Here is a 144,179-nt window from a genome sequence, read left to right as displayed (position 1 = left end):
ACTAATTGTTAACACGGTATTAACTTACTAACCATGTAGCGTTTACATTACTCTTCTTGTATTTGATGTTCATAGAGCCATTGAAAGAGATTGGGGATTTGATGTTCATAGAGTCATTGAAAAAGATTGGGGATCTAATAATTAATTATCAGACTAAATCTGATTCAAACTTAATATTTAATTAAGTCAACTAAACTGGTAATTAATCTTGGTCATTCCACATATATGATATATCTGAACGCGAACGATCTTTTTCTTCTTGTTTTGCCGTGATACTTATTCCTTATACCATTTATGCATTAATATCTTTAAATCACTTTAAATGGTCATGCTCACATCATCATGAAATTTATCATTTCCTCTACCGATGGTGGATAGAATATCCATAGGACTAAGAATTTGAGTAATGATATTTATACTACATTTGTTGATTACGATAACATGAACCCCATAGTACATCAGAAATGATGAGTCGCATCATGGACCTAATATTACTATATGCATGCATGGCACAGGACGAACATAATACGTCTACATGAACCTATCAAATTGTGAGAGAAAATGCTAAATAACGATATCATATTTTCTTACAAAATTAATTAACTAATGATCACGTAATGTAATACCTTTGACATGTCCACCACATAATCACTTAACGTATTAAACTTATTATATTTTCTTACTGTAAGGCCAGTGTAAAAGACTAAACTGTAAGGTCTCATAACTACAATACGAGTTATATCATGCTTAAACTCAAATAATGATTGTTCCCGCCCTCAAATTCAACCCGAACTACATTATTGGTCATTTCCGTCAATTTTGTTAACCTTTTTCGTCTAGAATGGAAAGTCAATAGAGTTGTGAACGATCAAAGCGACATTGACATAGCCAGAGTGGTCTTACGATGAAGACCAAGCTAGCGTGCCGCTACCTTCCCCCTCCCACCACCCCCCCTCCCCCCCAAAAGGGGCCATTGCAGACCAAAAAGATATGAAATCCCAAATTTACAATCCCTAAGCCACTATTGATCTGACCTCTTGACTGAATTAATCCTATTTAACTTCTTATCTTATTGGGAATTTTATATAAGTACCACCTAAACTTGAAAGCATGTGCCCAAATATCACCTGAATTTTCAATTGTAGTTTTTTACCACCTAAACTCTCTTAGTTGTTGGAATCTACCACTACCGTTACTTTTCATCCATTTTGCCATTAAAGCATGTCACTTGTGGGGGTATTTTTGTCAATTAACTTCATAGGGTTGGTTTGAATAAAATAGCTCCTAAATAAAACTGTCCAAGTCAATATGGTGCCAAAATTGGACTCATAATTCAAACCCCAATTTTGTAAAAAATTACTAGATTTTTGCATAAATTCGTTGTGTATGCTATAATTATGATTGCATAGTCCTAAAACATTTTAATGTCAAGCCAATTGATGAACAACGTTAGGCTTCCAATTGTGCAGATTAGGGGACAACTTGTTAACCAAAATTCTGGTTGTTGCTCTTCTTAGAGAGGGTAAAATAATTAGTGTGGTGGGGAAATGATGACTATCCGGTGTTTTTCGTGGCATGTAAAACTAGTTTCTTCATCATTACAATAGATTCATGATTTATGTTGTTTTTAAACTTTACGAAATTACAAAAATCATGAATCTATCATTATGATGACGAAACTAGTTTTACATGCCATGAAAAGCACCGGGTAGTCATCATTTCCCCACCACACCAATTATTTTACCCTTTCTATGAAGAGCAGCAACCAAAATTTTGGTTCACAAGTTGTCCCCTAATTTGCACAATTGGAGGCCTAATGTTGTTCATCAGTTGGCTTGCCATTAAAATGTTTTAGGACTATGTAATCATAACTATAACATATTCAATGAATTTATGCAAAAATCTAGTAATTTTTTACAAAATTGGGGGTTTGACTTATGCGTCCAATTTTGGCGCCATATTGACTTGAACAATTTCATTTAGGAGCTATTTTATTCTAACTAGCCCTATGAAGTAAATTGATGAAAATACCCCACAAGTGACGTGCTTTAACGGCAAAATGGATGAAAAGTACAGGAGGTGGTAGATTCCAACAACTAAGAGAGTTCAAGTGGTAAAAAACTACAATTGGAAGTTTAGGTCACTAGTACAAAAAATTACTTACGTGACAAAGAAAATTTCATCGCGCAATGAGACCTTGCGCAATGATGAACCGACCTACGTCGCGCAAAACCTTTTGCACAACGACAACAAACATGTTCGCCACTCAAAGCCAACAAGAAAAACACGGTTTTTTTTTTGGCGGGAAACCTAATGCGTGAAGAAGATTTTCCCGCTATATCTTTGCGCGACAAAGGCTTCGTCATGCAAAGCTTGTTATATCTTTGCGCGACAAAGGCTTCATCACGCAAACCTTGGGAAATCAAGGAACACTTGCGCGACAAAGGCTTCATCACGCAAGTTACATTCAGTTTTCAGTCTGAGCATTCAGTGCATGTGAATCAACAAAATCTGAAAGTATTTAGTGAGGTCTTTGCATGACAAAGCCTTCATCGCGCAAATGCCCTATCCTTCCTATAAATATGCACAAATTTTATAGATGACCCTAAGGTTGGGAGGGGATGGAAAGTAGTTTAGAAGATTAAGCACAGAGGGGTGTATGATATTGGGGACTGAGATCCTACTGTCGATGATGATTATGGTGACATTGCTTACCAACAATTGGAGACTTCAATGACACTTGGTGCAGATACACTGCAGGATATGACTATTGTACAAGAACCGTATCAGGTAGTTGGAGGTCCTGAAATTGAAATATCGATCGATTCCATTATGATTGACCTCAAGGATTTGCCGCGTTACAATGCACCCAAGCGCACGAACGGCGATATTGATATGCCTACAGACGAGGAGGAATGAGAGTCTGAATCTAACGATAGTGATTATCTTTATTCTAGTTCAAACGAGGATTAATGAAAAATTGTGATGTACATTAATTAAATGTATTGAATGGTATTTAAAAATGTTGTATACAAACAAAAGTTTCCTTTAAAATTTGTAACAAAATGAAATTAAAAAAAAAATTATTTATTTAAACCAAAAAATAAATTAAATTTATAGTTATGAGCGACGATGTTGTATAAATATTTGTCGTGCAAATAAAAAACATTTATTTATTTTTTTAAATTGGTCGCGCGACGAAAGTTTATACATCTTCGTCGTGCAAAAATGTAAAAATTTGATTTTTTTTTCCCCAAAGTTGGGTGCATTTTTAATTCCGCACCTTGACTCTCTGTCTCCCTTTCAGACTTACTCAATCTATCTTTTGATTTTGTCTGATTCTCTCAAGCTCCTCTCTCCCTCTCTCGCTCGATTCTCTCAAGCTTCTCTCTCCCTCTCTTGCATTCTCTATATCTCAGACTCACTACCTCAAGCTCCTCTCTCCCTTTCTCACACCTCTCTCTGTTTCTTTGTCTTTCTGACAATCTCCCTATCTGTTGTACTCCGACACCACACCCTTTCCTCGCCGCCGCAATATTACTAGGTAAGCACCCAGTAATTACAACATTTAGGGATTTAGGATTAAACTTGGGTTGGAAGTAAGGGGTTTGGGGTTAAAATTGGGTTGGGATTTAGGGATTTACGGAATTGGGAATCCTGGGTTAAATCTCTATGTATGTAGCTATACATTCATCCCAAGTTGTAAACCAGCCTATAAAATTATATTTAAGTGTTGATTGAAATGTTTATTTCTTGCAATCACTTAGTCAATTTTATTTCAGGATTCGTAGAGTTTGGATTTGAACCATGTTCTTTCGGGTTTATATGATTGAATTGTATGTTGTCAATTTTCTTTTTCAAATTTTTTGTTAAATAATTCTCCTTTTGTAGTATTTGTAGCACTTCAAGTTTCGCCTGAAGCTTTAGTTCAATTGGTGCATGAATTTCATTGATTTCTTTGGTTTTTGTTTTAGGGTTTTGGTGGTCGAATAAAACCAATAATTGGGGAACATAACAATGAGCCGAAGGTACCAATTTTTGTGTTTTTTACTTTACAAGTTGTAAATTTTGTTTTAACGTCCCCAATTGGTATACACTATTTGAATTGTTTGGTGAATGTGTTGTTTATGTTGTTATTTTGTGTGCAGGTTTTAGGAAATGTTATAGTTTTAGGGGAGGTTCTGTCGAATTGTCGGTAGAAAATAGAAATCATCTAATGTTTACTTTGTTTATTTGGTAGGTAAAAAAAAAAAACCAGGGCCCCTTGTAGACTGCAAAAGACTTCTAAGACCACTTGCACCATGACCCAGAAGATCAACATTACGTGGGATCCTCGACATCGTGCAGCTGCAACAAAGGAACAACACAGTGTGTTGGCCACCGACGTTGGCTGTGTTATCAGGAGCCATTGCCCCCTCAGGTGAGAGTCATGGAGAGTTGTGCCACAAGAAACCAAGGACGCTGTGCTTTTATGAATTATCGGTAAGTATTTTCAACCTCAAATACTACATTTTTATTAAAGTATACAAAGATAATAAATTTTAACTACTATTTATTTGTTAAGTTTTGCAGCATCACTATGAGCTCTCCAACCAAATGGAGTACATCAATGACCTTTGTTCCAGTAGGTTCACTTAATGAAAGAGCGACTTCCACAAGCATTATGAGCTATATGACGGTTCAAAGGTCGCTTTAGAAGTTGGGTGCCCTATGGAGTTGCTGGACCGTCGGGATGAATGAGAGTGGCTCTACGGCCATTTTCAAGACGAGAAATACTTGGTACGTATAATTTATATTTCAATAATATAATAATAAAAAAATTTACAATTTAAAATAAAAAATTCATTTTTTTCATTCATTTGTTATAAATATCTAAACTAATACGTTTTTTTAATTCAACAGAAAAAAATGAAGGCAAACTCGATCAATCGGTCGAAGAAGAAACTTTTTCACCGATCCGAGTCACAACGCTTCTCTTATAGGTTGGAGGAGCAACGTAAGGTAACTGTATATTTATTTTAAGTTTTCAATCTTTTTACTCTTTCTTACACAATTGCTAATCTATGTTCTTCTTAAAAATTTTCAGGTGAGGTCAAAATTTCCTGAAATTGACATATTCAAGGAGGTGTACGTTCGGCTCAGGGATAAGCTGATAGAGCAACTTCATGTAAGTTCTTTCACATTTATAATATTCAATTTGTATTAATATTAATTACATGTATATTTAAATTAATTTGTTTTTTTTTTTCATTTTTCTAGTCCACCATGGTGGAGAAGGGCCATACAGTTTTGGAGGAGGTGGCTTCCCAGCTTTCCCTAAAAACCCCGATTGAGGAGGTGTTTTGTCACAGCTCGTCCCGGAAGATTATTCTCGATGACTTGAAATGACAATTTTACCCTTGGATGTTAAAGTATGTGGTGTGATTTAAGTTGGATTTTGGACCCATTCATTACTTTCCTAAGTTTTTGGACCCAATTGGAAGTAAGGAAATTGCTTGTTTTGATTGGTGACCCAAAAATCTGGACCACTTACCTTTCTTTCTCTCTCTCTCTCCCGTGCTCTCTCTTCTCTCTCTCGGACTCACTCTCTCTCCTTTTCATATGTATGGACAAGCACCAAAATCACCTCAAACTTCACAAATCGAAGGTATTAAGCTCACCGTTGTATTCCTCGAGGCGATACGAGTTCATCAATACAATTTTAGAACGTAGAGCTTTAGAAAAACCCTTGAAACCGAGAGGTCCGTCGAGGTACAGTACCACCGTGGTGATCGTCAAGGTTTCAAAGAATTTCAAGGTTCCTAAAGGTATCTTCTCTTCCTCCTAAGTGTTCTGGATGAGTTTTGGTTAAGTTTGAACGTAAGGAAACCATGGAAATCGAACCTTCGAGGGTGACACTGTTCACCAACTTTTAAACCTATGAATTTCTTCGATTTTCAGGACCGTAGCAAGCTCAAGGACCTTCCCTCGATGCTCGGGGTGCATTGTTGGTGAAAATTGGACGTCGGAAAGCCCAGGTTCGAGGAGTTGCAGAGGTCATCGGATTTTCGAGCTTGCTCGTGGAATTTGAAGCTTCAAATAGGTATAACGTGATTCTATGAACCCTAAGCTTCATTTTGGTGTAATTTCATAGGAATTGGTTGAAAAACGAGTGAGAATAGTGAGTTTAAAGATTTTCCCAGTTTCCGGCGACGGTGACGGTCGCCGAAGTCTGAGGTTGAAGACGACGGAATATTCTGTCAATTCTGACGGAATATTCTGACATCGTCAGTTAAATGTAACGAAATTTGTTAGGTTTTAAAGGAATATTCCCTAACGGTGGTCAGGGAATCTGTCAGGTGTGGCCGCGCGTGGGGGCGCGTTTTGTCGTGCCCTTGCTGGCACGTGGCGGAGCGTGGGAGCTCGAAAAATTTATTTAAAAATTTGGGGATGATCTTGAGGTTGTGTAGGTCACTGTGGTATATTCATATACCATTTTGAGCAATGTATGAGAAGTTATTAGCTAGTTTTTCCTATGGCTTTAAAATAACATTTTTATAGTTAATACGCATATAGGTGAGACTTATCCCGAGGACGAGCGTATCCACGGGTGACTCGGAGGTTACGATCCGTCGACATACCAGTGAGTGGGCTTTTGTTTTCAGTATATATTTATATACTTGATATATTTCCCAGAAATGCATTTTTTAGGAAAGTATGCTTTGAAATAATATGCCAAATGCTTTTATATTCTGAATATGCATTTCATGGTTGCATATATATATATATATATGTGGTGCTATGGAGGCACATGTAAGTTCAGGTAAGTTACGTTTGGTTATGTGAATCATCGATGATGTGATATGTGATTGATTAATATTGAGCTCATAAAACTGCACCTAGGGTGATTATGATTTAGCCAGAGATATGAAGTACATGCCTATTTATTTATGTCACCTCCTGCACTATATGCTCATATTGGATCCAATTTAAGGGCACAGTCTTGTTGTACATACCTTAATTATGGTTCCGACTCGTAGATGACTAGCGATTTATCGCCCGTCTATTATGAGAGAGTAAAATTGAGCATAACTATATTACACCCAATCTTGTCATACAGACCCTTTTTAGTGGTTCCGACTTATGTGTAGTATATTGCCGTATAGGTCATTGTAGTGACTGGCTAGATTGACTTAGAGTTATGAATTCAGCCGTACAGACTACCACAGAAGTTCCGGCTAACATATCATATTTGTAATACCCTGAAAAATTTAAATATATAAATACGTGAATTGAATGTCAAAATTATGATTATGTGAAAAAAATTGAGAATTTATATTAATTCACTTGAGTTTAATTTAAAATTAAACTAGTTACGAAGTTTAAAGTTTGAAAATTTATAAATTAAAAACCGCAGACCTTTCGAGGTCACAATTTATATACGTGGATAGAGCTCGATCTCACGAACGCGTAGACACAAACCATTCGTGAAACGGAGTTATAACGAAAGAGTTATTAACATTTTTTTAATTTTGGCTATAATTAGAAGGCTCCAGATATCTGAAGCCATTATTGTAATGCCACGTGTGTGGCTGAGATGAAAAGGAAACGATAGAAAAGAAGGGAGATGGACGAATCAGGGGGGCAGAAAAAAGGAACGAATGGGGGAAAAGAAGGAGGAGGGAAAGGAGAGAGAGAGAAGCATGGGGAAATTGGGTTTTTTCCCCAACCCGTGACCCGACCCGGCCACCTTTGACGCAGGCAAAGGTGCCAAAATGACCCTCATGTTATTTCCATTCGATCTCCCTCCTAATTTCTCTCTAAAACCATTAAATTTAGGTTCGATTTTATGTAAAATCCTCAAAGAAGGGTGTGGCGGTTTGGGTGGTGTTTCACCAATTATGAAGCTAACTCCTCCAATTACTACTACCAGAACATTCTCCCTAAACCCAGGAACAAAGCCCATGAATTGGTTAGGGCGTCGGAGTTGTTTTGGAGCCGAATCAAGAACACCCAAAAATAAGGGTTTCGACGGTTCGTGGGAAATTTGAGGTGTTTCTCGGCCAAATTGGCTTTGGCCACAGGTATGAAAGTTGTTCTACTCATTAAGATCTACTTAACTGTAAGATTTGGAAATTTTTGGAAAAAGTTAATTTTTCCGGCAAGTCGCGGCGGCCGACTCCCACCCGCGGCGGCGCGTGTGGCGGCGCCTGGCCAGTGGGCCGACTCTGCCATTTTTCATGCTAATTTTGATGTTTTGAATCCATAATTTATGTTCACATGGTGTGATGAAAATGTTTGGACTAAATTTGTGATTGTTGGTCACTAAGATGTTAAAGTTAATGAATTGGGAATGGTATGTGAACTACGAGAGGCTTGATCCCGCTCAAGGGTACGTAGGCAGTCTAACAGTGTTAGATGCAGCCTTAAATAATCGAGAATGTTATTTTAGTTGAGAATTATTCTTAGATTGTAAATTTATTTAAGTGCAGTAAAGGTAGTAAATTGATAAATAAATTGTATTATGCTTTGCTAAGAGAATTAAGGTTATAGAATGTGTGGAATTAAGGAACTTAATTAAAGTGTCGTGAAGATTGGTAGCTAAATATACGAGAGTTTAAAGTTTTGGGCCTATCACCGATAATTATTGCCGAAAATAAATATTTTTGGGGCGGGGTGTTACAAATGGTATCAGAGCAAATGGTCCTATTCTATGAGATGCACTATTCTTGAGACTTGTTGGTGTGACTTATGGTATGCGTTATGGTTGCATGACTTCACAATTTTTGTTAATAAAGTGGCATTCATGTTTTATATGTGAAATACATACATGTTGAGAATCATCATGAAGTGAAATGAATTGGATTAACATTATGTTATGTATTATAGAATATTATTGAGATGTGGGTGTGAATTATAAATTATATTGATATTGCATTATTTCATAAGTTCTATGAGTATGACGGAAATTATGTGAAATGCATATGTTGTAAATTATGATGCTTTGAATGGAATTGAGTGTTAAAATGATGGTGGAATGGTGACAAGTAGAGGGAAGAATTGTATTATACCTGTGCGAGTGAGAAATATTGTATGGGCACAAAGACCCAGTGGATGTGTATCAGGCACAATGACTCGTGAATGTGAATTGAATCGGGCACAATGACCCGTGGATGTGATTTGAATCGGGCACAATGACCCGTGAATGTGAATTGGGCACGATGACCCATGAATGTGAAATTGGGCGAAAAAGGCCGTGGATGTGTGAATTGGGCAAAAATGCCCGTGGATATGTGAAAAAAAAAGAGAGAAAAAGAAAAAAGAAAGTGTGATGTGTGTTGGCCAGGTATATTACAATATTTTCCAGTCTACTAATCACTGTTTGGAATCAAGGGAAAAAATGATGAAATCATTGTTCGGTTAATAATGATTATGAATAGAGATTTTAAAACCTTATAACCAAAGATTACCATGGTTGAGAATTTTAATAGTTACGACAGTGGTGATGGTTTATGGTAATTTATCGAAAGGAAATGGAACTATAAAATGTGGTTGTAGTTTGCCCATTAAAATTAGATTAGTGGGTGGACGTGAATGAACCTGTGGAATGAAATTGAGTTCATGTAATATAAATGATTTGTTTCCGCTAAGTTTTTTTTTCGTTAGATGAAAATAATTGATGGGAAAGGTTTATAAATTACAAATTTGTTTGGATTGGTTTGGTTATCATAGTCATGAGATATTATTGTCATATTTGATATTGCGAACCAAACTGATGAAGAGCATATATTTTCGTGGCAATGTGATTCGTAAGGGTTAATTTAGTTGACCGTTAGAGTTGTGATATGTGAATTCTCTTATTTGGTTGATGAAATGTAATTAGTGTGGGAGGTGTAGCTCACTAATTTACGCGAACGATGGCTATATTTTAAAGCAATTTAAAAGAGAACAAATTGAAAGGAAGAAAAAGATAAAGTTTTTAAATTTACTATGGGTAATTTTGTTTAATGGTATATATGTATTAGTTGTGTTATTGTTTCATTAAAGGATAATTGCTCTGTGGTCCTTATGACCAAGAAAGAATTTTTTAACTATGGGGTGCATCATGTTATTATCAAAGCTATTACTGCTCTGAACTTTGGTTTTTCTACCATATGTTACTTCTAAGCATTTTAGAGCATATTTTTGTAGTTGGCCTTCCTAGCAGTGGATGTAAATGGTTGATGTGTTTTGATGTTTGGTATTTATCTAGCCAACGAGACTTATGCCTTAAGGTTGATATTATTTTGCCAATGAATGTGGTGGTGAAATTTGTGATAAGCGTTTTAATAGTGATGTGTATGTTATGTTTATGATGCGAGTAGTTATTTTAGGTCATGAGAATTGTGGTTCGAGGTGGATATTTATTTTGCCAATGAATGTGGCTAGAAATTTTGAGGAAAAATCGTGGTTACGGTGACGTATAGCCAATGATGGTGGATGGTTCACCAATGATTGTGATTATTAAGTTAGTATCCATATAACCAATAGTAAATGTGGTCTGATAATTTGATAATTATTTTAAGTTATGAGGACTGTGGCTTGATGTAAGTTCTTATTTTGCCCATGGGAATGACTAAATTTTTTTATATATTTATTATGTTAATAAATGTGACATGAAACCTGAGACTATGAGTAAGCATCACGATTACTATTCGTTGGTTTAATAATCATTATGATTTTGTCCTGTACAAATGGAACGATGGGATTAGTTCTAAATCCCTTTTCGTTATTCAATGGTTAAATCTCGGGGACGAGATTTATTCTAACGGGTGGTGAATGTAATACCCTGAAAATTTTAAATATATAAATATATGAATTGAATGTCCAAATTATGATTATGTGAAAAAAATTGAGAATTTATATTAATTCACTTGAGTTTAAAATTAAACTAGTTACGAAGTTTAAAGTTTGAAAATTTATAAATTAAAAACCGTAGAAATTTTGAGGTCACAATTTATATATGTGGATAAAGCTCGATCTCATGAACGCGTAGGCGCAAACCATTCGTGAAACAGAGTTATAACGAAAGAGTTATTAGCATTTAAAGTCAATGACATTTTTGTAATTTTGGCTATAATTAGAAGGCTCCAGATTTCTGAAGCCATTATTGTAATGCCACATGTGTGGCTGAGATGAAAAGGAAAGGATAGAAAAGAAGGGTGATGGACGAATCAAGGGGGAGAAAAAAAGGAACGAATGGGGGAAAAGAAGGAGGAGGGAAAGGAGAGAAAGAGAGAAGTATGGGGAAATTGGGTTTTTTCCTCAACCCATGACCTGACCCGGCCACCTTTCGAATTTCCGACCACCTTTGACGCTGTGCCAAAATGACCCTCATGTTATTTCCATTCGATCTCCCTCCTAATTTCTCTCTAAAACCATTAAATTTGGGTTCGATTTTATGTAAAACCCTTAAAGAAGGGTGCGGCGGTTTGGGTGGTGTTTCACCAATTATGAAGCTAACTCCTCCAATTACTACTATCAAAATACATATCCCTAAACCCAGGAACAAATTGGTTAGGGCGTCGGAGTTGTTTTGGAGTCGAATCAAGAACACCAAAAAATAAGGGTTCCGATGGTTCGTGGGCAATTTGAGGTGTTTCCCGGCCAAATTGGCTTTGGCCACAAGTATGAAAGTTGTTCTACTAATTAAGATCTACTTAACTGTAAAATTTGGAAATTTTTGGAAAAAGTTGATTTTTCCGGCAAGTCGGGGTGGCCGACAGCCACCCGCGGCGGCGCGTGTGGCGGTGCCTGGCCAGTGGGCCGACTCTGTCATTTTTCATGCTAATTTTGATGTTTTGAATCCATAATTTATGTTCACATGGTGTGACGAAAATGTTTGGACTAAATTTGTGATTGTTGGTCTCTAAGATTTTAAAGTTAATGAATTGGGAATGGTATGTGAACTACGAGAGGCTTGGTCCCGCTCAAGGGTACGTAGGCAGTCTAACAGTGTTAGATGCAGCCTTAAATAATCGAGAATGTTATTTTAGTTGAGAATTATTCTTTGATCGTAAATTTATTTAAGTGCAGTAAAGGTAGTAAATTGATAAATAAATTGTATTATGTTTTGCTAAGAGAATTAAGGTTATAAAATGTGTGGAATTAAGGAACTTAATTAAAGTGTCATGAAGATTGGTAGTTAAATAAACGAGAGTTTAAATTTTTGGGCCTATCACCGATAATTATTGCCGAAAATAAATATTTTCGGGACGGGGTGTTACAATATTCTATGAATTTATTCTTACCTGAATTGCTTACTCTGTTATATATTGACATGACATATATTTGAACATGATTATGTGAAGAATGAATTGGATTGATATGATTTCATATATATATATATATATATTATGTATATGCTTATATTCTGATTCTGGGAAAAAATTATATATGTTTTACAGCGAGGGGTTAGATAAGTTGATAAATGAAATGGTTTTGTAAAACATTTGTTTTTGCCCACTCACGTTTTCTGTTTTGCGCCCCTCCAGGTTTTAAGTAAGCTTGTTGTTGGTGGCTTGAGGACGTTGGTGGTTCTGACCTATTTAAATAATAGTAGGACATTCTTGGTACTGTATAACTAGTACTTGTCCTACTGGACTGCACCTAGACTTATTATGCTCTGATTAGGAGTGTTTACTGTTGTAACTAACTCCTATCACCTCATGTTTAGTAATGCACTCTAGTAATCCAATTTTTTTAATTATTCGTATAATTCTTATCTTTATTGCTTCTGCACTGTGCACATGGCGATGTCACTCTTACGTGACGGCCAGCATGGCTTGATCTTGGTTGGGGTATGTCAATTAGGTATCAGAGCCTAGGTTTAGCAGTCCTGTATAATTCTTGAATATTCTAATCCTTGTGATATCTTATGTCAAAACTATGCCGCCTCGTAGAGAGCCCCGTCAATCAGCTGAATCTAGTTTCTCTAATATTGCTTAATTAGGGGAAGCTATAGTTTCTGCCATTCAGACTGAATTCCGTACTCCCCAGAGGACACCTCTTGAGACAGTTCATAATTTGAAGTTGACTCACTTCATTGGAAATAAAGGTCCTGAGGGGGCAGAAAAATGGCTGAATCATGTGGAGAAGACTTTTCAGGTGATGCAGAGTCAAAAGAATCTTTCTTCTAATAGGTGGGTCGAGATGACTACCTAGTTTTTGGGAGAACAACCTGCATTCTGGTAGAGACAGGAGTTTTACCAGTTGACCCTAGAAGAGATTGTTGATTGGGGAGTGTTTAAGGAGCTGTTTCGGAAAAGGTTCATTCCTTCTGCGTATATTGATAGTAAGAAACATGAGTTTACTCATCTGAGGCAAGAAAAGATGTCTGCTAATGAGTATTACAGGATGTTTACTGATCTGTCAAGATATGATCTGGAGGTTGCTGCTAATTCGGTAAAGATGCTTCGTCGTTTTAGTTTGGGTACTAAGAAGAAATGGCGTTCCATAGCGGCGTCGACTCACTGTGCCTCTTACCAGGAGTTTTATGAGATTCTATTAAGGATTGAGGCCTCAGAGAACATACCTAGTGAAAGTGAGGATGAGGAAAGAAAGAATGAGGGCCAGAAACGAGATGACAAAGGAAAAGGGTAAGCATTTCAGAAACCCCACAAGACCCAGAACTTTAAGAGGAGTGGTAGTAGTTCCAGCTCTTCTAGCAGAGGATTGAGTATTAATATGTAGAGGAGAGGTGGTAGATTTATTGGAGGCCCTAGGTTCCAGAGGCAGAGAGATTTTGGTGGTTCAGGTGAATCTGGTGCTCCCTTATGCCGCAGGTGTAATAATCGGCATTTTGGGAAGTGTAGGAGAGGCGGCAATGAATGTTTTACTTGTGGATAGATGGGTCATAGGGCTGCCCAATGCCCTCAGAGTCAGCAGAGACCCCAGCAGCCTTCTTTCTCACCATCTGCACTGACCCAACAAGCTTCAAGATCTGGTGGTTATACTCAGACTGGACGAGGAGGTGCCTACCATTATCAGGGCGACACCGTTCCTCACACTTCATGACAGTAGCAGTATTCTCAGGATCCTCAGTATCAGGGTGGGTATCCTCAATATCAGGGAGGATCTATGTTTTATCAGCTACATTCAGCCGTTGGATCTCAGTGGTACCAAAGAGGACAGCCCCAGCAGGGAGAGATTGCTGCTAGTAGTGCAGAATCTTCGAGGCAGTCGGGTCAACAAAGGCAGGGACGTGGTATTCATGCCAACAAAGGTCGCGGTGGACGACAGCAGAATTAGGGGCGTATCCACAACATGTCACTGTAAGATGCCCAGAATAATCCAGATTTAATTATAGGTACGTTAAATATTCTTGGTCATTTTGCTAGAGTATTGATTGATTGTGGTGCTACACATTCTGTTATTTCTCATACATTTGCTCAAGTGACACAACCTCATCCTACACCTCTAGGATATAATTTAGAGTTTTCTGTGCCTAGAGGGGATAAATGTTTTGTGGATCGGGTATATCTAGGATGTCCAGTGATAGTAGAGGATATTATTATGCTGGCTAATCTTATGCCGTTGGATATTATGGATTTTGATGTGATTTTGGGCACTGATTGGTTGCACTATAATCGTGCCAAGATAGATTATTAAGGGAAGACAGTCACATTTCATTGTCTTGGATTACCTGAAGTTACATTTGTAGGAGAGCCTAGTGGGGTGAGGCATGGTATTATTTCAGCCATGAAATCAAATAGATTGTTGTCGAAAGGTTGTCAGGGATATTTGGCTTATGTGGTGTTGAATGATGATGCTCCTAGTAGTGTGGAGGATGTTCGGGTGGTTAGATATTTTCTGGATGTATTCCCTGAGGATTTGCCTGGATTGCCTCCAGATAGAGAGGTGGAGTTTGTTATTGATCTGCTTCAAGATACGAATCCCATATCCTTAACTCCTTATAGAATGGCTCCTGCTGAATTAAGGGAATTAAAAGTCCAGTTGCAAGAGTTCGTGGATAAAGGTTTTATTCAGCCTAGTACTTCACCTTGGGGAGCTCCAGTTTTATTTGTGAGGAAGAAATATGGAACTTTGAGGCTGTGCATTGATTACAGGCAATTGAATCAGGTAACCATTAAGAACCATTATCCATTTTCTCGTATAGACGATTTATTTGATCAACTCAGAGGTGCCTGCGTATTTTCTAAGATTGACTTGAGGTCGGGATACTATCAGTTGAAGATTAATGTAGGTGATTGGGTATTTCTGAAGCTATCACCTTGGAAATGTGTTGTACGATTTGGAAAGAAAGGCAAGTTGAGTCCTAGGTACATTGGACCATATATGATCACTGAACGAGTCGGTGAGGTTGCTTACATGCTGGAGTTGCCTTCAGAGTTGTCCAAGGTACATGATGTGTTTCATGTTTCGATGCTTCGACATTATGTTATAGACCCTTCGCATGTGATTCCTCCTCAACCTCTGGAAATTAATTCAGACTTGACATACGATGAGGAACCAGTGACTCTTTTGGATCGGAAAGATAAAGAGTTGAGGAATAAGACAGTGCGTTTGGTCAAAATATTATGGAGAAATCATTCAGTGGAAGAAACTACTTGGGAGACAAAAGACCGGATGAGAGAGATGTATCCATGTCTATTTTATGGTTATTAGTGGATGTATTGGTTGTGTGTAATTTCGAGGATGAAATTTTATAAGGTAGGTAGATTGTCACAGCCCATCCCGAAATAAATTATTGATGACGTGAATTGACTATTTTACCCTTGGATGTGAGTGTTGTGGTGTGTTATGCATATAAATGGTGGTCCAAATTTGTATTTCCCTAATTTTTGGAACAAAAATTGGAAATTGGTTTTATGGTTTTAGTTGGTGACCACATGGACCACTCACACACACACACAAACTCTTTCTCTCACTTCTTTCCTGTGCTCTCTCACCCTCAGACTCACTCTCTCTCCTTCCCTCACGTACGGACCAACATCAAATCTAGAAGGAAGCTTGCAGATCGAGAGTTTAAAGGACACCATTGTGTTCCTGAGTCTCATATAAGTTGAATGGTACCATTTTTAGGTAAGAACTCCTTCGAAAACCCTAGTTTTTCTCGATCTCCGATTATGGTACTATTCATGCAAACATAAAATCTCATGTTTTTGGAGATTTCAAGCTTATAGGTTGCGTAAGGAGGTCCTCACGAGGCTAGGAGTGGTTCGTTGGAAGATTTTAGAAGTCATAATAGTGAGATTCGACGAGTTGCAGATTTGGTCGGAATATCGTGGAGTTTTCCGACGAATCCCATGGGTTTTAGGACTCGAAAAAGGTATGGTTTTGTTCGTCTTGATGAGATCTTCAAAATGGTTCAAATTTCATAAAGTTTGGAGTTGAAATGAGGTAGAAATTAGAGTTAGAAATTTTTCTAGAAACTGGTGAACAGTCCCCGGGGTTCGGTGACTCATCGGGGAAGAATGAGCATATTCCGTCACAATTGACGGAATATGCTAACGGCGTAAGGTAACGCCGTTAGTTTTAGACGGAATATTCCTTAACGCCGTTACTGCCACCGTCAGTGTGCCAGGCACGTGCTCCCGTGTGGGTGGTCGGAAAAATTTTCAAAAAATACTGGGATGTTCGTGGAGTTGTGTAGATCACGTTGGTATATTCAAACACCCCATTTGAGCATTGTATGAGAAGTTATTAGTTAGTTTTGTCTATGTGCTTTAAATAACGTTTTTATGGTTAATTTGCATATAGGTGAGACTTATCCTGAGGACGAGCGCAGTCAAGGGCGACTCGGGGGCTATGACCCTTCGACATACCAGTGAGTGGACTTTTGGTTTTCAGTATATATTTATATACTTGATATTTTCCCAGAAAATGCGTTTAAATGAAATTATGCCTTGAATGCCATGCATATAAATTTATATTTCGTATATAAATTAGTATATAATGCATATATATGATTGTGGTGCTGTGGACGCTCAGGTAAGCCCATGTCAGTTATGCATTGTGATGTGATTTAAAGTTGTGATTAATTGAGAAACATAGAGCTCATAAAACTACACCTAGGGTGATTGTGATTTAGCCAAAGATATGGCACATGCTTGTTATTAATGTCACCTCCCGCACCATATGCTCACATTGGATCCAATTTAGGTGCACAGTCTTGTCGTATAGACCATTATAGGTGGTTCCGACTCGTAGGTGACTAGCGATTTATTGCCTAGCTATTATAGGAGGGTAGTATTGAGCATAATTATATTACACCCAGTTCTATCGTACATACCTTTTCATTAGTTTCGACTCGTGTGCAGTATAATGCCGTATAGGTCATAGTAATGACTCCGGCTAGATTTGACTATTGAGCTATGAATTCAGTCGTACAGACTTCCATAGGGGTTCCGACTAATATGTTATATTTCCATGAATTTATTCTCACCTGAATTACTTACTCTGTTATATCTTGGCATGGCATACTAATGATTATGAATATGTGAAGCATGAATTGAATTGATATATTTACATATATATATATATATATATATATATATATATATTTATGCATACGCTTATATTCTATTTCTGGGAAAAAATTATACATGTTTTATGGCGAAGGGTTAGAACTGTTGAGAAATGAAATGGTTTTGTAAAACATTTGTTTTTGCCCACTCACGTTTTCTGTTTTGCGTCCCTTTAGGTTTTAGGTAACTGCTGTTGGTGGCGTAAGAGGATTCTGGTGGTTTTGACATATTAAAATAATTGTAGGACATCTTATGGTACCGTATAATTAGTACTTGTCCTACTAGACTACACTTAGACTTTCTATGCTCTGATTAGGAGTAATTACACTTGTATTTCACTCATAGCACTTAGTGTCTATTAGTGCACTTTAGTAGCTTTCGGTTTTTATTTTTTCGTATAACTCTTATCTTTAATGCTTCCACACTATGCACATGGTTACGTCACTCTCACGTGACAGCCAACATGCTTTGATCTCGGTCGGGATGCGTCAGGTATTATGTTTTTTATTTCTTTTCAGTCAAATTATATTTTTCATTTTCATTATTTATTGATTTAAAATATATTTTCTTTAACGAGTAACGGGTTGGGTCATATTACCGGATAATATTAATGGGTCAATTTCGGGTTAGGTCATATTACCCGTTTACCTTAATGGATGTTACACGACACGATTCGTTAAGATATCGGGTGTGTCACAAAAATGACATGAACATGGGAAACACGACACGAATGCCATGTCTAATAATTGTTATTGTCTAATTCTATTTTGTGCTGCACTATATTTCATAATTTAAGAAAAATAAACGAAGTTAGTAAAAATGACCAACAGAGCAACACGAGATAAAATCTAGCAAGAGCATCTGTCATTTGAGTTTAAGGGCAAAAATGAAAATCAGGTTATATTTCATAAATTTTGTAGAAAATTGAACGAAGTTATATAATTAAAAGATAGGAACCTTCAAATATGGGTTTAGGGATCACTAGTATAAAACAACTATTTGCGGGACAACAACATATGTTTGTTGCGCAAAGGCTGAAAAAAAAACACATATAGAGGGAGATTTGGTGCCAACATCTTGGGCGACGACCATTTTTCCGTGAAAACTTTGAGCGACGAAGTGTTCGTTGCCCAAGGTGCTATGAAATGGTAGCTAAGCCATTTAAGGCCAAGTAATTACCATGAGCTTTGCACGACGAAGTCTTCGTTGCGCAAAGGTCCCACAGGTATAAAATTACATATTTACTCTCCCTTTTTCTCACATACTTTTCTCCAAAGCCCTCAAGTTCTTCTCATTTTCTTCTTCCTTAAACCCTTCATATCAGAAATACAACTCGAGTTATACTTTCATGAACTATTCCTGTCATTATATTCAATGTTGTTTTTAGTTAGGTCACTAAAACCTCATTGATATTCCATTATGTTATAAAAATGTAAAAGTTATAGAGAGATAACCTTTATTCGGGATAGGAACAAAGCAGTTGTAGAGTATTATACCAACACAAGCTGTTGCAGAGGAAGTAATGTATATTATTACTATTAGATATTTTTCTCTTCCTTTTTTCTCTGCTTTGTTGAACATTCGTAAAGCTCTATTTATAGAGCATCACCATGGAAACAAACAAAAACACTGTTAAACATATGACATGTTCACTGTATGCATGTGGGCATACATATTATACTATTTACAACACTCCCCCTTGGATGCCCACATATCAACATCAGTTGCCTCATTAAAACCTTGCTTGGAAAAAACCCTGTGGGAAAAAAAACATAGCGAAGGAAAAAGAGTACAACTTTATCCGGATGGTGTTGAGCATGCTTATGTTGCCTCGTTAAAACCTTGATAGGAAAAACCCAGTGGGAAAAATCCTAAGCGAAGGAAAAAGAGTACAACATGCATGTATCATGGATGCTCCCCCTGAATTGGATCTCCCCCTGATTCTGCATTCTTCAAATTTGTAAGCCGACGTAATCCGATTCCCTACACCAGCTTCTGAAATATGCACTTTGGTAGAGATTTGGTGAACAAGTCTGCTAAATTTTCATTGGAACGAATTTGTCTGACTTCAATAACTTTAGCCTTCTGAAGCTCATGTGCGCTGAAAAATCTTGGAGATATATGTTTAGTCTTATCACTTTGATAAATCCTTCCTTCATCTGGGCGACACAGGCTGCATTATCTTCATGAATGACAGTTGGAGTGTCTGTCTTTGAAGGTAGACCACATGAATTCCGGATGTGATGGATCATTGATCTTAACCAAGAACATTCACGACTTGCTTCATGTAGAGCAATTATTTCCGAATGATTGGAAGATGTTGCAACTAGCATTTGCTTCGTTGATCGCCATGAAATTGCAATATCTCCATTAGTGAACACATATCCATTTTGTGAGCGGGCTTTATGCGGATCGGAGAGAAAACCAGCATCTGCGTATCCAACAAGGATTTGTTCATTTGTGGGGTTGTCTGAGTAGAAGAGACCCATATCTGTTGTCCCACGAAGGTATCGTAGAACATCTTTGACTCCCTTCCAATGACGAATTGTTGGAGCAGAGCTGTACCTGGCTAACAAGTTAACTGAAAAAGCTATATCTGGTCTAGTACATTGTGCTAAATACAATAAAGCACCTATTACGCTTAAATATGGTACTTCTGGACCAAAGACCAGTTCATCATCTTCCTTTGGACGGAATGGATCTTTCTTAATGTCTAAAGAACGAACGACCATGGGGGTGCTAAGTGGATAAGCCTTGTCCATGCCAAATTGCTTCAGTATTTTTTCAATGTAAGCTGATTGATGGACCAAAATTCCACTAACACAATGCTCGATCTGCAGGCCTAGACAATATTTGGTTTTCCCAAGGTCTTTCATTTCAAATTCGCTTTTCAGATATTCAGCAGTTTTATGGAGCTCTTCAGGAGTCCCAACTAAGTTCATATCATCAACATATACTGCCACTATAGCAAATCTAGAGTTGGATTTCTTAATGAACACACAAGGGCAGATGACATTGTTGATATATCCTTCTTTAATCAAATACTCACTGAGACGATTATACCATATTCGCCCAGATTGTTTCAGCCCATATAGTGATCGCCTTAACTTGATTGAGTACATACCCCGTGGTTTGTTTGTTGCTTTAGGCAACTTAAGTCCTTCTAGGACTTTCACATATATATGTCAGTATCTAATTCTCCATATAGATACGCGGTGATGACATCCATAAGGCGCATGTCAAGTTTTTCTGAAATCACCAAACTTATTAAGTAACGGAATGTAATTGTGTCCATTACAGGAGAGTATGTCTCCTCATAATCAATTCCAGGTCTTTGTGAAAAGCCTTGTGCAACGAGTCGTGCTTTGTATCTAGCAATCTCGTTTTTCTCATTGCGTTTCCTTGTAAATACCCATTTGTAACCTGCGGGGTTTACATCAGTTGGGGTTTGGACTACTGGTCCAAAACACTTCGCCTTTCCAAGGAATTTAATTCTGCCTGGATTACATCTTTCCACTTAGGCCAATCTTGTCTCTGTTTGCATTCATCAACAGAGCGGGGCTCAATATCATCACTTAATATGATTTCAGTGGCTACTGCGAATGCAAACATATCGTCAATGATTATTTCATTCCGATCCCACAATTCATTAGTACATGCATAATTTATGGAGATTTATTTGCTTTCATGTACTTCTGTCTCTTCATGGCCATTTTCTTCTTCTGGAAGTCCAGAGTCATGAATTGTGGATTTGTCATTTACTATCTCTTCCTGAATGATTTCATTTGGATTCAGTTGTGCCCTCGTATTTCTCTTCCGAGGGGCTGAATCTTTTGAACCTGGTGGTCTACCACGCTTCAGGCGTGCACCAGATGAATCATTCACTGCCACTTTATTTTGTCCAACAGGGACATCAATTCTGGCAGGTGCATTTGCAGCTGGTATATGCGATTTTGTCACTTTTATAGCGTCATTAAATGCATCTGGCATTTGATTGGCAATGCTTTGAAGATGAACGATCCTTTTCACTTCATTTTCACATTGAAGGGTTCGAGGATCAAAATGAGACAACGTGGGAACAACCCATGTCAGCTCTTTCCGTTCTTCTGGAACGGTCTTTTCTCCCCCTAACGATGGGAAGACTGTCTCATCAAAATGACAATCAGTAAAACGAGCTGTAAACATATCACCTGTCAAGGGTTCCAAATATCTAATAATAGATGGTGAATCAAAACCCACATAAATTCCCAGTCTACGCTGAGGTCCCATTTTAGTGCGTTGCGGGGGTGCAATAAGCACATAAACAGCACAACCAAAAACTCGTAAATGTGAAATGTTTGGCTGATGTCCAAACACGAGTTGTATTGGGGAGTATTGGTGGTTGGCTATAGGTCTCAATCGAACCAATGATGCAGCATGTAGAATGGCATGTCCCCATGCAGAAACTGGCAATTTGGTTTTCATAAGCAGAGTGCGGGCTATTAACTGAAGCCGCTTAATCAATGCTTCTACTAAACCATTTTGAGTATGGACATGAAGAACAGGGTGTTCAACATCAATGCCCAATGTCATGCAGTAATCATCAAAGGTTTGAGACGTAAATTCACCAGCGTTATCAAGTCAGATTGATTTAATGGGATAATCTGGGAATTGTGCTCGTAACTTAGTTATCTGAGCAAGAAGTCTCGCAAAAGCTACATTCCGAGTAGACAAGAGACAAACATGTGACCATCTGGTGGATGCATCAACCAAAACCATAAAATATCGAAATGGTCCACAAGATGGTTGAATAGGTCCACAGATATCCCCTTGAATTCTTTGTAGAAATGATGGGGATTCAGCATCAACCTTTAGTTGTGATGGTCTAATTACCAACTTCCCTTGAGAACAAGTCTTGCAAGGGTTATCATTTGAGATAGCAATGTCTCTGCTCAATAATGGATGTCCATTAGAGTTGGTAATGATCCTACGCATCATGGTGGATCCTGGATGACCCAAACGGTCATGCCAAAGCATGTAAACCTTTGAATCAATGAACTTCTGGTTCATGATAGTATGTGATTCAACTGTCCTTATGTATGTATAATATAATCCACTCGAAAAACCACGCAACTTCTCCAATATACGCTTCTGGGTATCATTGGAGGTAATGCATAGATACTCCACATTTTTTGCACTTTTCGTTTCAATGTGGTATCCATTTAGACGTATGTCTTTGAAACTCAACAAATTTCGAGTAGATCGAGTAGCATACAATGCATTTTGTATGGACAATATTGTTCCATTTGGTAACATAATCTGGGCTTTCCCTGAGCCTTCAATCACATCTGAAGGTCCTGATATTGTTGTTACCCCTATTTTTGTAAGCATTAAGCTTGAGAAATACTTTCGATCACAAAGTATTGTATGTGTGGTTGCACTGTCTGCAAGACAAATATCTCCGCCATTTCTCATGTTCTGAGAATAACCACAGTTTTTATCCATGCTTTCTGAGTAAATGGAATCACAGTTAACAAACAATTTATAACAGGAAATTTACATGCCATTTTTATTGAATTTGAAAAACTAGTTTTAGACAACAAGTTCAGCATAATAAAAGTACATCAAACATAAACGATTTAGTCGGACCGATATACTTCATTCCCCCTTTCTATAATGAAGTCTGAAACATCTAGGTGAGTTGCGTCAAATTGCCCTGATAAATCAAACACTGGATCAGGTATATCCATTGGTTTAGCCTGGTCGAGAAAATTGGTCTCGACACCCTTCTTCTTGAGGGAGGCTTGATACAACTCCACCAGATGTTTTGGGGTACGACAAGTTCGCACCCAATGCCCATTGCCACCACACCTATGGCAGGCTCCTTCAGAGTTCCTGGGAGCATTGGTCATGTTAGCTTTGCCTTTGTGATGATTCACATTTTTGAAGCTCGGGCTAGAATTATGCCTCTGAACCTGGTTGTGAAACTGATCACCATGGTTCTTGCCTTTCCTATTCCATCGACCTCGTTTGTGGCCACGTCCTTGTTTATGATAATTACCACCAGAGGATGTGGCGTTCACTTCGAGGGAAGCAGCATTTACTTCTGGGAATGGTGCAGATCCAGTAGGTCGGGAATTATGGTTTTTCATCAGGAGCTCATTGTTTTGTTCAGCTACCAGGAGTACATATATCAGCTGGTTGTATTCAGTGTAGCCTCGCGCTCTATACTGCTGCTGCAGGAGCACGTTATTGGCATGAAATGTGCTGTAAGTCTTTTCCAGCAATATTTCATCAGTAATGGTATCCCCACAGAGCTTCATCTGAGAGGTAATCCTGAACAACGCAGAATTGTACTCCGCCACTGATTTGAAATCCTGAATTCTCAGGTGAGACCACTCATAGCGAGCTTTTGGAAGAATCACCGTTGTCTGGTGATTGTATCTGCTTCGCAAGGCCTCCCAGAGAGCTAACGGATCTTCAACCGTTAAGTACTCACTTTTTAGTGCCTCATCAAGATGGCGGTGAATAAAGATCATAGCCTTCGCCCGATTTTGAGAAGATGAGCTGCTTTCTTCCTTGATGGTATCTCCAAGATTCCCTGCTTCCAGATGGATCTTGGTATCAAGTACCCAAGTAAGGTAATTGTTCCCGGTAATGTCCAGGGCAGCATATTCAAGCTTAGCCAAGTTCGTCATTTTCTTTTCTGAAAGAAAATGAGATGTGTAAGAACTTGCAGTAATAAGTATTCCTAGAGGAATGTGATGTTAGAACTTCTGGTTCTTACAAATTTTTCATTTTGATCTTCAGGCCAAAATGATAAGCACTCGAAACTTCTGGCTCGAGATTTTTAGGGTGAATGAGAAGGGCGATTGTACCGCACCATTCTCATTGAAAGAATGTAACATGGAATGGGCGATTAGCCCGCACCACTCAAGTAGCAAGAAAATTGAAATACGCAGAGCAGGGTGGGCGATTATACCGCACCACCTAAAATTGCAATGAAATTAAATAACAGGTAAATTTAAATTTGGAGAGCAATTTAAATTTGGAGAGCAAGGAGGGCGATTATACCGCACCACCTAAAATTGCAATGAAATTAAATAACAGGTAAATTTAAATTTGGAGAGCAAGGAGGGCGATTATACCGCTCCACCTGAAATTTGCAATAAAAGTAGATCTGCAGTCCAAGATAGGCGATGATACCGCACCATCTTGGATCGCAGTAAGATGAAATTTGCAGTTCAAGATGGGCGATTGTACCGCACCATTTTGGATTGCAGTAAAATCAATATAAATACTATGTTAGTAATCAATATCCAAACCAAACAAGTAATCAAAGATGTATGTAACCGCTAGTTGGAGAACTACGAGCAGGCATGGAGCAAATAGTTCGTCGCGAGGATATACCGCGCAGTTGAGGCAGATGAAGAAGATGAACAGGAAAAACCTTAGAGGAAACATTTTTTTTTTTTTTCGTTCGGCGGAGAGAAATGAGAGAATGATTTCCTTTATTGTTTAGTGAATGTAAATGAGACATGGTTATACTTAGAGACTCGTGCTGATAACGTGTTATAAAAATGTAAAAGTTATAGAGAGATAACCTTTATTCGGGACAGGAACGAAGCAGTTGTAGAGTATTATACCAACACAAGCTGTTGCAGAGGAAGTAATGTATATTATTACAATTAGATATTTTTCTCTTCCTTTTTTCTCTGCTTTGTTGAACATTCGTAAAGCTCTATTTATAGAGCATCACCATGGAAACAAACAAAAATACTGTTAAACATATGACATGTTCACTGTATGCATGTGGGCATACATATTATACTATTTACAACACATTAAACTTTCTAAAATTATTCGGGTCTTATAATACGATCCATAACATGAGGAAAGAGCCACTGAGAGGTACAGTATTACTCCGAAACTGAACAACAAAATATATATTGGACGACTTTTCTCGCCAAACGTTATGGACTGATTGCAACGACCGCCCTCTAGATAAAAGCAACGCCGTATAAGCTGGTATGCTCAAAATAAATGTTGGTGGTTAGCTCACCCAACCAAACAAGTACTCCCATGTCAACAATCTGCTCTAAATTTATAGTTGCATAAAAACAAATTGTCAGAGTATAATCACAGCTTAGTGGCACCCACCTTCGTTTCTAGTAGAAGTCATGCTCATACGTGTTGAGTTTGATGACAAAATATGATTGATAAGTGACAACTGAAATTTCCACTCTACTCAAATATTGTTGTCGCAATAAATAAAGAAAAAGAATTAACAACAAATTAATGTTTTATACGGCAGTTTTCATACTCGACGATAACATCAGTATTGTACCCGAATTCTTTTAAATTACAATGGAAGGAATCAAATAATTTGTATGCCTAAGCCTAACCCATTTTCAGATATGACCTAAACTCGAGGGCTTATTGTATCCTAAATTTTTCTCATTTATTTTCCATGATAATATTGTATTTATATTGAAAAACTACGTAGTTTTATACTTTTATAAACATACTCTTGTAACTCTAAATTCTCTACTTATTTATTTCTCATTATAATTACTAAACTGTGAATCTAGTACACTTCAGTAACTATAATTTTCTATATCGACAAGATACTTGTAGCTCAAATGCCTAAGAGTGTTTCTTACGAAATCTCGACCCAAAACCATGTAAATTTCATCATCAATAAGCTATATATGGAAGCTACATAAGTGCATAGAGTCGTATTATTCATTCACCATTCCATGTCTCCCATGCATACAAATACACACAATAGTACTGTTGACCCTAAAATCTACCAAGCCTACGTGGCGCGCAGGCCGAGTATATTCTAAGCTAACTACGTCCTTCGGTGATTGCGGGGCGTGCCAACTCGTCGGCCGAGGCTCGGCCGAGGAGTAAATTTGATGATGTTGCGTTGGGTCGCGCTACTGACTTCTGCGTCTTGCGATTGCGGCCGAGAAAGGAACACGTCTCGGCCTCTTGGGTTCTCGAGCCTGAAGACAAGGCTGCTATTTCTTACAAAGTTCACGAACCGAATTCGGCTTTCAATGTGCCGAATGTAATAACTGTGACACCTCACCTCGCCGAGAAGGCTAATGAGATGACCTCGACCAACAAGGATTCGAAAACCCTTCTCGACCGAGACTTGGATAGGTAATCGACCGTTCTCGCCGCAGTGCTGTTGATGCCAACGGAAGATACTGCGAGACCGACCAATTCTACGGTGACAGAGCTATCTATGCCGACTTAAGATATCACCGGTTGCTTCCACAGTGCTGTTGATGCCAACGGAAGATGTGTCAGCGAAAAAGGAAAAGAAAAAGATCTCAAGTTGTGAGAGTTTGCGCAGGGCAATTTTGTGTTGATTTTGTCGGGGCTTTTTCCATTGTTTGTAGCCTTGTATTTATAGGAACGAGCATGCCTAACGTGGCTTGATCTTCAAAGAATTGTATTTGATATGTGGCGTGGTTTGCATGTGCGGATTAAACTCCCATCAACCCTTATCTCAAATTGGATCATTACCAATTTAAAAAGACCATGAAAAAGCATCCATGTTTGACGGGATCAAACAAATATAATCGCATGAGGTCATCATGCAGTTATCCAACCAAATAAAACTTTGTTTAATTCAAAATCTCCACATCCTTATTGGTCCTTGGCCGTAGGATTTGATGGAGTCAGCCAACCAATTTGCATATATTAGCATATATTTTTATGCTAATAATTATCCCATCTAGGATATGAGCGGCTCCATTATCAGAGATTTCATCTTGGCATCCAACGCATAGAAGAAAACCATGCATCTTGACAATTCTAATCACACCCATCATGTTATCTCAATCTGATAACAAGAATTCCAAGCCCACTCGAACTGTACTGCTTGCTTGAAAATATAATAAGAATATGCCAAGAGTAATTAATATTAACGGATAAATATTACGATAAAAATCATAATACTATCCTTTAAAATTGCTTACCCAACGGCCTCGATTACTTGGGCCGATGGTGTAAAATCGGGTCCAAACATTGCCCCCCAGTTTCCTTGAGCTTCAGCCCGTAAGCCGAACGGTTAAGGAAATTAGTCATTTGTGCCCAGCTCGGCGATTTCCCCAGTATTTGTTATTGACCAACCCTCTTGGCTAACATATATCGGCAAAAAGTTGGCCGAGGAACATCATCGTTGGCCGAGGTTTATTATTGAGTGGCCGAGGATCATTAGCCATATGCTTAGTGGTCGAGGGACTCATCATTGGCCGAGGTCTTAGAGTGGCCGAAGACCAACATCATTAGCTATGCATATATATATATATGCACACACACACAAAATCAAATCTTGGCCTTGGAATAATGTTGTCGGCCATGCAAATTTTTATCACATTTTTTGGCTTAACGACTAACCACCTTAATTTGATGACCAAAGCTATGGTCGAAAATATATATGGTCGAGAGCAGAATCCTCTTGCCTTCCACGGACCATATTGGTTGTTCTAAACTGTAGATTATCAGGCCGTCATTTTGGTTCGGCCTGTACTGTTGATACGCAAGGAACATAACTCCATGATCTTGGTAGAAAATTTGAGGTGATGCAATAAAGAATGATGAGCTCCGAAGCAGAAAGGTCCCATGCCTGACTAAAATCCTTTGGCCGCCTCTTTTATAATTTTGTAAAGTGAGCCGAAGTCGAGGCCGAGGGGAATTGGTATATATATATGCGGCCAAACTCATCGTACTCGGCCAAACTTTCTTTTATTCGATCAAAATTTTTACCGAGGCATTGCCCCCTATTTTCTTACGCATCGGCTTGCATAGCCGTATGTTTAAGAAAATAATATATATATTTAACAAACGAAAAGAAAAGTGGCCGAACCGTAGTCAGGAGGAGGCCAACGATGCTTTATTCCAAGTCGAGATCTTGTAATAACAAAATCTTCAAATTGATTTCGCTCTAGGCCGAATAAAGAATTTCCTCCAAATATTTTTGACTTGGCGAAATATTTTTTATCATCGGCTGCTGAATGTGTTGAACAATTATTATGCCCCCCGGGCATAATTATTTCACCAATTTTGGCTTTTAACTCGAGCAACTTAGCCGAATGAGATTTCTCCATATCGGCTTTATCACCAATAACCATATCGATTGTCATAGTTTCGGCATCTAAGACCATGTCTTGGCACTGTTCGTCATTGGAGCACTCTTCTGACGAATTATTTTTTGAGTCGATTTTTGGCTCGGAAACTTCAACTTTTTCTTTTAGGCCTACCACACTTTGAGTCTCGACCGAAACAACAGGTGGCTTACATATTTCTTCGGCCACCTTAACAATTTTTTGAGGCCGAATTTTGATTGTGGCTGGAGCGAAAAATTGCCCCCCGACCTTTGGACCTAACCATTTTTCAAATGGAATTGATCTGTAATCAGAAACGTAAGGAAAACGTTCTTCATCTAGCCATGCATTAAATCGAGCCCTGTCTTCATTTACCCATTGCTCTTGCAAGGTAACAGGAGCTTTTATTCTCACCATGTAAGCGAATGACTTTTGCATCTCTCTATGGCCACGAAGAACTTTTTCCACTTCCAAAGATCTTTTTTGTTCCTCATTGTATTTTTTCAATTCCTCTAGGAGCTCGTGTAATCGGCTAAATGGAGCTAGATTGACATCTTGATCTATCATGTGAACTTCGTAGTTTTAGCACTAGGTCCCACTGGGCGTGCCAAAATGTTGACCCTAGAAACTACCAAGCCTACGTGGCGCGCAGGCCGAGTATATTCTAAGCTAACTACGTCCTTCGGTGATTGCGGGGCGTGCCAACTCGTCGGCCGAGGCTCGGCCGAGGAGTAAATTTGATGATGTTGCGTTGGGTCGCGCTACTGACTTCTGCGTCTTGCGATTGCGGCCGAGAAAGGAACACGTCTCGGCCTCTTGGGTTCTCGAGCCTGAAGACAAGGCTGCTATTTCTTACAAAGTTCACGAACCGAATTCGGCTTTCAATGTGCCGAATGTAATAACTGTGACACCTCACCTCGCCGAGAAGGCTAATGAGATGACCTCGACCAACAAGGATTCGAAAACCCTTCTCGACCGAGACTTGGATAGGTAATCGACCGTTCTCGCCGCAGTGCTGTTGATGCCAACGGAAGATACTGCGAGACCGACCAATTCTACGGTGACAGAGCTATCTATGCCGACTTAAGATATCACCGGTTGCTTCCACAGTGCTGTTGATGCCAACGGAAGATGTGTCAGCGAAAAAGGAAAAGAAAAAGATCTCAAGTTGTGAGAGTTTGCGCAGGGCAATTTTGTGTTGATTTTGTCGGGGCTTTTTCCATTGTTTGTAGCCTTGTATTTATAGGAACGAGCATGCCTGACGTGGCTTGATCTTCAAAGAATTGTATTTGATATGTGGCGTGGTTTGCATGTGCGGATTAAACTCCCATCAACCCTTATCTCAAATTGGATCATTACCAATTTAAAAAGACCATGAAAAAGCATCCATGTTTGACGGGATCAAACAAATATAATCGCATGAGGTCATCATGCAGTTATCCAACCAAATAAAACTTTGTTTAATTCAAAATCTCCACATCCTTATTGGTCCTTGGCCGTAGGATTTGATGGAGTCAGCCAACCAATTTGCATATATTAGCATATATTTTTATGCTAATAATTATCCCATCTAGGATATGAGCGGCTCCATTATCAGAGATTTCATCTTGGCATCCAACGCATAGAAGAAAACCATGCATCTTGACAATTCTAATCACACCCATCATGTTATCTCAATCTGATAACAAGAATTCCAAGCCCACTCGAACTGTACTGCTTGCTTGAAAATATAATAAGAATATGCCAAGAGTAATTAATATTAACGGATAAATATTACGATAAAAATCATAATACTATCCTTTAAAATTGCTTACCCAACGGCCTCGATTACTTGGGCCGATGGTGTAAAATCGGGTCCAAACAAGTACACATGTATAAGGCTTGCTCAACTAATCTCATTAACTCCCACACTCCTTTATTGAATGCGAAAATTTTAAATGAAGGTGCACTTTCCTCCAAATTAGGTGAGAAATTCATGGGATTTTCCTCTAAAGCTCCATCGTTTCTTGATAATTTCTCTTGTATATGAATGATCAGAGAGAAATTGAGAGACAGTGAAAGGAAATTAATGGACTGAAAAGAAAGAAAAAGAGAAACGAACCGCTTTTTCAGCCTCCCTATTTATTCCCCGGCCCCTCTTCTCCCCTCCTCTGTCGTGTTATAAGTAACATTTTTTCTTTTACTTTCCTTTATTCATTGCCTCACTCTCCATCTTCTTCTTCTTCTTCTTCTTCTTCTTGTTCTCCTTCATCATGCACATTGTCGCAGAAACCCTAATACAGATCTCACATTCCAAACCCTAGCCAGCCAGATATTCATTTTTCTTCACAATTTATCTGGGATTTCTTTCGCCCTTCAGTTTCGATACGGGTAATTTTTCATGTTCTTGCTTGTCCGTCCATTTTTTCTTGGATCAGTTTAATTACTTGGGTCAGGGGTTAACTTTCGTATTACTGGGAAGTGAAGTGGTTTAAATATTTTCAAGCGGGGGCTTGCTAATCAGTTATTAGATGGAGGCATCAATGGCTTTAATGATCTTATCAGCCATAGCGGCGTATTTAATTTGGTTCAAGATGATCTCACGGTCAATGTACGGTCCACGTGTCTGGCCGGTAGTCGGCAGCCTCCCGGGTCTCATCCAGAACGTGAACCGGATGCACGACTGGATCGCCGATAATCTCCGCGCGTGCTGTGGCACCTACCAGACGTGCACCTGTGCCATTCCCTTCCTGGCACGCAAGCAAGGGCTCGTGACTGTCACATGCGACCCCAAGAACTTGGAGCACATTTTGAAGCTTCGGTTTGATAATTACCCCAAGGGTCCTACCTGGCAAGCTGTGTTCCATGATCTGCTTGGTGATGGGATCTTCAACAGTGATGGTGACACGTGGCTGTTCCAGCGTAAAACGGCGGCACTGGAATTCACCACCCGAACGCTCCGCCAAGCCATGGCCCGTTGGGTGAGCCGAGCCATCGAGCTTAGGTTTTGCCCGATTCTTGAGACGGCTCAGAACGAAGCTAAGCCTGTAGATCTTCAAGATCTCTTGCTCCGTCTCACTTTCGATAACATATGCGGGTTGGCCTTCGGGAAAGACCCACAGACGCTAGCTCCGGGCCTTCCCGAAAATGAATTCGCAAATGCTTTCGACCGAGCCACGGAAGCCACGTTGCAACGCTTTATCTTGCCTGAAATCATTTGGAAGTTCAAAAAATGGCTTGGGCTCGGAATGGAAGTCAGCTTGAACCATAGCCTCCATCACATCGATAAATACCTATCCGCTATCATCGACGCCCGTAAGCTCGAGTTGGAAAGCCAGCAACAAGGTCTTTGCAATGGGACCCCACATGATGACTTGTTGTCTCGGTTCATGAAGAAAAATTCCTACTCCGACAAATTTCTCCAAGAGGTGGCGCTCAACTTCATCCTAGCTGGACGTGACACGTCATCCGTCGCGCTCAGTTGGTTCTTTTGGTTGGTGATTCAAAACCCACAAGTGGAGGAGAAAATCCTCTCTGAAATTTGCACCGTTCTGATGGAGGCACGTGGCAGTGATACTTCCAAGTGGGTGAAGGAGCCCTTATTCTTTGAAGAAGTTGATCGACTGACATACCTTAAGGCCGCATTGTCCGAGACCCTAAGGCTTTACCCTTCTGTTCCACAAGACTCCAAGCAGACAATCAAAGACGACGTTTTGCCGAGCGGGACTTTTGTACCGGCGGGATCTTCAATCACATATTCAATCTACGCAATCGGTCGCATGAAGTTCATTTGGGGTGAAGATTGCCTAGAGTTTAAGCCGGAGAGGTGGTTGTCTTCTGATGGCAAAAAAATGGAGGCACAAGATTCTTACAAATTTGTATCTTTCAATGCCGGTCCGAGAATTTGCTTAGGCAAGGATTTAGCTTACTTGCAAATGAAGTCAATCGCGGCGGCGGTGCTGCTGAGGCACCGTCTCGCGGTGGTGCCAGGCCACCGGGTTGAGCAAAAGATGTCATTGACATTGTTCATGAAGTATGGCCTCAGGGTTAACGTGCACCCTAGAGATTTGACGCCTCTTTTGGCAAAAATAGGCAAGGGTGACCAATGCGGAAAAGAAGACGTCGATATTGTGGTTTGAGAGGGCTGGCATGTGAATATGGTGAGCAGTAATTAATTAAGGTCAATGTCACGTATAGCTCTTATTGTTATAATATTATATCTTAGAATTAACACTCTAAAATTATTATTTTGCACTACAAACTTTCTATATTTAGAAAGAAAAATATATTTGTGAGGAGTACCAAATGAGATTTTTAGACTGCCAATAAAAATTCTCTATATCTTATAGTATTAGTAATATATATATATATATATATATATATGAGAAAAAATAATGGAGAAATTATGGCAGTTTATTATGGACCTTATATTTTGAGTGATTCTATATTATTAGGGTAAGCAAGACATTGATTGGTGGGAGACTTGAAACATAATTATGTATGTTTGCAGTGGACTTTTGGTCTATGTATCTACATGTCATATTTGATGAGAAATAAGAGAAATGAAGCTCAGTTTGTATATTACCCTTGCATTATTATATGTGTCATTAATTAGATGAGTGTGGTTTAATCTAGCAAGTATCTGTACTGTACACGGATCGTGATTGTAATGCCACCCGTGACCGAATCGTGGTTTGTGTCATTTACATTTAAGGGGCAACATATTCTTGGAAATTTTAATTTATTAACACGATGATTTAGACAGAACCTCCTCGATTGTGCTTTCTAGAAAGTTTTTACAAAGTCATGAAGTAGCAAAAATGGGTATTTACAGAAGAGTTTGACAAAGGTTATTAATATAAAGCAAGGTTAAGTGTTTAAATAATTCTATGGACCACAAGACTATAAGACTTTAAGAACTCAGATTCTTTCACTATGATTGCATACCCATTCAACTATGGGATGCTTGTATTTATAAGAACTTCATGATTACATCTGAGGATTTGAAATCCCTATTTACAAGGGAGTTTGAAAAACAAATCAGAAAATCAACAGATAACATATTTGAAATCATATCCTACAAACAAGGAAACCTAATCAAGTAACACTTTCAAACAAAACTAAACTCCTCAGATAACGATGGACTCCTCAAAGCACGGTAGATGAAACTGCATGTGGACCTCGTCTAATAGCCCCCCCTGCAAGCTAACAGGGGGAGGAACCACTGGAAGCTTGGAGACAAGAAACTTAAAACGAGACGACGAGAGTCCTTTAGTGAAAATATTAGCAAGTTGGTCCTGGGAACACACATAATTAATCAGTAGCTGACCACGAACAACCTTCTTAGGAACAATAATGGTAATTGACCTCCAAGAACTTGGTCTGCGAGTGAAAAACCAGATTTGATGCAAGAGCAATTGATGAGATATTGTCGCACCAAATGGTCAGTTGAACAAGATGCATATGAAGATCTTTATAAAGAGACCTTAACCTAGATAACTCAGCAGCAGTATAAGCTAATTGCCTATACTCAGGCTTTGCACTTGATTACCGTCTTCTGCTTCTTTGAACTCCAGGATACAAGGTTAGAATCCAAGTAAACATAGAAACCACCTGTGGAGTGACGAGTGTCTGGGTTGCCAGCATAATCAGCATCTGAAAAAGCTGTCAACCTAGCATTGCCTAGTTTATACAATAACCCATGATCATAAGTAGCCTTCAAGTATCGAAGGATCCGCTTGACTGCCATCCAGTGCGTGTTCTTTGGAGAGTGCATAAACTGGCACACTTGATTCACAACATATGACAAATCAGGTCGAGTGATCGTGAGGTATTGGAGTGCCTTCACAACACTACGATATAGCACAGGATCAACACAAGGATCAGCAACATAAACACTTAACTTCTGACCAGACGGCACCGGAGTAGAGATAGGTTTTGCTTCTATGAATTTAGCGCCAGAGAGGAGGTCCAGGGCATATTTAGATTGGCATAAATGCATGGAATCACCTTCATATTTTACCTCAATACCCAAGAAATAACTCAGGTTTCCTAAATCCTTCATGGAAAACAAACTACCAAGTTTCTTGATCAAATGATCCATTTAACGAGGACTATTCCCTGTGATTAGAATGTCGTCTACATAGATAAGGAGAATTAAATAAACACCTCGTTTATTGAACACAAATAAACTATAATCACATGTAGACTCTTCAAACCCGAGTTGAAGCAAATAATCAGAGAAACGTTGGAAACAAGCTCTAGGTGCTTGTTTGAGACCATACAAAGAACGTTGCAACTTACAAACCTAATTGGGAAACTATTTGTTTGTGAACCCCGATGGTTGACCCATGTAAACCTATTCAGTCAAGTAACCATGCAGAAACGCATTCTAAACATCAAGTTGACGTACATGCCACTTCTTTGACACAACAAGACTTAAGACAAGTTGAATGGTGCTATGTTTCACCACGGGACTGAAAGTCTTAGTGTAATCGACGCCAGCCATCTAGTGATATCCATTTGCTACTAATCGAGCTTTATGACGTTCAATAGTACCATCTGCTCGTTGTTTAAGCTTGAATACCCATTTGTTTGGTAACACGTTCATATTAGGACAATATGGAACTAAACTCCAGGTTCCACACCGCTGTAAGGCATTGAATTCCTACACCATAACATCCTGCCATTCCTGATGCTTGACTGCTTGACTGAAACATGTAGGCTCAACAGGAAATTTGTCAACTACAACATGCATAACATATTTTGGATTTGGTTTTAAAACCCCCGATTTGGAACGTGTAGTCATAGAATGGCCAGTATCACTAGACACAGTGGCTTGCAGAGGTTGAGTATCGACTAAAACTTGCTCATTTGATGACGGTGAGGGTGCTAGGGGCAGGTTAGGTTGTAAAGCTGGGACAGGCTGAGAGATAACATTAGGAGGCAAGGTGTCAGGTTGAGAAGTAGTGGGGTCAGGATAGGATGGTATGAAAGCAGCGAGTTAGAGTTAGGAGATATTTGTGGAGGTGGACAATTCAAAATAGGACTCTCAGGTGAAACGGTGGATAATGGGAACGTAAAAAGTAGGTCAGGTAAAAGATTGTTACCTGGTGATACGACACTTTCAGAAGAAGATGTGAGCCCTTTAAAAGGGAAGAAGTCCTCATCGAATAGAACATAGCGAGACAAATAAACTCATCGTGTGGACATATCCAAGCACTTGTATCCTTGATGGTCCAATGAATACCCAAGAAAAACACATGACTTGGATCTTGGTTGCAATTTATTTTGGGTATATGGTGTTAACCAAGGAAAACAACGACAACAAAAAACTTTTAACATTTCATACTTTGGCCTTTTTTTAAATAATTTTTCGAAAGGTGAGATGTTAGACAGAACTCAAGTTGGTAACCGGTTTATTAAATAAGTAGCAGTTGAGTAGGCATCAAACCAGAACCTAGTTGGCATGAAAGACTGAGAAAGCATGACAATTGCAGTTTCAACAATGTGGTGATGTTTGCGTTCGGCTAAACCATTTTGTTCAGGATGTTTAGGGCAAGAAAAACGTTGTGAAATACCATGAACATCCAAAACTCGTTGGAAAGCATGACTTTTGTATTCACCACCTTCATCACATTGTATAGTTTTAATGGAGCAATTAAACATGTTCTCAACTTTAGTTTTAAATTTCACAAATATCTCAAACACTTCATATTTGTTTTTCATTGGAAAAACCCAAGAATATCGTGAATAGTCATCAACAAATAACAAATAATAACGAAAACCTTCATTGGATTAAATTGGAGAACACCACACATCAGAATGGATAAGTTGCAAAAGAAATTGAGACATGGGCTCGAACACATTGAAAGGAAGCTTAGTGTTTTTACCTAAAGGACAAGACTCATAAAAACTTACAGCAGAGGTACCATGAATGGGTACCAACTGATTGGAAACTAAAAAATTTATTATTGGTTGCGCAGGATGGCCAAGACGCGCATGCCACCTTTGAACCGAGACCCTAAGCCCTACAAATGCAGAAACAGTATGCTTGAGATGTCCACAGCCATTTGGAAATGGGTACAACCCATTCTCACATCTCCCTCGGAAAAGCGTCTTCCGTGTCTTAAGGTCCTTAACAGGAAAGAAATGTGGAAATATTAGTAGGTAACAATCATTAGCTAAGGTGAATTTATGGGCAGAAATGATATTGGTTGATGCAGAAGGACAGTGAAGAATATCACGTAAATCAAATAAGCAATCATTAGTTTGAAGATGATTTGAGCCAAAATGTGCAATAGAGATACCAGAATTATTACCTACACCTCCCACACCATTATTACCATTGTACTCCTTAGGATGGGCCAAATTTTGAATATCTGGAGTTATATGTGCGTTGGCACCGGTGTCGAGTAGCCAAGAGCAATTCTGTTGCTTATTAAGAGTGATGGGAGAAGACGTCATGGCCGAGAGACGTTTGGTAGGAATCCTTCCTTCAAAGGCAGCATTCTTTCGCTGGTAGTAGTCCAATGTGGGATGGCCTGGTTTACCATAAATCTGATAAATAATTCGATCACCACAAAAAGCTATCCTTTCACCATTACCTTGGTTATTCTGAATGTTGTTGTTGTTGCAATTATTGTAGGCTCTTTGATTCCTATCACGGTTGGAAGCATAGCCTCGCCCACCACTACGAGGACGACCACCACAGCCTCTGGAAGCAACAAAGGCGTTTACAGTAGCACCTTTCGCCAAAGGCACATTTTGTTCGGTCATTCTGTGTTTCGTAGTCAGCAGGAGTGATTCAAGTGTTGGATACGTGATAGGCATATCTTGAGCTTGTGCAACACTCACAGTCATCTCAAACGCTGGTCCTAGATTGTTCAACACAATCTGAACAAGTTCCTCATCAGACATAGGTTGCTTGGCAAGAGTGAGGTTGTCAGCTATTGCATTCATGCGATCTAGGTAATCAGCCACGGATAGATCACATTTTTTAGTCTGCAACAATTCAGTTCACAGAAACAAAATTCGATTTTGAGAGGTAGATGCATACCTTTGCTCAAGAGCTTCCTATGTAGTTCGAGCTGTTCTTTTACTCGCCACCATAGACAGGACGGATGCAATCAAGGATCCATTTATCCAGCTTAAGATCATTTGGTCCTGTTGAACCCAAGCCGTGTATGCAAGATTGACAGTGGTGGAGTTCACAACATGTTTTGGGGGACACAACAACGTGCCATCAACATACCCCATTAGGTCTCTACTTTTCAGAATAGGGAGCATTTGAGCCAACAACAGTGGGTAGTTGGTTCTATTAAGTTTGATATTGACGATAGTGGATAAGGGTTGGAAGGTGTTTTGAGGGTTAGAGTTAACAACGGAAATATTGTTGTCAGCCATGGAAACGTGGATGGAGAAGAATGAGAAGTAGGATCTTTGTCGTTAGACAAAAAAAGCTCTAGAAACCACATAAGACTATAAGAATTCAGATTCTTTCATTGTGATTGCATACCCATTCAACTATGGGATGGTTGTATTTATAAGAACTTCACGATTACATCTGAGGATTTGAAATCCCTATTTACAAGGAAGTTTGAAAAACAAACAAATCAGAAAATCAACAGATTACATATTTGAAATCATATCCTACAAACAAGGAAACCTAATCCAGTAACACTTTCAAACAAAACTAAACTCCTCAGATAACGATGGACTCCTCAAAGCACGGTAGATGAAACTGCATGTGGACCTTGTCTAACAAGGACCACTAGTACTATATATAGTGAAGTGCTGACTCCAACCAACAAATTTCAACGTATTAAAATTGCTTAACCAAAACAAAAGTTATAACAAGAAAGGAAATTTGTATGTGTTAGAACCCTATTCTATCCCATATCGGACAGAGTAAAGGGCAAAGACCCATTATATAAAATTATCCCACTCTAACTAACACCGAAGCCTTTTGTGATAAAACCACACACCTGAGGATTGTGCAGGTGGTTAAGTGAGGACAATATCGGTGTTGTTGGAATGAGCCATCGGCATGTCGACCTGAAAAATTCTATATGGTATCAGAGCTAGAGGACGGGCCCGTACTGCCACGTGATTGGGTAGGTCACCAGTGGCCCCGTGCGATTGGGTGAGTCCCGACATGACTCCACGTGGTTGCCGATGTGTGGAATTTCTCACGTGCAAGGGAGTGTTGGAACCCCATTCTGTCCCACATTAGACAGAGGAAAGGGCAAATACCCATTTATATAGAATTACCCACCCCACTCTAATTAACACCGAGGCCATGAAGAAAACAAAATCACGAATTAAAAAGGTAAGTAATCGAACTAGCTAGTTACAATTTCGAGATCAGGATTACGGATTAACAAAATTAATCATGATCTGCTAGAAAACATTTCAGTAATGTAGAGTTAATCTAAATCTATGACACCAAATAGGTTTATTGGCTTGTTGCCCGTTAAAGAAGAGAAAACATGAACACGACTTTCGAAGGATCCCAGTAAAGTCCGATAACATCTTTTTCCTTTAAGCCTCTTCGATGCACAAACTCCCCGGTCCAGTCTCCATTGAAATTGTAGCTATTTGTCGAGCTCTAACGCTTGAAAATCAAACGATGGATAATGTTCATGTCGCAATCTTGAATCATCACTTCTGTTGATGCACAAAATCCGGAGGATCTTAGACTAACGTAAATCCGACCGTGAATCACACAAATGCACAAGAACAGAAAGATGTATCGTGGTTCACCCCAATGTTTAGGCTACGTCCACACTGATGTTGATATGTATGTATGTATGGATTATAATAGATCGGCAAGGGAGCTCTCTGTGGATGTAGCCTTTGCCATTTTGCTCTCTGTTTGGCTGAGAGGGTATTGCCCTCTATTGTTGTGAGGGTTGAGTGTGAGACCCTTTGGATCTTCTGGATGTGAGACTTCTCTTAGTGAAGGTAAGACCTTGTTTATGAGGGTGAATGAGAGTCCCTTTTATAGAATAAGGGCTCCCTCATCTTTTACATAAATCATGGGCTTAGGGACGAGGCCCAAAGACGAGGCCCAATATATGGTACCAACAGGAGTCCTCCAAGTCTTTAGTCAAGAGAGTCTTTTGGCTGGAGACTTTAAATCCAATCCATGTACGGGCTGAAGTGGCTAGATGTCTTGAACTAGTACTTAACATAAGGCAATGCTCAACATAAAGCAATACTCGGCTAGAGGTATCACACGTTACGAGACTGCTTGGCTAGAGGCGATGCTCGTTGTGAGGTTGCTCGGCTAGAGGCTATGCTTGTGGCGAGGCAGTTGCTTGGCTGGAGGCGATGCTCATTGCGAGGTTGCTCGGCTAGAGGCTATACTCGCTGTGAGGTGGCTCGGCTTGTGGTATTCCTCATTGCAAGTATGTACTTTATGTCAGCGTGCACTCAGTATGAGTTGATTCTTGACATGATTCGGGTTCGCTTGTCGGGTTCACATATTGGGTTCTTTTAATCAGCAACAATGTTGATCAGTGGATCTAGTTGCTCAATAATTCCTGACAATAAATGACAGTATAAGTATGACCGTACAATGAATAAATCAAAATCGCAAAAGTTTGTCAAGGCAAAATATTGTACTATGTGCCTTATATAAATAAATAATTTATTCAGTCGTGTGGTAAATCACATGTTGTATAAGTGACATAGTTTAATAGTAGTCACAATACTCTAGGCCATGAATAAATATTGTATAAGTAATTGGTTTAAATATATGTCACTAGGTAATGAATAATATATATATATATATATATATATATATATTATATTTTCATTCAAGTTGTTGATATCCAATTTGGTTAGATGAGGTGATACAATAATTATATAATGTAAATGGTGTAGTGAGTGTACAGACTTTACCATGTTTTTTGGTAGTGGTCTTATAGTGATCAAAGTAGTGATAAACATCACAAACAATAATAATAATAACATAGTAAACGTAAGAATCTAAGGCAATGTGACCCGACATAATAAGCACATAAGAGTAATCATGTAACTTTATTATAATGACAATGGGGCACACAACCAATATATATATACATATATATTAGTGAAAGTTTTATGAATGCCACACTCATGTAACAAACATACTAATAAAATATTAAAGAATAAACAAGGATTGTAAGCTTGAAGATTGCAGACAAACAAACGATGTAAAGCATATGCACACTGTAAAAGAATATGCTCATTGTAAAGCAAATGTTGTCCCTCAGTAATGATGTGAGGATGTGCTTTCTTTTAAGCGTGGCAGACAATATCAAAAGAGAATAATAATATAATTAATAATAGAAAACTTATCGTCTTCTTGGTTTTCCTCCAAACAATGGAGATGGGCTGCAACGGCTGCCGAGTGCTCCGAAAGGGATGCAGCGACACATGCATACTAAAGTTGTGCCTGTATTGGATCGACTCACCCGAAGCCCAATGCAATGCCACCCTGTTCCTCGCCAAGTTCTTCAGCCGCAACGATCTTTAAACTCCATGGCACAAGCACTACAGAGAAGCAACGTGACCAAAAATTGGTGATGCTTTTGCACAACAGGCAGTATGTTAGTGACTTGTTTCTTCTCAATGAGGTTACCTCTGCGCTGGAAAATTTCAAGGTCGACGAGGTTGAGGGACATCAACCCCAAGGTGAGGCCGAACATGATCCCGACGAAGAGGAAAAGCAGGCACGAGAAGCCGGCGTAGAGATACCACGACCCCGTCCCGAAAGGAATGTCGTCCGATGTCATCACTAAGTCTTTGGCACTATTCCACTATATCATTTTTGCTGTTGTATTTAGTGACGAGATTATGGCGCTGGTTTGGGCGATACGCGGAAATGGAATCGGAATGGAGTGAGAAAGTTTGGCACGCCCTTTTTTCAAGTGTCCTGACTCGTCGCAGTGCCGGAAGGTGATGAGGACGTTGACGATGCAAGTGATGTAAACGTGGAGAGTGGAGTCATAAAGGATCTACGGTCGAGGTTATCTGTTTCCTGAGAAAATGCAGGTTGCCGCTTTAAGTCTGACAGGGGTAGGTGGCTTTCCCGTCTGATTTCCTTCCAGAGCGATTCATTGAAGGAAGCAGCGGTGGTGATAACTTGAGGGAAGCTAGTAGCCCCAAGAAAGGTATCGAACTTCGTTCCAGGCCCCACGTTAGACACACCATGAAGCGTCTCAGACCACCACTCGAACCTGATAGGAGCATATTTATGCGACTGAGTTAGCTTGTTGTCATGCATTTATGTTGTTATTTCTTAGTTAATTATGTATTTTAAGCTATTTTCATGTGTTTGTAGGTCCATAGGCCTTATGAAGCAATAAGATGCATTTTTGTGCATTTTGGAGCAGTTTTGGGCTTGGTATGAATAGCACATGCATGGAGCAAGGTGGATGGACGAAATTGAAGACTAAAGAGGCTAGGAATGTGTTAAAGAGAAAGAAGAATTAATGTAAAAAGGACAAAGAGCTCAGCCACAAAGGGGTGTCACTCTACCATTTACCTTTCCATCATTGTCGTACACCACCATTGCACTCCCTTTGGATTCCTATGTCGTGCTACACCATTACTTGTTCCCTCCATCATTTCAGATTCATGCATTATTACATTGAATCATTGCACTTAATTGCTACACCATTCCTTGTTCCCTCATTCATTTCAGATTTCATGCATCATTACATTGAACCATTGCACTCAATTGCAACACCATTCCTTGTTCCCTCCATCATTTCAGATTTCATGCATCATTGCACTCAATTGCTACACAACTCCATGTTCCCCTCCATTGCCATGAACTTCCTCTATAAAAGGAAGTGTGTGTAACATAAATTTAGTTCATACTTTGTTAGATCATTCATCCCCATTTCAATACAACCTTCATCCAAACACATCCATTCATCTTCACATCCATTCCTCCATACAAACAAACCTTCAAACACTCACCAACACCTTGTGTCGTAGGAAAGGAAGGGAAGGAAAGTACTTGGACGTGCTTGCTGTCCAACTTGGATCATTGGAGTGTTTAGGTGTTTTCTTTCTTTTGTTTCTAATGTTTAAATTCATTTCCTTTCATTTTGTTGTAAATATGAGTGGCTAAATCCCTCTTGGCTAAGGGTGATTTCAAAGCCATGATTATGTGTGCAATATAATTTGATAAATTTTGGTTATGAACTCTTGAATCGTGAATGCAATTGGCTTAACTATTTGATTGATAACTTATTTGTATTTGTTAATTACGGGTCGACACTTAATTGGCATGCATAAATCCGTTGCTAGAATATAAGGAAGTTTCAGATAATTGTTACAAACTTAAATTCACATGTAGTGAAGGTCGTTTATAAACGATCGCGTTAAGTTCAATTCCTAGCATAAGCGACATGATGTCATAGTTGCAAGTGCTTTGTCAATGCTTATGACTTTCATTAAATGTAATGATCTTTGATTGTATCTCTATTATGATGTCATGTAGGGAACTTTTGAAGAATGTTTTGGGTTGTCGAATGATGTCATCCAATCCAATAAAACAAGGAAAATTTGAGAGTTAACTAGTGATGTCACAGTTAATTTGGAGCATTGTCGTTCATAATTCAATGAAGTAGTAACTGGAAATCAAGTTATTTGCATACATGTCATGTGTGGAGAAAAAGCTTCTAGCCATCCCATCCATCATCTTATTTCTCACATTTGTTTTACAATCTGTCTAGTTTTTCATACTTGTTTGTTTGTTTCAACTTCATCCAAATCAAAACCCCCCTTTTAGTTTCTTGTTTCAAAGTGTTTCGAAGTGTTTCAAATCTGTTTTAGTTTGTGATTTTAAGTGTTTTGATTCAAGTAAAAGTCAATTTTCGTCCAAAGTCATTCCTAGTGTCTAGTTTAAGTTTATTTGGTTGTTTTAAGCAGTTGTTAGTATTTTAAGTTTGCTTTGAGTCTTGTGAGTCTTGTTAAGTGTTTTTAAGTTTAGTTTTATGTTTTTGAGTCAGTTTAGAGGTTATTAGCAAGCCCTCCTAATCCCCGATCTAGAATGATCCTTACTTATACTTGTACTACAATTGTCAAAAGAGGGTTAAATTTGTGTGTTAAGATAATTTTCGCATCAAGTTTTTGGCGCCGTTGCCGAGGATTAGCAACTTTGCTAATCCCTTTTATTTCTTTTTGTGTATTTTCATGTGTTTTTGTTCCTAGTTGCTGATTTTACTTGTTTTCTTGTTTTAGGTGGTTTATGACTCGAAGTTCTCAATCTGTTCATAAGCACGTCTTTGACTTTGACGACAATTTTGAACGAACTTTGAGACGAGCAAGGAATCAACAAGATCCCCAACCATCTCAACCTGCACCAGATCTTGAAGAAGACAAAGTAGAAGAGCAAGAGGAGGCCACGACAAGGACTTTTGAAGAAGTCCAAGATATGGCAGTAGACAATCGAACAATCAAGGAGCTTTCTGCTTCGGGATTGGACAATGCTCTACCTTTATGCATTCAATATCCAAGGGCGGCCCAAAACAAGACCGGCGAGTTCGAATTAAAGTCCAGTTTGTTGCATCATATTCCTAAGTTCCATGGGTTGCCCATGGAAGATCCTAATAAACATTTGAAAGAGTTCGAGGTTGTTTCTTCGAGCATGACCCCTGTGAATGTTGATGGGAGCATTCTAAAAATGAAGGTTTTTCCCTTTTCTCTCTTGGAAAAGGCTAAAGATTTGTTGTATAAGCTAGCCCCCGGAACTATCACATCATGGGAGAGTATGAAACGAGCATTTTTGGAGAAGTTTTTCCCAACTTCTCGAGTCATTCTACTATGTAAAAGGATTAGTGGCATTCAGAAAAACCAAGGTGAATCATTTCCCACATACTATGAGCATTTTAAAACCCTTGTTGCTTCATGTCCATAGCACCAGATGAAGGAGGAGCTTCTTCTTCAATATTTCTACGAAGGGCTTCTACCAATTGAACGTCAAATGTTAGATGCCTCAGCGGGATGAGCTTTGGTGGACAAAACACCCATGGCTGCAAAGACCTTAATTGCTAACCGAGCATTGAATGCTCAACAATATTAAGGCGTTGGTCAAAGAGACAACCCACGACAGCAACAAGTTAATGAGGTAAGTGCTATTTCCGAACTTCAAAATCAAATGGCTAATGTTACTACTTTTCTTTCACAGGTGGTTGAAAAACCAAAAGAACAAAGTGTAGCTGCTTGTGGCGTGTACTCAATGAATGGACATCTCACGGATAAGTGCCCTCAATTGATCGAGAACGGGGGGTGGGAATCTACCAACGCCGTGGGTTTTGGGAGTCAAAACCAACCAAGGAATGATCCATTCTTGAATACATACAATCCAGGTTGGAGAGATTATCCAAATTTCAAATGGAGGGAGCCCTAACAAACCCAACAACAAAGTGCATTCAGATAGCAACCTTCGGGATTCTATCAAAGGCCGTATGCACCCGCACAACCCCAAACACAACTGCCCAAAATAACTCAGGTTCGTCTTTTGATAATGCTCAAGTTATTCAGTTACTAACTACGTCGGCGAAGGGTTAGGAATATCAAGCCAAAGATATGCACAATTACGCCAAGGAATTGCAAAATTAAGCTCGAGAGGTGACTGAATTGAAGAGACAAATGGGACAAATGGCTGAGTTCATGTGGCAATTTAGTAGAGAACCAGGTAAGTTACCTAGTTCGACGAATGTGAATCCAAAAGGAGGCTTCGAATCTGCCAAAGCCATCACCTTGCGAAGTGGAAAAGAAGCTGGATCTGATCCCAGCCCATCTAAATCCAATCAAAAGAAGGACGAAAAGATGCAATCTGAGGAGAAGGAACAAGGCCTGCCCTCGGCAAGGATTGAGCAATCGTTGCCGCAGCCACCTACATACCCTAATTCAACCACCAAAGGTAAGTTGGGTTCAAATTCCATGACTTCTAATTCCATTCCAACCAATGCACATTTCCTCACAGGTTTATGCAATCAAAGAAGGATGAGAGTGACAAAGACATCCTTGACACATTTAGAAAGGTGCAAGTCAACATTCCACTTCTAGATGCAATTAAACAAGTCCTCAAGTATGCTAAGTTCCTGAATGAGCTGTGCACTACAAGGAAGAAAGCTTCGAATAAAGAGGTGATAAGGGTAAGTGAGAATGTCTCAGCTGTGTTGCAACGAAAATTACCTCTTAAGTGCAAAGATTCAGGCAGTTTTACAATTCATTGTGTTATAGGAAATACTCGATTTGAATCTGCCATGTTAGATTTAGGTGCATCAATAAATGTCATGCCTTATTCAATATATGCATCTATGAACTTTGGAGAATTAATGATGGAGTGATCATTCAACTGGTCGATAGATCTAATGCGTATCCAAAAGGTGTTTTGGAAGATGTTTTAGTGCAGGTGAATCACCTAGTCTTTTCGGCGGACTTCTACGTGCTTGAAATGGAAGACTCGAACCATTCCCCTCAATTACCAATATTACTTGGCCGACCATTCATGAAGACTGCCCGTATAAAGATAGATGTATTCAAGGGAACATTGACCATGGAATTTGATGGGGAAGTTATTGATTTCAATATTTCTGATGCTATGAGATATCCTCATGATGGTCACTCTTGTTTCTCTATTGATGTGATTGACTCTTGGGCGCAGGAATTCCTTGATGATTTGAGTGAGGATGCACTTGAAAAAACTTTCACGCAAAGCATTGGACTGAAAACACGAAGGGTTATCACTTAGCCATGCACACAGCAACAACAAGGAACATCTTGCCGTGCCTATTCAAGAAGAATTGGTGGAGATGGTTGTTGCCCTAGAGTCAAATCCAAGACATATTGGTAAGTCTCCTAACCTAATTTCAATTCCCAATTCGACTAACAAGTTGCTTCCTTCTGTAATCCAGCCCCATTCCTAGAGCTTAAACCATTGCCGAGCCATTTGAAATATGTGTTTTTGGGAGAACAAGAAACGATGCCCGTCATCATCTCTTCTTCACTCACTGCACAAGAGGAGGACAAGTTGGTGAGGGTGCTTCGGGAATACAAAACTGCCATTGGGTGGACATTGGCAAATATCAAGGGAATTAGCCCTACCATTTGCATGCATCGAATACTCTTGGAAGAATTAGCCAAACCATCTAGAGAAGCACAACGCCAGCTTAATCTACCCATGATGGACGTTGTGAAGAAGGAAATCATCAAGCTACTAGATTGTGGAGTGATTTACCCAATTTCTGATAGCCATTGGGTCTCGCCGGTCCAAGTTGTTCCTAAGAAGTCTGGAGTCACTGTGGTAAAAAAATGAAGATAATGAGCTTGTGCCCACCCGTATCTAAACCGGATGGAAAGTTTGTATTAACTATCGGAAGCTCAATGCTACGACAAGAAAAGATCACTTCCCACTGCCTTTTATTGATCAAATGCTGCAAAGGTTAGCCGTTCATTCATTTTATTGTTTTCTTGATGGCTATTCGGGTTATAATCAGATTGTGATAGCTTCCAATGACCAAGAAAAGACTACCTTCACATGTCCTTTTGGTACCTTTGCTTATCGACGCATGCCATTTGGGCTATGCAACGCACCAGCCACATTCCAAAAGTGTATAGTAAGTATTTTCTCAGAATTTGTGAAAAAGATCATTGAAGTGTTTATGGATGACTTTAGTGTTTTTGGAGACTCATTTGATGCATGCTTAAATAATCTTACTCTAATCTTACAACGATGCATCGAAACTAATCTTGTCTTGAATTGGGAAAAGTGCCATTTTATGGTAAAACAAGGTATGGTTTTGGGGCATATCATATCAGAAAAAGGGATTAAGGTTGATAAATCTAAAATAGATCTTGTACGTCACTTACTTTCTCCCACTTCGGTGAGGGAGGTTCATTCTTTTCTTGGCCATGCAGGATTTTATAGGAGATTCATCAAGGATTTCTCAAAAATCGCCCAACCCCTTTACCGTTTACTCCAAAAGGAAGTAGCCTTCAAGTTCAACAAGGAGTGTGAGACCGCTTTCAAAACCCTTAAGGACATGTTGACTTCGGCCCCCATCATCATGCCACCAGATTGGAGCCTGCCATTTGAGCTAATGTGTGATGCATCTGATTATGCCATTGGTGCTGTTTTAGGCCAAAGGAAGAACAAACAGCCCCACGTCGTCCACTACGCTTCCCGGACACTAAATGATGCTTAATTGAATTATTCTACCACTGTGAAAGAACTTCTTGCAGTTGTATTTGCTTTAGATAAATTTCGTTCATACTTACTTGGCACTAAAGTGATTGTATATTCTGACCATGCAGCGTTGAAGTACCTCCTCACCAAGAAGGAGGCCAAACCAAGGCTGATTCATTGGATGCTCCTACTTCAAGAGTTCAACATTGAAATAAAAGACAAAAATGGGAGTGAAAACGTGGTGGCTGACCACCTCAGCCGTTTGGTGCACGAGGAAGACTCATTACCCATTATAGAGACTTTCCCTGATGAGCAATTGTTGTCCCTAGAGGTAAGTGAGCCCTGGTATGCTGAGTTGGTCAATTATTTGGTCACAAAACAAGTTCCTAGCACTCTAGATAAATACAAGCGTGATAAACTCAGAAATGATGCACGACTTTATGTGTAGGATGATCCATATTTGTGGAAGTATTGTCTTGACCAGATTATTCGTAGACGTGTGCACAATTCCGAGTTTAATTTAATTCTTGCATTTTTCCATAGTTATGCATGTGGGGGTCATTTTGGCACCCAAATGACAGCCCTTAAGGTTTTAGATAGTGGTTTCTATTGGCCTACATTGTTTAAGGATGCTATAACATTTTGTATAACTTGTGATATATGCCAAAGAACAAGTACAATCGGTCCCAAAGACCAAATTCCGCAAACCCCCATCTTTAATGTGGAGATCTTTGATGTATGGGGTATGGATTTCATGGGACCCTTTCTGCCCTCATATGGTTTTACTTATATTTTGCTAGCCGTTGATTATGTGTCGAAATGGGTGGAAGCCAAAGCCACCCATACTAACGATTCTAGAGTGGTGGCAGATTTTATCAAGGCTAACATCTTTTCTAGATTTGGCATGCCAAGGATGTTCATAAGCGATGGAGGCTCCCACTTTTGCAATCGCACCATTGAGGCGCTATTTAAAAAGTACAATGTGAAACATCGGGTTTCCACGCCATACCACCCTCAAACAAGTAGCCAAGCCGAAGTCTCAAATAGAGAAATCAAGCAAATCTTGGAGAAGACTATTGGGCCAAACCGGAAGGATTGGAGCTTGCGTTTAGATGATGCACCGTGGGCATATCGTACTGCCTATAAAACACCTCTAGGGATGTCTCCATTTCGACTAATTTATGGCAAGCTGTGTCACCTACCTATGGAACTGGAGCACAAAGCGCACTGGGCTGTGAAAACATTCAATTTGAACTTAGATGCTGCTGGAATGAATAAGAAGCTCCAACTGAATGAACTTGAGGAGATACAGAACGAAGCCTATAAGAATGCACGAATTTACAAGGAGAAAACAAAGGCGTTTCATGACAAAATGATTCGGGGAAAAACATTCTTAATTGGACAGAAAGTGCTACTATTCAATTCTCTTCTACGATTGTTCCCTAATAAGTTACGGTCTAAGTGGATTGGGCCATTTGTTGTCACTAATGTTTTTCCCCATGGTGCAGTCCAAGTTAAAAGCTTAAGAAACGGCGACGAATTCAAAGTGAACGGGCATCGCCTGAAGCTATACTATGAGAGTGATGCGAGGCAAATTGTGGAAGAAATCCCACTCAGTGCCATGGGCCCTATCCAAGCTTAGAAGGAAATTTCGTCCGGCTGCAAGACGTTAAAGCAAGCGCTTCTTGGGAGGCAACCCATGTTTTTTGCGTTCCTAAAAACCTTCCCTTTTCTACAATTTTATTTTGCCATGATTGTCATTTTTATTTGTTGCTTGTTTAATTTTTTTTGGTGTGGGTTTATTTTTGAAACATTGACATATATGCAAGGTATTTTACATTAAAATTCGTTGAAAATGAACATGAGGCAGAAAAATACAAGAGGGAGCCTTCACAAAGGTTGCTTAGGAGAAGTCTTAGTAGTCGGCGGAGCATCAGCAGTAAGCGGAGCCACAAAAGGAGGAGGTATCGGAGGTTGATCATTTGGAGCTTCACTACGCGGTACAGCCCGAGAAGACGAAGGCAAATGCTGTTGGAACAAACCCACAAATCTCTGATGATCAAGTAAAATCTGACCATCAGATTCCTGCATCTGGTCAATCTTCCTTTTCATGTTTGTAGCATAGTTATGTGCAAGCTTGTGCAACTGTTTATTCTCATGCTTGAGCCCTCTAATCTCCTGTTTGAGACTCATCACTTTAGCCGCCAATGATTCAACTTGACGGGTTCAAGCAAATAGACGTTGGGTCATATTAGACACAGAACCCGCACACTGCACACTAAGAGCCAGAGAATCTTTAACAGCCAACTCATCAGACTGTTTGGAAAGTATTATGTTATCTTTGGGAATGACAAGGCTCTGGGCCACCACCGCAGCGGTCATATCATTCTTCATCACCGAATCCCCAACGGTAAGAGGACTAGTAAGGGATATGAAAGATGGGCGTCATATGTTGTCTGAAGAAGGCATGGATGCCTCTTCACCAAGGTTCAAGTCAAAATGACGGTCAGAAGGGCCAGAAATTTTCAAAGGTGTTGAAGAAAGAAAAGGTCGGACAAATCGAGATCTTAGAAGTGCAATGAAGAGAGTTTCTACAGGCAGAAATTCAAGTGTGCTTAGAAACGAATTGTTTATCCTCTATAAAAATCAGCACTCGACGGGATTTCAAAGATCGAAGAGGCGAGCTCAGAAATCGAAGAGGCCAATTTAAAAATCGAAGAGGCACTAGCTTTCTCAAAAGCTGGGCTTGCTTAGAAACCATCGGCCATCCTCTTTTCCAAATTTGTCCGCACTTGTCACATGCAACCTTTGCACTCGACGGAGCTTAGAAATCGAAAAGGCAAGCTCAGAAATCGGAGAGGCATTTACTTTTCCAAACATGTCAGCATCTGTCACATGCACACTCAGCTTTGCGAAAATCACGGGCAGTTTGTCGAAACGTCGATTCCAGATATCGAAGAGGCACTTGCTTTTCCAGACGTGTCAGCGCCTGTCACATGCACACTCAGCCTTGTGGAAATTACGGGCAATCTGTCGAAGATTTCTTGTGAAATGGAAGGAACGTGAAGTTTATTGTTAAATCATCCAACGATTGCTGACAAGAGTGAAAGAATAGTATCAGTTATTAATTCCTATAAATATCAACCTTCACCCTCCATTACAAGGCAGACATACATAACTTTTCTTCATCTCCGAGAATGCTTTCCCAACGAAGCTTCTCGAGTCACTCAGTGTTCCTTATTCCTTGGGGTACCTCTGCAAACAACTCATCCAAAGCAAAAGTATTTCATATCATGAAGGTTGAAAGCAAGAGTATCTCATATCATGCTTTCTCCCTGTCCTTCTCTTTATCGTTGTTTTCATCTACGGGACAAGGAGAAAGAGAGCAATCAGCCAGCACTTGGTATCAATCTTTCGATCTGGAACCGACTGCCTGGAACCCCTTCCTGATTGCTTACCTAGCCTTGCTTTCGAGTACTCATCTTCAACATCTTATGCTTCCTCTTCGTTAACCACATCTGCCTGGGGAACAAATAAGGGAAGTGCAAATGATACCTCGAAGCATGTGGAGACAATGTGCTAATTCATCCTCAGCTAAGGACAAGGAGAAAGAAAGCAAATGGTGGGCACTTGGAAAGATTGAAGAAAGAAACAGACCATCACCTCTACCTCGTGCCTGCCTGTCGTGCAGAAGAAACAAGCAGAGAAGAATGCAGACTACACAACCAAGGAACTCTAATATTCCTCACTCAGAATTCCAAACCAGTTTGAGATCAAAGCTGTGGAAAGTCAACAAGATCATCTATCTCCAAAACCATATTTGCGTTCTTAAACTCTACTCTGTCTGGTTTTTACTTTGCTATACTTGTCATGTTTATTCGTTGTTTGCTTGTTTGCTTGTTTTTGTGTGAGTGTATGCTTGAAACATTGAGGACAATGTTTGATTTAAGTGTGGGAAGGGGGGTAACCAAGTTGTTTTGCATAAAATTCGTAGGAGTTTATCACACATTACTTCTAGTGTTGTTCCTTGCTGTTTGTAAGTATTTTTAAGCTGTTTTGGAGTGTTTTAGTGTCTTTTGACATAAAAATCCGAAAATCTCATAAAAATTTGAAAAATTGTTTTGAAAAACCCAAAAAAAGTTGTTTTTGTGTGTTTATTTGTGTCTTAGGGTACCTTCCAACACAATGATGAGGATTTGGTTTTTAATTACATGACTGTTAAAAAGAGTTATAAACATGGATGAAATTTGATTTACTCTTTGGTGTATGCTTGGTTGTGGTTATAATTTATGAATTCACATGCAATCATAAAGGAAAAATCAGTTTTTGTAACATGCTTGAAGGAAGGAACTCAAATGAACGCTACAACCTTGTGGGACTTGAGCCTAAATGTTTATTTGGAGAGTTAATAATCCGGGCATCATTGTTTTCTAATTTCATTGCATGATCTCATTATTCTTTGCTTGGTTGCTACTTAGAAGGCGTTTCATCATTTAGTTCCAAATGCTAGAACTCATGCCTATTTCATTCAAAGCATGCTATTGATTTGCATAACACATATTCAAGATGAAGTTGTGTAGTGACCACCAAAGCCAAATTGCCGTGCCCTTATTTCATTATGTGTTTAAGTTTAACCCCGTTGAGCCTTGTTAAGCCTATGTTCTTTGTTAATCCACACTATCTTTACCTAGCCTAGTTTTAGGACCATCCATACCCTTATTCTTGAAGCATAGTAAAGCATGACTTAAAATGAACTCTTTTTTTATCAATGTATTGCAGAAGCAAGTGTGGGGGAAGTGATTCTTGTGTGTGTGTGTGTGCCAAAGTCCTTAATAAGGCACGGGTAGAAAAGAAAAAAAAGAGTGAAAAGAAAAAGTTTGTTAAAAAAAGGGTCCAAAACATTGAATTCGGCCCTAAGTGTTGCATGAATCTTCCATTTGTATTTAAAAGTTGATTCTGCATTCTAAAGTGAATTCCAAGTGTCTATTTCATTGCTTTGCTTGCTATTGCTTTAAGAACTTTTGTTATTCATACCCTTTCTTTATTAGCCATTACCCCCAAGCCCTGTTACAACCCTTGACTTCAATCTTGAGTATTGTGCGTTTCAATTTGTCGAGTTCGAAATTGGTATGAGCATATGGTGTCACTAGTTCTCGCATCTAAGTAGTAGCATTCCATTCATGAGATCATATCTAAACATGCTTAATAACTCCAGAAAATTGCTTTCTTTGTTATAACATATGTGAGTCCTAGTCTTTTGTGTTTACATTAATCTTCTCACTTATACTAGTGTAGGGTGTGTAGTCAGAAAATGTGTGTGAAAATAGAGAGTATCATGTAAGAAATTGAGCAAATTCTCTAAGGCATGTTACTACATTCAAAACATCGTTTTAATTGGTTAATTGTGAACTAGTAAGTGGTGACTGTGATTAAGTATGTGCTCAAGTGTAAAGATGACCAAAATCTGTTGGAATGATGATTTTTAACATGTCATGTTTCATTAAAAATCCCTGAGGCAAATGTTGGAAGGTCTAGGTTGTGTTTTGTTTGTTTCGTTTGTTTTGTTTTGCTCGAGGACTAGCAAAAGCTAAGTGTGGGGGAATTTGATAGGAGCATATTTATGCGACTGAGTTAGCTTGTTCTCATGCATTTATGTTGTTATTTCTTAGTTAATTATGTATTTTAAGCTATTTTCATGTGTTTGTAGGTCCATAGGCCTTATGAAGCAATAAGATGCATTTTGGTGCATTTTGGAGCAGTTTTGGGCTTGGAATGAATAGCACATGCATGGAGCAAGGTGGATGGACGAAATTGAAGACTAAAGAGGCTAGGAATGTGTTAAAGAGAAAAAAGAATTAATGTAAAAAGGACAAAGAGCTCAGCCACAAAGGGGTGTCACTCCACCATACATCTTTCCATCATTGCCATGCACCACCATTGCACTCCTTTTGGATTCCTATGCCGTGCTACACCATTCCTTGTTCCCTCCATCATTTTAGATTCATGCATCATTACATTGAATCATTGCACTCAATTGCTACACCATTCCTTGTTCCCTCCATCATTTCAGATTTCATGCATCATTACATTGAATCATTGCACTCAATTGTTACACCATTCCTTGTTCCTTCCATCATTTCAGATTTCATGCATCATTGCACTCAATTGCTACACCACTCCACGTTCCCCTCCATTGCCATGCACTTCCTCTATAAAAGGAAGTGTGTGTAACATAAATTTAGTTCATACTTTGTTAGATCATTCATCCCCATTTCAATACAACATTCATCCAAACACATCCATTCATCTTCACATCCATTCCTCCATACAAACAAACCTTCAAACACTCACCAACACCTTGTGACGTAGCAAAGGAAGGGAAGAAAAGTACTTGGATGTGCTTGCTATCCAACTTGGATCGTTGGAGCATTTAGGTGTTTTCTTTCTTTTGTTTATAATATTTAAATTCATTTCCTTTCGTTTTGTTGTAAATATGAGTGGCTAAACCCCTCTTGGCTAAGGGTGATTTCAAAGCCGTGATTATGTGTGAAATATAATTTGATAAATTATGGTTATGAATTCTTGAATTGTGAATGCAATTGGCTTAACTATTTGATTGATAACTTATTTGTATTTGTTAATTAAGGGTCGACACTTAATTGGCATGCATAAGTCCATTGCTAGAATATAAGGAAGTTTCACATAATCGTTACAAACTTATATTCACATGTAGTGAAGGTCGCTTATAAACGATCGCGTTAAGTTCAATTCCTAGCATAAGCGACATGATGTCATAGTTGCAAGTGCTTTGTCAATGCTTATGACTTTTATTAAATGTAATGATCTTTGATTGTATCTCTATTATGATGTCATGTAGGGAACTTTTGAAGAATGTTTTGGGTTGTCGAATGATGTCATCCAATCCAATAAAACAAGGAAAATCTGAGAGTTAACTAGTGATGTCACGATTAATTTGGAGCATTGTCGTTCATAATTCAATGCAGTAATAACTGGAAATCAAGTTATTTGCATACATGTCATGTGTGGAGAAAAAGCCTCTAGCCATCCCATCCATCATCTTATTTCTCACATTTGTTTTACAATCTGTCTAGTTTTTCATACTTGTTTGTTTGTTTCAACTTCATCCAAATCAAAACCCCCCCTTCTAGTTTCTTGTTTCAAAGTGTTTCAAATCTGTTTTAGTTTGTGTTTTTAAGTGTTTTGATTCAAGTAAAAGTCAATTTTCGTCCAAAGTCATTCCTAGTGTCTAGTTTAAGTTTATTTGGTTGTTTTAAGCTGTTTTGAGTATTTTAAGTTTGCTTTGAGTCTTGTGAGTCTTGTTAAGTGTTTTTAAGTTTAGTTTTATGTTTTTGAGTCAGTTTAGAGGTTATTAGCAAGCCCTCCTAATCCCCGGTCCAGAACAATCCCTACTTATACTTGTACTACAATTGTCAAAAGATGGTTAAATTTGTGTGTTAAGATAATTTTCGCATCAGTACCCCTGAATGCCAAGCCTGGGCACAGCAATGACATTGTTCACCAACAGCCCGATTTTCTCCTGCAATGTCAGCTGTCCGATCAAGTCACGAACCCTACCGTGGATTGGCACCCTCACCCTGCAAAACTTGAACGCTCTGGTTATCAGGTTTCGAGGGTCGCAGGCGAAGGGTGGACGAGCATGCAACTGCAGTGTCTGTTTCCATTGATGCCGCCGTGATCGGGAGCTGAAACGGAAGACATGGGTTTTGTAGTGACTGTGCAGGTGTTTGGTTCTTGGGTTTCTGCAAATTCACGGTGGAGGTTGTGGTGAGGTTTCACGGTGGTGAGATGAAAAAATGAAAGAGAACCAACATAGCTTTTTGTGTCGTTTCCCACAGACGGCGCCAAATGTTGATGCATAAAATCCGGAGGATCTTGGACCAACGTAAATTCGGCCGTGAATCACACAAACGCACAAGAACACAAAGATGTATCGTGGTTCACCCCAATGTTTGGGCTATATCCACACTGATGTTGATTATGTATGTATGTATGAGATGTATCGTGGTTCACCTCATTTTGCTTTCTATTTTGCTGAGAGGGTATTGCCCTCTATTGTTGTGAGGGTTGAGTGTGAGACCCTTTGGATCTTCTGGATGTGAGACCTCTCTTAGTGAAGGTGAGACCTTGTTTATGAGGGTGAAGGAGAGTCCCTTTTATAAAATAAGGGCTCCCTCCCCTTTTACATAAATCATGGGCTTAAGGATGAGGCCCAAAGACGAGGCCCAATATATGGTACCAACAACTTCAAACCCAGCTTCGCTCTCAAGCCTTTTGACAAACTTGTCGCCCAAGTAAGGCAGAACATGGTTTCTAAATGAATCAATTGGAATCAATAGCCTCACGCAGTATCCTAGGTCACTTGCCGCCAACCTCTTCTGGATTTTCCAATGCCCCTGAGTCTCCAGCACCACTTGGTTGTAATTTTTGTTCATCCTCATAGCAGATATTGTCTTAACTTTTGGTAAATTTTGGGGAGGAGCAGGGTTTGCCTCGTGTTGTTTTCGCGGGTTTGTGTCATAATTCCAAGTCGGATCCTAAAGAACGAGAGTAGTGGAAAGGTTGTTTAGTGGAGGGTGAAGATTAGACGTACTCGTACTACTAGCAAGGCCTAGGGTTAGGACTGTTGAGAGTACGAAATGCGTGGAATTTTGGCGTTGTCAATTGGTTATTTATAGAATTTGAATTATATCCTGATGGGATTTTGAAAAATATTGTTACCTTTTTCAATTAGGAAAGTTTCCTTCTTTTTAGGGAACTTTAACAAAAAGCTCCCGGTGCTGTTCACTTTAACGAAAAACCATATTTTTACATTAAAAAGTCAATCCTAATATTATTCACTTTACCCTTTATTTTGTCATTATTGTTAAAACTCAAAATTTTCAAGCCCCTTTCATTAGTTTTTTTTTTTTTGTTTGTAAATGTTCAACTATTTGGCCCTGCTGGTGCTAATTAGGGGTGGGCACGGGCCGGGCCGGGCCCAATTTTGAAGGGACCGGATCGGACCCAGGTGTAAAAGAAATGGGCCGGGCCGGGCCGAGTACAACATATTTTAAAACAAGAACCGGACCTTATCCCACCCGCTTGAAACGGGCCGGTTCGGGGCGGGGTCCATGGTTCTTTTTTTTTTTTTTTTAAGGATACAATTCAACCATTTTGATACAATCAAGGCCGTCTCCGCCCGAACCACCACTCAATAGCACCGCCGAACTCCCCGCTGCAACTCCACCAACAGCTGTTGCACCTGCAAGTTCATCCGAGACACAGAAACCAACCCAGAAGATTAATGCTTGCTTCTGCAGTTGCTTCCTTCTCTGCACATCCAAAGAATCCCACCAGCAGCAGAGCAATGGAAGATCCCAAGATATCTGTGGAGACTAGCTTAAGGAAGGCTCTACCCTGCAAATCGAATCTAATGCCATCCATTTGCAATTTTATTACAATTTTATTCACTGATCCCCGAAAACCCACTTAAAAATTTCAAACCCAGAAAACTTTCAACCCAATAAAACAAATTAGCCTCAAATCATACCCCTAGAGAGATTGCAGAGACTGAATTCAGTAAATTACCTTAATTTGGGGAGGAGATGAGATGATGGTGGTGGCCGATTTGGATTCGTAGGACGAACTGACGGAGATATCGACAAACTGTATTTGAGCAGAGCTCAAGTTAACGGAGATAGAAAGACGAACTGACGGAGTCGAGCAATAGCAAATCTTGGCAATCCAGTCATGGATCGTGGCGATGAGGTCATCGTCTTCTCCGATGGTGAGCCCATCGTCTTCTTCGACTGCTGTGATGTCGACGCAGTCGAGGGGTGCGAGAACGAAGAAAGAAAGTGGGGTAATCGGGGGAAGGGGACTAAATGAGTAAAGCATATGTAGAACGGGTAGGTTCGGGGCCCCTGTATTCTAAAATTATGGAACCGCCCCGCCCCTGTAGATACCCTATCCCCGCCCCGCCCCGCCCCGCTTTGTCTCTACCAAATTTGGCCCCGCCCCGAACCCGGCCCGAATCGACAATACCCGAGCCGGCCCGCGGGTCTTGTACCCGTTTGCCCAGCCCTAGTGCTAATGTCCTGAGGAGGATACGAAAACTATGACTCATAAGCCATGTTTGGTGGGCCGGACATCATGAGTTATTTCCAATTAAATTGAACTCGTAACCAAATTCACGTTTGATGAGGTTAAAGTGCAATAAGGATTAAATTTCAAACATTGGATTCAAATTCAGAATAACAGCAGTTATGAATTCTTTTGAGAGACGAGGCTTGAAGACGTGAGCGCAGGCTTTCAATTTCTTTTTCTTCTTGCTTTCTTCAATTACATTAATACATTTTCACTAGTCGGTCAATGGGGCAAAGATGTTGAGATTGTTTACTGCCAGTGATTGTAATGGTAAAAAACGCTTTAAAATAACTCAAAACACTATTGATAAAGTGCTTTTAGAAATGCAAGTGAATCCTGAAAAAAAATATTTGAAGTGTTTCCTGTAAATAGCACATAATTGGTGCTTCTTCCATACTCATTTACAACTAGGGGTGGCCAATATGTAATTTTACTGCAATTTAACATAGTTGTTTTGGATATTGTTCATTCATAAATGTTCCACTATTGGCTTTGTTGGTGCTAAAATATTCAGTCTGAAGTTAATAAGTCGCGAAGAATGACTCGTTTGGAAAGTACTTTTAAAATGACTGAAAACGTTTTTTGTGAAAATGTTTTTGAAACCATCCTTAGTAAAAATGTTAGTGGATCTAGGAATTTGATTCTTCTTGCAAAAAACACTTGAAGTGTTTTTGAAACTCACAATCAATTTCACAAAAAGTGCTTTCAATCATTCTAAATGTACTTCCAAAAGAGATAAGCTGCAATTATTTTGTACATTTGCCAACTGTTTGATACAATGCCCACAAGGGTTTTTAGGCACTTTGCTTTTTTGATGCGTGAGTTTTTTTGGTTTGGCTTGTCACTCCTCGATTTGGACATATGTCTAGGATTGACAAGTGACACTTGGGTGCATTGGTGCAAAGCAAATACAAACTGAAATATTGAAATGAAATTCACAATAGATTAAGCAGGCGGGGTATCTCCCACACATATTTACAATCGTACAACAAAAATGCTACTAGCCCTCGCTAGGGTAACATGACCGTAGGTTCCTAAAAGGAAAGTACAAAAGAAATACAAGGAAAGATATGAGGATAACGTAAACACTCCAAGCTCTCTATTTGTGACTGCTACACCCAAAAGCTCCTCATATATACATAAACCTCCTGCATAACCGCCCTTACACCGTGTGAATGGTGCACAGGGCAAAGCAACAAGTTAGGCTGAACCCTACAGCTCCTAAGCTTCCACATTCTAGGCCGACTTCAATGAACCAACGAAGACAGGGGATGGGATTTTAGACCACTCAACTGAATGCAACAAAGATTGGGTTCCGAGCCCACTTAACGAAACCGAACAGGGAGAGGGATTCCATACCACTCAAGACAAAGACTAGGTTCTAGACCACTCAAAGAAACCGAAAGGAAATGGAATTCCAAACCACCCAAAAAATCTGAACAAAACACGATTCTGGACTACTCAACGGAATTGCGTAGGAAGAGGGCTTCTAGACCACTTAATGGAATCCAGACAAAGCAGGATACCGGGCCACTCAATGTAACCCTACCGAACGTAGTTCCAAACCACTCAACGAAATCGAGTAAAATTGTAGAAATATAGTTTAGAATGGCCCAACGAAACGAGCATGACACAAATCCGATGCAACAATTCCCGATGACAATATATTTCTTAAACTGGTATTGTTTCTTAGTTGAATTCTTATTTAAAACATATAGTCTTGACGGTTTAGCATATCGTTATATCATAAAATAAAATCAAAAGGACAAAGAAAGGAAATCAAAGCAGACTTGGAAGATTAAAACATCACAATAGGCGTAGAGCTACAGGAGGAATATAGAGTACTTGAATACATACAGATCTGCCGAATCTAAACAACTAATACTATTTCAACATAATTTCATTACTTGGAACTATTTAACCTAATTGATTACAGTGCGGTCGCTATATAAACTCGACGTCACGACGAATGGAGAAGGGAAATTAGAAGGGAAATTAACTAACTAGTTACAACTAGTTAATTCCCAAATTAATTGCAAGGTAAACTTATTCTTGATCATGAACCAGACATGCCCCTTTAAGTACAGAGAAAGTAAACATGAATTTGGAAGGTGTGGGTGTGTACAAACCAAGTCAAATTTCATCACCTTCTTTCAATTCCCTCCTCTTCACAAACTTTGGTTCCAATCTTCATCGAAAGCGTAACTCTTGGCCGGCGATTCCAATAGCTTTAAAATCATTCGATGCTTGGAAAACGTGTTGCAGTCATGAACCGTACGACTCGTTGTTAAATATGCCAGCTGGCGTTTTAAGAAGTAGAGTCTGTATAAAAGGAGCCCAGCTCCCTCAAATGTGGCAGATCAGAATTTACACAAACATAAATATAAACAAAAAATATTCAAGAGCTCTGCTCTCTCTCTCTCTCTCTTCCTTCCCCCTCCCTCTCTATCATCTGTGTTACTTGCAGGTTGATTAAGGGAATCGAGAATTGGGTTCTATCACTCGTGCACCTGCTTTGGTCTCGACCCTTTCGGCATTCTTGTCGCCCAAGCAAGAAAAAACGACGTTCTTGACAAAATTTGTTTCCAAGATCAACAAGTTACCGAGATCGCTGGCTTGGAGGGTTTTCTTGATTTTCCAAGCGTCACGCGGGAAAACATTGCAGTTGTTTTTTTTTTAGATCACCCTTCTTGTTGGTGTTATGATCATCCAAGGTTAGTTTCTCGTGTTTCAGATTAGGGCACTCTGCCTCTGGTTTTCTCTTCTTGTTTGTCGTCCAGAAAGTCAACTCTGTTGAAGCTTCCTCTTCTGGGCATGGAGGAGCTGCTTCCATTGTTGAGAGAGAGAAATAACTGATGGTTTTTTTTCGGTCGATAACTATTATATTGTCACTACTTTGTATTACGGTCTGGTAATATTTTTCTTCACTTGTAAGTGATAAATAAAAAAACTCTTAAATCATCTTCGATTATATATGTAGAGTTTTCTTTGTCTAATATAATACAATAATATCCCATCTTAGGAAAGATTTTGGCTAAATTACATAATGAGTTAACGACAACTAGCTATTGAACTCAACACTAATATTAAATAATCATGTCATCCACCACATATGTTTTTCAATTATATATATTTGAATCTATATTTTATTTTTAGTCAATAAAACTTTCAAATATTAAAAAACTAGTACAAGGCCCAAAAGGAACCCGATAAACAAACAATAAATAAGGTAAAAGGCCCAAGTAAAATGATAGTTGCAACTCAAGATACAACATGAGGCCCTCACAAACTTAGGCCCAAAGGTTGCAAAAACAAAAGAACCCTTACCTCAAGCTACATAAACTAGATAGCTGCCTCCATCACATACTCGGAGGAAGCCAAACTCCGAACCAAGAAAGTAGACACCAGATCCAAGTCCCGTTCACGAACCCCTGCAAATATATACAAACAAAGTATCATACACGTAGAGAGTGAGGCTAAGGAGGTATGTAAAATACCCAATACTTGGCCTCGTTGGGGATTCGGCATAGGCATGCTGGTTGGGAAAGGGGAAGTGAAGGAGGGTAGTAGATTTGATATGCAATTCTTGATCGAAGCCCGCCTATCCGAGTACATGGTGGGATGGGGATGAAGTATCACAACTAAGGAGGAGGGAAGACGGAAAATTAAAAGACAAAAAGCAGTAAACGTAGGCAAAAGATGCCGGATAAGGGGCATAGAGCCCAAACTTGAGACAAGCTCAGGGGATAGTTAAGATTCGGCTTAGGAAAAACTGAGATAAACTCAAGGAGAATCATGAATGAAACAAAAAAGGAGACTGGAAAGAGGAGAGGAAGATATGGATGCAGAGGAAGTGAGAAGGGATGGAGCAGAGGAAGTGAGAGGGGATGGAGCAGAAGAAAAAGGCAAATGAGGGAAGGAGGAGACTAGAAAGAGGAGGAAGTAGCATGTTGCCGCCTACCCCGAGCAAGCACAAGAGGCGGCAGCTGAAAGTTGAAGTTGGAGATGAGGCTCTGGATCTGGGTTTCTAGAGAGGGAAAATATGTTACTTGAATTGTATTGTTTAACGAGTTTTAAAAACGTTATTAGAGAATAATAAGTGTAGAATTGCTAGAGAAACCTCATTTGAAAAAGGAAGAAAAAAGAGATATAAATAGGTGAAACATATTTAAGATATATAATTGAAAAACATCAGTTTTTATTGAATAACACAATAGAGGGTTACAGTGCCAACGAAAATGAGATTCATTAGCTCGTTACCTGGTTTGAATTGGTGAACTTGTAAACCTTATTATGACCGTCCATCATTTAGTTATACGCATGTTCATAGTCGAGGAGTGTACATACATAACTTCTGCTTGGTATTAATTGTTATAGGATGATACTCGTATTCCAAGAAGCTTATGCAAGCAGTTCCTGGTTGGTTTCGAAAGAGGCAATATTCTATTTTTTCAAAGTCGCGCGCACTTCTATGGTGATGCAATCACTTACTTCCACCAACATCATCGTGTTTTTCATTTCTCGGTTACTAGGGATGGCCATCCATGATGGCCTTCCCCTCCAAAATTGGCTAAGTGGAAAGGAAACCTGCACCAACTTGAGTTACAATAACTGTCCATATCCTCATTTTGGATGCACTTAACAAATTCCATAGAGAATTGAAATACATCCTTCCCCTTATTCCATTAGCATAATGCACCTTAAATTCCTCAAAGCCTTTCCTCAACTTAGCAACCAAGTTTTGAATATCATTGTGATCTTCATCACTTCTTCTGTCTTTGCTACAAAATAACCAAGAACATTTCCCAATACATCTTCTACCGAAGGGTGAACCAATATATATATTCCTCATGTTCACAATTTGACACCAGATGGATGGCTTTACAAAACTCAAGTTTGATCTCGATGCTTCCATTGCGGATTTCCAAATAAGAGCGGACACAACTTCGAAGCGGGTAGGATTTGGCATGGTGGAACTTGCAGTTTTAGTCTTGAGAGGAATAATCTTTGGAGCATTAATTAAACACAAACATTTTCTCCGGTGAGTTTAGGATATCCATCGGTGGAAAAAGTGATGCTAGAGCATTAAATTCTGATATAGGCACTATATCGCTAGTAATACTGGAGCCAAGGGCAATTGCAGCCTAACTTTTAAAGAATATGCTGGTTATAGATGCATCAGCTACCTTATGCAAAATAGCAATCCCGATCACCATGTCACCATATACAAAGAAGTTGGCCTGGACTAGGAGAAGATAGTGTTAAGAATATCAATCCCACATCGAGGAAAAGAGGGACCTCGTGTTGAAATACAAAACCCATTTCAGATTTTACTTTACACATGTAATTATGTTATTGGAGAGTTCTTTTGTTGGCTCTATTTAATGGTACACTTGCCATTAGCTCATAGGCTAGATGCAATGGAGGGCTAAGGTTGATTGAGTTTGTTAGTTATCTCTCTCCCCTCCAACGGTTCTTTTTGTACTGATGTTGAGCTCATATGTTTAGTGTGATAAATGAGAATCCTAGCTGCAAAAGTTATATTCTCTCTGCGATAAACCCTTTGTGTATTCATTATTTCTTCTTCATTTTTCACATCATACGAGAATTATAGCTTACATTTTGAATTACATTTATGGTAATCAAAGTTTGAATTCTAAGATGGCCTCAGAGCCTGTTTCCATTAAAAATATGGGCGTTGGTTCAAGAACAAAAACTGTGAGTTGGTGATTTGAGTCTAACATGGCTGTATCTAAAGGGAATGAATTGGAGGCATCAATATTCAATAGGGATAACTTCGATTTCTAACAAATCAAAATGAAAACCATCTTCTGATCTCATGAGCTCTAGGACTTGGTTGAGAATGGGTTTGCATTACCAGAAAAGAAAGATGAATACCTCTCCACTGATGAAAAGAAGCTATTGAGAGAGAACATGGTCAAAGAAGCAAAAGCAATTGGAATCATCCATGGTGTTGTATCTGATCAAAATTTTCCACGGATGCCAATAAAGAAATTGCTAAGGCTTCTTAGGACATCCTCAAGCAAGAGTTCAATGGTGATAAAAAGTGAAGTTAGTCAAGCTTCAAAGACTTAGGCATGGATTTGAATATCCACAAATGAGTGATGATGATTCTCTTTCTGTTTATTTGGTTAAAGTGTTTGATCTCATTAATCAGATGAAAAGTAATGGCGAGGAATTAGTAATCAACGAATTGTGCAAAAATTGTTCTTCAACAAATAGAAATATAAGATGATATAATCATATGAATAAGGAAATAACTAATTTACATGAAATCATGCTTAACTAAGAATCCCGAGATTATAGGAATATAAAAAAGTTAACACTCCCTATCAAGTTAGTGCATATATGTCGCACATGCCCAACTCGTGTAAAAAACTTGAAAACTTATGACTTGAAACAGCCTATCATGCTGTACCGAATTATGTGCAATATCACAAGCAGCTTGATTATCACAAAATAGTTGCATGGGATGATCATGCTTTATACCTAATCGCTTAACAGAAGTTTAGGCCATAAAATATCACAAATCCCCAAGGTCATACCTTTGTATTTAGCTTCTGCATTATAACAGGCAACCACATTATGTTTCATACTTCTCCAAGTAACCAAGTTACCTCTAACAAATATAATATAACCTGATGTTGAGTGCCTATCATCCACCAAACCTGCATCAGTATAATTTTCAATTCTAAAATGGTTATTCCTTTTAAACAAAATTCCTTTGCCTAGACTTCCCTAAAGATATCGCAAAATCCTCATTACTGTATTCATATGATGTTTTCCAGGGTCATGCATGTATTGATTTACAACACTCAAGGCATAAGCAAGGTCTGGTCTTGTGTGTGCTAAGTACATTAAACGACCTACTAATCTTTGGTATCTCTCTTCGCCAACTAGTACTGGATTAGGATCAACACTAAGCTTTAACCCTTATTCCAATGGTGTAGCTATTGGCTAACAAGCTGACGTGTCAGTTTCATGCAGTAAATCAATAATATACTTCCTCTAAGACAAGAAAATTCCAGAACTACTTCTCGATACCTTAATTCCTAGAAAATATTTTAGGGATCCAAGGTCATTCATCTCAAATTCTATAAACAGGTATCTTCGCAAGGTCACACGCTCTTCCAAATCATTCCTTGTTACCACCATATCATCTACATACACAATGAGTGTAGTTAGCTTCCATTTTGTTTTTCAGAAACAAAGTATGATCGGAATTACTTTGTCTATAGCCAAAGGCTCTCATACACTTTGTGAATCTTTCAAACCATGCTTGAAGGGACCGCTTCAAACCATACAAAGATTTCTTCAACCTGCACACCTTTCTTTTGTACTTATCTGGAGCGTTACATCCTGGTGCAAGATCCATATAAATCTCTTTTGTTAAATCTCCAAGCAAGAAGACATTCTTCACGTCAAACTGTTGTAAGGGACAATTAAGATTTGCAGCCAAGGATAACAAAACACGAGTTGTGTTAATCTTGGCCACAGGGGCAAATGTATCTATATAGTCGATTCCATATTTTTTTTAGTGTACCATTTCGCCACCAATCTTTCCTTAAAGCGGTCCACCATCCTATCAACTTTGTATTTCATATTATAAACTCATTTGCATCCCACAGGCTTTTTACTAGCTGGCAAGTCTGTGATCTTCAAGTTAGCATTATTCTTCAAAGACTTCAACTCTTCATTCATCGCTGCTTACTAACATGGATCAGTTAAAGTTTCTTGCATATTGTTAGGAATAGATACAGTAGATAATTGATGCACGAATGACTTATTTGATTCTAATATGTGACTGATAGATGCATAATTGCTCAACAAGTATAACACATTAGACTCAGGGTTGGGTTTATTCACCGGATACCTAGTATTGGATTTAGGGTCAGTTTCGTAAATGAGTTTAGGAATACCTCAGTTGACAAATCAAGGAGACGATGTGGAGGTGGTGCATTCGGGATCGAAGACGATTGCTTATGGTTATTGGGGCTTAAGGGTAGGGAGACTAACTGTGAGATGGTTGGTGGAACTGAGTTGTCTGGTGTTGAGGAAGGCAGTGAGGTTTCTTGCATCGGCTCATCCCTTTTAAGGTTTTCAACATTGTTTTCATGTGAATGATCACCACTTGTCTCCAAGTTATTACCACTTAATTCCACGTCATTCACAACAATATTTTCTTGTGAATGATCACTATTGGTTTCTAAAACATCACCACTTAAATCCAAATCATTCATAATATCTATATCCAAAATAGTATAATCAAGAGTTTGAACATCTGTCTGATTTCCCACTAAAGGGAAAACCTAGGATTGGCAAAGTACATAACAATCTCATGAAATGCAACATTCATAGTGACAAACAACTTTTTCGATGAAAGGTGATAACATTGATATCATTTTTTATTTGAAGCATATCCTACAAACACACACTATGTGGCCCGAGGTTCAAGCTTATTTCTCTGTTGTTTATGGAGATGAATGAATGTTCCATAGCAAAAAAAAAAACATAAATAAAGATTAGGGACTGCATGAGCTTCAACATTTGAGGATAGAGCTTGAAGTGGTGTCTAAAAATCAATTGATCAAGATGGATCACGATTAATGAGATACACAACTGAGGTAAGAACTTATCTCCAATAAGATAAAGGAAGACGCTCCTCAAGCAAGACAACACAAACAACCTCCAGAAGCTGATGGTTCCTTCATTCTACAACCCTATTTTATTGTGAAGTAGATGGACATGTGGTTTGATGAACAATACCATGATAATCAAGGAAGGCACAAAGTTCAACGTTCACATACTAGCTGCCATTATCACTCCTGAGGACCTACATTTATTACTTATACTGTACTTGTACCATTTTGTGGAACCGTTAAAACAAATAAGGAACTTCACTTTTGGACTTCATAAAAAAAACCCAAGTCATATGTATGCAATCATGAATAAAAATAACAAACCAATGAGCACCACCAAATGTAGTAGTTTTACAAGGTCCCCAAACATCAAAATGGATGATCATAAATGGAATTGAACTTTTATTCAAACTTGACAAAAACGAAGTACGATGACTTTTAGATAGTTCACAAACACCAAGGCGATGATGGCACAACCTCCGTAATACTTGAAAGAAGATTTCCAAGGCAATGATGCCATAAGCAAACCTTCAAAACTTTATTCCTCTTCTTTTAAGATCATTCCATGACAAATGCTTGAGTCAACATTCGGATACTGTTCAATGTCAACTCCAAGTAGTAGAGCATCTTCTTTCTAACATCATAGCCAATCATCTTGCAAGTTTGAATGTCCTTAAAAACACAAAAAGAAGGCCAAAAAATCACAAGACAATGTAGGGCGACAATTATTTGAGTAACAAAAGACAAATTATAATCAAGGGAAGGAACAACAAGTACGATATCAAGATTAAGGGTATCAGAAATGCAGAGTGCCTTCCCCAATAATAGGGGCAGCATTATTGTTGGCAACCCTCACAAAAGTTTTGTTGGACGATTTTAAGGCTTGTACCAGTCTAGAATCATAAGTCATATGTTTAGTAACATCATAATCAGTTTTATGTCTTATTCGTAATGTAGAAACTTGGAAAGCCTTACAATTGTTCATACTCTCCTGTCTTGTTCAGTTAGATTGATTATGATGGACACAAGCCTTTGATGTCATTGTGCTAAGTGAGCTGAGCGGAACGGAAAGAATGATGGAGCCTAAATTTGTAATCAAATCAAGCCCAGACAAGTGAGCCTACATGGGCCAAAAAAAAAATCAAATATTTTCTTTTTCTCTTTCTTTTTTTTGTTCTTTTTCTTTTCTTTATTTTTTTCCTTTTTTCTCATTTTTTCCTTTTTTTTCTTCCTTTTTCTTTTTTCTTTCTTCTTATGTGAGAACACGTACAAGAATGAGTCAATGCATGAAGATGGCGATTATGGGATTTGCTAGGTTCTAGTGGTGCACAACAAGTCTAGTGTGAGCGTGATTCTAGGGCTCATGATTGAGATACGGTAGTGGGTGATTGCAGAAATTTGAATGGTGCAATGCGTTCGTGGTCTATTGCAACGTTGGGTTAGACTGCAACAATGCAAGGCAATAGGTCTGGTTGGTTAAGTTGCAGCAGTTGGATGCAATCAGGTTAGGGTTAAAGACGATCTGGGTTGGTAGGATGCATGCGGTTATTCCTGGCAACCATGTGATAACAATGACAATGTCAATAGAAGGTCAGTGGCGGTGGTTCAAGTCTGGTATATGTGCGTCAGTGCGTATGCATCGGTGCAATGGTGGGTAGTTAACTCAACAGCAAACTGATGATTAGGTTCTGGGTTTCTGATTGAAACTAATTTCAAAGAAATATAGGCAGCAATGAGACACGTCGTTTGCTGTTCATTTCGAATTCAAAGAGGAGTTGAACGGCAACAATCACTTGCTAATCAATAATCAGCAACGAAAATAGTCACTCGTTGATCAAGGATCGGTGCACCAAACACAGTTGAACCGCAACAGTGCTATTGTGCACAACTAGGTTTTTTTCCTATTTTTACGACCTGGCACTGGTGCCAAGAAGAAAATGCTTTTGGAATTGTGTATTATAGTTCTATTCATCTCTCAAGGAGGAATTTATAAGATGATACAATCATATCAATAAGGAAAGAACTAATTTACATGAAATCATGCTAAACTAAGAATCCCAAGATTATAGGAATATACAAAAGTCAACAAAGCTTGCCTAAATCCAATGATAGTATAGCTTCTATGATTGAAAAGACCAAGGAAATGGAACCATTGAGGCATAAGATGTTGTAGCTATTTTAAAGGGCTATGAACAAATTTTGAACAGGCACAGTGAAAGCAATAATGTCAAAGGTTGAACGGGCTTTTGCTAGTATTGATTTATCATCCAAACAAATGAATAGAGGTACATATCAAGTTGGTGATTCTAAGTTTCAAAAGGGGCTCAAGAGTAAGGGAAAACAATGGCCTAATAGGACCACAACTCCTGTTAAGCAATGGCAAGGGAACAATGTCATTAACGGCCTTGCAAGATATGTGGTAAACTACATTATGGTGAATGTTGGAACAAGGGGAAGCCAAAATCCCATAAGTGCAGTACATTTGGACACATTGCTGAAGACTACAATCTTAACAAGGCAGTGCAACAAGTTAACTATGCAACTCAAGTTGAAGAAACTGGGAATTTATCCTTTGCTAATCACACGATCCTCTGTTGCTTCTTCTGATCTGTTTCTCCTCAATAAGAATCTTCCAGGACAACCAAGAATCCATACTCGCACATAGTTGTAACAAATCTTTTGGGCCATACTCTTAGATTTGTATCTTTGTAGAAGTTTCTAAATGAATTTTTTGATGGGTTTGTAAAAATTTAGATAGGGGTTGGACAAAAAGGAATTCTATATAACTTTGGTTTTGTATTTGCATGCAAAATTGAGCACGCCATCCCTCTACCTCTATCCTTAAAGGCCTCTAATTGGAGTAAAATTTGCTTTTTATTTATGAAAGACAAATTTTGGATTCGGTCCCTAGTTGCTAAAATTTTTTAACCAAAACCTTAATGATATTTAATTTTTTATCAAAGTCCCTTGACCTTGTTTACCTCATTATATTAATATTAGTATATGTGAGATTAATTGTTTGACATATATGAAATTTATAATCCCATATTGTGTGTATCTATATATGTGGCATATAAATCCTAGATTTAAAGTCCCTCATTATATTACAATGTAATGAGATGAAATGGCTGCAATAAAAAATTTATTGGATTAGAACATATGATAAATATCTGAGTGAGTAGCACCCGAGTCAATTAAAATTCTAGCAAAGTGGCCTAGAACATTCAACATACCTATGATTAAGTCGGGACTACTCTGAGCATCCTGTATGGTGATGTTGTTGACCCAACCTTGCACTTGCTGTGTACCTTCACGACCTCTGTTTTCCTGATTCTAATTGCCACATCCTTGATTACCTTGACCCTAGTTGGTTTGGTTGTCTTCCTGCCCGAGCTGCCACTACTAGAAGCTATATCGGGATTCTAATATTGTCCTCCAGTATACCATTATGCTCCGCCACCCTGATACGGTGTATAACCTCCTTAGTACTGCTGATAGCCGCCCTGGTAATATGGAACGTCAAGTGAGTACTGGTACGCTCATCTTGGATACTGGGATATGTCACTCTGGTAGTGGAAAACACCATCATAACCTGTCTGCTGGTAGGCACTAGGTACAATAAGTAATTTCTGTTGTGGAATGACTGCAGTTGGTAGTGTAGGAAGCTGATTTTTCAGATTTTGAGGACATTGATTAGACATGTGCCCCTTTTGGCCATATATGTAACATCTTTTATTTCCCCTCTTACAGTCACTGTAGTGACGATTATTGCACTTGTGATAAAACTGAGCACCGAAATTGTTGGAGTTTCTTTGATTCTAAAAATGTGAATTGCCAGTAAATTTGCTGCCTCTTCAAGGTGTATTGGAATTTGAACCCCCGATAGATAATCTGGAACTGTTACTGCTTTTCTTGAAATATTGAATCTTTTGGGGATCAAATGATAACTGCCCCTTGCTGTTATTCTTCTAATGTTACTATTTTTCTCTCCATCATCATTGTCAAGGGGCCATTTTCAAAATCCTCAACATGAAGCAAAATCTCAAAGAATTCTTGCCCATGAAGCAAAATCTCAAAGAATTCTTGATAAGTGGAGCATGGAGTATACGCCGCTAAAGAACGAAGTCGTTTACGAGTCCTTTTCTTGAACTGATGAAGCATTTCTCTGGGATTTTTAGCAATAGTAAGACAATAACGAGATAAATTAGTGAACTTCCGGTGATACTCTGTTGTTGACATTTTACCCTGTTTCAAAAATGTAAACTCGTCTCTTTTTTTATCCTTGTATTCATGAGGTGTGAATCTGGCATCAAATAAGCACTTGAAAACATCCCAGCTCCCGGTGTCCTATGCAGACATTGGGCATGACTCGTAAATCAACCATGACTTTGCTCTTCCATGAAAGAACCACGTCGATATTTCGACCTATCGTTCCACTGGAAAATTCCCCTGTCGCTGCATAGTGCGAAAAGTCTTTTCAACATGCTCAAAGTAAGCCTCGGCTACCTCAAGTCCCTCGTTGCCATAGAAATTATTTATTTGAAGATTAGATGCGGTCTCTAAGGTACTTTTTTTGGGGAGGACGAATTGTTGTCTAAATGGCGGTGGCGATAGCCTTACCTAGTTGTCCAAAATCAAGAAAGTTTTGACATAAGAGATAAAAAATTATTAGGACTTATAACAAATATGAAGAATGCAGGACTGCCAAACCTATGCTCTGATACCAAACTGACACACCCTGACCGGAGTCAAGGCATGCTGGCTGACACCCGAAAGTGACATAGCCAATGGGAAAGTGAGGTGGAAGAAATACAGATAAATTTAAACCGAAGCTATAATTTATTTAAGTTAATAAAGAGAGTGCACAATAGTGGGAAGAATCTATAATGCATAAGTAGTTAGAGAATAGATGACAATACGACATAAGTAGAATAGTCGAATCTAGTTAAGATACTTATTATGTAATTGGAAATAAACTCCTACATTTACTCGGGAGAATGTTAGAATCGCTAAAGATCCCTAGTACGCCGCAGAGGATTAAGCTAACTAAGTCTTGGAGGGGTGAAAAACAGAATGTGTGAGTGGGCAAAAACAAAGGTTTATGAAACACATTTATTTTCTGTTGTAATCCATCAATAATTCCAAAAACACAACAAATCATAATATCTCAATCGTGGCATGAGAAAATCAAGTGTTTATCAATCTATGCTAACTCACAAGTTCATGCAGAGAAATTCTAACATGAATTGGATTGGGCGTAATCATAATATATGCTCTATTACTACAATCACGTGAAGACTAGCGCTAGGCATATCATATACGAGTCCTAGTTGCCTATTGCAACCTTGGACAGAACTGGCACCTACAATGGATCCAAGGTGAGCGTGCAATGCGATGTGAACATACACGTGAAACCTGACCCTAGCTCGAGGCGAGTACTATACCGGTGCAAGCATGCATGATGAGCAAGTAAAATGTATATGAACATGCCATGACAATTTATAAATCTCAAAAATATAATAGCACTTTTAAAATGAAATAAATTATGGCATGATAGGCATAATATTAAATCCAAAACTATTTATGGAAACCATAAACTATATATATATATAAGCAAATGCCCACTCACTGATACGTAGTCGGATCGTAGCCTCCTAGCCTTACTTGACCTCGTACCTCATCGGATAATTCTCTACTATATGTTAAATAACTATAATAATTAATTAATTAAAACATACACGAAAAGGCTAGGAAAATCCCCCATAGTTTGCTCAAATGGAGAGTTTAAATATACAAAAGCATTCTACGCAACGTCATGAACCCGTACACATCGACCACACACCACCACGAAGCAGTATTTTCCCTCACAAGCCCCCATGAGCCACCAGCAATCGGCTATATGCATGGCAACGCGCCTGGACGCAACACCAGCAATCGGCCACATGCGCGGCCTCTTGCCTACATGCATTGGCAGAAACCCTAGGGAATATTTTGTCAGTTGACGAAATATTCCGTTAACTCTAACGGAATACCTTAACGAAGTCAGTAACGGTGTGAGAATATTTCGTCAACTTTAATGGAATATTCTCTTTCTTCCTCAATTCTCTAGTTGCCGTTGAAGGGAAAATTATGAGTTTTCATATGAGATTTCTAAATGACTATCATGCATATACAAATCAAATTTAATATACGAAAGCAGCAGAAGCATTTATAACAAATTATCAAAGCTATAGTCATGCAAATCCCCTTCAAGGTTCATAGGTTTATATATAATGCATCAAATAAAAATTAGAGAAAAAAGAACAAAGTGAAGGTTTAGTCTTATACCTCTTGATCTAGACTTGAGACCAAGGATGGACCACCTCCAAGCCCTTTGTTCCTTGAACTCCTTGAGCCTAGCTTCCCTCCTTGCCTCCTCCACTTTGATAGAATGTGTGCTCCTAGGTTCTCTTCAAGTTTCCACAGTAGGAAACCTCTAAAGATCCTCACCCACTAGTGTAGTGAGAAGGATGAAAGAATAACCAAAGGGTGAAAGATATGTTAGTAAAATCACCCCAAGGTGGCCGGCCTTTGTGAAGTTTTTAGAGAGATATTCTTTTGCCTCTTTGTTGTTTTAACCACACAAAAACCCTAATGAACAATATCTTATAAAGTTCCTTATATAAACAAAAGAAACCTAGTCAACAACTTGACTAAATATCTCACCCTCTTCACCTTAAAGTGGCCGGCCCTCTTTGTGTTGTTTGGGCTTTGGGCTTTCATTTATTTCAAGTCATCCAATGCCCAATGGGTTTAGGCCCAATGGGCCCAATTAAACCCGAACGTTTCTTTAAGCCCAAAACGATCTTTATCGCTTTTATGATTTCTTTAGACTTTCTAAATTAATCACAACACTTAATTAATCCAATTAATTATTTCCATCATCCATTAATTACTCACTACAAGAGTGTATCGGTGTACAATCATTTTAGGTTCCAATTAGCAAGGCAGTGAGGTGATTGGCATCAATCCAATTGATTATATTTAATTCAATCACTTAGTGAATTAAAACTTCATTTTAATTCACCTTTCTTCTTTGATGACTACATTTAATCATCTAAAAAAAACTCACAAGCTATGAGTGACATCTAACCATATGTCATAGCTACCCAAGCTAATGTAGAAGTTGTTCGGAGAACCTATTCATTTGGAATTACAATGTAATTCGATCATTCTCTAAAACAATACTCTCAATCACATTACTAGGGTATGGATATATTATGTCAAACCCCTAATGTGATTATTCCTTCTTATATGATTCAATTGAGTCGTATAGGAATGCTTTCTTTTATTACGCTCGATACTTCGGCCGAAGATTCCCGAATCATATCTTAGAGTATTCTTCCTCTCTTATCGAGGATTAAAGATTCCTTGTTGCGCATACACTTGCCTTCATGACTAAGTGGCTTAACCCCAACTATGCCGTTGACATTCTGATAGAGTGACTTTTGACATAATCAAAGATCAAGTACTTAACCACAAGACAACGACGATGCCTCAGGTCAAAGGACTACTTACATTATTCCAACCATTAGAGTTACTTGCTTGACATGTGAGTAGACCTCCATGCAAGTACTCTCGTTCGATTGTGTTCAGTGAACTCATTCCCTTAATGAGCACCTACATACTTGTCTTAGTGTCACCACACGAATGGGATTAGACTTTCCATCCTTCCAATTGAAGCAGACACAGTATGTACCGGTCTAAGCATTGTCGTATCCCTCCGACAATCCAATGACCAGGAACCTTTTGGACATAATGGTTATGTGAAGAAGGTCTCTGTAGTCTAACATCATTAGATTACTTCTTCAATCAATCCATTGTCCATGGATTCACTATTTAGGACATATATCGTTTATTGAGATAGTCCTAATTAGTATCTTTGCCATTCGATGTATAAGAGTCATCTATACATCGATTCATTTGTCCTGAAAGGTTTCTTCCAAAGATTGACTTTCAGGGCATATTTCCAACAGCCGTTGCCGTCGTCTGCCATCGTTGTTGCCTGGTTTGCCAGAATCTGGAAAAGTTGGCCGGATTTTTGTAAAAACTTTATAACTTCATAACTTTCTCACTTCTCAACCATTTTCGATGTACTTTATATGGAAATGAAGCTTGGGAAGAAAATAACAAGTTTGTACCTTTAGAAAGTCCAAAAAAGTGGACGAAAAAGGACTAAAAATGGCTCGAAGTCACATCCCTAATTCTAATGTCCCAAAACTGCATGTCTACACGTTGGCTTGACTTCAAACTTAGGCTAGGGACCTCGGGGAGTTGTGTAGTTACTTCTAAACCTTCCAAAACCTTGTAACACAAACGGAAAGATGTTGAAGAACCATGATCCAAGTCGGAGCTCAAAGTTGGGAACTCAAAATCTCGTTTGTTTTCGAATCAGCTCGTACGGATAGACTCGTGGGAATGAGAAAAGTATGATGATGGTGGTTTGAACGTCGATCTGTGAGGTTTGATGATGGAGTTTGTTAAAGAAGAAGAAGAAGAAGAAGAAGAAGAAAGAGAGAGAGAGAGAGAGAGAGAGAGAGAGAGAGAGAGAGTTTCTGATTGCACAAGAGAGAGAGGGTTTCGGATTGGGTGATAGAAAATAGGGGAGAAAGGTGACTGGTTGGTGTGGTAAGTGAGGGACCGGTTTTTAAAGTGGGAAATGGTCCAATTTACACAATTTAAAACTACAAAATATCTAGCTCACCCTATCCAAAACACAGTTCACTAACACTGATTAATTCGCACACAAGTGTACAATTTTACCGACTTTAACAAACTTTAAATAAGCATAAATTCTTCATTACAAATCCATTTCGAATCTAACTTGCGCTCACACTTTCGTAATAACAAGTACAACTTAATTACGATAATACAAAAAATAAATTAAACGCCGAACAACAATGTCCACATCGGATTCCACTTTGCCAATAAGGGCATAATGGTCTTTTTACACACTCGGGAAGAAACTTATATGAAAAATTAGGGACTAGTCGTCACATTTTAACGTAACAAAGTGGTACATTAATGGGTAATTTATGAATAAATTATGGGTACAAATAAAAGATTAAAAAAAACTAGACTAGAAATCAATTTTAAAAAAAAAAATATGAGCACAAAAAAAAAAATTAATACATGGGTACAAATTAAAACTAAAAAGAAATTTAGTGCATATTAAAAAAAAGGCTGCAAATTAAAATTGGGTACAAACTAAAAATAGAAATATACAATACAAATCATAGCCATAAATATAAATATACCAAATGTAACTTTTTCTAATGAATATATTTTAGAAATTTAATTTAATTATGCTAATATGTAAATATTTTATTATTGAAATAATGACACTCATTAAAACCTAAGGAGCTTGATCAAAATTTGCAAAGAAATAAGGCTTTAATCAATGGAATGGAAGAAAGACAGATGAAAACTAAGGTACGTGTGACATATTATTTGGAATAATGCATACTCTCCTAATTCCTTGGAAAATAAATTAAGTGGATTTATTTTGTATGCATTTTGTGTGGTTAGGGATTAAAGGATTTTGGAATTGGATTTGTTTTGTATGGACCACACACACATGGGACACCTCATCTCTCTCTTCCCCGAGCCCTCTCTCTCTCCTCCTTCTTAGTTCTCTCACTCTCTCCCTCTCGAAACCGTATGGACAAAGAACAAAGCCCACAAATCTTCACAGATCGTAGGTTCTAATGTAAGAATCGAACTCCTCTTGAGTCCCTGAGTTCAAATATACTAATTTTAGAACTTAAGACCTTCAATATCATCGTGAAACCATAACTCCGAAATTGGGCATTGTTCATGCACACGTAAATAATTGTGTTTCAGGGAATTTTAAGCTCACAGTGAGCTTAAGGAGGTCCTCACAAGCTTCGGGGTACGTCGTTGGTAGAATTTGGACGTTGGAGGACTGAGAACGGAACTTTTCAAATTCGGCCGAAACTTTCGAGGCTTTTTCCGGTGAATCCCCAGCGAGTTGGGGGTCAAGGCAGGTATGGATGTGTTCATCTCGTCAAGATCTTCATTTTGATATATTATACGTAAGAAATGGTGAAGGAATGACGGAGAATAAGGAGATTGAAAAATCTCCAGTTTTCTGGCCACCAGCAAAACCAGTCCGGCGACTGGAGGAAAAAGGTGACGCGCGTGGGGGCGCATGGGTCCGTGCCCCTCTCGACGCGTGGGGGCGCTTGCAGCCTCGAAATTTTTTTCTAAAAATACCTCGACGTCCGTGACGTCGAGTAGGTCACTGTGGTATATTCATATACCCAAATTGAGCATCGTATGAGAAGTTATTTCGAATTGTCGGTTATGTGCTTTAATTAACGTTTTTATAGTTGTTTCGCATATAGGTGATACCTATCCCGAGGACGAGCGCATTCAAGGACGTCACGGGGTTTACGACCCTTCGACTTACCAGTGAGTGGGCAGTTATTTTCTGTTATTACCTATATACTACTGAATTTCCCAAAAATTGAATTTAAATGAAAGTATGCTTTTAAAATGCCATGCATGCATATTATGAATTATATGAATTAGTATTCGATGCATATATATATATATATATATGTTAAATGGTGTTGTGGACGCACATGTGAGTATCAGGTGAGTTTTATGTTAATCATGTAATTTATTGTGATGTGAATTGTATTGAAAGTTCAAACCTGCACCCCTGGTGTTAGTGCTTATATTATTCACCCTGCACCGCACGCTCACCTTGGATCCAAGTAGGTGCATGTCGTACAGACCATGAGAGGGTTCCAACATGTCATACAGACCATAGAGTGGTTCCGATTGTAGGTGATTTTAGATTATTATACAGTTGTTGATGAGAGAAGTACTAGAGTGTATTCTTACACCTTTCTTATCGTACAGACTACTTCAGGTAGTTCCAATTTATGTGCAGAGTAGCGTCGTACAGGTCACTGCGGTGACTCCGATTGGATTGGATATTGAGCTTTAGAATTAACCGTACAGGACCAACTGCAAGGTCTCCGGTTGATTCATTATTTCACCTGTTATATTAATGCATCCTTATTCTGCTATTGACATTTATTGCATGACATACTTTCTGATTTTTGATAAAGAATTGTGATTTGAGATATATGAAGATTTTTATGTATATTATGTTATTTTCTGGGAAAGTATACAGGTTTTACAGCGAGATGTTAGAAATGTTATTAATTGAAATGTTTTCAAAAAGCTTTGTTTAACTGACCTACTCAATTTTGTTTTGCGCCTCTCCAGGTTCTAGTTAGCAGCGTTGGTGGCCCACGAGGATTTCCACGGTGTACTGACAGACTACATAAATGTAGGACTCACCTTCGGGTGTTGTAATTTAGTTATGGTCCTACTTGACTGCACCTAGTACTTATGCTCTGAATATGTGTGTTTCACACTTAAACTTACTCTAGCACGTTGCTTGGTTAGTATTGTTAGTATTTGGTTTTGATTTCTTCGTATTTCTCTTATCTATTACTTCCGCGTCGCACTTTTGGTTACGTCACACTCACGTGACGGCCAGCACGCCTTGATTCTAGGATCGGGTGTGTCATATGGGTACAAATTAAAACTAAAAAGAATTTTAGTATAAATTTAAAAAAGGGTTGAAAATTAAAATTGGATAGAAACTAAAAATAGAAATATATAATACAAACCATAGCCATAAATATAAATATACCAAATGTAACTTTTCTAACATTAAATGAATATAGTTTAGAAATTTAATTATATTATGCTAATATGTAAATATTTTGTTATTGAAATAATGACACTCATTAAAACCTAAGGACCTTGATCAAAATTTGCAAAGAAATAAGGTTTTTTAATCAAGGGAATGGAATAGAAGAAAGAGGGATGAAAACTTAATTTCTTCTTAAATTTATTGTATCTAGTTTTTTATTATTATTTTTTTTAATAATTTTTTCTTCTTCTTTGTACTAGTTAAGAATTATTTGCATGGAGTTTTATAATCAATGTTTTTTCGTTTTTGTTATTAGAGCTAATTAGATTTAAACGCTCAAAATTTGAATTTCTTTTATTAAACATCCATGCCTTTTAGAATTTTGATCAAGACGCTTTGGTACATTAGGCCACATCAATATTTCTTATTTTTTAAATTAAAAAAATAATTGTATTTTTTTTAAATTAAAATTTTACATATTGATTTCTAAATTTGTCCCTTTAATTAGTTGAGAGATTTTTTTTATCCGGCTATTTTTTTTAATTCATGTATTTTAGGAGTTGTGGACTCTTTTTTAGGAGACAATTTTGGTTTTTTTTCGCTCAACATATTTAACCAATTATCTCTTTTAATTTTTGTTTTTGTTCAAAACATTTTTTGTATCCTAAAATTGAAAAAATAATTGAAATGATGGACGCTTAGATTTTTTTGTTTGATTATTATTTAGTATACTTTTTGTTAGATAATTATTTTGTATACATTTGAATTTGTACATATTGTTGATTAGTGATAATGGTACATTTATTGTTGGTTATCATATATTCGTTTTGTATTGATTGGTACGTTTAGTTTTAATTTTTGGGTGTACATATCGTTGATTGGTACGTTTAGTTTTAGCTTCTGGTACGCTTTATTTTAGCTTTTGGTACATTTAGTTTTGTTCTTGTTGATTGATAGGTTTTTTTTCATGATTTTGTTACTATTGCTTTTGTATACATTATGGATTGTACCATTTAGTATCATATGGGTACGATTAATATTATACATATTGTTGATTGGTCCATTTACTTTTGTTCTTCAACGTTGTTTACTAGTACGTTTATTTTCGGTTTTACTAGGTTTGTTTTCACACATACATATTTTTTATTGGTACGTTTATATTATTCTTGATGTTATTTTCTTATATGAATTACTACAAAAAAAATTTATATGAATTACTACAAAAAAAATTTATATGGATTACTAAAAATATCTTAAATGGTATTTTATTTCTTCATTGAAAGGGAAAAAAAATAATCAAACAGCAAGGTATTTTATTCCTTAATAAATTGTATATAATCATTTTTTGGGTCTAATTATCTTTAGAGGGAATCAAAGGAGCTAGATTGTGGGAATTTGTTTCAATATCTCTACATTTTTTTCCTGACATGAAGAATTTAGGCAGTGGTAAGATCTGTAATTTTGGTACAAATAAAGGATATTTATGATAGATGAGACTCCAAATTTGTAGGAAAAATGTTTAATTAAATCTCTAAAACCAGCAAATGTTTAGTGTCACAGCCCGTCCCGAATTACTACTATCGAAGATGTAAAATGACGGTCTTATCTTTGGACGTTGAAATTGTAGTGTGTGTGTGACATACTTTGGGGACTTAGATGTTAATTTTTGTGGTTTTGGATTGGTGACCCACGTGGACCACACACACACACACACTATCCCTCTCTCTTTTCTCTCCCGTACCCTCTTACCCTCAGACTCCCTCTCTCTCCTTCCCTTACGTACGGATGAGCACCAAACTCACACTTCATGCATGGATCGACGTTGTTAAGGTGATATTCTTGTTCCCTACAAGCTCCTGAGTTCATATATGTCATTTTTAGGACTTGAAACCGTGAAATAACCCGAGAAACCATAACCTCCGATTTGAGGTACTATTCATGTAAACGTAAAATCTTATGTTTTTTGGGATTTCAAGCTTATAGGTAGCTGAAAGAGGTCCTCACGAGGCTAGGAGTGGTTCGTTGGAAGAATTTGGACGTCGGAATAGCGAGAACGGCGAGTTGCAGGTTTGGTCGGAATATCGAGGAGTTTTCCGGCGAATCTTGTGGGATTTAGGTCCTAAAACTGGTATGAGTTTGTTCTAATTGTTCTAAGCTTCATTTTGACATAAAATTCTTGAAATTTGGTTGAATTTCGAGTGAGATATCAAGGTTTCAAGTTTTGCTCAGTTTCCGGTGCCGGCGACCTTCATTGGAGGTTCGAGGTTAAGGATGACGGAATATTCCAATGGGGTTAGTTAACTTTAATGGATTCCGTTACTATTTAACGGAATATTCCTAACGGCGTCACTGTTGCCGTTGGTGTGCCAAGCACGAGCCTGCGTGTGGGCGGCGCGTTGGGCTGTGCCTTGGCCGACGCGTGGGTGGTCGAAAATTTTTTCTAAAAATATAGGGATGTTCGTGGAGTTGTGTAGATCACATTGGTATATTCAAACACCCCATTTGAGTATTGTATGAGAACTTATTAGCTAGTTTTGTCTATGTGCTTTAAATAACGTTTTTATAGTTAATTCGCATATTGGTGAGACTTATCCCGAGGACGAACGTGTTCAAGGGCAACTCGGGAGCTACCAGTGAGTGGGCTTTTGGTTTTTAGTATATTTTTATATACTTGATATTTTTCCAGAAAATATGTTTAAATGAGATTATGCCTTGAATGCCATGCATATGAATTTATATTTTGTATATGAATTGGTACATGATGCATTATATATAATTGTGGTTCTGTAGACACTCAGGTAAGCTCAAATGAGTTATGTTTGGTTATGTGAATTATCGATGATGTGATATGTGATTGAATAATGTTGAGCTCATAAAACTGCACCTAAGGTGATTGTGATTTAGCTAGAGATATGGCACAGGCCTGTTTATAATGTCACCTCCCGCACCATATGCTCATATTGGATCTAATTTAGGTGCATAGTCTTGTCATACAGACCTTTACTATGGTTCCGACTCGTAGGTGACCGGCGATTTATCGCCCAGCTATTATGTGAGAGTAGTATTGAGCATAATTATATTACACCCAATATTGTCGTACAAACATTTTCATTTGGTTCCGACTCTTGTGCAGTATAGTGTCATATAGGTCATTGTAGTGACTCCAGCTAGATTGACTTTTGAGCTATGAATTCAGCCGTATAGACTACCACAAGAGTTGCGGCTAATGTGTTATATTTCTATGAAGTTATTCTCACCTGAATTTACTTACTCTGTTACATCTTGGCATGGCATACATGTGAATATGATTATGTGAAGCATGAGTTGAATTGATATATTTACATATATATTTATGTTTATGCTTATATTTTAATTCTGGGAAAAATTATACATGTTTTACAGCGAGGGGTTAGAAATGTTGACAAATGAAATGGTTTTGTAAAACATTTGTTTTTGCTCACTCATGTTTTCTGTTTTGCGCCCCTCTAGGTTTTAGGTAAGCTTGCTGTTGGTGGCCTTGAGGACTTCGGCGGTTCTAACATAATAAAATAATTGTAGGACATCTTATGGTACTGTATAACTAATACTTGTCCTACTGGACTGCACCTAGACTTGTTATGCTCTGATTAGGAGTATTTGCTTTTGTATCTTACTCCTAACACTTCCTATTTTCTAGTGCACTCTAGTAGTTTCGGTTTTTAATCATTCATATACTTCTTATCCTTATTGCTTCCGCACTATGCACATGGTTATGTCACCCTCACGTGACGGCCAGCATGCCTTGATCTCGGTCGGGGTGTGTCATTTAGTCTATAGAGTTGAAAACTCAGACACTTATATCAAAACGTCCCTTGTTATTAGCTCTCATTATTTTTTGTTGGTTTGTTGGGAGCTTGCAGCTTTGGCTTTGAAGGTAAAAAATAATTGATTTGTATCTTCGTAATTTTTTTATATAATTTTTTTTTGTTTTGGTCTATGCCTCAAGTTGTATCTCCAAAGCCAAAACAAGGGAAATACGAAATAGGACAATACGAGGTTGTTGCTGTTGTTCTTCCAAATGAATTATGTAAGAACTTCTAAGAAAAATAGCTCACAGATCATTTTAGAAGGGAAATTTTATTTGAATTTATATAATCTCTTTTTACACAGAGCTCACTCTTTACACCCATATTAATTTTAATGAAATTGTCAATATCTTTTAGACTCATATTTACTACCTAAACTACCCTTAAAAACTCAATTCAATTTGTAATTTATCTTACACCCATTTAAAAAATAAAAAGCCAAAATCAATGCATTTTCTACACATTCTCTCCTTCCAACAGTTGCTTTTGATGGAGTCTTCATCAACCTCTACAACGTTGTTCTCAATAAAGCTCAGGTTACCTTATGTGACGATGTATGTTGCATATGAATTTGAGTTTTTATGTTTTGGTGATATAAAGACTTACATTGCTAGATGAATCATGTCTTATTGGATAAATTGAAGGAAGTAGAGGAAATTAAAAGACGTACACGCACACATACGAATGAGAAGGCCACTTCATTTGCCTACAAAATAATACTGAACACCAGAGAGAGGACAATCGGTTGTCTTGTGAATGAAGCAAAGCTGACCAGAGGCCAAAGAGAACAAAAGAATAGGGAAACTTGCAGAGGCAGCAAAGTCATGACGTTATATATGACATATAAAACAATAATTCAATTCTTGCATAAATCCATTCATACTTAGTTGAAGGATCCAAAACTTTAAGATTAACGTTCACCTGTAAAAAAAAGGTTTGCTTTTTCTATGTGGGAGAGTCTTAGGGTTTTTGTCAGAACAGAACATAGAAGAAAAATTACGTGATAGTTAGGGCTTGATTATTGCGGTGGGTTTACTAATAAATCTTTTAATTTTCTTGTTAATTTTATACAATAGGGTAATAAAGAAATTTCACATTTAAAATTTAAGTTGGGTGTAAAAAAATATTAGATGAGTTCAAATAAAATTTCCCATTTTAGAATTAGAAGAAAAACAATATTCAGTAAAATAACAGCAACCGAACTGAAACCGAACCAAAAAAACCGAAACCAAAAAACTAAATAAAAAAAACTGAACGAAATTGAACCCACCCGAACTACAAGTTTACGTCAGTTTTCAATTTTGACAAAAAACTGAACCGATTGAAATCGAATCCGCCTAAAGTTCCACTTCCTCAAGTTAGCAGGGTATGTCCCACCCCAACGGGTGGTTAGCAAATCCTCTTGTGAAATCACAAATGAAATGAGGATGGAGTATTAAGCTGTTCCAAAAATATAAAATAAAGTAAGATGCCGTTAAAAAACTATAATAAACATAAAAAGTCTACTACTCTCACCACACCCCAAACTCCATACACCCTTCATCTCAAATCGTTACTAACCACAAACCACAACGACCGTGGTCATCGCTACCAAAACCAACGGTGATCCTTAACGATAACACGAAATCATAATACACCGCGATGGTCGCTACCTTTTTTCTGGATTTAATTAACGATTAAATTTAATAAATTACTCACTTTAATTATTATATTTCTCAACACTCACCAGAGGCACACTTTACCGCTCACTCCAAAACATTTCTTCCGTGCTCGGCATCTTTTCACCTTCCTCGCTCCGCCGTGCCGGAGAGGGACAGACAGACACTGAGTTTCCAGCTTTCCTCCAAGCGACGTCGTTTCTGGCTCTACGTACACTGCCGCGCTGTAAGTAATTAGGGTTTCTGCTTTAGTCAGTTTAGTGGCTTGAATTTCTCTCGAGCTTCAGAGAATTGAATTATTTGAAAATATTTTGCATTTCCGCTGGGAAATTACGGCTCCGTCACGGATTTTGAGCTTGTGTTTTCTCCGCCATTGTGTTTGATTAGCTTAATTTTTTGTATTTTCTTTGTTTAAATAGTAGTAATTTCGTAATTGTAAGAAGTTAATGTTGTTTGGTGGTGGGAGTGAAATTTTATTGAATTTCTGATTTCTTTTGGATTTGAAGATATTTACTTTATGCAATTGAATTTGTCGAAATGGGTTACCGAATTTCGTAGATCTGAGCTGTGAATTTCTCTATTTAGTAAATAATCTTTGCAAATAAAAAAGCAGTTGGCTTTCGAAAGTTTTGGTGAGGTTTGTTCCTTTCCACATAAAAAGCCAACATTTATAATCGGAATGTGTGACCTCGACAGTAGTTCGTGAATCAGAATTATGGTTGTTTATGCATGCTTGTCAACACATGAGTAATGGGTTCCCCACCTACTGATAATTCAAATTTACGTTGTTATGCGACGTACATTTATGTAATTAATTGTCTATTGTATTTGTTCTTGGCAAGAGCTAATGACAAAATGCTTGGAATATCTATACAGGTTCTTGTTGGCATAATTTGCATTGAATCGCTCCTCTGGGACTCCTGCCTAAATGAGTTATCGCTGTCTGTTTGAGTTTTGTCATACAGAGGTTTTATGGATACAGCCACTGGATTACTTCTCATTGTTATGAATATATGAGTTGCGTACCTGGTCATTAAAAACGTCTAAATGCGATAGCTTATCTTTAACCAAGGAGAGTAATTTATCTCGGGATCTGCTCTTTTTGACTGTAGTTTCACTATATAAGCATGCCTTCTTGGTGGAGGAAGTCTTCATCCAAAGAAGTGAAGAAGAAGAAAGCTAATCGGGAGAGTTTCATCGATACCATAGCAACCATACACCGTAAACTTAAGAGTTCGTCCGAAGAAAAGTGCAATGGTAGATCAGGAGGTTCTCGAAGAAGATGCATTGACACCGTTTCAGAAATGGGTTCTCTATCTAGGGTGCTGTCACCAGCACCCTCCTCACAAGTATCACGCTGTCAGAGCTTTGCAGAAAAGCCTCATGCCCAGCCACTGCCCCTTCCTAGAGTGCAACTTTCTAACATTGGGTGTACTAACTCTGGCATCAGTGTGGCATCAAAACCAGAATCTGACAGAGAGTCCAACCAATTGTTCTATTTGCCTCTTCCAGCACCCGGATGTGTCTCAAGCAGGGAAGATCGTACCTATGCTGAAGGAGATTTAGCTACTGCTTCCATATCCAGTGATAGTTCTATTGATAGTGATGATCCGTCTGACTCACGCCTTCTAAGTCCCATGGGATCCGACTATGAAAATGGAAACAGAACAAATATAAACAGTCCTTCCTGGTAAGTTCTCATCTAAGTCATTGGAAATGAAGTCCTTATTTACGGTTATGATGCTAGATACATGATATATCATATTCACCTGTAAATGTTTCTTCTGTGTGCATGCTCATTCACCCCTGAAAATTTTACTTCTATCTTTATGTAGTGTAATACAAAAGGATCCATTCCCTATTGTGTACCAAAAGAACTCCAAAGAAACGTTGAAGCCGGGTCATCTTTTGTGCAATAATCAGATTCTGTCTACATCACCAAAATGGAAACCTTCAAGCACACATATGCAGAATATACAAATCCCTTTCCATGGTACTTTGTCTAGTGCTCCAGACAGCTCAATGTCGAGTCCTTCTAGGAGTCCAATTAGAGTGTTCAGTGTTGAGCAAGTTAGGAACTCTAGTTTCTGGGCAGCAAAGACTTATCCAGATATAGCTTCTACCCACTGCTCTAGTCCAGGTTCAGGCCAAAATTCTGGGCATAATTCAGTTGGAGGGGATATGTCAGGACAGTTGTTTTGGCAGCACAGTAGGTGTAGTCCTGAATGTTCTCCAATACCCAGTCCTAGAATGACTAGTCCTGGTCCCAACTCCAGAATACAAAGTGGTGCTGCTACCCCTCTGCATCCTCGATCCGGAGGGCCAGCCGCAGAGTCACCTACAAGCCGGCCTGATGATGCGAAGCAGAAAAGCCATCGGTTGCCCCTTCCTCCAATAACAATAACTAAGACCTGTCTTTTTTCTCCTTCATATTCAGCTACAACAACTCCCACAGTTCCACGTAGCCCTAATAGGGTAGAACATCCAACAAGCCCTGGCTCACACTGGAAGAAGGGGCGCCTGCTTGGAAGGGGCACATTTGGACATGTATATCTTGGTTTTAACAGGTTTGTAGCCGAATGCCTTCAAATCAGCTCTGTTAATTGATTGAGCATTTTACAGTAATATCCAATTCTTAGCATGTATTGTATTGACACAAATTTCCTATTCTCAACTAAGAATTGTAAGCTAAGTCACATGTGACAGATTTTTAAGTCTAAGCTTTCCAAAATTACAGTTTTCCTGTGCTTGTAATCAGACAATGTTTGTGAAATCTGAATTTAAAAATAATGATTTGTGGTTGTCCACCCTTATTAAGTACTGCACACTGCACACATTCTTTGTTATTTTGAATGTCTAGTTTGATTCAGTTTTCGGGCTTCAGTGAAAGCGGTGAGATGTGTGCAATGAAGGAGGTAACTCTATTTGCAGATGATGCAAAATCAAAGGAAAGTGCACAGCAGCTGGGCCAAGTAAGTCTTTTTCGTACTGACTCAGTAGATCTGTTCAAAGCTTTGCCATTGTAAAGAATTAAATATTTCTTAGTAAATATTTTACTGATAAGTTTTACATATTTTCCTTTTAAGGTTGAGGATAGTTTATACTCACAAGTTGTGTTTCCAGGAAATTGCTTTGCTAAGTCGCTTGCGACATCCAAATATAGTGCAGTATTATGGATCTGAGACGGTGAGTTCCTTGTATTATTTTGTAATCTCTAGATAGCTTTTGGTGCTTAGGTGAGTCAACATTGGCTGTTCACACATTTGCCAGTAAACATTTTAAAATAATTTGGTTATTTCTATTGTTGGTATGTGGTCATGTGTATAATTGAACAGGTAGATGACAAGCTTTACATATACTTGGAGTATGTGTCTGGTGGGTCCATCTATAAACTGCTTCAAGAGTATGGTCAGTTTGGTGAAGTAGCCACTCGTAGTTATACCCAACAAATCTTGTCAGGGCTTGCATACTTACATACCAAAAACACTGTCCACCGGTGAGTCACTTATTATTAAAACTCGATTTACTTTGAAGATCATCTATCACCCACCCTTAAAGGCCATGTTAGTTTTGATTGTTTAAGAATGTTGTTTGACCTAATGAGAAACTTAGTTTGTTCAGGGATATCAAGGGAGCAAATATATTAGTAGATCCAAATGGTCGGGTGAAATTAGCAGATTTTGGGATGGCAAAGCATGTAAGATGGTTCATTTGCAGTTTCTATCTCTATAATCATTCAATCATTTCTTTTGATAGTTTGGTTAGCATGAAACCTTGTTGTTAGCAATGAAACAAGGTCCTATAAACCAGTGTGTTATGAGAGTGAAACAAGCCAAAAGAAACACTGTGAAATGGGACAATTGATAAACTCATCCAAGTTGTGTTAACATTTATTTTTTCCTATAAACCATGAATCTGAGTGTTGTGATTGATCTCATCTGAAATGATTTGTAGATAACTGGGCAGTCTTGTCCATTATCGTTCAATGGAAGCCCATATTGGATGGCGCCTGAGGTTAGCACAGTTCCTTTTTCTGCGCTTGCATCACTTTTTTCATATGGCTTTATGGTAACATTACCTGCTTGAGTGCTTCAGGTTATCAAGAATTCAAACGGTTGTAATCTTGCGGTTGATATATGGAGCCTTGGCTGCACTGTTCTTGAGATGGCCACAACAAAACCACCTTGGAGCCAATATGAAGGGGTTAGTAAGATTGAATTCAGAGACTTGGGTATTATGCAATACTCGGACGTTATACATTTCTCATTGACTGCATGGCAGATATTCCTCAATGACCTTATCCTCCTTGTTTTGTGTGCTTCAAAGGTTGCTGCCATGTTTAAGATTGGAAACAGCAAGGAACTTCCTGAAATTCCTGATCATCTGTCAGAGGATGGGAAGAACTTTATTAGGCTTTGTTTGCAACGTAACCCACTGCATCGTCCCACAGCTGCTCAGCTTTTGGAGCATCCTTTTGTTAGGAATGTTGCTCCACCGGAAAGAACCATTTCTAGTGCAGAGCATTCTAAAGGACAAGCTGCAATGAGATCTCAGGTAGAAGCATGCCAAAATAAAAAATCTCACTGAAGATATTAAAAAAGTATTTCGGTTACTTTCAGACTTCAAATTTGTTGTCTTTGATGGCAACCAAATATTAACTTTTCGTTGCTTATCAACTTCAGAGTGCAGTTAGATGACCTCATGATATATGACATTAGAACTTTTAGATGACCTCATGATATATGACATTAGAACTTTTATATCATGAGAACATTTTGTTTCCCGTCCTTTCATATTGTTTTTCCATGTTTATTACCTTGTATAAGATGAAAACCATGCTCTGCTGACACCCAACATTATAAGGTTTTACAGTACCCCAAAATCTAAATTTACATTACATTACATTTTTTGTCCGTATGTTGGATGTGCTGTGGGAAACAGATATTATGGTGCTCTGTATACTTGTAAGTAGTCATGTGGACAAAGAGCTATATGTTATTTGGAGACTAATTATTTTCAGTTGATTAATGCTGGCATATTTGGTGCAGAACATACAAAATTTCATGTTTGTCTGCTTTATCAGTTGTAAAGTTGATGCATTTCCTTTTCTTGTATTCTTTTAGGCATTTGGACATGGGAAAAATCATTTGAACTTAGAATCAGAACGGATGGGCATGCATCAGTCCAGAGGCTCAACAACTGTTTCTGCGTCAAGGTCTCTCTCCTGTCTTCTCAATAATATCTTTATCACGTGTACGTGGGTGGTTTTAATTAGTGACCAAACTATTACGTTATCAAAACCTGGTCTGTACCTTGTTTTTGCTTCCAACTCATACATGCAACCAACATTATTAAGCTTAATACGCACGCTTGTACTTTTTCATTAAAGAATCCTTTGCATATGATTGAACAGTTCATTTCGGAAGGGGCAATGACAATACCTTTATAACCGTATAATATTGAAGTAAATGTGAGAAAACCTATCAGTAATATCAATGCCACCTGGGTCAATAAGGACTGATTTGACTACTAGTTACTCATTGTTTCATTATATTCTTAACTTCTCCGTTTCCTTTTTGGATCCCAGTGATGCTTATTCACCGAAAAATGTATCATGTCCAATTTCTCCTATTGGAAGTCCGCTTCTACATTCTAGATCACCACAACATGTCAGCGGAAGGATGTCCCCCTCTCCCATATCTAGCCCTCGTACCACATCCGGTTCATCTACGCCTCTCACCAGCTGTTCAATCCCTTTTCAACACTTGAAGCAGCCAACAACCTACTCACTTGCAGGCACAGGGATGACCCAGAGATCTCAAAACTGTGGTTTCCATACAAATGGCAACATGCCATACCATGAGCCAAAGCCAGACCTATCTCAAGGATTTCCACAAGGCTCTTATGCTTTCCGGGATATATTTTTATCTGATAATGGTGTACTTGGAAACCAGGTCGGGCATTCAGTTTCTGGGGACCCCAAGGAGCTATTTGACGTGCAGTCTGTTTTGGCTGATCGTGTGTCTCAGCAGCTCTTAAGGGATCATATTAAGTTGAACATCCATGGACTGTAGTGCTCGATCATTGCAGTGGTACATGGTAGGTGGTTCATATTAAGCTAAACATCCTTGGACTAGTGCTCGATCATAGCAGTGGTATATGATAGGTGCATGATCCCTGGCTAGAACAGGGCTTCTAGGAATCGACAACGTGGACAAATATGCAAATGAGTTTGGATCTTCTGATACCCTGATTGCCAGAAGAGTAACATGATATAAATGGGTCTCAATGCTCTGAGTCATGTTCCAGTGGTAAGCAGTACTCAGCAGAAGAGGGTTCTAAAGCTCTATTGTGATGGCCTTTCGAGATCCAGCATTTGATAATTCCGTGTAAAGCGAACGTTTCTGCTGCTGTAAACAAGTGCACACTTTAGCATTTGAACCTGACCTTCTCTTTTAAGTTACAGGGAGAAGAAAGGGCGGCTGAGATGGCACAAATTATTGTACAGAGGGTGGGGATTTGAATTCGAGTTGATTTTGTGAAGATGGTAGTTGAGATTTGAAAGCTTTCCGGGCCAGTCTGTTCAATCCCGTATCAGTTCACGGAGCTCAGTCCGACTCTTAAGGTAGGCGGTTCGGGTTATACTGTTGTATCTAAATGTACTTGAAGTTGCATCAAATAGAAGAAATCTAATTCCTCTTGAATATCTTTCTCCAGATATCTTCTGATGACCTAATTTATAGATGAAGAACGAGACGTTCAGTGGTATTACTTATGCTCGGATAGTTAATGGTTTAGCTTAATGATAACCTGTTATGGAAGAGATTTTGGGAGGTCCAAAATCGCTTATGGGAAAAGCACATCTCTCATGTGCAAACAGGTTTTAAGATTGGTCAGAGAACGTTCACAGTTTACCGCACGCAAGACTAATTGGACATTGTAAATTATAAGAACCTTTTTAGGTATCGATCAATAGAGCGGCACGAATAGAAACGAGAAGTGATTTTTGCAAACCCTTTTTGGTTCCCTTGAACGTCCCTTTTTATTTCTACCTGAGTATTCAATAAATCATAGAGCATCAAGCAACAAGACTAACAAAGGATATGCGGAAATCATTACTTTTTATCACTATTCTAAAAACCCCTGCCTAGCACCGTTTAGATCTTGCATAGGCGTTAGACGGTTGGCCACTGTCTCAATTAATGTTTAGACGTTTGAAAATTTCAAAAGGGAGCCTAGACCTGCTGAGACGCCTGCCTAGACCACTTAGGCACCCGTCCATGCCGTCTAGACCCGCCTAGGTTGTGACTCACTTAAAAAGAAAATAGATAATTTTCATTTTGCATTATTATTATTTTTTTAATAAATTGTAAAAGACTTGTTGAATACTTAAATGAACACACATTATATGCTTGTTTCCGATGTTTTCATTATGTTTCAATACTTCATAATATATATATATATATATATATATATCATTCTATTTTGTAATTTATAATGTAATTTTATATATTTTAAGTATAAACAGACATTTATTTACACAAAATATAACAGATTTACTTAAATCCACCAAGGCCCCGCCTGGCGGCCTAGGCGCTAGGCCACAGTCCACCGCCCGACTAGCGCCTAGCACCTTTTAGAACCTTACTTTTTATAAATATATGCAAATCAAATTCAGTATTTTAGAAGAAAAACATAAAATCTCAATGCATAAAGTGAAGAATCACAAAGATCTGATCCCATGATCAGAAAGTTCAAACAGATTACAATTTTGAAGTTATGAAATTTGGCAATTGATTTGATAATAGAAAGTGCAGAAAAGAGCTACCATGACAGAAACCAGCAAGATCAACACTCTGCTACTTGGCATTGGTCAAACTCAAGCTAAAATCCCACAGTTTTTTAGCCAAATCTGCATCTTTTGCCTGAGAACTCTGTTTGCCAATGTTAGAGTCCACAAAGTATTCGCCGGATACGCCCTTAACTTGTGGGTTAAGTGCCAGATAGCATGAGGTTGCCGCACCCTACACGGACAATGTTCGATGAAATTATTCAACCACGTCGGCTATAAATGTTAACGGTACAAGATTCTGTGTACCGGAAAATGTAACAGGACTATTTGATCATCATCGCATTCCGGACAAAGGTAATTATTTGGCTGCGTATATTGTGGAAGTTCAAGGAGTACCTGAGGAACAGTTTTAGTTTTGTTGAAGAGTCCACTCACACCGAAAAAACCTGTTTCAAGGCAGTTAAAATTTCAGTTATTCAGTGGAAAACCAGACATATTAAAATTTCAGTTATTCAGTGGAAAACCAGATATACTATGGTTAAATTCGTGATACCAACGATTCTAAGGAGGTGAAAATCGAACACATGACCTCGAATTTGAGATTGAACATAGTCTTAACCAAGGGAAACATTGTTACTAAAATAATGACACTAGTAAAGTAGAGAAGACGAAGCTTACAGCTTAACAAGAGATCATGGCGCCCGATATTGGTAAAAATCATACCGGGATGAAGAGAATTACCCCTTCTTTCTGTTAAAAAAAAAAAGTTAATTACCAAGTCGACCAAGAATTACTGCAGATCAATTCTTATAGGAACAGGTTAAATATTTGCATTGGATGACTTAAAATGTTCAATACCTTGAGACGCCTTGTAAGTTCATTAGTATGTAACAAGTTAGCAAGCTTGGATTGAGCATAGGCATAATATCTGTTGTATCTGTAAATTAGCAACCAAAAGGGTTAGATAGTTGACATAATTCTCCGAAACATGCGCTTCGAAATGTTAAAAACGGATGCTAAAGTATTAAACCAGGATAGCCGAAAGAAGATTTACCCTGCTTCATCATTAATTTTATCAAAACGAATCCCTTCGCGGTACCCATCTGGATGAAGTGATGACGATACATTAACAATTCTCCCCTCTACTTTGCTCTCTCGTGACGTTCTTTTCATGGTCTCCAACACAAGTTCAGTGAGAAGAAAATGACCTGCAGATTGGATGGTTCAAGTAACAAATGAATTGGTAAAATAGAAGCAAATATTACAAAATCGATCCGTCGGTGTACAGTGTAAAGTATATATATAAAAAAAATTGTTAGGCAAACCTAGATGGTTAGTTGCAAATTGCATTTCTATGCCGTCTTTGGAAAGCTTGAATGGAGCTGCCCCTAACCCTGCATTGTTACTTACATCAAAGAAGAGAGTGAATTACTCATAATTTGTCATATTAGTATGTATGAAATGCACAAATGTTAGTAAATTATGTCTTTAAACTGATTGATTCATACTTCAACATTTTAGGTTTTTCTGGTTCGAATTGAATCGTTGTGCAATACGGTATCAGAACTCAGAACTACGCGCTATATAATTTAAATCGGTTTGTTTGCAAATAAGATATTGAACCCAATATAAACTGTCGAATTCAATCTAGTATGGCTAAAAAATATACTAAAACAGTTACTTTTCTTACACAAGGATGTTCAGTGGAAGGCCGGAGGAACAATAATCTGCTCCAAATTTTCTCACAGATTCCAATGAGCTGAGATCCAACTCCCTAACATCAATTTTTGCGTCGGGTACTTCTGTAAGGATCGCTTGTTTAACGTGTTCCCCAGCTTCCGTGTTCCTTACTGCCATAACTACATGGACACCTCGCAGTGCAAGAACACGTGATGTCTCCGCCCCAATACCACTTGAGCCTCCTGAAATATAAACCAAATGAAGCTCGCTATGCATATGTCATTTATCACAAACAATCGTATATGAAGTTCAAGTTAGAGGATGGACCTGTAACAATGGCAGTTAGACCAGTTCCATCAATCCCTTCGGTAACTTCCTCGGCTGTCGACCAGGATGAGAACCCAGATGGTCCTTTCTTGCTAAAGATCCCACCCATTGATGTCACAGACGATGATAGGAAGTTACAAATTTGCAATACAGAGAAACGACGGAGCTAACAACACCACCAGAAGACTGAAGTTATAGTACGTACTCCTGAAATATTGTCAAGGACATTAGAGTGACAGCCAATGCTACTAATTAAGGATATGCCAACAGCAATTAATAGATACGACTTACCAGATTCAATCTGAATAGTTTAAATGTTTATATTAGCAAGTGTAGCATGCATATAGATATAAAAATTCACGTACAGCGAAGCCGCTAAACTGTTGCGATAGTGGTTTGCATGGTGCTTGTTATTTAAAAATAACACAATGGATATCATCATTGTCATTCATGATTTGATAGTAATCTAAGTTAATCATATGCATGCATTACACGACGGTAAAATGATAAAAACGTTCTTACATACTAATTGACACTAAAAATAAATATGTTGCACACAAAACATAAGAAAAATGTGTGTGCATCTATTTCATATTGGTGATAGAGATTCCGAAGAACACGTTATACGATCTCACCCAATACCACTTGCACCTCTTGGGTATTAAACAAATTTTATATTTCAAGTTTTAACATTTTTTTTTTTTGAGAAGAAAGACTTTTATGATACAGATATATAGTTATCTTAGTGTTTGTCAACTATAAATGACACGTGTAAGTTTCTCTCAACAACATTGTATTTGTGATATTCTATCTTAAAATTTGTTTATTTTATAGTTTTTGAAAAATATTTAAAAGTGATTTTAGTCATTTTAAAGTTTACGTTGGTGTTTGCATTTGGATTTAGAATAGATGGGTGCAGCACAATCCCACGATCGTTTATGCAAACACTGTTCGAGAGTTAGAGTTGAAATGAAGAAGTTGATACCGTTTTAAATTAGAGGGCATTTTCATCATTTTCATCAAAGTTGGCTATAAATAGAATGTTTGAGTTAAGAACATCAGGAACCCAATTTCCAAAAAACAGAAACCCAGTTCTCTCTGCTAGACCCGATTGGTGTCCGGGTCAAACCACGAGTGGCCGACCTGACCCGGTTTGTTCTTCCTTGTCCGGCGACCCTTTGTGACGGTGATGCAGAACCCAAAGTCCCATTAATGAGGAGTCATTCATATGGAAATATATGGCTTAATTAAGTTTGAGATTGTCACATTTGTCAAGTTATTTTGGAAGTTGTAAGGCTGGCATAGAAACTTAGGTTTATTAATTGGTAAATCCTTGTAGTAGAAAGCGAATGACAGACTTGTTTAATTAAAAAATATATATTTTCTTTGTGCAGTTATAGTGGATGTTTTCTCCCTCTAAAAATCAAGCGTTTGGTTTGGTCGTGAGTGAATCCACAATTAGCAATATCGGGCAAGATTCGTTGTCCATACTTGAGTGAATCCTGTTTGTACCATACTTGATCAATCCCGAAATTACTGAGTACCGGTCAACGTTATACTGTCAAGGACCCAGAAGAGTTTCCCTCCAACCAGGAGGCCAATCATAGCGCGACACGTGTTGACATCAGAAGCCAATCATAGCGCGACACGTGTCAACATCAGAAGGCAATCACAACACGACACGTGTCAATGTCAGAATAAAACTAAAAACTCTCTTCTATAAATAGAGATCATTCTCTCACAATATTTCCGAATGTCATTTGTACTAAATCATTCACTAGTACTCACTAAATGAGAGCTTAAACCTATGTACTTGTGCAAACCCTTCACAATTAATGAGAACTCTTCTACTTCGTGGACGTAGCCAATCTGGGTGAACCACGTACATCTTGTGTTTGCTTCCCTGTCTCTATTCATTTACATACTTATCCACACTAGTGACCGGAGCAATCTATCAAAGGTCACAAACTTAACACTTTCAGTTGTACCAAAGTCCTCACTGATTTTGTGCATCAACATTTGGCGCCGTCTGTGGGAACGACACTTATTCCCACTCTCTTTAGCTTTGCTAAGCTGGTTTCCACCATTCGTACACTCTCTTTTGACCAGGCATCCATCTCCAACATGAGGAGCGAAGGAAGCCATAGCATACAGAATGACACCCCTCTTGCACCTAGTGCGAAGCAACGAAAGAATGAAGGAAAAAAGGTTGCTCTTCAAGCTAAAGTCGATGAACTAAGCTCAGAACAACAAGATAGCAATGAAGAATAAGGTCCTCCAGGAGCAGTATGAGAAACTCTTTGAGACGCTCCATGAAACTAAGCGTACTCAAACACGCGAGCTCGTTGCCCCTGTGGACATCAACCATCATATAGGTGCCCCCTAACATGGAGGGTCACCTCCCTTGGACAAGGGTATCCCTGATGAGGAGCGAGCTAATCATCAAAACATTGATCAACATGAGACTTCTCTCAACCCATATGCTTCGACCCAAATTAGAAAAAGTGGAGGAAGACACCTCCTTACAGAAGGGTTGGAATGATCGAAAGCCGTTTATCGTGACTGCCGAGATTTCCTAAAGCAACGTCGAGAAAATCCCCTCCACATATGCTCGAAGATCAATGACCCAAGGGTTTCTAAAAGACTCGGTCCTCTTCCACGACCCAAGTCAGCTGTTAATCTAAGGAAGGAACGACAAGTCCCAGAGGAACATGAAGGTACAGAGGACTCTGAGGTATTCCGATAGACTCGCCCTAGAAGTCAGTACGGCGAATCCAAGAAAAAACCACACGCTCTTGCTCAAACTTGACTCTACTCAGGACCCTCTTGTCCTACAACTCTTTGAGGAAGTAAACAAGTTGAAGGCCGAATGTCAGGCCGAGATACCTGACTGGAACCAACCCAGGCCTACAAGAAGGATCCTCGACACCCTTCAAGCGAATACAAAACAAAAGCTTAGCTTACAACTCTATATTGGAATGGAGGACCCAATTGAACACCTTAACCTCTTTGAGTCCACTATGGCATATCGAATCCACACCGACGAAGAACGATGTCTTCTCTTCCCCTCCACCCTCTCTGGCGGAGCTCTAACCTGGTATTGTCGTCTTCCACCTGAGACACTAGACTCATTTGAGGAATTGAGGAAACTGTTTGTCTTTCAACACATCTTCCAGACCGATCACTTGCATTCTGCAGATGGCTTGTACACTATTCGCCAGAAGCCGAACGAGTCACTACGAGAGTATGCTGGTCGCTTCAGCCATGAGTATTATCGCTGCGTTGAGGTAGATGACAAGACCGCCCTCAAGGCCTTCACGGCAAGCCTACATAATTGTTTATTCAAGTACATGATCAATGCCAACACTTGGAAGACTTACTCTGAGGTGATAGCACAGGCTTACAACCACGCCTCCGCTGAAGCAAGGACATACCAAGGGAACCCCCATATGGTTAATCCTTATCAACAAATGGGAAGTGGAAGTCAAGTTCTACCAAGTGAGGAGATATTGGCCATTTAGACACCCATTGCATCATCTCCTGCCTTATTTAGCTACTCGTTAAGTCACCAAATGTATCTGTCTCTTGGTAAGAGGAATGATTTTTACTCTCAGCAAGCCCATTACAACAAGAGGGATAAAAGTTCATATCAAGACAACCAGGGGTGAACGTACCGTCGACTATTATGACTATGGGGCCAAGTATCACTCTTTCAAAGTGGAGGACTAGGTATTGAAAGAAATACTATTATAAGAAGGCATACACATTACAAATGTTTTTACTCTCAACCGTTTGAGATCATTTGTCACATAAGCCATTCGGCAAATATTTAAAGAAGAGGGAATTCAGACAACTTTTTCTGAGTCTTTTGCGTTCCTAGCACTGGAACACTTGGTCTACGCTGACCTACCCTTATACTCCAACTTAGAGCTTCAACATGCGTACTTTGACACAAAGTATGTGATACTAAGTGTTACAACCAACATGGTTCACATATCAAAAGTATGGATCCCTTCATGCATAGCAAAACATTCATAAGCATCACTCATATCAATCAACATAAAACTTATACATTCCAACACATTCATACATAAACATCATACATTCCAACACATTCATACATAAGCCAACTGTGCTTTGAAAGAGTTCAACATACTTTGTGTCATTTGACACTTACTACAATGTGCCTAGACACCTTGCCCTTATTCTCACCAACCAGGTAATGAAATGTAAAGAAGGAACTCATCTTCATGCCACCAACCAGGTGATGAAGTGTACAACCCGTACTCTCCTTCATGCCACCAACCAGGTGATGAAGTGTACAACCCGTACTCTAAAATCATTTGGCAACTTGCCACTTATGCCACCAACCAGGTGAAGAATGAACTCATCTTCATGCCACCAACCAAGTGATGAAATGTACAACCTGTACTCTCCTTCATACCACCAACCAGGTGATGAAATGTACAACCCGTATTCTAATATCATTTGGCAACTTGCCATTCATGCCACCAACCAGGTGATGAAATGTACAACCCGTACTCTCATTCATGCCACCAATTAGGTGATGAAATGTACAACCCGTACTCTAATATCATTTGGCAACTTGCCATTCATGCCACCAACCAGGTGAAGAAGGAACTCATCATCGTGCCACCAACCAGGTGATGAAATGTGATGAAAGGTGATGAAGGAACTCACCTTCGTACCACCAACCAAATGATGAAGGTAACTCACCATTCATTCCACCTACTAGAAGACGAATGGTACAACTTGTACATGTGAACTCCTAGCATTCACAAATAATCAAAAACCCTTAAGCTTGACAACTCAACTAGGGGAGCACTTATGCCCAACAAGAGTTATAGTCACCAACAAAGTCTTATTGCAAGCCAACAACAACTTCAGTGCATAGCATACGAAGATCAAGCTATTCAGCCTTCTTGCATCTGCTTCAGACATTTCCCCTTTGTAACAATGCAAACACTACAACTCGTAGAAAGCTTCACACACTCTTGATCAAGACAGTGTGAAGCAAAACCAATTTATGGTGCCAAGAAGAACTTCATCAAAGGAGTTCAACTACAATTCTCAAAAGCTTCACACACTCTTGATCAAGACAGTGTGAAGCAAAACCAATTTATGGTGCCAACAAGAAACCACAATTCTCAAAAGCTTCACACACTCTTGATCAAGACAGTGTGAAGCAAAACCAATTTATGGTGCCAACAAGAGCTTCATCAATGGAGGGCAATGGAGTGTAACCACAATTCTCAAAAGTTTCACACACTCTTGATCAAGACAGTGTGAAACAAAACCAATTTATGGTGCCAACAAGAGCTTCATCAATGGAGGGCAACCACAATTCTCAAAAGCTTCACACACTCTTGATCAAGACAATGTGAAGCAAAACCAATTTATGGTGCCAACAAGAGCTTTATCAATAGAGGGTAACCACAATTCTCAAAAGCTTCACACACTCTTGATCAAGATAGTGTGAAGCAAAATGAATTTATGGTGCCAATAAGAGCTTCATCAATGGAGGGCAACCACAATTCCCAAAAGCTTCACACACTCTTGATCAAGACAGTGTGAAGCAAAACCAATTTATGGTGCCAACAAGAGCTTCATCAATAGAGGGCAACCACAATTCTCAAAAGCTTCACACACTCTTGATCAATACAGTGTGAAGCAAAATCAATTCATGGTACCCAACAAAGTTTTACCACAAAAGCTTCACCAACAAAAGCTTCATCAATAGAGGACAACTACAAATTCTCAAAAGCTTCACACTATCTTGATCAAGATAGTATGAAGCAAAATCAATTCATGGTACCCAATAAAAGCTTCAACTCCAAAATTTCACCTACAAAGCTTCAACTCCAAAACTTCACCTACAAAAGCTTCAACACAAAAGCTTCATCCACAAAAGCTTCATCCACAAAAGCTTCACCAACAAAAGCTTCATCAATGAAGGACAACTACAAATTCTCAAAAGCTTCACACTATCTTGATCAAGATAGTGTGAAGCAAAATCAATTCATGGTACCCAATAAAAGCTTCAACTCCAAAGCTTTACCTACAAAGCTTCAACTCCAATGCTTCACCTACAAAAGCTTCAACATAAAAGCTTCACTCACAAAAGCTTCAACACAAAAGCTTCACCAACAAAAGCTTCATCAATGGAGGACAACTACAAATTCTCAAAAGCTTCACACTATCTTGATCAAGATAGTGTGAAGCAAAACCAATTCATGGTACCCAACCAAAGCTTCAACTTCAAAGCTTCACCTACAAAAGCTTTACCCACAAAAGCTTCAACACAAAAGCTTCACCCACAAAAGCTTCACCCACAAAAGCTTCACCCACAAAAGTTTCACCCACAAAAGCTTGACCCACAAAAGCTTGACCCACAAAAGCTTCACCTACAAAAGCTTGACCCACAAAAGCTTCACCAACAAAAGCTTCACCAACAAAAGCTTCAACACAAAAGCTTCACCTACAAAAGCTTCACACTATCTTGATCAATATAGTGTGAAGCAAAATCAATTCATGGTGCCCAATAAAGCTTCAACCTCAAAGTTTCACTTACAAAGCTTCAACACCAAAGCTTCACCTACAAAGCTTAAATATATATATATATATATTTTTTCGGAAATTCAAAAATTCAAAAATTCGAAGAAAAAAAAATCGAAAATTCAAAAATTCAAAAAAAAAAAAAAAAATCGAAAATTCGAAAATTTTAAAAAAAAAATTGCCTAGGCCTCATCTTCTTTGGGCCTAACAACTTTCATAACAAATATATATGAAGGAGGAGTTTTGGGCTACCACTTAGAAAGGAAATGCCTCATTCGTCAACTCTCTCAAACAGAGACTTGAGGGACTCCTACCATATGCTACTGCACCTTGATACTCAGAAGTCTCACGACCACTTAGTGACTTGGATTTTTCAAGTCTCCAACCGAGAAGTTTTCCTCACTTGGGAAATTAAGGGAGCACTACCTCAACATACATGCTTCACTCTCAAAGCTTCAACATACAAGCTTCAACAAAAGAAAAAATTCAAAGAACTTAATGAAGAAGGCCTTGGTGTATTTAACACAATACGTTGAAATGAAGCAAAGCTTGTTTATTGATATCTCCGATAAGTTACAAATATGTACATAGACATGAATCAAAATAAACAAACAAGAGGGAACCTTCACAAAGGTTGCTCATGAGAAGTCTCAACAGTCGGCAGAGCCCCAAAAAGAGTAGGCACCGGAGGGTGATCATTCAGAGCCTCAGTACTGGGCAGAACCCCAAAAGGATGAGGCACCGAAGGTTGTGTTGGAAATGTGCCCTAAAGCCAATCATGTGATGATACTTTACGAACATTTCACATGTTAAACTAATCTAGTTTTACATATAAAGGGCATACATTATTGTTTGAGCCGTTTCATATAAATGTTATATGCTTAAACGATAAAGTCCAAGGAATATGTGATTGGGAGAATGTAATCTAATGAAGTTAGATTCATGAGACCATTCTTTCGTAGACACATCCTAAACGTTCCTGATCATAGGATTGCCAATTGGGCGTTGACAGTCCGTTAAGATCAGTACGTACTATGTCTTCTCTCAGGGAGAGTGATTAGTCTCGAGTCATTGGTGTGTGTGACATCAAGACAAGTACGTAGGTGCTCAATAGAGAATGAGTTCACTGAACGTGATCAACGAAGAGTTCTTATATTCCATGTCACATGAGAACTCATGGTTGGGATAATGCAAAGTAGTCCTTTGACCTGAGGCATCACAGTTGTCTTGTGGTTAAGTCCTTGATCTTTGATTATGTCAAAGTCACCCCCTCGGGGTGTCCACGGCATCGTTGGGGTTAAGCCACTTAGCTATGGAGACAAGTGAATGCGCAACAAGGGATCTCTAACCTTCAAACAGTTGAGGGAGAATACTCTATGATATGATTTGGAATCTCTGGCCAGAGTATGAATGAGATTGGGGAATGCGTTCCAAATCACATTCAAGGAAATCATATAAGCAAACGATTCACATTGGATAGTAGACATGAGTAAATAAACTATCATACCAAACAATGTGGTCAAGAGTATTAGATTAGAGAAGGACCGTATTGCATTTGTAATCCCGAACTGAATAGGTTCTCCACCTCTTCTGATTAGCTTGGGTAACCATGATATGCTGCTAGGTGTCACTCATGGTTTGTGGAAGCCCTAAACGTGTGTAATCACTAAAGGGAGAATTGAAAATAGTTTCAATTCACAATCGATGTAAAATGGTTTTAATCGCCCACTACCTCGCTAAAAGGAACCTAATGGATCGCACACCGTAAAAGGTAGAGATTGGAGATTAAACGGAAATGAGTAAGAATGATTAAATGGTTTAATCATTTAATTATGGCAAGGATTAATTAATATGTTAATTAATCAAACGAATAAGTTCGTTAAAGACTTCGGGATAGTTTTGGACCTTAAGGCCCAATGGGCTTCGAACGTCAAGCCCATTAACTTAAATTGTATGACAATTTAATGAATAAAGATTCATTAAAGCCCAAAAGCCCAAACATCCCTAAATGGCCGGCCATATTAGATGAATTAGGGTTTTGGTTGTTTAGGTTACTTAAAGAAGTGACTATATAAATGACTTTATAGCCAAAATTCATTAAGGAAAAATTAAGGGTTTATTTTGGGGGAAAATTGGTGAGAATTGTCTCTCCATTTTCTCTCTAAAGAGGCCAACACCTTGGAGGGTACATCTAGCAATCCTACTACTCCAAGGTCACTCATTTCTTCTACAATCAAACCTTGGTGAAGAGACTTAGAGGTTCCCTATTTTGGGAACTTGGAGAAACCTATTTTTCCATCCAAATCCATGGATCTAAGAAGCAAGGAATGAAGGCCCTATCTCTTTGGGTGATTAGCCTTTGCTTATGCAAAGAGGAATCTACAAAGGTAATAATTTCAACTCACTTTGTTTTGAGTTGATTATTGGTTCACCAATCTACTAGGCTTTGAATTTCATGGTAATGTTTTGTTTTTGAGTGCATGCAAGCATGATTCCGCCTTTTAATTGTTAATTGCATGCTATATGATGTTGCTCAAATGAACAAGTTTTTAAAAATAATTCCTTCAAGTGGTATCAGAGCCTAGGTCTAGTAGTTGGTGAATCCTTTTGGGTTTTGTAGTTCATAAGTTTATGATTTAAAAGTTGTAATTGTTACAAGCTTTATTCTTGCTTCTTTGAATGTAAATTTTGTTTGAAAATTTGCCATCTCAAATGTTGTAGATGTAGTTCATATGAGGATGAATATTGGAGCTAAAATTTGGTGCCATGATTTTAGGGATTTTCGTCCAAATCCAAAGGGTGATTTTTTGGGTTCATGTTTGTCTTGTTAAAATGGTTTTAAGGTGACTTTTGGAACCCCTAAGTACCCTAGGATGTTAGCCTCATTTTGAATGATAAAAATTTGAGTTTTATTGCATGAAAACATTCATGGAGCTCTTATGGGTTTTCATGGATGTTCTTCATATGTTCTTGATGTTCTTGCCAAGAACACAAAGGTTTGTGTTTTGATTCAAAGTTTTGATTTATTTCATAAAGTTTATGATATATGTTTTTCAAATGATTTATCATGTATTTAAAGTGTTAAATATTTGTATAAATGATGATGGAAACATCAATCATCAAAACATATATTATTTTTATGAAAGTATTTAAAGTGTTAAATATTTGTATAAATGATGAAAGAAATATCAATCATCAAAACATATATTATTTTTATGAAAGGTGAAAGCACTACTTGATTGTTTTTGACAAAACTAATAAATCAAAACACCCACCACTCCTTTTTATCCCTAAAAACCGGCCACCCTAATAAAATAGGGTATTTTTTGGGCTTTTATGCAATTACATAAAGTTTTGATACTTTTGTGTATTTGTACTTTGATCCGAAAGTTTACGTTTTGACGTTAAGGCCTAAAAACGCTAAAGGACAAATTGTTTTGCTCCTTTAATGAAGTTTTGAATTTATTTAAATTTTGGGTTCTAGTTGTATTTACATGAAGTAGTGACTTTTGTGTTTTTACAAAGTGACCCCAAAAGTTTATGTTTTCGCAATATGGCCCAAAAAGTTGTGGTTATTGCATGATGGCCCAAATAGGATGAGAACAAAATTGTTTTGTCTCTTTAAATGAGAATTGGATTTTCATTTTGTTTAGCTCCACTTAAATCAATTTTATGGATACAAAAACCAAATGAAAATGTTGCATTCAATTAATTAGTTAAAGCGTTAATTAATTAAAGGATGATTATGAACCTAAGCCTAATATAATTGAGCTATGTGAAAGGCGTTTCAAATTTGTTTGAACCATGGGAATGTGTAGATTAGATTTTGGTTGTAATTTGATTTGATCAAATGTTGTAAAAGGGCATAAGTCCTTCTTTACTTTAAGGTAATTTGTTTTATGCAAATGTTGTAATGAGCATAAGCTCATCCTTTACTTTGAAGTATTTCTTTCTTGCTTTATATGATATGCATGAAAATGAAGTAATTGGGTCCAACGCCCCTAAGACAACACGCCTTAATGTGATTAAACGCGTAACTAAAATCAATCTCCATCCCTAGACCGAGATTCAACACAAGGCTCGTGTTGAATCTAAACAAAGGTTCATAGTCATCCTAAGGCCCTAAGGCAACTATATAGTCCATCAAATGAATGCAAACCTTATGTTAGTAGTAACATATACTCTTGCTTTAAAAACCGTTTTAAAAGCATAGTGGGAGTATTATGTACAACTAAAACAATCATATGGACCAATAGTTGTAATATGACCAAAATTGTTTTAATAGAGATTAAAATGTATATTGATATGTGATGAGACCTAAAACCCTCAACCAAACCAATATTAAGTTGATAAGCGGAGAGTGCTTAGAACACTCTTTTGTGGCCTTCCACCGTGGTGGGATCCAATCGTTTATGACTTGTACACCGGCTTCACCCTATCATGGGGGAGTACAAAGTGCATGCTTATACTCAGGAGGAATCCATACACATATGATGAGGTGAGTGTAGGCAACGAGGATGGCCAATATCATATCATTGTGAGGCTATTCTTGAACCCCTTCATGAACTAAGCATGGTGGGAAGAACTTAACTAAGTGCAATGGAACCAATATCATATCATTGTGAGGTTACATTCTCTAGAGGCCAAATAAGATGGGTACTTGCATGAGTTGCAAATGAGTAAGCGTACTCTCTCATTATTATTGTTGCTAGCCATATATCGTATCATCGTGAGGTGGGCTTGGTAATAGTGAGCCTCCCATAACCTACTAGGAGTTTCATCCAAAACTCTCGAATTCCTATGAGGGATATGGAATTTGCCAAAAAATAGTGGGTGGTGCTATTTGATTTAAAGACCCAAATCAAATGGCTTAAAATCAATCAATTTATATTCGTTATGTATTTGATTACCAATATATTTGCAAACGTTATCCAACACTTGACAAATAAAAGCCGAACGTTTAGTTTACGGACTTGGTACTACAAAACCATAGATTGTCTTTAATGGCTTGTAAAAGTACCAAAGTAGTCTCATCCTCACAATCTTCCTATTGATAATGTATCATTAGAAGAATATGTTAGAAAAGGTCTATCATAAAGAGGACAACACTTTTAATGTCATAATTCTTCAATTACAAATTGTTGTATGAAGAAATAGGAGTTGCTTTGAACAACCCTTAGTCAATGCAAACACTTAGTGCTTGTTTCTTTGTTACATGAACAAGGAACTTGAGAAGAAAGCACAAAGGCATGGACACTTTATGTGCCATGATTCTTCACTTACAATTTGTTGTGTGAAGAAATAAGAGTTGCCTTGTACAACTCTTTAAAGTTTGTAATTATGTTTAGAACATAATGGTTGGTTGACAAAAATAGTCCATTAACATGGACTTATGATGATTTTGAATCATTGAATGTTGAAGTGATAAACCACTTAACGAGACGGAAACTAGGCAAGGACTTCACCTTTGTTTCCCTATCCTAATCGTTCACTAAGTTTATTGTAAACTATGTAGTGAACAATAAACCACATGCTCTCCAAAATTGTTTGATGTGTATAACACAATTGAAAAAAAGGTTTCAAGAGAGATAGTGGGAGTTTAGGGACCATGACTAATGTAGTCAAAGGTGAAAGTCAAATAAAGAAGATAAATAACTCCAAGGGAACAAACTTTCTTTATGAAAGGATGGACATTGGAAGGGGTATTTGCAAGAAATGTCTTGCAAGTGTCAAGAACACACATTTCGAAGGTGTTGTAAATTGTTCTTGAATAGTTCAAAACAGTTGGTTCTTCTACTTGAATGTATGATTCCGTATTAGTAACTATGTTTTACAAATCGTTGTAAAAGTGTGACTAATAAGAAGTAGAAGATATATGAGAGAAGAAAAGGTGCTTCACATACGGAACGTGAATAAGATATAGATCTCTGCGAAAGCAGATAGTACTTACTTCCTCATATGAACTACCAAAGAAATTGGATTATAGTAATCTAATTGATTGTCTCTATAGTAGAGATGATATGGTAGTGTTAACTGTTTAGAATATAATGATGCTTAAAACCCAAAAGGTTGCAAGGTAGTGACTAATCCCAACTAAATTGTGATACCTCTAAAACATAAGTTACGAGTTGGTGAAACAAGGATGTTTTGGATCGTTAGATCCGGATCCAATACCTTCTTGTTAAAATTGTATAGAGGCGAAATGTTTGAATCTTTATTCTTTTGGAAAGAAGAAAGAATCACAAAGTTGTTGAGGTTAATTCACTTAGATGTTAGTGGCACTTGTCCACAACATAATACTACTCATGTTATATGACATTCACCGAAGATCACTCTCGGTTGGACTATAGTTTATTTTGAATAAACACAAGTCCGAATACTTTGAAAAAGGTTTCAAAGAATTCAAGAAATGTAAATAGATGAGTAAGATATCTAAAGTATTTACCTCCTTAGATTTGATCCAAGGAAAGGTAACACTTTAGATGAGTTTCCTTGAAAGATATCAAGGAAAATAGCATCATAAGATAATGTATTTCTCCATTAGGAGAAGAACGAACTTGAATAAGATTTAGTTCGTTAAATGTTATCTATTACCCATATATAGGATATATACTTCTAAAACAATATGATTGTCGATGAGAAGATCTTCCAATATTTTCATGACTCCATAAGATGTAGTTGGAAAAGAAAGACAAATCTTAAGCATGTTAAAGATTTGGGGTTGTGTGCTAATAAGCAATATTTGTTTGATAACAATCTTGTAGGATATCCTTAAAATAACTTTTGGATATCGTTTCTATAAACCAACTAACAAATGTTGTTTTGTTGGGTGGTTCATTGTAATTCTACAATGTGATTTGCCTAAAAGCAAATGAACGAGAGATAGAACTCAAAGAATGGGTTCTTTGAGAGACAAGATAGTAATCAACAAATATAACAACCTAGTTCCTATACCACAAGCTCCAAGGTAGTCGATAAGAATGAAAATCCTTATGACTACATTGAGTGCATATACGATATATACTCAAGGAAATGGTAAAGTACCATTTGACTCGAAATAATGAAACCTTCATAGCTAATTGGTAGCTTAAGGTAACTACAATCAAAGAGAATTGTTGACTTTGAAGAAACCATCTTTGAGATAGGCTTGGTTTCAATTAATTCGAAGATTGCTAGCTACAACTAAAATGGTGATTCAATGTTTTGACATAATATGGGTTTCCGAAACCATTATTAAGATAGTCTTGATAATATATGTCCAAAACTATAAATCACAAGACATGTAAGTTGTAGAGATCCATCCATCATGGATCTTAGCAAGTTAGTGGGAGCTATTTGCATTTTATGAGGAAAAAGGATCAAATCGTTTGATTTCTCATCAAGATGTAAATGAATCTTTTGTTTACGAGTTTTACAAAAGATTAGTGGGAGTTAATCATGTTCCTAAAATTTAAGTATATATGATATATTAATTTTGGAAATGAAAAGAATACTTCTTCGTTAAAGTTATGACTTTAATACATTATATGAAGATAGAATGTATATGGGAGATATAGTCTATATACATGGGATGGAAATCTATAATGATATATTTCATGATATAATTGGATTATATCAATCCCTAATAATAGACAATGGATGCTAGGAAGTTTCTCATATGATCAATAAGAAGGACGATTATAGTGAGACTAGCAAGTTGCCCTTCTCAAAGGGAACGTACCCTTTGACTCCCATAGAAATAATGCGTAAATTGAATCCTTTATGCATAAGCAGAAAGGTGATTTATGTATTTCATATTGTATGAAAAACATTGATATGAGTTGTACCTAGAACGGTACAAGACGATATCAATGCAAGCCCAGGATCAGAACCGTGGCAACTGTCAAGTGAGTCCTTAAGTATTTAAGAAATACTTAAGGATAGATTCCTCAAAGAATGAGGAAGAATTAGAGTAACGTAATGGAAGCGTAAATGTATTAGATTATGAATCTGATCCATCATTGGATGTTTCTTCATTATGAATGAAGAGATAAACAAATATCTCTTTATTATGACTAAAGAGATATTTGGATGGAAACATTAAAGTAATGACTTTAGTGTGTTCCATTATGAATGCAAGATATATTGCCATATAGAAGTTTACAACAATGTTGTTTGGATGGGAAAGTTCATTTATGAACTCTCTATTCGATTCCAACCAGAAAGTGTATGACACTAATAGGGCGATAGCTCAAGCCTGGGAATCAAGGTCTCATCAAGATCCGAACACAAATGAGAGACTGAACCACATGATTAAGAATCATGTATAATGGTGACGTCGTTATTCTCAAGGTTGCTTCTGTGGATAACACATATAGATATCCACTGCCTAGGCCTACTATTCAGCCATTTATGAAATGACTACAAAAGAGGTATCATCAAGATGACCAAGCTGATTGGCTCTAGTGCAAATGGGAGATTGTTGGAAATGTGCCCTAAAGCCAATCATGTGATGATACTTTACGAACATTTCACATGTTAAACTAATCTAGTTTTACATATAAAGGGCATACATTATTGTTTGAGCCGTTTCATATAAATGTTATATGCTTAAACGATAAAGTCCAAGGAATATGTGATTGGGAGAATGTAATCTAATGAAGTTAGATTCATGAGACCATTCTTTCGTAGACACATCCTAAACGTTCCTGATCATAGGATTGCCAATTGGGCGTTGACAGTCCGTTAAGATCAGTACGTACTATGTCTTCTCTCAGGGAGAGTGATTAGTCTCGAGTCATTGGTGTGTGTGACATCAAGACAAGTACGTAGGTGCTCAATAGAGAATGAGTTCACTGAACGTGATCAACGAAGAGTTCTTATATTCCATGTCACATGAGAACTCATGGTTGGGATAATGCAAAGTAGTCCTTTGACCTGAGGCATCACAGTTGTCTTGTGGTTAAGTCCTTGATCTTTGATTATGTCAAAGTCACCCCCTCGGGGTGTCCACGGCATCGTTGGGGTTAAGCCACTTAGCTATGGAGACAAGTGAATGCGCAACAAGGGATCTCTAACCTTCAAACAGTTGAGGGAGAATACTCTATGATATGATTTGGAATCTCTGGCCAGAGTATGAATGAGATTGGGGAATGCGTTCCAAATCACATTCAAGGAAATCATATAAGCAAACGATTCACATTGGATAGTAGACATGAGTAAATAAACTATCATACCAAACAATGTGGTCAAGAGTATTAGATTAGAGAAGGACCGTATTGCATTTGTAATCCCGAACTGAATAGGTTCTCCACCTCTTCTGATTAGCTTGGGTAACCATGATATGCTGCTAGGTGTCACTCATGGTTTGTGGAAGCCCTAAACGTGTGTAATCACTAAAGGGAGAATTGAACATAGTTTCAATTCACAATCGATGTAAAATGGTTTTAATCGCCCACTACCTCGCTAAAAGGAACCTAATGGATCGCACACCGTAAAAGGTAGAGATTGGAGATTAAACGGAAATGAGTAAGAATGATTAAATGGTTTAATCATTTAATTATGGCAAGGATTAATTAATATGTTAATTAATCAAACGAATAAGTTCGTTAAAGACTTCGGGATAGTTTTGGACCTTAAGGCCCAATGGGCTTCGAACGTCAAGCCCATTAACTTAAATTGTATGACAATTTAATGAATAAAGATTCATTAAAGCCCAAAAGCCCAAACATCCCTAAATGGCCGGCCATATTAGATGAATTAGGGTTTTGGTTGTTTAGGTTACTTAAAGAAGTGACTATATAAATGACTTTATAGCCAAAATTCATTAAGGAAAAATTAAGGGTTTATTTTGGGGGAAAATTGGTGAGAATTGTCTTTCCATTTTCTCTCTAAAGAGGCCAACACCTTGGAGGGTACATCTAGCAATCCTACTACTCCAAGGTCACTCATTTCTTCTACAATCAAACCTTGGTGAAGAGACTTAGAGGTTCCCTATTTTGGGAACTTGGAGAAACCTATTTTTCCATCCAAATCCATGGATCTAAGAAGCAAGGAATGAAGGCCCTATCTCTTTGGGTGATTAGCCTTTGCTTATGCAAAGAGGAATCTACAAAGGTAATAATTTCAACTCACTTTGTTTTGAGTTGATTATTGGTTCACCAATCTACTAGGCTTTGAATTTCATGGTAATGTTTTGTTTTTGAGTGCATGCAAGCATGATTCCGCCTTTTAATTGTTAATTGCATGCTATATGATGTTGCTCAAATGAACAAGTTTTTAAAAATAATTCCTTCAGGTTGATCATTTAGAGCTTCATTACGCGGTACAGCCCCAGAAGACGAAGGCAATAAATGCCTTTGGAACAAACCCACAAACCTCTGATGATTAAGTAAAATCTGACCATCAGATTCCTGCAGCTGGTCAAGCTTTCTCTTCATGTTTGTAGCATAGTCATATGTGAGCCTGTGCAACTGCTTATTCTCATGCTTGAGCCATCTGATCTCTTGTTTGAGACTTATCACTTCAGCCGCCAATGATTCAACTTGTCGGGTTCGAGCAAATAGGCGTTGGGCCATATTAGACACAGAACCTGCACATTGAACAATGAGAGCCAAAGAATCCTTAACAGCCAACTCATCAGACCGTTTGGAAAGTAGTCTCTTATCTTTAGGAGTGAGAAGGTTCTTGGCCACCATCGCAGCGGTCATATCATTCTTCATCACAAAGTCCCTAACGGTAAGAGAACCAGTCAAGGATAAGAAGGATAGGCGCCATATGTTGTCTTGAGAAGGCATGGCTGTCTCTTCACCAAAGTTCAAGTCAAAACGACGATCGGATGGGCCAGACATTCTCATAAATGATGAAGGAGAAATGAGGTGCAATAAATCTCTTAAGTACAAAAATAAAGGGAAAATTCCTACAAGGTAATAACTTTCTGAATGTACTTATTGCACACGATTGGTGCCCTTATAAAAGAAAGGGTAACATGGTCGTTGGTTCAAAAATCGCAGAGGCACCACTCTTCGGATTTCGAAGAGGCACCAATCTCCATACGCAACATCAGCTCCTCAGGTACCACAAATAACTTTGCTAAAGATCTCTGACAAAGTTTAGACACATAAATTTTGAAGGTCTAGCTACCCTACTATTACCTACAAGGGTAAAGGAACAGCACCACTGCTTGATAACTAGAAAGTCCCAATGTGTGTCAACCTCTGTGCTTTGTGGCAAGGCAGACTGGCAAAAATGCCCAACCTTTACCCGAATCTCGAGAGCCAGACTCCCAACAAGATTACATGCTTAAAAATCAAAGAGGCATCGCCCTCTGAATCTCGAGAGCTAGACTCCCAACAGGATTACTTTTTCAAAAATCGAAGAGACACTGCTCTCCGAATCTAAAGAGTCAGACTCCCAACAGGATTGCTTTTTCAAAAATCAAAGAGGCACCGCTCTCCGAATCTCGAGAGCCAGACTCCCAACAGGATTACGTGCTCAAAAATTGAAGAGGCACCACCCTCCGAATCTCGAGAGCCAGACTCCCAACAAGATTACTTTCTCAAAAATCGAAGAGATACTGCTCTCCGAAGCTCAAGAGTCAGACTCCCAACATGATTGCTTTCTAAAAAATCGAAGAGGCACCGTTTTTTGAATCTCGAAAACCAGATCCCCGACAGGATTGCTTGTTCGAAAACCGAAGAGGCACCGCTCTCCGAACTTCGAGAGCCAGATTTCCTTGGATAAAGCTTGTCTGCAATCTTCACACGCAACATCATCTTTCCAGATACCACAGACCACTTTTTCAAAGTGCTCTGACAAAGTTAAAACATGTGAAGCTTACAGCTCCCACTACATTGCTATGACCAAGAAGGGTAAATGAATTGACTGCCTGGAACCCCTTGCCTGATTACTTACCTGGCATTGCTCTCGAGTATTTATCTTCAACATCTTATGCTTCCAGAGAAGATACCACATCTGCCTGAGGAACATATAGGGCAAGTGAGAAGGATACAAAGAAACATGTGGAGACAAGCGTAACAGAACACGTGCCGATACATCCACTACTTTTTCAATAGCAAAAGTATCCCATATCATCAGGGTCGAACATACTCTAGAATAAGCCTGTTCAAGAATAAGCCTGTGGAAAGTTACTTCTTCAAAAGCAAAAGTATCTCATATCATCTCTTCTCCATTTGCTTCTCCTTATCCTTGTTGCTGTTTACGACACAAGGAGAAGGAGAACAATCAACCGAAAGCCAAAGTCGAACCTCCAATCCAGGTTGCTTGCTTGGAAGTCTGATTGCTTACCTTGTCTGTTACCTCATTCGGCAAATCTCCTAGCTCGGTGACTTGGGGGACTCCTACTATAGGGTTTGTATCGCACTTGACCAAACCCAAAACTACAAGTAAGCTTCAAGTGAAATTGATACATTACCTTGTGCATCTTCATCAGTTAAAGATACCACCCCTGGATGGAGGAAAAGTACTTCCAGAGAAGATGCCACATCTACATATGAGACAGATAAAGCAAGTGAAAATGATACCACACTTCGGTACTTAGAAGTTTCGTGATTACTCATGGCTTGGATCTTGCAAGTCTCCAACCGAGGAGCTTCCCTCACTCGGGAATTTAGGGGAGCACTGTTTGTACCATACTTGACCAATCCTGAAACTATTGAGCACCGGTCAACGTTATACCGTCAAGGATCCAGAAGAGTTTCCCTCCAACCAGGAGGCCAATCATAGCACGACACCTGTTGACATCAGAAGCCAATCATAGCGCGGCACGTGTCAACATCAAAAACCAATCACAACACGACACGTGTCAATGTCAGAATGAAACTAGAAACTCTCTTCTATAAATAGAGATCATTCTCTCACAATATTTTCGAATGTCATTTGTACTAAATCATTCACTAGTACTCACTAAAGGAGAGCTTGAACCTATGTACTTGTGTAAACCCTTCACAATTAATGAGAACTCCTATACTCCGTGGACGTAGCCAATCTGGGTGAAACACATACATCTTGTGTTTGCTTCCCTGTCTCTATCCATTTACATACTTATCCACACTAGTGACCGGAGCAATCTAGCAAAGGTCACAAACTTAACACTTTCTGTTGTACCAAAGTTCTCACTGATTTTGTGCATCAACAAATCCTAAGTTATCTACCCCATATCTTTGAAACTCTTGGCTCGTCCTACGTAAAGTGGCATCAGAGTAGGTTTTCTATTACGTATGAAGATCATGAGTGAAAGTTTTCATCCGTTTGAATATAAGATGGTTAAATAGATTAACTTGGTCGATTAAAATTATCTGCCAATTTACGACAAGTACATCGATGATGAGACCTTTGTAAGTTGGAGTTCTTCACCAATTTATGACATGCAAAATGTCCACTACAAGACTGATTAAGATGGCTAATTAAGAGTGTTGTTTGCAGCTTGGGATCAATTGTTTTCCGGATTGGAATCCAACCCCAATTGTTGCAGAATACCACGACGCAAATATGAGTTCATTGATTGAACAACATTGTGGGCAGCTTTATAAAGAGGTAAAAGTTGTCCTTAACATCCATAATATTTGGGATTATGTTTGGGAAACATTCTGTTCTTCCAACATTAGAAGAAAACAATCGGACCAAACAGCTTTCAGTAATGATTCCAATTGTCTCTATTCGTTTCAAAGTAACCAGTATCAAGAAGTGATTTTGAAGCTTTATGTGCGTTATCCAAAAAGGCGATTATTGTTCGCAAGTATTAATGCGTGCATGGTATAAGAGAATGCGGAAAACAAAATTTTTTTTGGAGGGTTTTGCTTCTTAGAAGTTTTCAAGGGCTTTGAATTCATTGTGTTAAATTGGATGAAGTGTAAAAAGATGGTTTGGCTTCCAAACGTTTGAGAGAAAAAAAAATCAATTTAAAGTCGAGGATGAGTTTGTATGATGCAGAATCCCTAGTCCCATTAGAAAGGAGTCAATTGCATGGGGAATATGCATTTTGATTAAGTTTGAAATATTGTCACATAGGACATTATCGAATTAATTTGGGAGTTATAATGGTGTCATCAAAACTTGAGGTCCAGTAATTTATAACCGTTATAAATATTGTACTAAAAAACCTTGAATGACAAACATGTTTAATTAAAAAAATTATATTTTCTTTGTGCAATTGAAGTGGGTGTTTCTTCCTCCTAAAAATCAAGCGTTTGATTTGATCATGTAAATAAATCTGTGATTAGCAACGTCGACCATGATCGGTTGTTCTTGATTGAATGAATCTCAGGTTATCTACCACCTCTGTCTCTTTAAACCCTTGGCTCGTCCTGCGTCAAATAGGATTGGTGGCGCTGAAATCGTCTTGACGTCCGAGTGCTCCCTATGTCATCAATTTTTTTATATAGATTTCCCTAGGGGCAGAATCAAAGTCCAAAACCTCTCGGTCACCGTAAACTCTAGATTTGGAGATCACCTTTTCCGACAGTAAACAAGGTGGCGCACCATCAGACGTCGAATGGCAAGGTACACCTTCCACCGGCTTTCGTCCACTCTTGGACTTCATGGAAGGTATAAAAGTTGATCCCTTTGTTGCGATCCACATTCTTATAGAATTTAGTAGAATTTAAAGTTAGTCGGAAAATTAAATTTCTGTTCGCCATAAACAACCGTGCACATGAGGGTAAAAATAAGTTAACATAGATTTTGGACATCGAGAACATCTTGACGCCTTGAGCCCATGTTCGAAGTTCGTTTGTTGAAATTTGATATGATGGTTCGATTATTAAAATCTTGAGACAATTGCACAGTCGTACAATTTTCGCGTAATTGTGATACATGTTATCCAGCTTTTCAGGGTGTTATTGTACCAAAGTAAGATAGCTACATAACGTACCTCAAACACCACGGTAGAGTTTGATAGGACACTCGGATTTTATTGCCTCTGGTGTTTCAATGAAACCAAGGTAACCAAAATGATGGAAAGCATATGTAATATGTATGCCGACGGCTTTCCTACAAGGCAACAAGGTCCCTGCCATAGGCTTATATATATAAGTTTTACATGATCATTCAACATTTTAGCTTCGAATAAAGTTTCATACAGTTACATGAAAAACACTTGTAATTTTACAACACGTATTTAGTCTGACCAATCTGTTGTTCCCGATTACTTTGGATCCGTCAGGCTCACACTGAAATCCCATAGCTTCTTTGCCAATTCAGCATCTTTGGCTTGAGGGGTCGGGTCGGCTTTGTTGCTGTCCATAAAGTATTCACCGCTGATACCCTTAACTTGCGGATGCAACGCTACATAGCATTCAGTTGCTGCCCCCTGCAGTGATGTCAAACAATTAAAAAAGAGAACGAAAATAGTGATGCTGATTGAGCAGATTATATGAGCCTGTTGAGTGAATCGGATTAGTATAATACCTGCTGAACATTTTTAAGCATAAGTCTACCGAAGAAGCCGGCAATGGCTGCATTAACCCAAAACAATGAAGATCAAAATACGAATCCAGACAAATAAAGGAAAAGATGAAAGTAAAAGGGAAACCGACAAGAGGATTCTGAACACAGAATGAACAGAATGAAGATCTTGATATTACTCAAGTCAAATTGATAGTACCATATTGTCTGTACCCGTATATTGGAACACATAATTAAACGCTTGTGATCCCAGTCATTATGCTGTAAATCATATTATATAGTGTTCTTAAGAAGTATGTAAATCGAAAGAATATTCATACAAGATTGTACAACGACAACTCAGAATGCATGACCTAATCACCTCATCCAGAACAAAATCAACCTATTATCAAATATTTATCAACGGTTCAAACATTTACCATTAATGTAACTGTGGTGGCGTAGAAGATTGGTAACAATTGATCCGGGGTGAAGGGAATTAGCAGTTATATTAATCCCTTCTGCCTGTTAAGAGATAAACATATATAAATAAATAAGCAAAAATTGAAACACAACAAAATATTAGAATTTCTTATGCATGATGGCATGGCTTATTTGGAAGTATAAAGTTGAAGAGAGCTTATAAATGTTGAAAACACCAACAATGTAAAGGCCACAAATTGTGATGTAATGCTGTTTTCAAATTCTCTTCCGAAGATGGGAAGAATAACAAACTGAAATTACGCTGACTCTTTTCTCTTCTATTGACCAAAAGGGCCATGCACGCGCTAACACATCTAATTTTCACATTTATCTCAGAAACATAACACATTAAACAAAAGTCTTCAGGACACTATTATTTAAGGGTGCTATTCTAGACGACCAAATTACGTGGATGAATCAATCCTGCTCTCTCTGTAGCAGGTTGAGGACTCTTTACACCGAGGAAAGACCGAGAAAAACCACAATCACATGAAATGATTCATATCATTAAGTTCACTAGCAAACAGTTGATGTTCCTGTATGAATTTAGTACCTTCAAGCACCTTGTGAGCTCATTAGCATGCAATATATTCGCAAGTTTTGATTGTCCATAAGCGTAAATACTGGTGTATCTGTATATTTTCAAGAAAATCAAAATGAAGTATTAATGGACAAAATTTGTTACATCATGTGATAAAATCATAAAATCGTGTACTACTGCAATTTTCAGCAGCATAGAGTGATAAAATCATTAAATCGTCCTCTCAGACTGTTACCCTGATTCATCATTAATCTTGTCAAAACGAATCCCCTCCGTATATGCAAATCGGTGAGCCTCTGATGATAAATTCACGATCCTTCCTTCTTTGTTGCTTTCCTCTGTTGTCTTTTTCATGGTTTCTAACAGAAGGTTTGTCAAAAGAAAATGGCCTGTAGAACAGTGGTAAGAACTATCAGATCCCAATTTTATACAGAGGATATAACAGCCAATTTCAAATGACCTGTATTTTTCAAATGAGAAACGGAAACCTTATTGAACAGCAAAAACTTGGGGGAAGTTGCAGTCTCTATGTGAAAAATGAAGTTTTTCAAGATCCTAATATTATTTCAATCTAACAATTCCTTATTTCTCTAAACAAAAACAGAAAATTGTAACGATGGACCAGAACTTTCCTATCTCAAGTTTGTCAACCATATGCCCTCATGGAAAAGATTTTCATATCCTAGAGAGAAATCAAGAGAATTTTATGCTTTAAATACCTAAATGGTTGGTTGCAAACTGCATTTCAATGTTGTCTTTTGAAAGCATGAACGGAGTTGCCATAATCCCTGCATTATTACTTCAAACAAACACAGAAGAGAAATTAGCAATAACAATCATCAATCCAAAGGCACACATCCAAGCGTGTATGCAAACACACACAGACACATGTAGTCACAAGTAGCAACTGAGTTATATCCAGCAGTCTTCAGATGTCTTACATCAGAATATGCAATGGTCGACCAGATGATTTATATTCCGATGCAAACTTCCTAACTGAAGCCATTGAGCTGAGATCAAGCTCCATGACATCGATTTTGGCCGTGGGGATTTCCTTAAGTATTTCCTCTTTAACATTCCTACCAGCATCAGTATTCCTTACTGCCATGACGACATGAACACCACGCAAGGCTAGAACTCGTGTTGTCTCCAAACCAAGACCACTCGATGCTCCTGAAATTAAACAGTCTAAGAACTGAAAAAGGCAAAACATTTCAAATTTCACTAATCCCCAAATTCATAAGCAAAGGGAGGTCATAAAACCTCTCGGTAAGTCAATGTCAGGATTTTCCGATGAATAAATTTCGTAATCTGTCACGATAAGTTCATTGGAAATTGACATAAAATATTTTCTTGATCACCTCCATTTACTTCAGAATTTTTTATGTTCTTCACAATAATGTTTCAACCCTAAGCGGTATATTTTTAGTTTCATCGAACTGATCACCCTCCAAAACCTCAAACATCATGATTCAAATGAACATAAAGTAGAACAATAATCAACATAATTTACATTTTCGAGCCAACAACATGGTAACCGACAGGAAAAAAACAAAAAACGTCAACTGATCCTAAACCTCGCCAGCTTCAATCAGACACCGCCAAATCCAACTGGGTTGCCAAAAGAAACCACCTTTGGATGCTCAAACGATAGTATGAAATCAAATACAACTAAACCAGCTTTCTTTCCTCTTTCCCGGTAATTTTCTCAGCAACCAAACACATGATAGTAAGATACGATATGAAATAATAGCGACTAACAAACAAAATGAAGGAAAAGAAAACCCAGATGAAAAGAACGAAGAAAGATGGTGAATTTAAGAGAAAGGAGAAAACCTGTAACGATTGCAGTGAGACCGGTTCCATCAATTCCCTGAGTAACTTCCTCAGCAGTAGAACGGGCTGAAAATCCAGACGGCCCTTTCCATCCAAATATCCACATTTTTTTTTGCAAGATCTTGGTCACTCACTCAGACAGATTATACCAAATCAATTGAATCTGGTTAAACAATTTCACAGAGCAAAACTTCCAAAACCCAACATGGAAATCAGACAGACAGCCACTGACGTTGGACTATGATGTAAAATTTGCAGTTTATAGGGCATCCACCCACCCGTGTCAGGTGACGATTTTTCTAAGAATTGAGTGGGCCCTGATGAGAACATAGTCTGATCTGATGGTTTACCACTGGCGTGGTAGCCATTGGATGTGGATGTACGAATGTGATTTGATGATTAATGCGTTGGAAGAGGAAGTTTGATGTGTGGAATCTTCTACGTATATTATATTTATATCTTATATCTATATATAAAACCAGGGAGAGCAGCCCCATTTTGAGTCACGCCTTCACCATATATATATATAAAGCTAACAGCTCCATTTTGGAATTCTATATATAAATCCAGCGGCCCCATTTTGGGATTCTTCTATATATAAAGTCAGCCATTTTAAGGTCACGGCTTCACTAAAAATCAATAGGACACAAATGCCCTTTAAATAAAAAATTCAAAAGCATCCCAAACGAATGCATGAAAAAATGCATGGGCAATTTTGTCAAATGCTTGCATGCATATCACCATCATGCCTTCTTTTTCTTTCTTCTTAGGTGGGTACCAACGCCTCACCCGTATAAATATAAGTAGGAAGAAAGAAAATAATAAAAAAATAAAAGGATAAGTAAAAGTTGTTGGTGTCCACGTGAAGAAGAAAGGAAAATATAACAAAAAATAAGAAATATCATGAAGGTTGTGTGATGGTGTCAAAAGGAAATGAAAATAAAAAAAATGGAGCGGTTGAGCACGTCCCAATTTTACAACTCTCTGAATTTATAAGAGTTATGACTTATTATGTAAAGTTGTAATTATTGTATCGAATCATCATACAATCATTTGTTTATTAAATATTATTTTCTCTATTTTTAAACGCATTCAAAATATCTTAAGAGACGCGTAGCTCTGGTAATAAAAAAGGTCTTTCACACTCGCAAGCCTTTGAATTTATAAGAGCTATGACTTATTATGTAAAGTTTAAATGTTGTATCGAATCATCATACAATCAGTTGTTTATTAAATATTATTTTCATTATTTTTAAACACGTTCAAAACAAGTTCAAAAGCAGCCCAAATTAGTATCTCACTATTATATGGAATATCCACAAGTTTCTTCTAACATAGTATAATATTATTCATTTAGTTCAAACCTTCTCACAATGCAACAAGATTGTTTCTTACTTTGTGTATGATGGAAGGAGATCTCTTGTGGAAGGGCATGTTGAAAAACAGACGCAGATGTCATTATAACTTGGTAAAATATAATGAAGGCACGGTTGAGTGGAAGTTTTATTGATAATAACATTTTACATTTAATAATATATATATATATATTATAATTTTTTTTAAACGATAGATTTTTTTAAATTAGATGTTAGATTAATCACCGACGGAGTTGGAACATAATATATGTACATTATGGTTTAGTGATATTCATTTTTAAGTGAAAAGTTTTAAATTTGATTATCATAAAGGCAAGTTCGTATCATATTATTATGACTGACTTATTGTGTGACTTGTCAAATTTATACGTCTAAGAATTAAATAGGTTATTCGTGTCATGGTTTGGGAAATTTTATTTGAACGCTTATAACCTCTTTCTACACCAAACTAACTCTCTACACCCATATTATTTTTAATTAAAAAACTAATATCTTTTTAAACCCAAATATATTACCTAATCAACCTCACAAACTCAATTCCACATGTAAATTATTTTTGCATCCATTTTGTTAATGTAATACAGCATTACGTCGTAGTTGATGTAGTACACCATTATGGCGTGTAGAAATTCATAGAATTTCTTTAAGATGATGTGCCATGGTTGTTGTTAGGGCTGGAAAAAAATCCCAAAAATCCCAAACCGAACCAAAAAATTCCCGAAACCAAACCAAAAAAATCCCAAACCGAAATTCCCGAAAATTTCTGTACCCAATACCGAACCGATCCCGAAATTTCGGTACGGGAATCGGTCTCAAGTTTTTGGGATTTTGGTATTCCCAAACCGAACCAAAAAAAAAATTTATATATATATTGTTTAATTTTTAAATATATATTTAGATTTTTAATAGCTGTCGAATTCTGTTGAGATTTAATCTCAACCATTGAATATAAATTTGATTATTTGATACCTTGCCCCTCCTTAATAATTCTTCATCTGGATGGTTCACATATGCATTGAGATGAAAGATTCATGTGCTATATAGAAATTTAAGCTGGCGTATTATTTTTTATGCTACAATTGTACTTACTGGTGTACACAGACTTTCTTTTTCCTTCCATCCATTATTAAATCCATTTTTACTTACTGGTGTACACGGACTCAAATTTGTGCACAAATTAGTACAAACATGCCTTGCCATTTGATTGGCAGATTAGTAGAAACAAATTGGCAAATTGAGCTCAAAAGCATAATATGTCAAATTTTAGTCCAAAAGCCCAAAAGCCCAAAAGCATTTCGGGATTCCCGATTTGTCCCGAAATCCCGAAACTATTTCGGGATTCCCAAAAATTAGGATTCCCGAAAATTTGGTTTGGGATCGGTATTGAAATTGGGATTCCCGAAAATTTCGGTTTGGGAATTGGAACAAGGGTTTCGGTATGGGATCCCATACCGAACCACCCCTAGTTGTTGTTGCTAATTTGTTTGTATTTTGGTGTCTCTTTGTTGTGTTATCTGCTGCCTCCTAATGAACCAACTTTAAATTATTCCATGATCTAAGGTAAGTGGTAGCAAACAACATGCTCATGTATTTCCGTAAGTGGTATCGTTGTTTCTTTAGGTTAGCCCTAGATTTTCAACCATGGTGATGGAGTGGATTCGAGGAAACCAAATTGGCTGGGGAAGTTTCACCACCATTTACATAGTGAAACACAGTAACTCATCTTTTCAACTTCTAGTGTTGATGGTTGTAAATTTAAACCTAAAAACCTTTCTTCTCAAGTCTAAAAAAATTGAAATCAAACAAAAAAAATTGCATAAGTCAATTCATATCTTGGTTTGAGGATTTAAAACTTTAAAATCATCATCCATCGATGAAAAAAAAAGATACTTGTTTTCTCTATAAGTGCTCTTAGGGTTTTAGCCGGAAAGAATATAGGATAAACATTGCACGAAGCTAGGATTTAATTATTGGGTGTGAGTTTTGATAAATTTTAGTTTTATTATTGATCTTATTGTATACTTGATGATAATCATGCAATAGGATAAAAATTTCTCTTTTTGTTCTTTTTTTTATTTTTATTTTTTGTTTTTGGTTTTTTATTTTTTGTTTTGGACAAATTCATGTCATTAGTGTGAAACACGTTTAATAATTCATCATCTTCTAGTTTGTAAAGACTGAGGCAATTAACAGCTGCAGAGGTTGGTGGATGTGGATCAGCCTTGGACTTTTAAGGGTGATCTTGTGTTGGTGGCAGATCAAACGGGGACGGGTTTGAACAGATGGGCGCCATTATCCCTTGGGATTTTCTGGGTGCAGATTCATAATGTTCCACCGCTAAGTATGACTGCTGCGGTTGTGGAATCCATTGGAGGCCTTGTGGGGAGTGTTCGGAGCGTTGATACGTCGATGAGTCGGGATTGTTTTGGTAGGTTTTTACGGGTTAAAGTTCGTTTCAATGTTCGTGAACCTTTAATGCGTGGGACGTTTGTTAATTTCCCAAATGATGGGAAGGTTTGGGTGGAATTTAAATATGAGGCATTGCCGAAGTATTGCCTTATCTGTGGGATTATGGGGCATACGACTAGGGTTTGTAAGGAGGTTTTGGGCATGAATTCAAGTGGTACAGATTTTGGGGACTTGGAGGATAATCTGGTGTACCGAGGCTTGGATGCGGTGACTGATCTTCGGGGTAATTCGCTGCGACTTGTGTTCCGAAGTGGGGGTTCTGAGAGCGGGCATAGCCCAAGGCGATGGAGGGAGAAGATGAGTGATGAACGGGATGGATCCTGTCTTGGAGAGGTGTGAGTTCCTTACCGATGGTACGGATGCGAGGATTTGGAAATACTGAAGGTGAGGATTCCTTAAGTGGTGGCCACGGTACTGCTTGTGAGGAGAATGATTTATCTGATGCTGATGGTACTTCCCTAGTCGTGACAATTCGACGCCTGCGAGGGGACGAAGAGAGGGCAAGGAAGGATAGGGAGGTGGCCTATGATGCGGGGTTAATTGGCCCGGGGGGAGTGGTTGCGGATGGGGTCGTGAATGTTATTCTTAAGGAGTTGCCTAAAGGTGAGGAAAAAGTTAATGGGGTGTGTGTGTCGCAGGAAAGTGGAAGGGAAATTGATTTGAATGAGGAGGTGCAATTAACTGATGGTATGGTAGGAAATATGGAGGACATGGTGGTGGGGAAGGACATACGGACAGTGAAAGTGGGTCGTGGACTGCTCAATGATGACCCGTTTGACTTGGCACCCACTATTGATGCCGTCATGAATGAGAAAAAAAGGGAAAAAAACGTTCCATTCAGGAGGTGGAATATGTAGACCCAGTGATGTGCTTTGAACCAAAAACCAACCGACCATGAAAAATGTTTTTATCTGAGGCGGAGGAGACCAGCCTTGAGGGGTCTCCCAAGTCCCCATGAAACTAATTTGTTAGAACTGTCAGGGTATCGGGAGTGACCTGCCAGTTGACAATCTGATTAAGCAAAATAGGCTCCACACCCCCGACATAGTGATTTTACTAGAGACAAAAAAATAGGAATAATTGCTATGTTTATTTAAAAAGACGGCTTGGGATGGAGTTTATGCATGCTGTGGAGCCCAAAGGAATTGCGGGTGATATTGTATTTTTTGGAAGGACTATGATCAGGTGATGCTTGTTAAGTACGCGAATTTTTTTATTGAGGTAGGAATTTATGATGGTTTAAAATCTGAGATGTGGAGGTTGTTTGCGGTGTATGCGAGCACTGATGCTAAGAAGAGAAGGGATCAATGAAAGGTTTTGTCTCAACGGCTTGCGGCTGCTGGTGATAAATGTTTGGTTATTGGTGATTTTAATGATATCTTGGATGATTCGGAGAAGGAATGGGTAATTATAGGTTTGTCGCTAGACGAAGGGATTTCAACGAGTTTATTGTTTATAACGGGTTGCTTGACTTGGGTTTTGTTGGGTACCCATTTACATGGAGGAACCGTAGGGATGAGGGACTTATACAACAACGTTTAGATCGTGGTTTAGCAACCAATGGATGGGTTAATGTGTATCCAGATGCGAAAGTCCCACATGAAGTGCTTGAAGGGTTTGATCATGCAATGCTTGTTGGAAATATGCCCTGAAAGTCAATCTTTGGAAGAAACCTTTCAGGACAAATGAATCGATGTATAGATGACTCTTATACATCAAATGGCAAAGATACTAATTAAGACTATCTCAATAAACGATATATGTCCTAAATAGTGAATCCATGGACAATGGATCGATTGAAGAAGTAATCTAATGATGTTAGACTACAGAGACCTTCTTCACATAACCATTATGTCCAAAAAGGTTCCTGGTCATTGGATTGTTGGAGGGAAACTGACAATGCTTAGACAGGTACATACTGTGTCCGCTTCAAATGGAAGAATGGAAAGTCTCATCCCATTCGTGTAGTGACCCTAAGACAAGTATGTAGGCGCTCATTAAGGGAATGAGTTCACTGAACACAATCGAACGAGAGTACTTGCATGGAGGTCTACTCACATGTCAAGCAAGTAACTCTAATGGTTGGAATAATGTAAGTAATCCGTTGACCTGAGGCATCGTCGTTGTCTTGTGGTTAAGTACTTGATCTTTGATTATGTCAAAGTCACTCTATCAGAGTGTCCACGGCATAGTTGGGGTTAAGCCACTTAGTCATGAAGGCAAGTGAATGCGCAACAAGGAATCTCTAATCTTCGTTAAGAGAGGAAGAATACTCTAAGATATGATTCGGGAATCTTCGGCCGAAGTATCGAGCGCAATAAAGGAAAGCGTTCCTATACGACTCAAATGAATCATATAAGAATGAATAATCACATTAGGGGTTTGACATGATATATCCATACCCTAGTAATGTGATTGAGAGTATTGTTTTAGAGAATGATCGAATTACATTGTAATTCCAACTGAATAGGTTCTCCGAACAACTTCTACATTAGCTTGGGTAGCTATGACATATGGTTAGATGTCACTCATAGCTTGTGAGTTCTTCTAGATGATTAAATGTAGTCATAAAAGAAGAAAGGTGAATTAAAAGGAAGTTTTAATTCACTAAGTGATTGGATTAAATATAATCAATTGGATTGATGTCAATCACCTCACTGCCTTGCTAATTAGAACCTAAAATGATTGTACACCGATACACTCTTGTAGTGAGTAATTAATGGATGATGGAAATGATTAATTCGATTAATTAAGTGTTGTGATTAATTTAGAAAGTCTAGAGAAATCATAAAAGTGATATAAGATCGTTTTGGGCTTAAAGAAACGTTCGGGTTTAATTGGGCCCATTGGGCTTTTATTCAAGCATTGGATGACTTGAAATAAATAAAAGCCCAAAGCCCAAACAACACAAAGGGGGCCGGCCACATTAAGTGAAAAATGAGAGATATGAAGTCAAGTTGTTGACTAGGTTTCTTTGTTCTATAAAAGGAACTTTATAGAGATATTGTTCATTAGGGTTTTTGTGTGTTTTAAAACAACAAAGAGGCAAAAGAAACATCTCTCTAAAAACACCCAAAGGCCGGCCACCATTAGGGAGTGTGAGCTAATCATCTTCTCTCCTTTTTGGTCATTCCTCCATCCATCTCACTACACTAGTGGGTGTGGATATTTAGAGGTCTTCTCATTTGGAGACTAAAGGAGAACCTTGGAGCACTCTTACTAACAAAGTGGAGGAGGCAAGGAGGGAGGCTAGGCTCAAGGAGTTCAAGGAGCAAAGGGCTTGGAAGTGGTCCATCCTTGGTCTAAAATCAAGATCAAGAGGTATAGATCTATACCTTCACTTTGTTCTTAACTTGAATGTTTTAGATGCATTATATATAAACCTATGAACCTTGAAGGGGATTTGCATGACTATAGCTTTGATATTATTTGATAACATGCTTCCGTTGCTTATGTATATAAATTTTGAATTGTATATGCATGCTAGTCATTTCGAAATCCCATGTGTAAAACTCATAGATTTCCCTTCAAGTGGTATCAGAGCCAAAGGTTTATGTATAATGTGTCCTTTTGGATTTTATGCATATGGGTATTAATATTATGTATGACATAATTATTGCTTCATTCAAAATATGTTTATCTTTTGTTTTTCAATACTTGAAAAATGTTAGTCAATAGTTGAGAAAGATATGTATGCAAAAGATGTTTTGTATGCATGAATGAAAATTGAGTTTTGAACTAGTTTGACATATTATTTCTTCATTTAAAGTATGTTTATCTTTTGTTTTTTCAATGGTTGAAAAATATAAATCAAGAGTTGAAAAAGATATGCATGTAAAAAGGTGTTTTGTATGCATGAATGAAGAGTAAGTCATGAACAAAATTTGGGGTTTTGAACCAAAGGGAGGGCACGGTTTTGGGGTGGTTTTTGGGTTGTGTTTGTGTTTTATTGTAAACCACTCACACATCCTTTTAAAGCTAGAAAGTAGAAACCTTGTCACTTTTGTTTTTGGGTTTGAAAAATCACCAAGAATATACAAATCTTGAAAATGTGTTCATGGTTTTGTTCTTGGTGTTCATGGTTTGGTTTTTGGTGAAAATGGTTTTATTTGGTTTTCATGCATTGTTTTGTGGTTTTGGATGATGTTCATACCATCCATAACCATATCATAAATTTATAAAACCCTAGACTTGACTAGGAGGATTTCCATCACCCTTTTCACTAAAGTCTTCAAAGCAAAACCAAGTGACAAGCAAAATTTAATTTTTTCTACATAATGTGGAATTATTGCATGTTGTGTAAGAATGTGTAAGAGACTTCCCATCTCCCCTTAATGTGGCCGGCCTCCCCTAGTGGATTTATCCACTTGTGGGGCTATTTTATAATCTTTGAAAAGTTGATATTTACTTTCAAGTATTTACGGTTTTACCCCTAACTTTTCATATTTGCATAATAGGCCCCATCCATCTAAAAAGTTAAAATATTTTATTTTAATTTTATTGGTTGTTTAAACTCATAATATTATTATGCCCATATGCACTAAATCTAAATGTTTATGTTGCACTCCATTTGATTATTTAATGTGATTAAGTAGTTAGAAAATGGGTGACTATGAACTTATGCCTTAAACGATAATTGAGCTATGAGATAAGGCGCTAAAATCAAATTGTTTGAACCTTGGGAATGTGTTTTAATTACTGTTTTAATTGGACCTTGTCACGTTTGACATTAATCTATGTCTCCCTCTTAGTATGTGTAATTTGTAGGAATTTGTACAAATCGGTTTGTAATTCTTATTACTTCTTAATCTCTTTTAGTTAGTTGATTCCCTCTAGTGCTAGACTAGAGTTTCTTTAACTATTGGTAAGGAGACATAACTAAAAGAGGGTTTTGACATGAGATCAAAGATTAAATGGGTCCAAAGCCCTAATTAGCAATGAATGATTGTCTTTCATTTCTAATGGCTCAATGAAAATGTTTTAATTGGATTGAAAAGCACGTAATTAAATTGACACAACTTCCCCGAGTTTATATTCAACAATGTTGGCTCGTTGTTGCAATAACCTAATAAGTCCATGGTCATCCAAGAGCCTAAGATAACTATAAAGTCCAATTTCAAAGGAATGCAAAAAACCGTAGTAGTAGTAGTTACTTCCAATATTTGAAAAATTCGTTTTTGATATTGATTTGTTTTTCTTAAAACAAATAGTGGGAGTATCATACGCTACTAAAACTATAATGAATATAATTAGTAGTTATATATATCTCCAATATTTTGAAAAATGTTTTGATATTGATTTGTTTTATGAAAACAAATAGTGGGGATATCATATGCTACTAATTTCATTAACTTTGGACTAGTAGTTATAATAGGACAATTTATTTGATTGTGATTAAATAAATAAAATTGATGAGACCTTAAAATCCCTTAACCAACATACAATATTAAGTTGAAAGCGTAAGAGTGCTTTGAACACTTTTTCGTGGCCTTCCACCGTGGTAGGCTCCAATCGTTTATGACTTGTACACCGCCTTCACCCTATCATGGGGGAGTGCAAAGTGCATGCTTATACTCAGGAGGAGTTTATTTAAAACATTTGATGAGGTTAAGGTAGGCAACGAGTGTGGCCAACATCGTATCATCGTGAGGTCATGCTTGAACCCCTATCTAAACCGACATGGTGGGAAAGAACTTAACTAAGAGAAATGATGCCAACATCGTATCATCGTGAGACATTGTTTTCTAGAGGCCAAATAGATGGGTAATCACAAGAGGTTGTTGTGAATGGGTAAGTGTACCCTCTCATTATTATTTTTGCTAGCCAACATCGTATCATCGTGAGGTGGGCTTGGTAATAGTGAGCCTCCCATAACCCGCTAGGAGCTTTCTTTGAAATCTCCCGGATTCCATCTTGAGGGATATGGAATTTGCCAAAAATGGTGGGTGGTGTCATTCGGTTTAAAGACCCGAATCGTTTGACTTAATCAACAATCAAACTAATTATTTTATTGTTTATGTATATAGATATGGTTGGAAGCACACTCGTGAAAATACTCGACAAACATTGCCTAGAGGGGCACAATTTCCCATCGTGGTATCGTAATGTCAAGATTCTCCTAACCTTGGAGAAGATTGTTTACGTGCTAGACAAGGCTCCACCTCACATACCTCTTGGCCCCAACGCTACTGAGGATGAACGTGCTAAGTATGACAAGCACGTGGAGGATGATACACAAGCCAAGTGCTATCTGTTGGCTTCCATGAATGAGGAGCTACAGAGACAGCACGAGGGCATGGACAGTGCATCTTCCATAATACTCCATCTTACGGAGTTATATGGTGAAGGGACGCGCAACCGTCGCTTTAGCACTGTCTGTGAACTTGTGAAGACCAAGATGGTCAAAAGGGCTCCAGTGCATCAACATGTACTGAAGATGATAGGATTCATTGAACAATTGGAGAACCTAGGGACTCCACTTGACGGGGAATTGGCCCAAGACTTCATATTGGCTTCTCTTTCTGATTCATTTTCGCAGTTCGTAATGAACTACAATATGAATAAGATGGATAGTACTCTCTCTGAGTTACTAAACATGTTAGTAACTGCCGAGAAGACTATGAAGAAAGAGAACGTTGTAGGGACTGCCGCAGTAGCCTATAACAAGCCATCCTCTTCCAAGGCCAAGCCGCAAGGCAAAGGCAAAGGGAAGAAGAAGAAGTCTCCCACTCTTAAGCCGTAAGGAGGAGTGAGGAAAAAGAAGGCAAAGGAGCCCAAGGGGACTTGCCACCACTGTGGAAAGGAGGGGCATTGGAGGAGGAATTTCAGGTTATACCTTGCAAGTCTTAAGGACAAGCCACAAGGTATGGTTTATGTTCTTATCTTCAATTCTAATTGTTAGATCTTCTAAATATTTATATTTGATATAAAGAGCTAATCACTTGTATAATTGTATATAGGTGGAGAAGCCAAGTAGAAGAGGAACGAGCAAAGAAAATGTGGAGAAGGGTTCGGCCACTATGTTTTTTGCTTACTACTTAGGAAGTTTGTTAGGCATTTAAAGATTGTCTATAAACTTTCTTATTTTGTTAAGAACTTATTATGTGGCTTCATATGATGGAAGACCACTATTAGTGCCTAAATGTATAAAGGTGTTTATGTTAGTCTCTAAATGTATAGAGCTAATACTTTTTGTATTAAACATTATGAATGTTTGAATCATCATATTAATGTAATGTGATGAATACCTTCTAATATATTCTTAAAGTAGTGTTATGAATTGAATATTGTCTTGTTGTATCCTAGATGAGATACAAGATTTATATCACTTATTGTAATGTGATAACCAAACTTTAGACTTATCAATTATGGATAGATCTCACATGTTGGACATAAAAGGATACAATGAATCTTTAGATTTGGTTCCAATTGTCTACCTATGAGTTCTATATGAATTGACAAAGGTCTAGAGATTCCTTTCTTGAAGAAAAGGAAGATCACATTATAATGATATAAGTAATAAGAAAAACGTTTCTTATATGGTTATCACTTAGAACACAATAATCAAGATCACTCTTGATTCAATTAGTAGTTTTGAACAACTAATTGGGCATTCTTCAATTGTTTTAAAATGTCAATTGTGTTAATGATTAAACCAAGAAAGAAGTGTCTAAATCTATAAAATGTTTAAAGACTTTAGTCACTTAATAACGAGACATTAACTTAGTGAAGATTGAAACAAACGAGCTTGAAAGGTTTTAAAGCTACTACACAATGTCCTCTACCCGTATACTCCACGTTTATACATTTTGAATGTATGAAATAATTTCTCATTAAAGTCATGAGAAATAGTGGGAGGTGTGAAAATGGATATAAACTTGAATGTGATTGGTTTATAGTTGTCTAAAGGATAATAGTACTTGACTATTATTAAGAGTTTGTAATTTTAATTGTTAAAGAACTCAAGCTCTTCAAACGTTAAAATTCCATGTTGTGTAACATTCTAAAGAATAGTCTATGAATGTTGGTTTCGTCAACCTAGCATAAAATGGTTATATGTTGGGATTTGTCCATCATTCTCTTTTATGAGAACAAGCTAATAACAAAGCATATGAACAAGTTGATGAAACAAAAGGGAATAGTTTCAAAATGAGTCACAACATATGATTTAACAACAAGACAATCCAAATTCAACATCTCATGTAACAATATTGCTCTATGTAGTTTTGATAAAGAATTATATCAACCACCTAGAAGGAATGGTTGAGTTTCTATATCCTTAGTAGGAGCCATGCTTCCACTAAAGACTTGGATAATTCTTATATGACTACATTAAAGGTCTTAGTATGACTAAAACTTTAAGTATGGTGTATGACACCATATAATTTAAATGAATAGACTTAATGAAACAAGTCACACATTTCAAATGGAATTACTTGAGAAGGAATTCTTTTATGTATGATTCATTTAAGTTAAGTGGGAGCAATATGCATTCAAATCAAGAAAATATAATTGTTATTTTTGAATGAATGCTAAGTTACAACAAGGCCAGTGGGAGTGATGTCATAATTTGAGCAACAAGATGTGAATAAAGTCTATTCGATAGACTTGATAAAACATAGATGTTACTCGAGAAATGACAAAACATGACATGGTCAATTTTGAAGTATAGACTTGAAATTGGACTTATTGATATAGCAAGGCTATCTCAATAATGTTATATGGGAATTAAATCTCAAATGTTGTAGATTTAAGAAAGCATTTTCCTATGTGATAGAAAATCACTTTCATAACCCTTATAATGAATGTGTCACAAAATCACAAAAGGGACACATGTATGGACTTGTGAAGTAGATATCCAAAGGTGAAGAACCACATAGTTTGTCACTTTAAGATATTACTATATCCCAGGATCAGAACCAAAGCAACTGATAGAGTATTATTGCCTTTAAGAAAGAAACGTTAGAGTGGGACTCTGGAAGCGTGCATTCACTTAGGTTATTAACCAAAGTGAAAAATAAGCCATTTTAACAAATGGAACTTCATAATGGATGAAGTACTAATCATATGAATGTATTGTTAGTATTGTACTACAATGGTCTCAAGGTTGGAGCAAAGTTTGTATAAAGTATACAAACGAAATATATGACGATATATTGTTTTAGAAACTGCTTCAAAAGGTGTTTTGAATGAAGGGGTTCTTATAGAACCAATGATTGAATCCAAACCATAAGGTCGTTAGTAGGATACTACGACGTAATGGGGCGATAGCTCAAGCCATGGAATCAAGGTCTCATCAAAGTATTCGACACAAGAAAGAGACATCATCAAATGTTTTGGAAACATTTGATAAGTAAATCCCTTTTAAATAAAAAGGATTAATACATAACCATGTTAACCTACGAGCATAAGCTCTCTCAACTAGCATGTATAAGATACACTAGTGATTGACTTTAGTGCAAGTGGGAGATTGTTGGAAATATGCCCTGAAAGTCAATCTTTGGAAGAAACCTTTCAGGACAAATGAATCGATGTATAGATGACTCTTATACATCAAATGGAAAATATACTAATTAGGACCATCTCAATAAACGCTATATGTCCTAAATAGTGAATCCATGGACAATGGATCGATTGAAGAAGTAATCTAATGATGTTAGACTACAGAGACCTTCTTCACATAACCATTATGTCCAAAAAGGTTCCTGGTCATTGGATTGTCGGAGGGAAACTGACAATGCTTAGACAGGTACATACTGTGTCCGCTTCAAATGGAAGAATGGAAAGTCTCATCCCATTCGTGTAGTGACCCTAAGACAAGTATGTAGGTGCTCATTAAGGGAATAAGTTCACTGAACACAATCGAATGAGAGTACTTGCATGGAGGTCTACTCACATGTCAAGCAAGTAACTCCAATGGTTGGAATAATGTAAGTAATCCGTTGACCTGAGGCATCGTCGTTGTCTTGTGGTTAAGTACTTGATCTTTGATTATGTCAAAGTCACTCTATCAGAGTGTCCACGGCATAGTTGGGGTTAAGCCACTTAGTCATGAAGGCAAGTGAATGCGCAACAAGGAATCTCTAATCTTCATTAAGAGAGGAAGAATACTCTAAGATATGATTCGGGAATCTTCGGCCGAAGTATCGAGCGTAATAAAGGAAAGCGTTCCTATACGACTCAAATGAATCATATAAGAATGAATAATCACATTAGGGGTTTGACATGATATATCCATACCCTAGTAATGTGATTGAGAGTATTTTTTTAGAGAAGGATCGAATTACATTGTAATTCCAACTGAATAGGTTCTCCGAACAACTTCTACATTAGCTTGGGTAGCTATGACATATGGTTAGATGTCACTCATAGCTTGTGAGTTCTTCTAGATGATTAAATGTAGTCATCAAAGAAGAAAGGTGAATTAAAAGGAAGTTTTAATTCACTAAGTGATTGGATTAAATATAATCAATTGGATTGATGTCAATCACCTCACTGCCTTGCTAATTAGAACCTAAAATGATTGTACACCGATACACTCTTGTAGTGAGTAATTAATGGATGATGGAAATGATTAATTCGATTAATTAAGTGTTGTGATTAATTTAGAAAGTCTAGAGAAATCATAAAAGCGACATAAGATCGTTTTGGGCTTAAAGAAACGTTCGGGTTTAATTGGGCCCATTGGGCTTTTATTCAAGCATTGGATGACTTGAAATAAATAAAAGCCCAAAGCCCAAACAACACAAAGGGGGCCGGCCACATTAAGTGAAAAAGGAGAGATATGAAGTCAAGTTGTTGACTAGGTTTCTTTGTTCTATAAAAGGAACTTTATAGAGATATTGTTCATTAGGGTTTTTGTGTGTTTTAAAACAACAAAGAGGCAAAAGAAACATCTCTCTAAAAACACCCAAAGGCCGGCCACCATTAGGGAGTGTGAGCTAATCATCTTCTCTCCTTTTTGGTCATTCCTCCATCCATCTCACTACACTAGTGGGTGTGGATATTTAGAGGTCTTCTCATTTGGAGACTAAAGGAGAACCTTGGAGCACTCTTACTAACAAAGTGGAGGAGGCAAGGAGGGAGGCTAGGCTCAAGGAGTTTAAGGAGCAAAGGGCTTGGAGGTGGTCCATCCTTGGTCTAAAATCAAGATCAAGAGGTATAGATCTATACCTTCACTTTGTTCTTAACTTGAATGTTTTAGATGCATTATATATAAACCTATGAACCTTGAAGGGGATTTGCATGACTATAGCTTTGATATTATTTGATAACATGCTTCCGTTGCTTATGTATATAAATTTTGAATTGTATATGCATGCTAGTCATTTTGAAATCCCATGTGTAAAACTCATAGATTTCCCTTCAATGCTTATTTTGGATATGACTGTTATGCCATTACAGCGATGGCGACAGTTTATTTATGATCCTCGGTGGAACAAGGAGAAGGAGTGTCACGGCATTGTGGAGGAAAATTGGAGGAATCGTTTTGTGGGCTCCCGCGCATTTCAGGTGGTGGAAAAATTGAAATGGGTACGTCGAGGATTGCAGAATTGGAGGTGCACAAATGGTGGTAATTCGAAGTTATGTATTGAGTCATTGAAGCATGACTTCCGCAATGCCTACAAGTCTTTGATATTTGTGAATGATGAGGTGCGGCGTAAGGAGCAGGAGCTACAGACTTGGGTACGAGAAGAAGAGCTATATTGGAAGCTTAAATCTCGAACCCAATGGATCCAAGTGGGGGATGAAAATACTAAATTTTTTCATGCTCAAACAGCGACACATCGACGGTGTAATAAAATCATTGGTTTAGAGGATGATCAGGGGGTTTGGTGTACCGAGCCCAGTCGAGTGGATGCTATTGCAGTAAATTATTTTAAACATCTCTTCCTCACATGTACTCCGGGTAGGGTTGAGGAGATAACGAATTGTGTTAAGGCTCAGATATCTGTTGAGGATAAGAGAAGATTGTTGCAACTGATTACGGATGAGTAGGTACGGCAAACAATGTTCCAAATTCCTCCTGATAAGTCTCCAAGGCCAGATAGATTTGCGTGGAGTTTTTATCATGAACATTGGGAGGTGGTTGGTCGTGATATCGTGGAGATGGTGAAGGCGTTTTGATTCTCTGGGAAACTCTTGAAAAAATTAAATCATATTCATTTGGTTCTCATCCCTAAAGTCCCTAGCCCGCGGTGCATGGCTTAGTTAAGACCGATTTCGTTATGCAATGTGGTTTATAAGGTTATAGCCAAGCTTCTTACGAACCGTATGAAGTTGGCCATGCCGCATATTATCAGTGCGAATCAATCGGCATTTGTGGCTAGCAGGCAGATTCAGGATAATGTTTTGGTGGTACATGAAATTGGATATGGCGAAGGCTTATGATCGTGTTGAATGGAGCTTTCTATTGGCAATGATGGAAGCATTGGGTTTCCCGAATGAGTTTCGGAATAAAATTGTGGAATGCATTACGATGGTTACTTATAGTGTGTTGATTAATGGTGCCTTCACTGGATTTATTCACCCGCAGCGAGGGCTTCGGCAACGGGATCCTGTGTCTCATTTTTTATTTTTAATTTGTGCTGAAGGGTTCTCTACCTTGCTGCGGAAGAGAGAGGAGTATGGTGTTTTGCATGGGATGCGGGTGGTACCTGGGGGGATTTCATTATCCCACTTATTTTTTGCCGATGATGCTGTTATCTTCTGTAGGGTGGAGGAGGAAGAAGTTCGAGTGGTTATGGATGTTTTACAATGTTATGCGGATGCCTAGGGGCAAGTTATCAATCGAGCAAAGAGTTCGTTGTATTTTGGGGCTCAATGTTCGCGGAACAAGAGGAAGGCAATTATTAGTTGCATAAATATCACGGGCAAAGAAAAGTTTGGTAAGTACCTGGGGATAAAGGCTGATTTTGGTTCTTCGAAGAAGGCGGTGTTTGAAAGGGTTCGTGAAGCGTTGGAAGGGCAAATAAATAGGTGGGCGGAGCAGTTTCTTTCCTCAACAGGCAAAGAAGTGCTAATTAAAGCAGTTGCTATGGCCTTACCAAATTATGCAATGTCGTGTTTTAAACTTCTAGTGAGTCTATGTAAGGAATTGGAGTCTGCTATTGCTAAGTTTTGGTGGCGGGGGAATAAGGATAAACATGGCATGCATTGGATTTCGTGGGAGAAAATGAAGCAATGGAAAAAATTTGGAGGGCTCAGATTCAGGTACCTTGTGTCTTTTAATCTAGCTTATTTAGCTAAGATTGGATGGCGCATCCTTCATAATCCGAGTTCACTCATGGGACAAATTCTTAAAGCAAAATACTTTCCGGACTCTTCGTTTATGGCGGCTAAAATAGGTAGACGGTATTCGTGGGGATGGAAAGGCATTATTCAAGGAAGAAGGATTCTGGAGAGAGGCATGAGGTGGCGGGTTGGTGATGGAAGGTGTATTCGGATTAGCCATGACCCGTGGCTACCTAGACCATATACTTTCAGAACTCGATCGCGGCATGATGATATGCCGGTAATGGTGGAGGAGATGATTGACTCCGAGGGGAGGTCTTGGAGGCATGATTTGGTTCGGAGATGCTTTGAGGAGGAGGAGGGTAATCTTATTCTGGGATTACTTGTGAGTTTTGGAGGTTGTCCAGATAGAATCATGTGGCATTATTCCAAAGATGGAAATTATACAGTTCGAATGGGGTACGGTGTTGCCATGGAAATGTAGACAAATGGGGAGCTTGGAAGAAAGGGGACGGGGAGTAGTAGTCGGCGGGAGAATGCTGATCGAGTCTGGAGGGAAATTTGGAATTTGGCTGTGCCAAATAAAATGAATTTTTTTATTTGGCGTTGCTGTAATAGTTCGCTTGCAGTTCGGGTTAACCTTCTTCGATGCTGAATGCAAGTGGACAATACTTGTGTGATGTGTGGTGTCGCGGAGGAAACGAAGAACCATTTGTTTTTTGCATGTGATTTTAGTCGTGTTTTATGGTATTGTTGTTCTCTGCAGTTAGATATCACATCTATTATTGGGCGAGATTTCCATGAGACTTGGTTGGGGTTATGTCTACGATTTCATGAAAATGATAGGAAGGATGAGTTGTTATAGGAGTGTGTGTTTATTATGTGGAGAATATGGAAGAGTAGGAATGACATGTTTTTTCGTGCTGTTTTACATGATCCAATAGAGATGGTTCATTTGGTAAGAAACCAACTTTTGGAATTTAAAGTCTGCACCTCTGCGGCAAATAAGGAATTTAGGGGGAATAGGGTCGTGGGTGGGGCTCTGTTTGCTGGGTAGACTGTATGATGGAAGTGGCCGGTCTTTGGGGTGATGAAGGTCAACTGTGATGGCGCATGGTGTGCTAAGACAAGCAAAAGTGGATATGGATGGGTTATGCGGGACTTTGCTGGGTTGTTGCAAGTGGCTGGGGGGGAGGGTGGACTATTTTTCAATACGGCGGCCATGGCGGAAGCTGCGGCTATTCGTGCGGCGTTATGGGCTTGTTTGGAGTTGGGTTATGCGGATGTGGAGATTGAGTCGGATTCTCAGGTGATAATCAGCATGCTTAATGGGAAATATGGGGTGGATTCGACTTTGGAATGCTATATTCATGATATTGGTCAGTTAGTATCCCAATTACAAGAGGTGAGGTTTGGGTTTATCAAGTGGAATGGAAATGCCGCTATGCATGTTGTTGCTTCATATGTTGCCTCACATGGAGGTGTCTTCCGTTGGGATGCGATTGGTCCGGAGTTTTTATTTAATGTTCTTACTGAAGATGTAAACATTCCAATTCGAATTTAATAAAGTTTGCTATTTGACAAAAAAAAAAAAAAAACAGCCGAGTAGTGTTGTAAGTGATGGGTTCCATTGATGATTAGAACTGTTAGTGCATCGTTGGTTCAAACTCTCTTTCTCTTTCTCTCTTGAAAATTAAATTAATAATATCGATTGTAATAAATATAACAAAAAAAAAAACATTTCGGTTCGGGTTTCCCTAATCGTGTTCGAGTCGAATTCTCGAATTGTGTTGTGTTATTTTCGAAATGACCCAGCCCATCAACAATGCCAGTTTAATAATAAAAGCACGAGAAGAGAAAAAAAATAAGCAATCACTTTGCTATATAAATTTTAACCCATAAAAGAATCCTCTATTCAAAACATGTCACAAACTTTGAGTACATGATCAATTAAGTAGTACTGCATACTTAATGTACACAAATTTTTCTCATAAAAAACATCAATAAAGGAGAGAAGGCGGCACCGAAGAAGGAGAAGAGGGGACAGATTGAGATACACTATAGCTCTGGAAGAAAATTAGCCCCTGGACTTGAAGGGAATGGCCCGATGACCACAAGAGCAGCACCAATGAATGGTCCAACCCAGAAGATCCACTGCAAACCGAACAGATAGGATTATAAATTTCGTCATTAATAAACCGGAAATCAATTACTGAATGATCTAACTAGTTTTGATTAGTTCAATTACGTGGTAATCCCAAGCGCGGTCCTTGTTGTAGACAATGGCGGCTCCAAGACTCCTGGCTAGGTTGATGCCAGTTCCCGTGATGGAGATGGTGGCCAAGTGAACCAAGAACACTGCAAAACCAATGGGAAGAGGGGCCAAGATCTGCATACAGATATATGTACACTCCAAGTTAAAACACAGTCCAAACTCGAAAGGATGATCTTTCTATTCACAGAGCTTCAGAGAATGATATATAGTATTGACTTAGAATACAACAAATTAACAAGTGTTTGAAAGTGTCATCATTTGGTCAACTATACTCCAAACTAAGTATCTAATACGTATTGAAAGGTATCATGGGAGTATCGTGGGTGTAGCCTGTGGGTATCTGATACTCACCCTTGTCGAAATTTAAAGTATGTATCAGAGGCGGAGCCACTCAGGGGCTAGAGTGTAGGGGTGAATTCGGTTTTTTGCCAAAACCGAAACCAAAGTTTTGGTTTGGTTCAATTTTCTTTTGATATTTTTTGGGTTCGGTTTTGTTCGGTTCGGTTTCGGTATGGTTTCAGTTTTTTTTATTTTATAACACTTGATCTTTTTTTTTTTTTTTTTTTTTTTTTTTTTTTTTTTTTTAAGATGGAATTTAGAAAAGAGGCTTGCATTGGTAGACTAATAATAAGAAATGGGGAAAGTGAAAAATGGGAAGGTAGTTGTATATATAAAAGATTGTTGCAATCCTATTAGATTAGGAATGTGATTGTGTAAATCCTAATATATCTTGGAATATCTCTTATATTCCTATTAGGAGTTGATTACCTATTAAGGGTTGTAATCCTAAAAGGGTAAAGAGTTAACATTTCCTACTACTGTAAATAAAAGCACAATGGGGTGCACACCCAGAATTACACATCTCTCTTCTCTCTCTATATGCCGCACCCTCTCTCTCCATACGGCCTTCATAATTGTTCAGTAAATTATGCATATAACACGTTATCAGCACGCTCTTGACGCTGCGCTAACAAGAGAATTTATTCTTCAATCAAAGGAGTATTACGTTTTAATCATTCTTTTTATGATTAATTTATTATTTTGAATTGATCTACATGCTATTGATTCAATTTAATTTTCTTTGTTGAACGTGATATAACACATTGGAGATACAATTATGGCATTTTGTGAAGGATCTTCTACAAATTCAAAGGTTTTTGTTGTTTTCTGCCAATCAGGTATGCTTAAAATAAAGTAAGATATTTGAAACGACCGTGAAGCATGAAAACATTTCCCATGATGCATGAACCCCCCTATGTTTATATTTTCCTTCCAATATATATATATATATATATATATATATATATATATATATATATTGTATGTGTTTATATTTTTGTCAATATATATATTTGTTTCATGCATCGCACAATTAAATTGTTATGTGGAATATGTGAGTCAATGTATACAAAATAAATTAGAAGCATATTTAGGGTTTTCTAACCCTAGGTTCGAAAAATTGGGTATATTTTTCAACACTACCGTGGTATGGTATCATCATGATGCCTTTGGACCACTTGCGCAGCCCTTTTCGTGCCTATTGCTCCACACCGTACCACAACCAAGCCTTGGCCTGGGTTGAAACTTGCATAGGCCAGAAGCCATAGGTCCAAAACCAAAGCTAGCAAGGCTTGCTTGCTGGGCTTCCGTGTCAAGACTTGTGTCCCCCACGCCAGCCCAAACGGCTGGGCTTGTCCCGAACCCAAACTGAAGCAAGGCTTTGCGTTGGGCTTCATGTGGGCACCCACGACCCGTTTCCCATAACCAAATTTGCTGGGTTTAAAGCTTGCTACCGTGCCCCCCTTTCGGCCAAAATTGAAACCTAACTGCGATTGGGGTTTTCTCCCACACCCTCGTGGCCTGCAGCTAGGCCTAGCAAACAGGTCGTGTTTGTTTGTTTGTGTCATTTTCGTGTAACACCTGTTATCTTAGAAGGTCATGTCGTGTCACACCCGTTATCTTAAAGGGTCCTTAATAGGTTTGGGTCACTTTACCCAACGGGTAAATTGACCCGACTCGTTATGACCCGTTAAGAAAAATATATTTTTTTTCTTCTTAAATTTGCACATACCACACATTACCACATAAATATTACTTCAAAACATTAAAATACATTTGTCATTTAAGTACTACATCTACACTCGAAAATAAGAGCCTAATAAACAAACATCCATACACTACTAGTCTATTACAAAATATTAAATGTGCAAGGATATGCAAAATGAAAGAGTTTTTGTTTTCAAGATTGTGAAGCCTTTCTCAAAAGTTTAAACCTTGCCAATGGAACTTAAAGCTTGCATGTTTTTCCTTTTACAAAATCCTTAATTTTCATCGATCATCATGACATAAGATTTTCTGGTATCCACTAGTGTATATATTTTAAATTGAAGATCGAATTTATTCATTGTATTCATATAGGGTCAAGGAGTGTAGCTGTAAAAAATCATCAAAATCGGAGTTAAAATAACCATTAAATTGTGATTTTTCATTGATAACCGTTGAAAAGTTTTGTCCTGTTACTTGATCTCTAAATGTTTGTTTTTTGCAATTTTTGGCGTATCCGATCCTGAAGCATGTACAAACAAGGTTGACTGTTGGATTGTTGAAACTAGTTTCGTAGAATGCGTATCCCATCAAAACGATAGATTCAATAACACTTAGAGTTTATTTATACTTTCATTAAGTATAACATAAGATTTTTTAGTATCCACTAGTGTAAATATTTTAAATTGAAGATCAGGTTCATTCATTGTATTCAAATAGGGTCAAGGAGTGTAGCTGTAAAAAATTGTCAAAATCAGAGTTAAAATAACCATTAAATTGTAATTTTTTGTTTATAACCGTCGAAAACTTTTGTCCCATTACTTGATCTCTGAATGTTTGTTTTTTGCAATTTTTGGCGTATGTAATCTCGAAGTATATACAAACATGTTTGACAGTTGGATCGTTGAAACTAGTTTCATAGAATGTGTATCCCATCAAAACAATAGATTCACTAACACTTAAGAGTTTATTCATACTTTCATTAAGTAAAACATAAGATTTTGTGGTATCCACTAGTGTAAATATTTTAAATTGAAGATCGAGTTCATTCATTGTATTCATATAGGGTCAAGGAGTGTAGCTGTAAAAAAATCATCCAAATCTGATTTAAAATAACCGTTAAATCGTGATTTCTCGTTAATAACCGTCGAAAAGTTTTGTCCTGTTACTTGATCTCTGAATGTTTGTTTTTTACGAGTTTTTGCTGATGCGATCTCGAAGCATATACAAACAAGTTTGATGGTTGGATCGTTGAAATTAGTTTCATAGAATGTGTATCCCATCAAAACAATAGATTCACTAACATTTAAGAGTTTATTCATGCTTCCATTAAGTATATCATAAGATTTTGTGGTATCCACTAGTGTAAATATTTTAAATTGAAGATTGAGTTCATTCATTATATTCATATAAGGTCAAAGAGTGTAGCTGTAAAAAATCATCAAAATTGGAGTTAAAATAATCGCTAAATCGTGATTTTTCTTTGATAATCGTCGAAAAGTTTTGTCCTGTTACTTGATCTTTGAATGTTTGTTTTATGTGATTTTTGGCGTATCTGATCTTGAAGCATATACAAACAAGTTTGATGGTTGGATCATTGAAATTAGTTTCGGAGAATGCGTATCCCATCAAAACGATAGATTCACTAACACTTAGAGTTTATTTATAATCTCATTAAGTATAACATAAGATTTTGTAGTATCCACTAGTGTAAATATTTTAAATTGAAGATCAAATTCATTCATTGTATTCATATAGGGTCAAGCAGTGTAGCTGTAAAAAATCATCAAAATCGGAGTTAAAATAACCGTTAATTCGTGATTTTTTGTTGATAACCGTCAAAACGTTTTGTCCCGTTACTTAATCTCTAAATGTTTGTTTTTTGCAATTTTTGGTGTATGCGATCTCGAAGTATATACAAACATGTTTGACGGTTCGATCATTGAAACTAGTTTCGTAGAATGCATATCATATCAAAACAGTAGATTCATTAATACTTAAGAGTTTATTTATACTTTCATTAATTATAACATAAGATTTTGTGGTATCCACTGGTGTAAATATTTTAAATTGAAGATCGAGTTCATCCATTGTATTCGTGTAGGGTCAAGGAGTGTGGATGTAAAAAATCATCAAAATCGGAGTTAAAATAATTGTTAAATCGTGATTTTTCGTTGATAACCGTCGAAAAGTTTTGTCCTGTTACTTGATTTATGAATGTTTGTTTTTTGCGATTTTTTGGCGTATGCGATCTTGAAGCATATACAAACAAGTTTATATGTTGGATCGTTGAAATTAGTTTCGTAGAATGCGTATCCCATCAAAACAATAGATTCACTAACACTTAAGAGTTTATTCATACTTTCATTAAGTATATCCACTAGTGTAAATATTTTAAATTGAAGATCGAATTCATTCATTGTATTCATATAGGGTCAAGGAGTGTAGCTATAAAAAATCATCAAAATCGGAGTTAAAATAACCGTTAAATCGTGATTTTTTTTTTATAATCGTAAAAAAGTTCTGTCCCGTTACTTGATATCTGAATGTTTGTTTTTTGCAATTTTTTGATGATTCAATCTCGAAGCATATACAAATAAGTTTGACGGTTGGATCGTTGAAATTAGTTTCGTAGAATTTGTATCCCATCAAGTTCAATGGTATGTATATATATATATTTATTAAGTAGATTTAAATTTATTTATTTTGTACGTATAACACTTAAGAAATTGAATAGTATGTATATTTAAGCCGATCCAATGGTCACCAATTTTTAATATTTAATTTAATATATATATAATTATAGTTTTTAGGGGTATAAAATTGTTAAATTAATATATATAATTATTAAAGTATATTTTTAGGGTTATAAAATTATTAAATATTTTACTTATCGTGTATTGTGTTACCCACGTGTATACCCGAACCAACCCGTTATCTTAACAGGTGCTTATCGGGTTACCCGATAACGACCCGATTCGTTATCGTGTCGACTCGAACACTTGTTAATTTCGTGTCGTGTCGTGTCAAGTTATTGGGTCATGTCAGGAATTGCCAGGCCTACCTGTAGCCCACTCCCGAGGCCTTTTAGGGCCCTGCCTCTTACTCAAGGCACCCAACCCGAGCCCAATTATTCATGGGGCAATATTTTCGACCCAAATGCTATTATTTTAGCATTCTAAATCATTTTTAACCCATATGTTAATATTATTTTTGCTTCTATAATCGACCCCGTATGGCCCGATTTATTAAATTAATTAAAAGTGACATGCAGTCCATTAATCTGATAATGAATCCAAAATTATTCACCTGAAGATCACTTTTGGATATTAACGATTCAATAATTTATTTTTATACTTTCATGGTCCCGAAGCTCTCACATTTAAGTTCCCGAAGAACCTCAAATCCATTACACTTAAATCAGCATATTGCATTTTGTGTTCTTGCATGAACCTCTCTTTTATGAACTAAACGTTCATAAACTAAATTGAACTTGTAGTTTCAAATTTAGTGCCTTTGAAACCCCGAAGTTTTCATAAAATAATACACCTATGAAAACCCTACGTTTTTCATGAAAACCATGTCCTAGAACTAGAATGTTCTAACTTTGATGCTTATGGATGATTCATTCTCATAGCACCAATCATAATCTTGTTCCCTCCAATTTAGTGGATTATTGTACCATCACAAGTTTGATTTTCCCTTATTTGGATGTTTCTAATAAAAACTACTTTATGTGGGTTGCAAGATGTGAATCTCCACTTGACTATCAAGAAGCTAAGAAACCATTGATGCCAACAATGACATGGAAGAGCTGAATAAGCCTACGCCATGATCTTCATTCGAAGACTTATGCCTGAAGCATTACAAACAAAAGTACTATGGATGCAAATTTCTTCCTCCTTGTTCTTGGACAAAATTGCACCTACAAAACAATTAACACCTTAGGGTCAAGGCCAAGAGCCGCACGCGCCCATGATGAATGGGGGGGAGGGACTTTGGCCGAAGAACCTTCGATGCCAAAGTTAGAATTTAGAGAGAAAGATGTTTAGAGAGTTTTTGGAATTTTGCAAGAGTGTGAACCTAGGTTTTTAGAGAAAAGTGGGTAATATTTATAGGGCATGGCCAGTCCTCTTTGGAGAAAGAGTGGCCGACCCTTTAGGTATATTTTGGATGTTATTTGGTGATTTAATTAGCAATTAATATATTGATTAGGAATAAATATACTAATTGGCTAATTAACATAATAAAAGGAATGTTTTTGGGAGGTTATGTAATGATAGCTTAATTGTTTAGCTAAAAGAGGGAAAAAGAGGT

General features: G+C 37.9%; 7 protein-coding genes across 14 annotated transcripts; 3 read left to right on the top strand and 4 right to left on the bottom strand.

The window, feature by feature from the left end:
• Nucleotides 1–23,001: 23,001 nt before the first annotated feature.
• On the bottom strand, nucleotides 23,002–25,318 carry LOC139196692 (uncharacterized). The gene is made up of 2 exons (XM_070823047.1): nucleotides 25,091–25,318; nucleotides 23,002–24,192 (listed from the first exon to the last, which is right to left on the bottom strand). The coding sequence occupies exons 1-2, from the start codon at nucleotides 25,215–25,217 to the stop codon at nucleotides 23,126–23,128; spliced, it is 1,194 nt and encodes a 397-aa protein (XP_070679148.1). The 5' UTR covers nucleotides 25,218–25,318; the 3' UTR covers nucleotides 23,002–23,125.
• A 5,333-nt stretch (nucleotides 25,319–30,651) lies between these two features.
• On the top strand, nucleotides 30,652–33,167 carry LOC103437295 (cytochrome P450 86A22-like). The gene has a single exon (XM_008375772.4). It carries the CDS (start codon nucleotides 31,120–31,122, stop codon nucleotides 32,725–32,727), a length of 1,608 nt encoding a protein of 535 aa, XP_008373994.1. The 5' UTR covers nucleotides 30,652–31,119; the 3' UTR covers nucleotides 32,728–33,167.
• A 550-nt stretch (nucleotides 33,168–33,717) lies between these two features.
• Nucleotides 33,718–34,691, bottom strand: LOC108173547 (uncharacterized mitochondrial protein AtMg00810-like). The gene is made up of 2 exons (XM_017332793.1): nucleotides 34,140–34,691; nucleotides 33,718–33,885 (listed from the first exon to the last, which is right to left on the bottom strand). The coding sequence occupies exons 1-2, from the start codon at nucleotides 34,689–34,691 to the stop codon at nucleotides 33,718–33,720; spliced, it is 720 nt and encodes a 239-aa protein (XP_017188282.1).
• Nucleotides 34,692–83,888: 49,197 nt separating this feature from the next.
• LOC114825650 (mitogen-activated protein kinase kinase kinase YODA-like) lies at nucleotides 83,889–90,863 on the top strand. Of its 8 annotated transcripts, none has more exons than XR_011582018.1 (13): nucleotides 83,889–84,076; nucleotides 84,727–85,540; nucleotides 85,686–86,417; nucleotides 86,735–86,822; nucleotides 86,974–87,036; nucleotides 87,186–87,346; nucleotides 87,472–87,547; nucleotides 87,805–87,864; nucleotides 87,946–88,053; nucleotides 88,177–88,404; nucleotides 88,974–89,065; nucleotides 89,438–90,475; nucleotides 90,568–90,863. XR_011582018.1 is itself a non-coding variant. In XM_070823521.1 (13 exons), the coding sequence occupies exons 3-13, from the start codon at nucleotides 84,978–84,980 to the stop codon at nucleotides 89,922–89,924; spliced, it is 2,658 nt and encodes an 885-aa protein (XP_070679622.1). In that variant the 5' UTR covers nucleotides 83,921–84,076; nucleotides 84,727–84,867; nucleotides 84,963–84,977; the 3' UTR covers nucleotides 89,925–90,554. The 8 variants fall into 8 exon arrangements, 6 of the variants coding, with proteins under 6 accessions (XP_028960507.1, XP_028960505.1, XP_070679622.1 ...); XR_003774496.2 differs by having other exon boundaries at nucleotides 87,463–87,547; XM_070823521.1 differs by lacking the exon at nucleotides 90,568–90,863 and having other exon boundaries at nucleotides 83,921–84,076; nucleotides 84,727–84,867; nucleotides 84,963–85,540; nucleotides 89,438–90,554.
• A 667-nt stretch (nucleotides 90,864–91,530) lies between these two features.
• On the bottom strand, nucleotides 91,531–94,035 carry LOC114825649 (short-chain dehydrogenase TIC 32, chloroplastic-like). The gene is made up of 9 exons (XM_029104671.2): nucleotides 93,941–94,035; nucleotides 93,650–93,856; nucleotides 93,333–93,564; nucleotides 92,968–93,047; nucleotides 92,697–92,850; nucleotides 92,501–92,579; nucleotides 92,321–92,392; nucleotides 92,039–92,088; nucleotides 91,531–91,874 (listed from the first exon to the last, which is right to left on the bottom strand). The coding sequence occupies exons 2-7, from the start codon at nucleotides 93,756–93,758 to the stop codon at nucleotides 92,360–92,362; spliced, it is 687 nt and encodes a 228-aa protein (XP_028960504.1). The 5' UTR covers nucleotides 93,759–93,856; nucleotides 93,941–94,035; the 3' UTR covers nucleotides 91,531–91,874; nucleotides 92,039–92,088; nucleotides 92,321–92,359.
• A 21,174-nt stretch (nucleotides 94,036–115,209) lies between these two features.
• LOC114823275 (short-chain dehydrogenase TIC 32, chloroplastic-like) lies at nucleotides 115,210–119,013 on the bottom strand. The gene is made up of 8 exons (XM_029098761.2): nucleotides 118,467–119,013; nucleotides 117,572–117,803; nucleotides 117,350–117,429; nucleotides 116,866–117,019; nucleotides 116,643–116,721; nucleotides 116,047–116,131; nucleotides 115,631–115,677; nucleotides 115,210–115,532 (listed from the first exon to the last, which is right to left on the bottom strand). The coding sequence occupies exons 1-8, from the start codon at nucleotides 118,570–118,572 to the stop codon at nucleotides 115,368–115,370; spliced, it is 948 nt and encodes a 315-aa protein (XP_028954594.1). The 5' UTR covers nucleotides 118,573–119,013; the 3' UTR covers nucleotides 115,210–115,367.
• Nucleotides 119,014–136,634: 17,621 nt separating this feature from the next.
• On the top strand, nucleotides 136,635–137,108 carry LOC139196857 (uncharacterized). Its single transcript, XM_070823204.1, has one exon. The coding sequence runs from the start codon at nucleotides 136,635–136,637 to the stop codon at nucleotides 137,106–137,108; it is 474 nt and encodes a 157-aa protein (XP_070679305.1).
• The last annotated feature ends 7,071 nt before the right edge of the window (nucleotides 137,109–144,179 follow it).

This window comes from Malus domestica, chromosome 06, assembly GCF_042453785.1.
Source record: "Malus domestica chromosome 06, GDT2T_hap1".
NCBI classification, from domain to species: Eukaryota; Viridiplantae; Streptophyta; class Magnoliopsida; order Rosales; family Rosaceae; genus Malus; species Malus domestica.
This window is presented reverse-complemented; position numbering and strand designations above follow the sequence as displayed.

Excerpts from the sequence above, each read along its gene's own strand:
- LOC139196692 (XM_070823047.1), bottom strand. The coding sequence starts at position 25,217 with ATGTTCAACAAAGCAGAGAAAAAAGGAAGAGAAAAATATCTAATTGTA. Across the intron at positions 24,193-25,090 it reads CGTTCCTGTCCCGAATAAAG|AAAAGAAAATGACGAACTTG; the intron begins GTTATCTCTCTA and ends ATTTTCTTTCAG.
- LOC114823275 (XM_029098761.2), bottom strand. The coding sequence starts at position 118,572 with ATGTGGATATTTGGATGGAAAGGGCCGTCTGGATTTTCAGCCCGTTCT. Across the intron at positions 117,020-117,349 it reads GTTTGCAACCAACCATTTAG|GCCATTTTCTTTTGACAAAC; the intron begins GTATTTAAAGCA and ends ACTGTTCTACAG. Across the intron at positions 115,678-116,046 it reads CCACCACAGTTACATTAATG|CCATTGCCGGCTTCTTCGGT; the intron begins GTAAATGTTTGA and ends GGGTTAATGCAG.
- LOC114825649 (XM_029104671.2), bottom strand. The coding sequence starts at position 93,758 with ATGGGTGGGATCTTTAGCAAGAAAGGACCATCTGGGTTCTCATCCTGG. Across the intron at positions 92,580-92,696 it reads AAAATTAATGATGAAGCAGG|ATACAACAGATATTATGCCT; the intron begins GTAAATCTTCTT and ends GCTAATTTACAG. Across the intron at positions 92,393-92,500 it reads AACTTACAAGGCGTCTCAAG|AAAGAAGGGGTAATTCTCTT; the intron begins GTATTGAACATT and ends TTTTTTTAACAG.
- LOC108173547 (XM_017332793.1), bottom strand. The coding sequence starts at position 34,691 with ATGGATCATTTGATCAAGAAACTTGGTAGTTTGTTTTCCATGAAGGAT. Across the intron at positions 33,886-34,139 it reads GTTCAAAGAAGCAGAAGACG|GACCAACTTGCTAATATTTT; the intron begins GTAATCAAGTGC and ends GTGTGTTCCCAG.
- LOC103437295 (XM_008375772.4), top strand. The coding sequence starts at position 31,120 with ATGGAGGCATCAATGGCTTTAATGATCTTATCAGCCATAGCGGCGTAT.
- LOC139196857 (XM_070823204.1), top strand. The coding sequence starts at position 136,635 with ATGAAGGTCAACTGTGATGGCGCATGGTGTGCTAAGACAAGCAAAAGT.
- LOC114825650 (XM_029104672.2), top strand. The coding sequence starts at position 84,978 with ATGCCTTCTTGGTGGAGGAAGTCTTCATCCAAAGAAGTGAAGAAGAAG. Across the intron at positions 88,054-88,176 it reads CTTGGAGCCAATATGAAGGG|GTTGCTGCCATGTTTAAGAT; the intron begins GTTAGTAAGATT and ends TGTGCTTCAAAG. Across the intron at positions 88,405-88,973 it reads AAGCTGCAATGAGATCTCAG|GCATTTGGACATGGGAAAAA; the intron begins GTAGAAGCATGC and ends GTATTCTTTTAG.